Genomic DNA, 144,179 nt, shown 5'->3' on the forward strand with positions numbered 1-144,179 from the left:
CTCTCCATCTCTCACTCTCGTTCAACAAAAATATCTCTTTTTCTTACCATAAGCACATACACACATACACACACATATGTACACTACACAAATGAGCGCACACACATAGTTGCATACACACCAACAACGCACACACACGATACACATGGAAATGGATACAAAGCAACAAAGACAGACGACAATGCATCGACAAGTGGACCAAAATCACGAATGGCCATGATTCAAAGAAAGATGTCGAAGGCATATCCCAGCCGGCACCGAAGTTGACGAGCGTGCTACACTGATGCACCAGTAAACCTGCGATTCATCAACATCTTGTCCATGATGCATCTCCAGAGTAAACATTTGTAGCGTAATCCATTTTCCTTTTTCAAGCCAAAACCTTGTAAAAAACCATTTGTATATTGCCACCTCTCTCTAGGTGATGGTCACAAAGGCCCACCTAGGAGATATCATTTTAAAATTCTCCTAAAAAAAAATCAGGGATCAACCATCTAGGACCTGACTCCTTGCTTTGTCTCTCATGATTAGGGCCCAAGCCTAATCATATTATCCGAAACTAAGCAAGTTTGCACCTATGAAAGAGCACTGAGAGGTCACTATCAAGGGGGTCAGCACTTGAGAGGGACGCCATGCACACACAATAACTTCAAGGGTTGCTACGCACAGGAGTGGGATCTTCACACACGTGAATTTTTCCTTGAGAACGCACTATATATAGTCTCTTTCTCTCTCTCTCTCTCTCTCTCTCCACGGTCTCCATCTTGCCAAAACAAAGGTTCTGTAAACACCACTTTGAATCCAGTTTTCCCTCACATCCCGAGGGGTTTTCATTATCTATGTCTTCTTCTCTGTGTGTGTGTGTGTGTGTGTGTGTGTGTGCAGTGTGCTGTGATTAGTTTTATTTGCATCAATGTTGTCCGCGTCCTAGCCGCTCAAAGCTAGGTGGTGCCCCATGTTCATTCACCGTGACGAGGTCAGCATGTACGATCCTGGCATAGAAGCTGCTAGGGTCCTTCTTGCTCTTGAACTTGTCATTTGATGTCCCCATTGAAATCCTTCAGTTTACAACGCTGAAAATGATACACGTTGTCGACCATGGACGAGTGGCTACGGGGATTCTCCAATTGGAGAACGGAGGAGGAAGAAATTGAAGAAGCACTAACAGCCTTCATTGAAGTGCTGCTGCCAAAATACACCGTCATCAACATCCAGGAAGTAAGTTCTCCATCTCGTAGCTCTCAATTGTAAATCAAAAGGCACCAGAGGGAGGACAGCAGGTTGCTGTCATTGTCGTCACCCACCGCACTCCATCAATGAGTGGCATCAACGAAAGTACAGGAGAAGCAGAATTCCTCTACATCGACGTCCACCGTGAAGAAATCATCCATATTAAGGAAGGAAAGAGGTTAGTGAAGCCTCTCTTCCCCAAGGAATCTTAAAATAAAAGTGTAGCCTCTCCTCCTAAGTGGCCCAATGGGGCTTCTCGTGCCAAAGAAAAGGAGGGCTAGGCCAATCCTAAATCACATGACCCTCAAGGAAGGAGAAACACGTGGCCACGGGAGTGCTTTGAGTTCGGAAAGAAGAATCGTGCCTAGGCTACCAAAAAGAAGGTCATTCGAACAAATCGGCTGAAGATCGCCTATCGACTCGCAACACGCATGCGAGTGCTGCAAGTTCACTTCGACAACCCCAAATCGGAGGTAATAGGAGGTTCCAATGTCTTAGAGAGGAGTGGTTTGGCTACTGTCCTCCCTATTTTGGAGGGCGGGTAGAGGGCCTTCCCGCTCTCCCCGTGCAACTCATCTTGAAGAACTATCTACCACAGGTGAAACCTAGTGGGCTAGAGATAAGCTGCAATTAAATGGTGTGGAATTCACACAATGAGCCAATTACGGTAACTATTTGCAATTGTTGCATACATGGTGAGCAATGAAGGGAAGGTGGAGCCTATGAAGGGCGATGACCTCCTGTGGATGTGCCGACTTATCAACTGGCATGATAAGGGTATAAGTGAGTACTCTACACTATGTGCATCATGGATAACGGACCAACTGCTTTTTTGTTTAGGTTTCTGCAACACATGCATGTACATATATATGTAGATAGGAAGCTCTTTTATCAGCAAAAGATTGTGTATTTGTTTGGTGTTGGGGTGCTAGGAGAGATCCTTAGCTCCCCAAATCCCATTATCCTCCCCGTGTTGGATTACCATCACTCCTTTAATGTTTCAATTTTCATCCTGTTTTGATCTACTGACCTAGCTATAAGAAAGCCGCTATAAGCCAGTAAGCTACTTGTGTTTTTTTTTATTTTTATAAAAGAGTCTGAAAATTGTGTTTTGCAATGGAAAATGTTTCCTTCCCAACCTTCACGGGTAAGGTGGAGGAAGATGCTTTGGATTTCTTAGATAATCTTGAAATAGCATGTGTCATCTCTGGAAGGGATGACGATGCTTCACGTCTGCATATTTTTTGATGGAGGATTTTGCTCCACAATAGAGGGATTTAATTGAAGCTTCCTTGCCCACTCTGTGGAACCCACCATACACTCTTTCGTCAACAGAGTAGTCGAGCATAAAGGCAGAGGTGACAGGTCTTCAAGACACCTTTGATATCTGCAAGATCATCGACACCCAACCTAGCAAAGGGGAGGTGTGTGATATCCTATAGGCCCACTTTTTAGCATAGGTGGGAAAGATCATTGATGTTTAGCTTCTTGAGAGACGTACTGCGGCTACTTTTAGATAGAGTTTGAGACTTTTGAGATGGAGTCCAAGGTAATTGCGATGGTGAGCCCCCAGCCATCCGAGCAGATGTGGAAACAATCATCATTGTTCACTTCTCAAAAGACCGTGACTACTATCAAATGTTTGAGACTTTTGAGATGGAGTCCAGGTCATTGCGATGAGCCCCCTGGCCGTCCAAGTAGCTAGATATCATTTTTGACACTAGTGCCATGGATTTGATTCGACTATCGATTCTCTTGTCGAGGAGACATACCTGCCCATTTCAGTCTGTTTCCTAGCCTAAGGAGAGAGTACCTCCCACTAATTTCTAGGATAGGCTTCAATATTGGGACTATCTTGGAGAAACCTCTCAGCACAGCCTTAGAGATTAGGACTGTCTTAGAGACACATTGCACAACAACTTCCATCACTGCCAAGGCAGATGGCATACCTTCAATACACGTTTTGGTCAGAGACCCCCACAATCTCCCAAAGGTTGTTTTACTACCTTGAGTGAGTGATGGTTAGCTCCATTAAAATGTGGAGTATTTGGGAGTCCCAAATCAGTGCTTCATTTGTAGATAGATGGGCCATCTTCCAAAGGCCTATCCACGGTGGAGGTCCCGACCCACGACACAAACCTAGCCTACTAATGCTGGCCAGGCTCAGCAGGGGGATAATAAATTTGTGAGCTTTTAGTTTAGAGATTTTTTCAAACATTTAGAGCTTTTTTCATTGCATGCTCAAATAAGCTTATTGTCTATGAGTGGGAGGGGATTTTAATGTATTTTAAGTGAGACTATAATGAAAATTTCAACAAAATAATGTTATACATATAATCAGGTCATCTTTTTCCTTGTTCAAATTTGTTACCTACTTTTGTCATATCCAATGCCTTAGTTTAGGCTTGGGTTCTGCAATGTGCGGAGAGTAATGTTAACTCCACTTTTACTGGCCTTGTAGGTGCTGTAGTCACTCCTATAGGTTTGGCTTATCCAATGTCTCAGTTTGGGCTTGGGTTGTGCAGTGTACAAAGAGCAATGTTAACTCCATTATTGATGGCCTTGTGGGTATTGCAATCACTCTTGCAAGTTAATATAATGCCTCTTTTTGGGCAAGTGAGGGGTTTCCTCACCTTCAAAGTGTTCTCTTGGTATCACTATGGGATCCATCAATAGGGTTTGCCTTGTCTAGGTTTTCACTTCTTTGCTAAGCTATGGTATCTTTGGGTTCCACGCTTGCATGCCATGGTTTTCTGGTTGTTCACTTTCCCATTTATTGTAAGAATATGGCATTGGAACGCTTATTGGAAAATAATTGATTGGTTCCTTTGGAGAAATTCTCTATATCCATTTTTGTTCCTCGTTTGGCATAGTAACGTAGCGAGAACATGGGAGTAATAGAAGAACAATGGGTGCATCAATAGTGGAGGGGATCAAACAATGTTCAATATTAAAATCATTATGAGGATCACCCGAGTATTAGAGGGGATAATGGTACACAAAGGCATGAGTGGAGCACGTGGACAAGACTCCAAGGAAGTGGTTATTGTAGGCAAGCCTACAACAAAGTTTTATGATCTATTGAGCCTCTTCGTATTCTATCCATAGATCAGATGCAATGAACTAACAGCTTGAATGCTTATCCTTGTGTTGAAGCTAACCATGCTTACGATATTTATTTTCCCTCACTATGCAATTTTGTTGGAATATTAAATACATGTAGAACAAGACTACTAAAGTTTTTATAGTGGATGATAGGTATTGCTAGAAATAATATGGCTAGGATCTTAGAACAAGAGGGATGCCAATGAAAAACAATGCAAAAGATTGGCAATGTCAAGTCTTATCATGGTAATAACTAAATGGTTACCTGGGCATCCTTTATGGCCTCTCTCAAAAGGTATAAGGCACTAAATATAGCTTTGTCCTCAGACCTCCAAAGAGCCCCATTTCATTGGATGAACACCAACCAAGAACACCAGCCCTGCCCTCACAAGATGTGGTAGCAGCAATGGAACTGGTGAGTGTAGCCTCAAAAAAATGAAACAAATGCTTGTCGGTACGCCATGCTATAAAAATGTGACTCCACTTGCTACTGTAGTTGTACCTGTGCACTTATATCCTCTTATAACTTAATTAGCTAGCTTTGATTTTGGGGCACACAATAGCTCTACCATCACCCACTCCGTAGATACCATTGTGGTATTCATACTTCCAGTTAAAATTTTGTCCACAACTACGACAGAAACATGGATTCCTTTAAACCTTAGAGCTGCCCAAGTCTTCTCATGCTAATGGTTTGTGGCCAAGAAGGGTTGAAAGCCCGACTTGAGTGGAGAACCAAAAAACAAAATTGACCAAGCCTAGGCTTTACCTAAGAAAACACTCAGCTCAATAAGCCATGTCAATAATGAAGAAGAATTTGCAGAAGGTTTCATTGGCACAATCACTCATAGCAATAACAAAATCACATGGATTCCCACACATGGTGATGATGATGAGGGTATGTTCAAAGAGTTGTGGATGATCAAGTGTTTTTCTCCACACCAAGAAGGCCGTTCCCTATTACCACATCCTTTGACCCATTGAGTAGCATGTAGCCCAACCTCTTGTAGCTAGCTCCCCATCACCACGATTTGTAATCCGCACCTCATGAACGCACCAAGCAATGCAGGCATTCTACATGGACTACGTACGAACATCCAACTCTTACAAACTTGGGAGGGCACCACTCTTATAGGCCTTCCTTTCCGATGCATATGTGGGCTGATTTTCTATGTAAACTATCTCCTATATAGCTCTCAAAGTGCGGCCATATTTAATGAAGGTCTTCAACTTACATTAGAAATGAAGGTTGGGGTACTACTGATGCTCTCTCCAATAATCCCTTCACTACATTCAGCACCTTGAAGTTCTTAGTTGTGCCCATCACCATCTCAAAAAGAATTTATGGTGGTCATCAATTGTTGGAATCCTTTTGAACACAATAGGTTCAGGTGACATTCACCCATGCATTGTAGAATTTAAAGTAGACTAGTTTCTAGAATCGGTTGATAGCTACAGTAAAAATAGTGAGGGGAAAACCAAACAATGATCTTAATACTTGGAGATCTTTGAGTGCTATTCTTTGACACCGGAAGATTGATAAAGCATGTTTGTATGTAACCGAGCGGTTGTGCAAACACCTCTTTGCAAAAACATACCTTTTTAGTCCTCCAAGCAATGATGTTGGACACGAACATAGTGTCAGGGGCACTACAACATCCACCATGTTGTAAAAGGAGCTTGAGCCATCACTACTCTGCGTCGAGGCAGAGGATTGAGTCATGGAAAGGAACATCTTCTCGGATACACCATTCTGATGCGTGGAACTTCCATGGTGCTTGGTGTGGCAGCCAAAGAGACAGATTCTAGTTGTGGTTCGAGCAGAGGAAGGGTCTCCAGGCAGCAGAAGCGGGGAGAAGCTGTGGTGGTCCTCAAATCATTTGGCTTATTCTTGCAACAGAATATGTCTTCTTGCAGCCACTCCGTTAGCATTTATGTTAGCCCACTTCGTCAGCGCAATGCTTTCCTCTAAATAACCTTCGGCTTCTTCTTGCAGCCGAGTCTGTCAAAACCGTTAGGGCAGTCCGTCATCCCTACTCAAGAATGATCTCCCCATAAAAAACTATCATTTGTGTTGCTAAAGAGAACCAATTTGGAATGGTTGATGAGCAGCATAGCATAGCTTCGTCTCCCAATTGCCCTTCTCTTTGCGCATCGTCTCGGTGCAGTAAACGCAGAATATGTGGATTGAACAAAGCTTTGATTAAGCTTCTTCTCAAGCAACCACGACAGAGAGCGCTTTGGCTACCTTCAGGACACTCTCCTCAACAACATCCTTGGACAAGAGAGGGACCAAAGAAGTCTTGTCCAAGTGTTGCCCACTAACTATGCTAAGCCTATGGGCTCTTGCAGGAGCTTCAAGGCGAGCCGGACCATGGGGTTGATGTGGCCCTGCGCAGGAAAGGGTTAGCCGCTGCTGCGTCTGCAGATTTCTCAAAAGGTCTGTGTGCTTGTGTGTGGCTTGGGTTTCATTTCGTGTGCGCTCACCCAAATTTCGGGCTGCGAGAAGAAGAAGAAGAAGATGAGAGAGGACTGCAGCTTCTGTGTGTGAACGATTGACTGCAGCTTCTCGATTGACTTGGTAGAGGGTCGCCTCCACACCAGAGGCACTCATCGTAGAGCTCAAGACATGCAAGAGCATGTTGAGCAACTCGTCTTTGAATTAGACGTCTGTAGGGGATGGCGGTGGGGTTTGTGGTGTCAAAAGGAGCCCCCCTCCGTTCATCACCACCCTGCAATCAAGGCCGCGGCTTCCGCCATCTATCAGTGTAACGAGAGTAGACATGATCGCGCAACATCTTGAGTAACATCAGCACCCCGCCAACAACTGATTAAAATATCCGCTATCTAGTTGCAGGAGCTCACAGTCCGTCTGCGCGCGCGGATGGTCTGCGAGCTCTTGATTTGCTATGAGAAATTTTATCAAAATACCTTTAAAAATTGAAGATTGTTTAGGGGTATCTCTTGTTTCCTACGGATTATGTCCATTTTTTCTATCAAATAGTCACCAAAGTACCCTTAGAAATTGAAGATTGTGTAGAGGAAGAGCTCACAATTCGTCCGCGCGTGCGGACGAAGTGCGAGCTCTCAACGATGCACCAAGTGAAAACTCTTTTTCAAAATTGTGAGAGTGGTTGCAAGAAGGCCAACAAACACATTTTATTTTAACATTTGGGGACTTATTTCAAAGGGAAAATTCCCAAAATACCCCTCAAATTCCAAAAATTCTCACATTATCCCTAGCATTTTTCCAAAATATTTTCAAAATGTCCCTAAAAACTCCCAAATTTTCTAGAATACCCCCTGTAACTCTCATAAACATCTCCGAACACTCTTCTTTCTAGAGCTCTCATAAGTTACCCCTCAACCGAAGATGACAAAACTACGATTTGGATGGCATTGTGGGTCTTAGACTAAAATGGATTATTATGAGAGAAAACACAAATACCTCTATTTGTGAGCTCGGTCATGAAAATTTATATAAATATGACATTGAAGATGGATCTCTATTGTCAAAAAGACGCAAAATTTGGAGCAATGCATTAAAATTGATAAAGGGTATTTTGAAAAATTTTGAATTTTGAGAGATACTTGGGAATTTGTCCTTTGCAGTAAGTCCCACATTGCTAGAAAAAAATGTCTTCACTGGTTCTATTGAAATAAGTCCCATAATTTTGGAAGAATAGTTTTTCACTGAGTACGCCATTAAGAGCTGACCCCATGACTTTATACAATCTTCAATTTTGAGGCTGATATGTTAGATATGATTTTACCAAATTTAGCACAATTCGAATATATTTTTGACGACCTTGCAAACCTTGAGGAAAGGGGTTGATACTTTGAAGTGGGGAGATTTGACAATGTGTAAGATTATTGAGGCCCAAGAGCCCCTTCATCATCCTCATATTCATATATTTTATAATATTGCCTTAGGTTATATAGTAATATCTAAAGGCCAATCCAACAAGCATGGAATGAGTAATGGCCAATATCATAAAATTTTGTCTTTTCAATGGGTCCTAAGACCATCTTAGTATAAATTAAGAAATTTAACTACATGCATTTATAGAAAACAATACTGGTACCACCATGCAAAGTCAAAATTAAACACACACAAACAGAGAGAAGAAGATGTGGAATGCTTCCCTTATGGACCCTTTGATCGAGCCAATGTTATCACTATGGTCTTGTTATAATTGAGTCAAACTTGAACCTCACTTAAAATAGTAGATTTACATATTTTAAAAGCAGTCCTCTAGCTCCTTCTCATTCTTATATTAGTTTCTTACTAAAATAGTTGGCAACACATTGCATTCCCATTCAAAGATGCACTCGATCTCTGCTACTTCTTGGTTCTTTGCTATTGAATATGTCCCTATAGCTTGTAGCCCCTCTCTCGTGGAAAGTACATAATCATGTAGAAACATGTCTTAAGTATATTTTCAATATAATCTCTTAAAAATCATACATGCAGAGAATTAGGTCTAGAAGAGCCACTAACTATGGCACATTTCCAAATATGAAAATAAAAAAGGTTCTTTGTTATTTCATATGTCCCTATAGCTTGTAACCCCTCTCTCATGACAAGTATGTAATCACATAACAACATGCCCTAACCATATTTTTAATCTAAGCAATAAGAAATCATACATGCAAACAATTATGTCTAGAAGAGCCACTAACTATGGCACATTTTCAGAACACATGTAGCACAACTTATAGCACCAAAAGTGATCCATGAGAGTGCATTCTATAGCTATTCTAGGTTTCTACCTTAATCCTAGAAACTTGTTTCCGCTGCTTTATCAAGGTTGACTTTAGTTGTTCTTACTATCTAGGCTTAGTTGGTTAATGTAATCAAGGTGGAAGCTAGATGTAATGGGGCTAAGTATGCAGAGTCTCCAATGGAAACCATTGGCACACTAGAACCTTTGTCTAATCATAAGGAAAATTGTCACGGTGGCTAATTATTTCCCTAATCTTTGCTATCAATGAACTATCACACATCCAAGTCTATTATTGAGGATTGTGTAATGTTGAAGATTGACTATCTCAAATGATTTGTAGAGACATAGAGGAGGGATATTAACCTCTCCTCTTCATGGGTCTATAGAACCCTAGTATCTCAAGTTCCCTAGCTTTCTGAAGAATAAGTTCTTCTTTGAAGCATGGATCGAGTCTTGAACTCAATACACCCAAACGTTCCTTTGATCTTTCTCTTATGTCTTCATTTGATCACCCACCAAGAATCAATCCTCCTTGGTAGTTATGTACTTTATTTCACCCATTTAGTCTTCTATTTTTCCTAACAAATACATTGATGCTAGCTCTATTTCCTAGATACTCACACTCACTTTACCACCCACCATAAAATTATCACCCTATCCTTCTCCACTTTGTATTTCTTGGTATCAACTCGATCACTTGCAAGGTTATATCATCAGAAATAGATATACTAAGAATGCCCCTAGCTAAACTTTGCACTATCTATCCATCTACAGATTCATCTTACCACCTCTATCGAGCTAACGATTTGTGTGTGTTTGTTCTTGTACAAAGTGTGACCTTACAAGGTAAGTTGTGGCTAGATTACATCCACAACTAGATCATTCTTCTATGGTAGATCCACAACCCTTTCTAATGTTTTCCACGTGTTCAGATGAAGACCCAAGGATATTGTTTTAGGATTTTCTAATTGAATATATCTACACAATGACTAAATATTCTCAATAGTGGACTTGATTGTGAGGTACATTAGTAACAAACAAACTTTTATTTAGGTATTTAAGATGCTATAATGAAGTAGAATTTTCTCTAAATGACACCAAATTATATCTCTAAAAAGAAACAAAAAATTGAGACCCACATCCATGCAGAAAGGCTTGAATTTAAAATAAAATCTAAGCATTTTCCAACTATCTACTAATGTAAAACACACCTCTTATCCTTAGTGTACTTTTTTGCACCCTTTCCCTTCCCTTTGGTCTTTTGGATACCTTTTAATACTTGGATAGCTAGTAGTTTTTTAAGTATGCTAACCAAAATATTGATTTACCAAAAGCATGATAATTTGAAGTCATGTAGACCCTAAAATTCTCTCCACCATTAAAAGATTTTTCAAAAGTAGATTACCTTAAATTTCTTTATTGATATTTACTAGATTGGCCATCCTAGCGCACAAAACATAGGTGTGAAACTTCAATGGGAATTATTTCCACAATGATGCATGTTTTCATGTAGCCATGTCAGACCAATCATAATAAAAAAAGTCTACAAATTAAGCTCAAAACCAAGAAAGACCTAATTTTTTGCAAAAAGCTCTAAATCAGAAGATCTCCAATAAAAAGCACTCACTCAGCAGGCACAGACACAAGGAGCCCAGGTGGGTTTCTCCTCCAAGATAGGAACCCATGCAGAGCAGGGCTGGCAATAGGTTCGTGGTCGATGTCGCTAGGGACCACCGTTCCAGTTCGGTGCTACTGGTGCTCGGCATGCACCAAGCTAACAGCAGTGGGTTCCCATAGGAAATTGCTGTGACCCACTTTAGCAGGATGAGAGGACAGATACCACTTTCACCTCAACTTCGCCACCAACAACCCCTCCTCCCTCTTTGCCTACTGTCCCTACCTCCCGTCACCATCCAACCCCCCCCCCCCCCCCAATCCCTCTCGTCACCGCCTTTCTAAACTTTTGGCATTTGGATCTTTGGTTTGCACATCAAGTCAAATTTTGCATCTTTTCCACAGAATCACTACAAGAGGTTGTGTGCTCTTGTGACGCTGTTAGCGACGGAAATACACTGGGTTTTTATAACCCCCGGCGTCGCTAAAACCGTCGCTATATGCGTCGCTATATAGAGACGGTCATAGCGACGGTCATAGCGACGCCTATAGCGACGTTTACACAGAAGTCTATAGCGACGCTATAGAGCCATAAATAACGACGGTTATAGCGACGCCCGAGAGAAATTGTTTTTGGTGACAGGGCATTGAATGCCCTGCCACCCATCAACCATATTGTACTTGATTCACTTTTAAAAAAAAGTGCAAGGGTAGATAATAGACCCAAAATAGTCACCCACAAGACGCATTGTTTGCAAAATTGACAAGCGTAAAATTGACAATTGTACACATCATAGGCAAAATGAATTGATTGGCAAATGTAATAATGACAATTGTACAACATCATAGGCATAAAGAATTGATTGGCAAAATGAACTGCGGTGACAAATGTAATAATATACATGGTTCAAAAAGACGTATAAAATCCGTCTCATGATACATAAGCTATGAGAAACCCTAAACTAATGCTATCTAGCTACAGCTAAACTGAAGTCGTCTAGTCAGACTTCTCATCGCGTCCAAGCGGCGTATCTATCGGATTCTACAAAAAAAGACAATAAGACAGCTTTCAGTAAGTATAAACATATAACGACATTTATAAAACAATACAAAAAATAGAAAAGAGTAAACCCTAATACTAACCATGCCGCCGCGAGAACTGAGAATGTCCATCAGGGCGTTTAAGCCCTTCCTTCCTGTGTACTCGCGCTCGTACGGTGTGGGATCACGTCCTGTCATCGACCACTGTCAAAACATACAAAGAATTCATTATGTTAGAATTAAAAAACTCATAAACCCTAAACTATCGAACATAAAGAGCAATGCAAAAACACTTACAAAATCGGCCTCAAATGATGCCCATCCACCGCTCCCCAAGTGGTGCGAGCTCCCTGCCTCTACTCGCGCTCTGGCTGCATCCTTTTGTTGCTTCCACTTGTCGGGATTCTCGCGCGCTGCTTTCTTCGCATTCTTCCAATCTTCTTTGGCTAGCCAATCTGGCCTGTTCCACCCATGATTGATTGCTTTTTGCACTTCGGAACGCTTGTGTTTGTAGTATTCGCGCATTCGAATCTTCATCAGGTCTTCATTGAAGCGCTGATCCCGTGTTGGAACGGGAAACTCATCATGAAGTATGCTGATGACTCTGTTTTTTAAATCACTTGGTACTTCACTCCATTTGTTTAGTATGTAGTGTCTAAACAGCTGAGAGCAAAGACCACGCATGCGCGAGATCACCTTCTTGCCGTCATCATCCATGATGATGCCGCCGCTGAAGTCGACGGAGTAAGGCAAGCCCTCTGGCCGGTGACGCGTAAACCTGGGTGTCCTGGTAGGGGTCTCTAGCGGCGTGTCGATGGGGGTACGGACGTCAGGTGTCTCCACCGGCGTCTGGGCCCCGAAGCGAGGAGTGTCGAGTGGGGTGGCTCCTGGCGGAGTAGGTAGAGGTGTGTAGCTGCTAGGAACAGTCAGCCGTGCAAAACCTGGCGTAGATGGCGATGCTGTGGCTGGTGTGGGGGCGGGCAAAGAAGGGGAGGGTAAAGAGCCTCGTCGAACACGAGGCGGTGTGGAGGCATCGATGGCGGAATCCCCACAACAACCGCCACCGCCACCACTAGAGCGCCGGTGTCTAGACGAGTGTGAAGCTCGTCTCGTCGACGCCGAAGCTTCGGAGCGCGCCAAATGCTCCGAAAGAGAGGGAGATGCGGATGGAGTAGGAACGCGCGATGATGTGCCAGAGTGATGACGCTCCACGTACCACTGTCTCTGTAGTGGTGACAAAGAAGAAAGAAACTCCTCATCATCCATACCTGCATTAAACACACGAATATTTAAACTTAATATTGAATGAATAGAGTAGACAATGACGCAAAGACCATTAAATACAATGACGTAATGATGCATATAAATACAATGACGCAATGAATTGAGTGATAGAAGAGGAAAGTTGAAAACTCAGAATTTTCAATCAAAAGATGTGAGCGCGAGTAGAAAAGAGCGTTATACACCATGGAAGGTACTTAGAGAGCCAGAGCTTTTACAACACGGAGCAAAATTGTTCGAATACAATATTTGTGGCTTTAAGAGATCTCTCTCTCATCCTCGCATAACTCAGCATAACTTCCTATATCTATATAGAGCTCTCCGTTTAAACACATATCCTATGTTTCATTTTGTAGCTCCTCTGCATGCACCCCATATAGAGTAGTAGCATCTTGATGCTCGTCTGGCACCACCGCAGTGGCTTTTGATTGAGCATCTTCTCTGATCTCGTCCATTGATGCTGTTGTGATTAGCACATGGTAGCCTTCATACGTCCTTGCACTACGAGGGTCTACCTCTATGACGTACCACCAGTTTGATGTAGACTTTGTAGGATGAAATATTACCTGCCAGAGCCACATAACTTACATGAGAGCTTTCAAGCACATAACTTGTAAAAGGGGGATGTTAACTATTTACATACTTACTTGTTCACAATGCTCGGGTAGTACGAAAGTGTCTCTTAGGTCAGTCCATTTCTTAGTAGAATCCACCTCAAGAAAACCAGACTCTCCTCTACGCACAGTAGTGTTGCGACCCTCCATGATTATCTTGAACCATTGCACGTCGAACAAGTCAACAAAAAATCCTCTGTAATCGATCCTCAAAATCTCTTGCAGCGTGCCAAAGTAAGTGAGTTCCGCCACCACAGGATCTGCATCAGAGGAACGTCGTCGACTAGACTGTTCAAATTTTGCCATGATTCCACAATCTTGAGTAAAATGCTTTTTGTCGATTCGTTCCACCCTAAAATGTCGACCTTTACACCATGCTGATGTGTATGACTTATACTACAACGAACAAAGATTATGAGTGGCCGTTCAAACGTTTAGAAATAAAGTCACTAACTAGTCATACATTGCAAACTTACCTTGGTCGCGCAACCCCGAGAGTACTCCCACTCTTCCTCAGTCACTTCGTCACCCCATTGTTGTGCGCTTTTCAATTGGTTGTGCAACCATCTTAAGCTCATGAAGGTTGGTAGGCTCTCCAGAACCATCGGATACTGCATCGGTGGTCATCTTCCCCGTCTCCACTCGATTCGTGCCCTTTGTCGCTCTTGCTTTGCATCCTCATATTGTGAAATCCACTTTTGCATCACTGGATTGTGAAGCATGCAAAATCGGTTGATTTTAGCCTCTAGAACTTCCGTCATCTTCTTCTCAACACCGAGATTGCACATGACAATCCCATATATGCGCTCATCATCTATGGTTCGCCATAGCATGTTCCGGGCTTTATCAAATCCATCTAGCCACTCTCCAATGTACACTAGGGACTCTGATACCAAACAACCTTCTGCCATGCTACCCTCCGGACGTGCCTTTTGATGCACATATCCCTTAAGCTTTTTCATGAAACGTTCTAAGAAGAACATCCATCTGGAATGAACTGTGCCAACTATTTCCACCTCATCAACTATGTGAACAAGAAGATGCACCTGAATGGTTAGCATGGTAGTAGGAAAATGTTTCTCAAACATGCACACAAGCTCCGCAGCATTTAGTTTGGCAAATGGTATGGAGTCTACGTTGATCTCCTTTTGTGAGATCCATTGCACCAGCTTTGCAAGTTTGTAGATTGTGTTACGGATGTCGAGAGACAAACATCCCTCAATGGCAACCGGTAAAATAAACTGTAAAGTATGTGCAGCAATGATATTAAAGTCCACATTTTATGCAATGATATTAAAGTCCACTATGAACGTACTTGACACATTTTATGCCAACCGTGTGACTTCAAACCGGTAAGCTTTCCTTCTTTAGTAAAACACGTTCGGAGCGAGTGCATTACGCCAGTGGGGGTCCGCAAAGATCGAATGGTCTCTTTTACTTTGCGTTCTTGGGCTCCTGTGAAAATCCATGGTGCTTTAGGGAGTTTTATCGATCCATCAGACGCTGTTTGCGGCCAATATTGCTCCATACGATCCACATTTCTAAGGTCAACTCTGGCTCCCAAAGTATCTTTCTTGCCGGTCAGATGGTCCCATAGTAGATTACCCACATTCTTGAATATGTGCATTGGATCGAGCAAGTGATTGATCATGAGTCGGGGGGCCAGTATGGTAACTCGTACCATAGAGATAGTCTCTTCATCCTTGGAGGCAATCCGTCATCGCACATCTCCTTCTGCTCTAACCATGCTTGTGCAGACATCCTTGGTGGCTCTCTTCCCAAAAAGCCGTCGCGTAACACATGATTCTCTGGAAGATACGCTTGATGACCTTCGTAGATTTGCTTCTTCAGTGAGGGCGCCCTACGTGCATTCAGTCTAGGTCCACATGTGACACATGCTCTGTATCCGCTTGTTTGAAGCCTTGCATGTATACACATAATAATAGATCAACTATGGGAAAAAACAAGATTTACAGTGTCTGAGTGAGGAGTGTCAATAGATTACCTGAGCATTCTGTTAGCCCGGGATAGTCATGCATGGTCCACATTAGAATGCCTCTGATCAAAGCATTCCGTCTTCCTGTGTGTCGGCTCATATCCACCACCTCTATGCCAATCCACAATTGTTGTAGCTCTTCCAATAGTGGACGAAGATACACATCCATATTCTCCACTTTATATCGCCCTGGCACAATCAAGCTTAGCCATAGGTGCCCCTTCTTCGTAGTCAACCACGGGGGAATGTTGTAGTTGATGATGACAACGGGCCATACACTGTAAGATGGTGATCTTTGACCAAATGGATTTACGCCATCCATAGCCAGGCCTAAGCGCAAATTTCGAGCTTCCCTGGCAAAATCTGACCATGTTCCATCTATATGTTTCCAGGCTGCGCAATCTGCAGGAATTCGTAGCACACCATCCGAAGATTTATTCTCCTCATGCCATGATGCTAGGGCGGCCATGGACTTACATTCGAAGAAATGCTTGATGCGAGGAAGCAGAGGAAAATGTCGCAAAACCTTTTGTGGAATTTTTGTCCCGTGGAGATCTACTCGATATCTTTCGGAATCACATTTCGGACACTTCTCCATGTCTATGTATTCCCCTCTGAAAAGAATGCAGTCATTAGGACAAGCGTGGATAGAATTGTAATCCATCCCCAAGTTTCGCAAAATCTTTCTTGCTTCATCTCGGGAATCGGGCATCACATTGTCAGCTGGTAGTATGTGCTCTTTAAGCAATCTACACAACATAAAAATATGATACAGTCGTGTAAAAATCTATCAGATCATTATACATTTAGAGTTTTATTAAAGTAAACTAATTGTAATAGATCACCTGAAAAGCGCTGTGACGCTAGTGTCACTCCATCCAAACTTTGCCTGCATGTTGAGAAGAACCAGGAGTGCTTTCAATCTAGACATACGTGCTCCATTATACAATGGCGTATCGGCTTCACTTTTTATATCATCATAGATAAGCCTTTCTGAATCCATGATCGTCTCGATCATTTCATCAATCTCGGGCTCAAACATTGCCTCGTTGGGAATGTGCTCTGCATGATCATCCCCCGAGCTGTCAGAGGCTACATCTTGTGGCCTCACATATGCTGCTTGACCAAAGCTCCTGCGAACACGTCTATTGGGTTGCAAGATTGCTGCTTGTTGGCCAGCGTCAGAGTCCGACGAGTTATAATTGGCAACAACTCGATCTATAATAGATGGATCGAACTCGCCAAATTCGCGAACGTGCTGCAAAGAAACACGTCTTGTCCGTCGCATAGCATGCTTGCATTGATTACAAGGACATAAGACCCTCGTTGAGAGATAGGTGTTTCGGTTGGACGGTCCCACATCCTCGTCACTACTCATAATGAGGATAAAAATCTTATAACCTGGACAACAAATTTAATATTCTATTGGCATTCTTTGTCTTATCTCTCTCTCTCTCTCTCTCTCTCTCTCTCTCTCTCTCTCTCTCTCTCTCTCTCTCTTTACCTCACATTCTCTAGTCATGTCCAATCCCCGCACACCTCGGTCTAGAGGTGCACGAAGATCAAAACCACCGGGTTATAATCTTGTCTTTATTGGTCAATACCTATATTTGTGGGTACAAGAAATCTACAGACCCACGTCTACATGATACTGCATGTAGTGGACAAAACCCCTTTGCCTCTTCTCTAGCTGTAGCACTTCACAGCATCTTAACATCTTTTCACAGTAGATCTTTTCACTGTTCGTCTAACTCTAAACCCTAAACCGTAAGTAATTCTTGAGTGGACTCGATCTAACGTAAATAAGCGTAAATCTAAATAAACGTAAATCTAACTAAAAATAAACCTAAATCTAATTTAACGTAAGTCTACATCTAACCTAATCTTTAACGTCTTTTGGGATAGTTTCCTACGACGTTAAAACTCTCTTCTTCTTCTTGTGTGTGTGTGTGTGTGTGTGGGTAAACCTAAATAAACCTAAATAAACCTAAGTCTAATCTAATATAACATAAATCTAAATCTAACGTAAATTATGTTATATTAAAAACAAAGAACTAAACTAACAGGGATTATAAGAACCTTAAAACTGATTTAACACATAATTTTTCACATAACTCGGCAAGAGTTGGCATTCTCATCACTAAAGATGTGAGAGTTAACTTTTGGCGGTGACGCTGCCTCATCTCCATCCACATCTGATGACAGCAATTGGCCCTTTAGACCGTTCTTGCTCTTGTTACTAACTTTGAAGTTGCTGTTGAATGACTAGAGGTTGTCTAGATGGTCATTGTGTCGGGGATGTAGTGACTCTTGCCGCCCTGAAGATCCACCTTCTTCCCTATCTTCTGAAGACATTTCACCAGTACTTTTGGATCGACGGAGCCCACCATGAGTGAAGGCAGCAATACCCTATATTCCATTGAGGGCTTTCTTCACCCGCTTCATGCAGGCATCGCAGTCTATGGAGACCTAAATCTAATATAATATAACGTAAATCTAAATCTAGCGTAAATAAACGTAAATCTAATTAAAAATAAACCTAAATCTAATCTAATTTAACTTAAATAAACCTAAATCTAATTTAACGTAAGTCTACATCTAACCTAATCTTTAACGTCTTTTAGGATAGTTTCCTACGACGTTATAACTCTCTTCTTCTTGTGTGTGTGCGCGTGTGTGGATGTGTGTGCCAATAAAAAGAGATAAATGGTATAACCTTTCTATCACCCATGCCAAGTATGATAGATTGGTTATGCCATTTCCCTCTTGAATAATAGGTCTTGAGTTCAACTCCTCGTCGGCTAGATCTTTAGGTCTTTTAATTTTAATTAGTTTCCTACGATGTTAAATTAGTTTCTCTCTCTTTCTCTCTCAATGTGTGCGTTTTTTTTGTTTATGCATGTTTTCTCTCTCTTTTCCTCTCTCAATGTGTGCGTTTTTTGTTTATGCATGTTCTCTCTCTCTTTTCCTCTCTCAATGTGTGCGTTTTTTGTTTATGCATGCTCTCTCTCTCTTTTCCTCTCTCAATGTGTGTGTGCATTCTTTGTTTATGTATGTGTGTGTGCGTTTTTGTTTATGTTTGTACTCTCTCTCTCTCTCTCTCTCTCAAAAACACTATGTGTGTGTGTGTGTGAGAGAGAGAGAGAGAGAGGGAGAGAGAAAGAGGGGAAGGGAACATGAGAGTGAGGAGAGGGAAGGAGCATACCTGGCTCTCCTTCCTCTCCTCGTGTGTGTGTGTGGAGAAGAAAGAGAGAGAGAGAGAGAGAGAGAGAGAGAGAGGGAGAGCGTTACCTGCTCCTTGCTTGAGGGCACCGAAAAACTCAGATCTGAGATCTGAGTTTTTGGGCGCTCTCTGTTATTTTTTTAGCCCAGCCGGCGTCGCTATGAGCGTCGCTATGAGTGTCGCAAATTTACTTGTAAATTTGCGACACTCATAGCGACGCTCATAGCGACGCCGGGAATTTTCTTTTTTAGCATCGCTGTGTGAGCGTCGCTAATATGAATAGCCTCTTGTAGTGAATTGGGGAAATTTGCGAATCTCTTAAGGATTGTGGCTTTCGAATGACTTGGAAATTTTGGGGTTAGGCTATACTTATCTGAGATGGGTACATGGATTGCAATGCATGTTTGGTCATAGAATGGTCTAAGACTTTGGGAGTGTGTCCTAGTAGTTAATCCTAGCACACTGGTGGAATCTTCTCAAATTTAAATCTAAATTTACTAAGTTGACCAATTTTCCCAGTTTATGGTCATTTTTTTTTTACTTTGACCTTGCAATCATGTGGTTATAGTAGGTGTTAGTTTTCCTTGAAATGATGCTAATTCATGGCCCTTAGAGACTCTGAACGTGCTAAATCTTGAATTTTAGCCCAACTGATCGAGTTTTCTTACTTCCCTGTTGCATTTGGCACTCTAAGACACCTGTGGACTTAAAAATTTACAGTACTGACATGATAGCATCTAGGGGACATGGATCGCGATCGATGTTTGGAAGTCAAATAACACAAAATTTGTAGGATAGCATATCAGCAAGTTTTTATAGTGATTTGGCACCGTCTTTTAGGGTTTTGTGCCACTTTTCCTTGGTATGGGTCAAAATGACTATTTGGAGTATGATTTTTTGAGAATTTGGGGGTTCTAGGTCCAAATGATTCTAATTTTGCCCAAATTTCTAGAGTGGTCTCCCAATGCTATGCTCTAATTGTTGGTAAATTTGGATTTAAATCTGAGTTGTTTGGGGGCATGGATTGTGATCCATGCTTGAACTCATTTTCTTATTATTTTTGCAGGAGTGTATTGGCACAGGATGGGGCAATCTCTTGTAGAATTCTTTCTGAGTTTGGGTGCTTGGAAACATGGATCGCAATCCATGTTCCATCACCAAATTGGAATTTGATAATGCAACCTTGAAGTACACATTTGGTTGACCATTTTGCCAAAATATTTTTAAGTTTGGACCATGTTTGATCCCTCTATTACCGTTGAACACTTTGTGAAAATTTTGGATTGATTCTGATTTGTATGATCTGTTTGATGTTTTTTGTGATGTGACACTTATATAGACATGTCAAGGGAGGTAATTAGATCATACATGTCAAATCTGGTGAAGAATGGTAACCCCGATGGCTCATAGCAAGCAAAAAACCAGTGTGTGCTCTAGGTTGCAAGGAAGCCGAGCTCTTTCTCTCTCACTCTCACAAAATGAAAATGAGGCCTATTTTGGCTATATGTATCCAACTTACCTAGAACCTCTTACCATATACATGTGGTAGTGATGTGTGTGAACTCACTTAGGACCGTCGGGGCATTTTTCCCCTCACTAGGAGGTTTTCCCCCCCATGTATCGTATAGACGCCCATCACTCTACGACTATCTTATCTTTCCATTGCACACTTAGTAATATACTCTCTGTTTTGTGCCTTGATATTCCTTCATCTTCTCGAGGCTGTGTGTGTTTTCCTATTGCCCTAATTCCAACAATTGGTATCAAAGAAGGTTGCGTCCTCCCGGGCTTAGTCGCCAGCAGCTCCAGCATATGCCTGCTCACTTTCTCCAATTTTTGTGAGCTTTGGCAAGCATCAATAGGTTGAAAAATACTTGGGACAATTTGTAGAGCTAAGTGTGCTCAAATTTTCGATTCGGGCTCATTTTGGCCTCCGTGGCCACTACAAGTAGTACTGTGCATGCTATTTCATCATTTTGTGTTGGATTTCTATCAGTTCCATTTTTTGCATAGCAATTCCCTTATAGTCTTCTGTTGTTTGTGCTATATAAATAGCATGTGTTGTATGCACTTTGTTTCTCCTCTTTTTAGACAGTTTTCACATCAGATGCAGGCATTTGCCATGGCTGACAATGGCACAGATGTGTTCAAGATGTTTGCTACGTGCTAAGGACAAATTGGATGGGGAAAATTACCCTATGTGGACTTATATGATGCAACATGTCCTTGTGTCAAAGGGCGTTTGGAAAATTGTGTAGGGCATTGATGTACGTCTTGGTTTTGAGAATGTAGGCGATGTTGAGGATGTTGCAGGTTTTGCTGGTAGGATTTCTGCTGCCAGAGCTGTTTTTTTTATAGTTGAGCAAGCTCGTTGGGATGTAAAAGATGCACAAACTCATGCATTAATTGCATCGTCTGTGAAGCACACTATTACTCCTCACATTCGTTGGAGACTAGACCCAAGGAAATCCTGAAGTTATCAATTTTGATGCATTACGCACATTGTTGTTGCAAGAGTCACTTTCCAAGAAAAGTAGGGCTAAAAAAAGTGTAGCTGAAATGGATTTTATTGTTGCTCAAAGAAAAGTGATAACAAGAATGTAACCACTTCTTATGGTTCTTCTATGAGTGGAAAATCTTTTGTTCCTAATGCTTCTTCTGGTAGAAATTCGTCTGGGAATCAGGGTGGTAAAGGCAAAAAGAAGATGTGTTACCATTATTGTAAAGTTAATGATCACTTGATCAACAATGTCCAAAATTGAAAGCAAAAGAGGCTAAGAAGAAAAAGACTGGATTAATTACAGGGTCCAATACAAGTGCAACTACTGTAGAGTCTTGTGTGAAAGGAGATTGTGATGCTGATGTAGATACAGAGTGGCCTTTTAGTGCCGTGTACTTATGATCTTGATATCCATGATACATGAAGGTTAGTTGCTACAAATTCACATGAGTGGTATTTTGACAGTAGTGCTACAAAGCACATTACCTCTCATTGTTACTTGTTTACCTCTCTCGAGGATTACCCTCATGGAAATCCAGTCACTTGTGCCAACAATGATTCTTATCATGTTAAGGGAGTTGGAAAGATTATGCTGACTATGGCCAATGTCAGTTCTTTCACACTTGTTGATGCACTTTATGTACATGGGATCAAGAAGAATCTTTTGTTTGTATTGCACTTGCTACACTTGTTCTTGTTGTGAAATTTGTGGGTGACAAATGTACAGTTCATGATCTCAATTTTGGTGATAAGATTGTTGCATCAAGCATTTTATTTCATGGGCTGTATAAGCTCACTTTGTAAGAAAAGTGTGGGCAAAATTTTGCAAATGCAATTGTGGACTTAAAGATATTTGAGATGCAAAACTTTGGCATGCACATTTGGGCATTTGAATTTTTCCAGTTTTCTAAGTTTGCAAAAATCTGATATGGTTGCTTCTTTGCTGCCTCTTGAAGCCCTTGTCAAACATGTCTGTAAAGGCTCTATTCTAGATAACATGTAGCGTCCAAAGTTTTTTGTCACAAAGGATGGTTTAGCTAGGGCCACATGCAGATTGTAGCTTGTGCATAGTTATGTTTGCAAAACTCCATCCTTGGGAAATTAGCTTTACTTTGCGAGTTTCATTGATGATTACTCTAGGCATGCATGGATATATCCCCTTAAAGAGAAGTCCAAAGTATTTATGTGCTTCAAACAATTTGTGGCGATGGTTGAAAATATCTCGAAATGTGCTATGGGCACCCTCTCTTCCGAACAAGGGTGAGAGTATATGTCTCATGAATTTAATGCATTTCTCGCTAGTCGTGGGATAAAACACCAATGTATAGTGCCTTATACGCCTGATCAAAATGGTGTTGCTGAGATGAAAAATAGGTCACTTATAGAAATGGCATGATGTATGGTTGAAAGTCAAGATTTGTCGCGTTCGTTTTGGCTTGAGGCCATCATGTGTGCCACTTATGTACTTAGCAAGTGTCCTATGGAAGCTTTGTAGTCTATGACTCCATATGAAGCATGGCATGATAGAAAGCCTTCTATTTAGCACATGTGTGTTTTTGACTATTTGGCCTATGTTTTGGTGCCACAAATGTGGCGCAAAAAATTGGATGGATAGTGCTATCAAATGTGTTTTTGTTGGTTATAGTGCTGAAAGCAAAGGTTACAAGTTGTATCATCTGCAAAGAAAGCGAATGTTGGTCTCACGAGATGTTGTGTTTGTGGAAGATTTTGTTCAGTCTTTGTTGTCATGTACTGAAGAAAATAATGTAGCTCACAGGACATTTATGACACTTTGTTGCCTCTTTTCAATGGTGGAAGTTCGAATGTAGTTCCAATGAGGCAATGTACAACCTATGGGGATTTCTTAAAACGTTACAGATCAGCCTATTACTGATGCATATGTACATGATGTACTTGATGAGGAAAGGGCTGAGAATGAGCAAGCTAGAGCTATGCCAAAATGGATAGTGCATACTTTGCATGACAATAAATTAATGTACCTTTGTCTAGTTGTACTTGTTCAGGTTCTCACCATGCATCTTATGCATCAAATTGTTATGCTTTGAATGTGTCTAACTTAGAATGATGTTGAGGAACCTTTGTCTTTTGATGAAGCACATAATTTAAAAAATTGAATGGTTTCCATGCAATCAAAATATGATTCACTTACAAAAAATGACACATGGACTTTATGTGATTTGCCTCCTGATCAAAAGGCCATCAGTACAAAGTGAGTTTACAAGTTGAAATGCAAGCTGGATGGTGAGATTGATCTCTATAAGGCTCGACTTCTTGCAAAGGGTTATGCACAACAAAAAGGCATAGATTATAAAGAGACTTTTGCTCCCACTTGTTGTATGTTTTCTATGTGCATTGACAGCTCCTTTTGGTTGGGATGTACATCAGCCAGACATTGTTAGTGCTTTCTGGAATGGTGACATATTTGAGGAAGTTTATGTAATGCAACCTTGTGATTCTGTCATTAAAGGGCAAGAAGATAAAGTGTGCAAATGTAAGAAATCTTTTTATGGGTTGAAGCAATCTCCTTGTGCTCGGTATGATAAGGCTGAATCTCATTGGTCAAACGAGTCTTTCATATTAGTCCAACAGAAAGCACATTGTATGTAAAGCATGAGGGTGATGTACTTCTTATTGTCGTTCTCTATGTGGATGATCTGTTGATCACTGGACCAAATGAGAGACATATTGCTAAATTCAAGGCTGATTTGAATTCCAGTTTCAAGATGAAATATTTGGGACTACTGCATCATTACTTGGGAATAGTGTTTAAGAAGAGTGATTGTGGTATTGCCTTGTGTGAGACATGTTACATAGAGACATTTCTATGTAAGTTTGAACTTGAGGATTGCAAACCTATTTCCACTCCCATGGAAACAGGTTTGAAATTGAGTCTTCATGATGCTGGTGATGCTGCCGATGTCACTCTTTACCAAACTATTGTATGATGCCTTATTTATGTATGCAATAGGAGGCAGATTTATGCATAGCCCAGGGTTTGACTGTGCCACTTGAGTATTGGCAATATTTAATTGAATTTGCTGCACTATGGAGTTGATTCTTGTAAAGTGATGGTTGCCTCTTGAAACTGTTGCTTTTACTATTGGTTCGTTTCTTTGAGAGCTTCTAAGTCCACTTCGGACTTTGCAATTAGTTCTTCATGTTCCTTGTTTTTTAAGTTACATGGCTTCTTTGTATGCTTCATTAAAAGTGTTTGCAATGTCGAGCCTTTCATTTGAGTACAATCGTTGATACAAGTTGTGAAGCTATTGGTGGTGAGCATAGATCTCTTCTTTCATTTGATCCACCACTTCATGCACATACTGGGTGTACTCATCAATGTCATCTAGACTTTCCATCTTTTTGGAATGGCTCACTTCAGGATGATCTGTTTGTGTGCTTCTTCATCGTCTCTTTTGCCTGCTAGCCATAAATTCTGTTTTGGTGTTGGCGGTATCTGCTCCACCTGGCTGATAGCATGATATGCTATTCTTGTAAGTAGCTCAGGAGTTCCCAAAAATTTTATGTTTTCCGGCTTCTTTACATATGTAAGGGTGGTATGGATGCAGTGGGAGTGGTCCACTATGGTGGCTCCCTCTTTCTTAGATGCTTGTGTAATGTAGATGCCACTGCATGATTTGGAGTTGTGTATCTTGGTGGTCATTTTGCAATGAAGTGGAAGTATTGGTGGTAGAGTTGAAGAGCCCTCTCTATCTCCTTCTGCTTGAGATCCAAGAAAGAGGTGGATTTGCTAGTAAGTATTCCTGTAGTGGGCAGCTGGCAATCTCTCATTGCCTTTCCCCCCTTCGGCAATCTCAAAGCATCTGCTACTTGATCTTCTATGATGTTAAACTCATTCGGGGTGTCATTGAGGTCTGAGATAGTTGCCCGAACTTCTTCAATGATACTGTGTAAAAGTTCATAGGCTCTCTTGTAATCCACACCACATGGTTCTAGTTCAATGTAATCCTTTAGGCCGATTTTTTCCCATAGTGGCCTGAATGCATCTTCTTTTGCTATATCCTGAGCTTCTTTGGGAAACATTTTCACTTATACTCGGGATCCTTGTGTTCTCTTGAATGTGCCATGCTACATTGTGACATGTTGGCTTTTGAATTTCTCTTTGGCCAACCAAGTAACATTGGACTCTTTCAAAGACTCTTCTTGAAGCTGTTATGGGGGAAGCTCTCCCAATTTTCCTTTCATTATCTTCTTCTTTGGAGCTCCCAAAGTGGATGAGAGAGAAACTAACAGAGGTTCATCAAACTTGGTAGTCAGAAAAATTCCAACAATTCCCAACAGGTAGAAAATCTAACAAAGAAAATAAGAAGCATGAAAATCACAATTTTTGGTAAACTCTATCTTAGGCGCACATAGGATGTAGGTGTATGTGTATGCATGCAAATTGACACCAGAGTGGATGCATAGGGTGTATATGCATTATAGGTGACATGCATGAAGTGTGATGGCTTTTTGACACCTGTGATGAGAGTTGTGGGCAAATTTGATTTTCCCCTTTCAAAGCTTGTGATGATTGATGGAGTTTTACTTTGCCAAACTTGATGAAAATTGTTGTGGTGCTTGAAATCAGCCATGTAAACAATTTTGTGTTGAAATTTAATGAGTCAAACCTCTCTGGTGACAGTTCTATCTTAGGCACGCCTAAGATATACTTAGTTGTTTTTGGGCCATTTTGGGCTCCTATCAGCATTGGCTTCATAGAGTTGATATTTGGTGTTTGGTGAATTTTGGACTCATTTGACAAGGTAAAAATCAGCTAGGTCCACTTTTAGTGTCTTTTGGGGGGTAAAGTGAACATGGGCTAATGTATGCATGAGAAAAGTGTATGAGAGTGATGTACGGTATGTGCCAGGTATGAGGATCATGCTCATGTGAAAAAATGTGCAAAAAGTGCTCAAATCATGGAAGATCATCTTCGACACGTTTAAGATAGACCCTACATTTTATTAATATTTATGCCCCTAACTTGCCCTATGTAGATTCTACTATGTTAGTTATGGTGGGTGATGGCCTTGGTTGTGTTTCTTGCACTTGGTGTTTCCCCGATGAAGTTGATGGTCATCTTTTGAGTCGAGCATGACTTGGAGTCATTAGTTAGTAGTTGTATGACCATTGAAGGTTATTAAGGGTGAAGTGTAATGTATAGAGTGTCCCCCTTGAGTTTGAGGTCAAACAAATCATTATTTTGCACTAATGGTGCAAAATGTTGCTTTGCAATGAAGATATAGTCATTTTGTCCTATCCTGATGATTTGGACTCTAATGTACCCTCACTTCTCCACAGTTTCTCAACATGATGGCATCAACACGTGTCAAATCTGGTCCAGATCTAGGCTCTTTATCTTCGGTGCACCGAAGATGCTAGGCTAACTTTTCTGGCATTTTTTGCAGTCTGGAGCATACCAATGTTTTTGCCCACTAGTGAGGAGCCTATGGTTCAAGTTTGGTGCAATTGGGATGTGTGGTGTGGACGATGTATTTGTCTTTTTTTTCATAAGTTCCCAGATTACTCTGTGTTGCCGTGCCCCCTACAGCCTTGTGGTCGACAAAGTGATAATAAAAATGCTTCTCGGTATCGTGAGGAACTTACTCCTCATAGCTGGAGTGAGCTCTCAAAGGATTGAATGGAAATGAGAGGAAAAATGACATATATGACTATACATACCTAGACTTTTTTGATACCCCCATTCTATTCCTACCCGTTGAGCTCAGTAGGCTTCATAATGTACCTCATATCAATTTTTTTTGAAACCGATGTCCATGGACCTGTCTGTTGCATTTTGTCCCAAATGGTTAGTGAGTTTAAGTGTCCACCGAGCTTTTTGATTAGAATTGCCCCAAAATTTTCTAGCCTTTCCATTGAGCCTCAAGATTTGACAACAATATATACACACACCTAGGGGTTATCATAATACGCTTTCTCATTCTCCTCGTCATTAGGGAATCTCATCTAATTTTTTGAAAAAAATTCACACATTAACACACAATTACTTCAAAACATTGCCCTTATTCTCTTTCAAATTCATACGCTTGGGTCCACATTCAGAATTCTCCCCCCCTCCTTGCTTAAGTCCTTCGAGATGAAGAGTACCATCTGGATTGTGCAATGCATGGGCTATAAAATTGTGTGTATGCATGGCCATGATTGGCCCTATCATGCTATTAAGGTCAATGCATGTAAACACACTATGATGTGCAAGAGGTGGGTCTTGAGTATTGCACTCAAGGGTTTTTGATGGCGAGGTTTCCTATGTTGGAACTCTCTTGAAGAGTACATCTTGTAGCAATTGAGCTCGTTCTTTGATTGTGTGATATGCACCATTCGCTGCTCCATGATGGCTAAAATCCGTGGTCACCATTGGGGATGTTGGTTTAACTTTTGGTACCCATTTGTACTGGATTGTAGTAGGCTTGTTACCATGGTAGTGACATGTGTGAACACACTTAGGACTGCCGTGGCATTTTTTTCCTAGCTAGGAGGTTTTTCCCCTGTGCATTGCATTAGGAGATTTCGGAGGTCATTTGGAGGGCCTTCGAAGAAATTCTATTTCTCTCTCTAGAAAATGTTCCTAAAGTATACTTGCACTTGTTGCGTACGTCCATAAGGACAACTGAACACTCTAAAAAGTGAACCTAACTTTTTAAAAATCTTTGAAAGCGGTCACTTTTTCATTCAATACATGTGTCATTTTCACGATGCTCATTCAATATAGCTTTCGTCATCATTGAAATTAAAAAAATCACAAAATTATTAGTTGGTGTTAGAATTTAAAATTTTTGATACCGCCAATGCGTCCAAAATGACCAAAAACTTAAAAAATGTCTATCTACTTGCCTCAATCTGATAGCGAGAGAGGGAGAAATTGTCAAAATACCCCTAAAAATGAGATTTTGTCTCACGGTGCGTGGGGTACCATCTAGAAAATTCCAAATGGCCCTCCGTGCGTCGTGAGGCACAAAATAAAAAAAGTGGATCACAATGTGCGGGAGACCATCTAGAAAATTCCAAATGGCCCTCTGTGCGCCGTGAGGCACAAAATAAAAAAGTGGATCAGGGCGCGCCGTGGACCATCTGAAAAATTACAAATGGCCCTCTGTGTGCCGTGAGGCACAAAATAAAAAAAGTGGATCACGGCACGTAGAGGGTCATCTGGAATTCTCTAGATGGTCCCTCGCGCGCCATGATCCAAAATCCCCTTTTTAGGGGTTTTTTGGCGATTTCTCCCTCTCCGGGTGTCAAATTGAGGCAAGTAGATAGGCGTTTTTTAGGTTTTTGTACGTTTCGGACACATTGGCGGTGTCAAAAGCTTCAAACTCCAACACCAATTGATAGTTATGTGTTTTTTTAAAATTTCAATGATGACGAAAGCCATATTAAATGAGCGTCGCCTACCTCATGAAAAAGACATTCGCATTGAATGAAAAGGAGTCCGTTTTCAAGGACCACTAACACCTTTTTTATATTTTTCTTAATATCAATCTATTTTTCTACGTAACGTAAGCTCTTCTTTCATTGGAGGAGCGCTTTTTCCTCTCTCTTCTAAAAGGCCCTCCAAAAGACCTCAGAAATTTTCTAATGTATATATGCCCATTGCTCTAGGGCTATCTTATCTCTCCATTGCACACTAATTAATACACTCTGTGTTGTGTGCCTTGAGCTTCCTTCATCTTCTCCAAGCCGTGTCTATTTTTTTGCAACCCTAATTCCAACAATTGGTATCATAGTAGGTTGCGTCCTCCCGGGCTTAGTCGCACCAGTAACTCCAACACAAGCCTGCTCACTTTCTTTGATTTTTGTGAGATTTGGCGAGTATTGGTAGGTCGACAAATATACTAGGAGAACTAGTATAACTCAGGCTGCTCTAATTTTTGATTCGGGCTCATTTCGGCCTTTGTTTCCACTACAAGTAGTACTGCACATGCTATTTAGTCATTTTGTGCAAAAATCCTATCAGTGCCATTTTTTGCATAACAGATCCCTTAAAGTCTTCTGCGGTTTGTGCTATATAGCACATGTTGTTCTCTTTATTTCTCCTCTTTTTGAGCAATTTTTACATCAGGTGCATCATTTACCATGGCTGACAACAACATAGATGTGTTCAAGTTGTTTGCTTCTAGATGGGGACAATTACCCTATGTGGGCTTATATAATGCAACATCTTCTTGTGTCAAAGGGAGTCTGGAACATTGTGCAAGGCATTGATGTATGTCCTGGTTCTGAGGACACATGCGATGTTGAGGACGTTGCATGTCTTGTTGTTGTTAGAGTTGTTTTGCCTACGACTGGGATATAAAAGATGCATATGCTCATGCATTGATTGTGTTGTCTATGAAGCACACTATTACTCCCCACATTTTTTCAACAAAATCTGCAAAACAGGCTTGGGATATTCTTGTTGGTCTTTATGTAAGTTTCAATGAGACAAAAATTACATTGCTGTGTAAAGTGCAGAGCTGAAGATCATGCATGAGGAAGATGACATGGACACTTTCCTTGCTGGTGTCAAGGATATCAATGAGCAACTTATTTTTGCAAGAAAATCCATTTTTAACAGTTCCCTTATGTAAACTGTTCTTACTGCCTTGCCAGATTCTTACCAGACTTTTTCTAGTACTTGGAGACTTATGACGCAAGAAAATCCTGAAGTTGTCATGTTTGATGCATTATGCACATTGTTGTTGCAAGAGTCACTTTCCAAAAAAAATAGAATTAGACAACGTGAAGCTGAACAAGCCTTTATTGCTACATAAGAAGAGGTGGTAACAGCAATGTAGCCACTTGTCCTGGTTCTTCTACGAGTGGCAAATCACTTGTTCCTAATGCTTTTTCTGGAAGCAATTTGTCTGGGAATTTTGGTGATAAGGGAAAAAATGATATGCGTTGCCATTATTGTAAAGCTAATGATCATTTGATCAAGTAGTGTCCTAAGTTGAAGGCTAAAGAGGCAAAGAAGAAAGAGGCTAGTTCCACTACTAATGCTGGTTCCACTACAAATGTAGCTATTGTTGAGTCTTCTGTGAAAGGAGACTGTGATGATGATGTTGATGCAGAATGAGCTTTTAGTGCAGAGTGCACTCATGATCCTTCTGTCCATGATGCATGCTTGTCAGTTGCTGTAGATGCTCAAGTGTGGTACTTTGACAGTGGTGCTACAAAGCACATTACCTCTCATCATGACTTGTTTACCTCTCTCGACAATGTCCCTCGTGGGAATTCAATCACTTGTACCAACAATGCCTCTTTCCTGTTAAGGGAGCTATAAAGATTGTGCTGACTGCTGCAAATGGTAGTTCTTTCACACTTGTTGATGCACTTTATGTACCTAGGATCAAGAAGAATCGTTTGTCTATATCTGCACTTGCTACACTTGGTCTTGTTGTGAAATTTGTGGATGACAGATATACTATTCATGATCTCAATTTTGGTGATGAGGTTGTTGCATCAGGCATTTAATATTGTGGGCAGTATAAGCTCACTTTGTATGAAAAGTGTCGGCAAAATTTTGCAAATGCAATTGTGGACTCTAAGACTATTTCAGATGTAAAACTTTGGCATGCACGTTTTGGGCATTTGAATTTTTCTAATTTATTGCATTTACAAAAATCTAATATGGTTTCTTCTTTGCCACCTCTTGAAGCCCTTGTCAAACATGTCTGTGAAGGTTGCATTCTGGGTAAGATGCAACGTTCAAAGTTTTCAAAGTATGGTTCAGTTTAGGGCCACATGTAGGTTGCAGATTGTGCATAGTGATGTTGGTGGGCCCATGCAAACTCTGTCCTTGGGAAATTACCTTTACTTTGTGAGTTTCATTGATAATTACTCTAGACATGCATGGGTATATCCCCTTAAAGCAAAGCCCAAAGTATTTATGTGCTTCAAACAATTTATGGCTATGGTTGAAAATATCTTGAAATGTACTATGGGCACCCTCCATTCCAATTGAGGGGGGAGTATATGTCTCATGAATTTAATACATTTTTGGCTAGTCATGGATAAAACACCAATGTACAATGCCTTATACGCCTGAGAAAATGGTGTTGCTGAGAGGAAAAATAGGTCACTTATAGAAATGACATGATGTATGGTCAAAAGTCAAGATTTGCTGCATTTGTGTTGGCTTGAGGCCATCATGTGTGCCACTGATGTACTAAACAGGTGTCCTAAAAAATCTTTACAATCTACGACTCCATATGAAGCATGATATGATAGAAGACTTCAATTGAGCACTTGCATGTTTTTGGATGTTTGGCATATGCTTTGGTGCCACAAATGTGGCGCAAAAAATTTGATAATAATGCGGTCAAATGTGTTTTTGTTGGTTATAGTGTTGAAAGAAAAGGTTACAAGTTGTATCATCCGCAAACATAGTAAATCTTTGTCTCACGAGATGTTGTGTTTGTGGAAGATTTTGTTTAGTCTCTGCTGTCATGTACTAAAGACAATAATGTAAGTTCAAAGGACATTTATGACACTTTGTTGCCTCTTTTTAGTGATGTAAGTTCGAATGTAATTCCAATGAGGCAAATGTACAACCTATGGGGATTTCTTGAAATGGTACAAATCAACCTATTATTGATGCAGATGTACATGATGTACTTGATGAGGAAAGGGTTGAGAATGAGCAAGCTAGAGGTATGCCAAAATGGCTAGTGCATACTTTGCATGACAATAAATTGGATGCACCTTTGTCTAGTCGTACTTGTTTAGGTTCTCACCATGCATCTTATGCATTAGATTGTTATGCTTTGGCTATGTCTAGCTTATGTGATGTTGAGGAACCTCTATCTTTTGATGAAGCACATAATTCAAAAAATTGGATGGCTACCAAGCAATCAAAATATGATTCACTTATAGAAAATGACACATGGACTTTATGTGATTTTCCTCCTGGAAAAAAGGCCATTGGTACGAAGTGGGTTTACAAGTTGAAACGCAAGCCGGATGGTGAGATTTTCTCGCTATAAGGATCAACTTGTTGCAAAGGGTTATGCACAGCAAAAAGCATAGATTATGAAGAGACTTTTGCACCCACTTTTTGTATGACTACTGTGCATTTTCTATGTGGATTGGCAGCTCATTTGGTTGGTCTTTGGTGGATACACCGATCCGGCACATGACAGGTGGAGGTACACCAAACCTTGCAAACACTCACTCAATTTTTTGAAAGAAGTCATGTAATTCATCTTATGATGATATGTAATTGTAATATATTTTGACATACCCTCTCAGCCTCTCTCAGTCTATACCTTTGTAAATGGCCGAATGGCGGTGGGAAAGTTTCCTTAACCTTTAAGTCAAAACCCTTAGTTATAGACTAGAGAGATATCATTAGCTTGAAAGAGTTTTGAACATTCACTGTGGGAGCTTCTTGCTACTACAAATTGTAATCCTCTTTTCTCCTAGACTGGTAATCAGAATTTGTTTCCAAATAGCACATTGTGTGATACAAAAGTTGCACCATATCTAGAGGGCATCACATAGAGTGTAGCTATGTGAATTTGGATACAAAAAACCATACCAAAAGGTCAAAAACTGATAGGAACTCTGGCAAAGTGACATAATTGACCTGTCTTCCAATCCAGAGGTTCATTTCTAAAAACTTTTATACCATAAGACCTCCTAATCATGTTGAACCTTGGGGTACCAAGAAAAGTCCAATTGGCATCCAAACGTGGATCGCGATCCATGCACTGCTGAGTCAGAACAGAAGCAAAATTTAAGCACACAAAGAGCTAGTCCACAATACCCTAGTGATTCTTCCAAAGTTGAAATTGGATTTAAATTGTTGATACTGTGTGAGGAATTGTGTGCTATTGAAAAAACCTAGTTAAATTTTGTCAAGCAAAAGTCTGAACTAACAGGAATGATTGTAAGCTCACAGCTATCACGTTATTTTTGACAAGCTGCAGGTACTAGAGGATACTATCTAGCCAGTAAGATCAACCAAGGAATTTGAACTAGCTAATGAGATAACTTGGCTTGGATTCTGCAATACCAATTGTTCATGGATTTGCAATCAGGAAGATTGTAACAGAATAGGAATCCCAACATCTTTGACCAAGGGAGCAATCACTTAATAGAAGAAAGCGTGAATCAAAGACCACTGCCACCTTTAAAACCCATTTTAGAGGAGAGCTTCTCTGACACTTAGTTAAAAAGATCATACAGCCTCATGATTGAGGATTCTAACAAGTCAAACCCTAAGGGAACAACATCCATGGGGGCAGGTCCTTCTCAACCTGCATCTGATGTAAATTTTTTGTATTTGAAGTTTCAATTTGAAAATGTGCTTAAGGCCAAAATCTATAAGGATGGAATGGACCGCTACCGTGTTAATTTGGAAAATAAGTCAAGCAAGTTCAGAGATCTTGTAGATGTTGATTATGACGGGGATAGATATTTCAACAGAGAGGGAATGACATACCTAGTGGTTCATAACCACTTTATTGTGGATAAATGGGGGATGACTGGCACCAAGGACAAGGTAGATCATGAGCTGGCGATGAGCCACCAAGAATGGAGAAGAAAAACGTGGTGCTCAGACGCACCAATGAGACACAACATCTTAATACAGACAGCACGTATGTGGGACTATATAAGTTCAACAATGGAGAACAAACACTCTATTACAGATGTGAAGAACCCCGTATCAAGGAACTGACTGAACGTAAAAACTTGTATGTTTTCACGTACGCGAAGGGGAGAAGTATTCAGGTGGTCATAATAGACAAGTATGGCCGAAAGTACTCTCCTATGGATCGTAAGGAATTAGAGAGATATACATACTTTGGGGGACCACTCCACCATGTGAGCCAAGTGAGAACCAAGGTGGAGGAGTCTTGTACATGGTGACGAGTCCCAAACACAGGTCCTTAAGGATCAACGGGGTCTAGGGCTTCCATGAACACACATAGGGGTAGTAATGTTCCTGACGTGACTTACACCACTAGAATCCCTCCGACTATTACACGAGATCAATTGACAAACGTATGGCGGATAGGATACCACTGGTAGTAGAAAGAGGAGATTATGAACCTAGAGAAACCACACCAAGAGGACCAGGTGTTGTAAGAATGGTTGCGGAGGCTAGACGTATGCGACCATATCAAGTGTCAAAATGCGTATCTAAAAAGTATAGTGGATCAAGAAATCCATATGCTCATGTTTCGATCTTCAAAAAAGTGTTGAGAGTGGAACAGGTAACTGATTTCCATACTCAATATGAAGGTTTTGGGTTGACGTTAGAAGGGACTTCCCTGACCTGTTTCCAACCATTAAAAAGGATGGAATTCCCAAGTATTGAGCAACTTCTCCAAGAGTTCATTGAGGAATTCTCAAAGAGAGGAATTAAGCATAACACTGTCTCCTAGATCTATGCATTTAACAAAAGGAAAAAGAAAAGGTGAAGGAAGCATCACTTCATTTCAAGCAATACATAGAAAGATGTCCTGCACAAGAACTACCTCAGGATGAAAGACTGTCAGTCCTTCTCATAGAAGGATTGCGGAATGACACTCTCAAAAAGGATTTGCACTTGAAGGCATATGTAACTTTTGAGCATGTCATGAAAGAGGCATTGTATCTGGTAGATAATGCAAGACATATGGGGAGGTGACTAAAGACATAGATCAAGGAGCGAGTACCACCTCTTCAACCACTAGTGAGTCCACGATGAAATTGGGTGGGAAAAACCTAGCTATGTCGGACGTTGATCAAATGATCAAGGAAGTGATCGGAAGGATAAACCAAGGAAATAGGACAAACCCAAGGACACGACAATTGCCACCCAAAAATGCGACACTTGTGGAGGAGATCATCCAACCTAGTGGTGCAACCTTCAACAATGTCCAGGAGTAAACTCAACACGAGTACTGAAGTGGTGTGCTACCAAACATAAATGGACAAACCATGAAACCTACAAATGTTTCTAGAATTGGAACTAGGTTCTCTATCAAGCGTGTTACGCATATTCTCAGCAATATATCAATCGATAGCTTGAGCAAATGTTGCCAATTCACCTAAGTGAGCAAGCACCGTAGGTGAAGGCACTCCAGAGACTACATGTGGAGTAGGTATTGGCATTGGGCTTGGCGTGTAGGAAGCCCTTAGGTTCCATGTTTCGTACGGTGTTGTGCCTTGTGGCAGCCCAAAGTTCATATATGTGGCCCTAGGCATAGCAGACATTGGATGTGACATGCTAATGTTAGCCGGTATGGTCCCATGGAAATAAGAACTTGGGTGTTGTGGTTGTGAAGCATAGGTAGTTGAAACAATGGGAGGGGTAGGGGCTACATGAGTACCAGGACCTATTGGTGTATGCAATTGGTACACACTTGTAGGTACTGTTGCAGGCATTGAGCTACATGTAGCGGTGCTTTTATAACAAATGAGGTCCATGGCATGTTTCTTGGCATGCCCATCATTGGGGTAGGCATGGTATCCATGGTGTCATCAAGAGAAAGATGAGCTAGACTTGGAAAAATAAAGCTATCACTGCGACCCCTGGTGAAACAACATATGGAGGATCCATCGGACTTACCGAGGGAGTCTCCATTTTCAACAAGGTTGGTTGTTTAGCCTTCCTTGTATCCAAGAATCTCATGAGACCCGTTGAAGGCATGTGGATCCCCTTGTTCTGTCTCTCTAGCTCAATAACCCTGATGACCTCACAAACTCTTTGTTGTTGATCCTCCACACTAGTAGCACCCGTTGTGGATTGTAGGACATCTAACCAACCCATGTGATAGGTATGACCTATCTATAGGTTAGTTAGAGTTTCCTTTTGTAGTTTGTACTCCCAGTTCTCATTTAAGCACGCTCCATCTAGGATTGAGGTGCTAGGGGTGTCTTTTGAACTAGATGCAATGTGGCTCTCTATGGGTTGACCCTTAGTGGTTGCTAATTCAGGAGCACTCGATTGCTCTCCTAGCAAGGATAGTGACATAGGATCTTTCGCTGTTAACTCTCTTCGTTGCTCTGCCTTGCGTAAGCTCTCAATTTCCTTTTCCCTAGCCGTGATGATATACCGCTCAACTTCTTGTACTTCGGCAAGGCTTCTACCATCAGGTAGTATAACCTTGGAGGGGAATAGCTCTGAAGAGTCAGGGGGTACATTGAATGGAGTATTCACGTGCACACTCTCTAAGAGCATAGGGTCTACGTTGGTCATGAATGGAGAATTTACTTCTGCACCCCTCTCATTTACATCGTTAGCTCAATGTTCGGAGTGAGTGGCGCTACTAAAGGTTTCCTTCAATCAGTTAAGCACGCTTGGCCCAAACCGTGGGCCCATGCCATGCATGTCTTGGCTTGAGCTATCAGTATTAGGCATTGGGTAAACCTCCATGATATCGTAGTCAGAGGAAGAGTCACTAGATGCTATATGCGGGTCCTATTGGACCGACAAGCCCGGCCCATGACTACTAGAAGTGGATGCCAATGGTTAACACTATTTTTCTCTACACACACACACACACACATGCTCTCTCACCCACGCACTCTCCATATCTCTCTCTAAGCACACACTCTCTCTACACGTACATTCTCTCTCTCTGTCTCTACACACACACCCTCTCTCACACATGCACACTCACACTCTCTCCCTCTATACACACACACATCCTCTCTCTCATCCACTCACACTCTCTTTATCTCTAACTTTCTCTCTCTACACACACTCTCTTCCTTGTTCTCTTTCTCTCTCTATAAAATCCTCTCTCTCACTCTCTCTACACCTCCCTCTCTCTCTTCCACACTCTCTATCCCACTCTGTACACAAACTCTCTCCCTATCCCTCATTTCTGTCTATCTCTCTCTATATGTATCCTCTCTCTCACTCTCTCTCTACATTTGTCTCCTCCTCTTGCACACACACATTCTCTACCCCACTCTCTATATACACATGCTCTCTCTCTCTCTCTCTCTCTCTCTCTCTCTCTCTCTCTCTCTATCTCTCTCCCTCCTCTCTCTTCTCTCTCCCTCTATCTCTATCTCTATACACACATGCTCCCTCTATCGCTTTTCCTCCCTTCCATCCCTCTAACATCCTCCTCTCTCTCTCTCTCTCTCTCTCTCTCTCTCTCTCTCTCTCTCTCTCTCTCTCTCGTGGTAGAAGATGGTTATGCAAATGCCCCTGTTCTTGGGGTAGTCCGTGTGGCATGACCACGTTCGAGAGGGGGAATGAGGAACACACTCAAAACACGAACAAAAGAAACAACACACACCATCAGAGGCCACCACCTGTACACTAATCAATGCGCCAACATGCTCACCAAGACAAAACACACATACATTGACAACATCCACACAGCTTCCATCGCACATACCACCAATGTACACAAATCTCTCTCTCTCTCTCTCTCTCTCTCTCTTGCGCGTGCTGAAGGTCTACTATGCTTAGAGCTTCTAATGTGCAAGCTTAGCTGCTTCAAGGACGATTGCAGTAACTGCCCTCTTCTCTTCAAGGTATGTCTCTCCCATTGAACATGTACACTCTCTACTGCTTGAGCACGCGCGCCCCACCTGGGATCATTTAGCTACATTAAGCTGCTTTTGGAGCTGCATGAGTGCCACACCTTGCTGATTTGCAACAAGAGGCGAGCAAAACCTAATGATGCTGCTGGCTACATGAGAGGACATAGACTCCCGAGGTAATTTGCTAGTCCACAAGCTGCATGAAATCTTGGGGCAAATCCCATAGCACATCACCTTGAATGCCCTGCTTACAAGAGCAGGCCCATGAAGTTCTTGTTTCTTTTTAGCAGGGATGATATGCGAGGGCACACCACGTCTCATGAGTTCATTGGATGATGTGCAGATATATCACTTGAGACTTCATCATGGCACTTTCCTCAAAGCATCCGATTCAAGCAAGCAGCAGTCTAGTTAGGAACATCGAACCACCTCTACATACAAAGTTTTGTCGTCTTCCCGAGGAATTTCATATGGAGCGTGGATTGCCATTGGAGGGAGTTGATCCGCATAGCTTGACAGGAAACAATGACATCTCTGAGGAGGACTGGGAAGCTGTCTTTATATGCCCAAAGCCTGTTCCGGGTAGCTAGAAGAAAGTGAAGGCATACCATGCTCGGTTGGAGTTCTTACAAAAGCTTGTGTGGAGACACTGGGATGTCTACCAGGAGGGTCCCTTCATGTATGAAGTAGGGAATCAATTTGCAAAGGCCTTTGCATTGGAAAACTGCAGTGAATCTGGCAAACATCAAATTTCTTGGGCTATCTTTGCAGAGAGGGCAATGTGAGCCTCAGAAGAAAGACACAACTTGCAAAACAAGATCAAGAGGTGGGAAGAGCAGATGAGTGGTAGAGGGAGAGGTTCCAAAACCACTACTGCTTCTACCAGATCATCATTGAAAATAGAAGGTACGTCTGTACCATTGTCAAGAGTGCCTACAAGAGGATGCCTGGCACAATTGGCAGAGGAGGATAGCAGGGCACTTGCAGAAATGAAGAATATTGCAGAGGGCAGATTGCAAGACTATAAGTCAAGACTTGAGGGTGCAAAGAAGCAGCTAGAGGATCAAGTTTGAGAATTGCATAGGGCTGAGGGTGCTCAAAGCTCAAACACTTTGGCCATAAAGTTGCAAACGGAGATTGATTGCGTGCAAGACCCTGTAGCTCGACAACTCCTGATTGATTTGATTGGACAGTTCTCGAGTACTACTAGAGAGAACGTTGTTGAATTAGAAGCCAATGTGGCTAAAGCAAAGGTGCATACCCTCCTACATGTGCTTCACTTTTTTTTGGAATATGTGGTTCACTTCCATGTGGTTATGTGGTTAGAGTGTTATGGATTGTATGGTTATGTATTGTATGAGCATATTCTATTTCAGCTATGTGCTATATAGCACAAAATATGTGCTATATGGTCACAACATAGCCATCATCTTCATGGAGTGGGTGGTTATATGCTATGTGCTATGTGCTATATGTTCACAATATAGCCATCATTTTCATGGAGTGGGTGGTTATATGCTCTGTGTGGTTATGTGCTATGTGCTTTATAGTTCAATCTAGGTGCAGCATGTTCACAATAGTACCCTCATCTATTTGGAATGTGTGTGATTCTATGCTATGTGCTCCGTGTGATTCTATGCTATGTGCTCTGTGTGGTTATGTGCTATGTGATACATAGCACAATGGACATGTATAATACGTGCTGTATAGCATACCTGTATGCTATATGCTCACAGTATAGCCCTAAAGTGTGTGTTAAATATTGATATGTGCTACATAGCACAATATTTTTTATGTGCTATGTGCTAAATAGCATATTTTGTGTGTTATATGTTCACAATATAGCCTTGGAGTGTGTGGAATAGTGAATTGTGCTATATAGCACAATCTCTATTTTTGCTATGTGCTACATAGCACATCTCTAATTGTGATATGTGCTACATAGCACAATATTTGTGCTATATGCTATGTGCTATGTCTCATATAGCCCACTACATATCATATACCCAACAAGCTTGTTCTATATAGCATATAGAGAAAATGTTTGGGCTATATCTGGTATTTAAAAAAGTCTCTCTGCTATGATCTACAGTGCATACTCTATGTAGCACTTATAGCACATTATACTTGGACTGTGCTATGTGCTATATAGCACAGCGCATATCATATACCACATCAAGCTTGTGTTTATAGCATATAGAGTAAGTGCTTGTCTTATATGTGGTATTGCAAATAAGGGATAAGATTCACGTTGCATATTCTTTTCAACAATCTCCTTTTGTTGGGTTATTGAGACTTAAATTAGATGTGTTGTCTTCTTTGTTTCACAGGCACTACTTGCAGAAGTAGAGACCAACATAGCACAGGAATCAGAGCACTTTAAATTTTGTGTTACCATGGAGAGGACTTCACATAACGTGGGAGTCAGTTTGATGAAGCCTTTTCCTCCTGTGGATTTTAAACAGAGCATTAGCGAGGTGGCACTTAATGGGTTCTACCATTGTGTAGGATGTGGATTCCCATTTGATGCCTGAAGCTTGGATGTATTCTCCCTGCCTTGCACCCATGTGTACCATATGCTATGCTTTGTGCATGTATGTAGGGACTATGGCTATTGTGTTGCACTAGATTGCAACATGTCTGTTCCCCCTAGAGCTAAGCATATGATTGGTCTGAAGGTGAAGAGTGAGATGAAAGAATCAAGTGCAGGTAGTCATTGTGTCAATTATTTACTACTACTATTGCAGGCCCACTTTCCATTGGTAGTTTAAAATCTTGCATTTAATGAAATCATTTGTAAGTACAGACATTGCAGTAGAGACCTGTATACAAGAATCATTGAGGACAAAAACAAAGAGAGTCTCTACGCAGGCCAATGGTAGGTACCAAAATCAGTATTTAGGTGTGTATTTTGGGATACTCCAAGTGAGACTTTGTAAATAGCTTGCTTTGTAGAACAATCATTGCATGATTGCTCCAACAAGAAGATGCATTCCACAAGGAAGAATGGCCTGATTACACCAGGGATGCAGCCAGGCCTTGAAGAGGAGTCTACCCGAGGGATGCAGCCAGCCCTTGAAGCGGAGTCTGCCGTAGGGGATGCAGTACGTGGAGTAGTTGAAGACATCTTGATGGAAAAGTCTTCTGCAGTCAAATCACCCAGGCAAAAACTAACTCCAAGAAGGCTGTTGCGTTCTCTGTTGAGTGCCAAAGGATCACCAAGTGTGGACACTAGAGATGAAGCATCAAATGAGGCAGTTGCACATGCGGTGAAAGAAACACCCCCTCCAGCGGGGAAGAAGCCAACACCAAAGCGCAAGAAATAGACTCCCAAGAACTTAGGTGGAAGTCCCACAATGGATATACCTCTTGATTCATTTAGGAAGAGAAAGAAACCAAATGCAAAGAGTTGAGTGTGTTTTTGTTGCAACTTCATGCAATTAGAAGATGTCTTTAGAAGGCATGTGCAATCCATTGCACCCCTATTGTATCCATGCTCATTGATGAATCAAGTGTTGGAATTTGTTAGTGACATGTCTCTTAATTCTTTGCATCGAGTAGTTGCAAACTATTTGATTTATTTTCTGTACATGTTTAGTAATATGTTTCTACTTTCTCTTGTCGTAGATAATCAAGAAGCTGAAAAAATAGGAACTTGCATGAGATGCACTCGCTCTTCAGGGTTTCTAGATGAGGGGTCTGTAGGTTCACTGGGTCAGTCTTATCGTGTGAAGAATCCAAGAAGGGGTGCTACAGCTTCTAGGGGGGTTACATGCAAAAAAAATTGTCTTTTGATAGAGTTGAGGGGTCTGTAGGTTCACTAGCTCAGTCTTATCCTGTGAAGAATCCAAGAGGGGGTGCTACAGCTTCAAGGGGGGTTACATGCAAAAAAAAGAGTCTTTTGATACAGTTGTCCATGCACACCTACTAGTATTGCTGAATTTGTTCCAAATGTGCCTAATGCAGTTGATGTGCAGGTTGTGCATGATGATGTGCATACAGATGTTGACCATGCTAAACTTGAAAAGGGTACATAACCCACCCCCACCACAGTTGAATATGGCACAGATACCATTGATGATGCTATGGTAGTTGATGCCTGCACAAATGCCATTGCTGATGCTATTCTAGTTGATGCCTGCACAAATGACATTGTGGATGCTATGGAAGTTGATGCTAGCACAGATGCTGCTGCTGATGGAAATGTTAATGATGGTGGAACATAAAGTATTGTTCATGCTGTCATAGATGCCCTTCTTCATGCAGTTGTGGCTATGGGTACAGATGCCACTGCTGAATATGGCACAGATGCCATTGATGATGCTACCACAGTTGATGCCTGCACAGATGCCATTGCTAATGCTATGGTAGTTGATGCCTACACAAATGACATTGTGGATGCTAGCACAGATGCTGTTGCTAATGGAAATGTTAATGATGGTGGAACAGAAAGTATTGTTCATGCTGTCATGGATGCCCTTCTTGATGCAGTTGTGCCTATGGGTACAGATGCCACTGTTGAGGATACCAGAGGCATGGGTGAGGAGGTCCTCATTGAGAGAGAAGCTGGAACACGTGAGGCAGTGGGTGCAAGTGATGTCACAGCGCAAGCCGAGGTGGTCTGTCCAAGTGATGCAGCTAATGACATTGTTGATGCAGAGGAGGCAAAGGTACAAATGCCGCTGTTGAAGATATGGAAGGCTTGTGTGAGGAGGACCTCACTAAGAGAGTACCTGGAATAGGCTTAGCAGTGGGTAACGGTGATGTCGCGGCTTCTGTTGACACAGCTGAGGCATACGACAAAGCACTTCAATCGGGAGAGGCAATGGGAGAAGTTCTCGTGGCTGCTACGGACATGAAAGAGGCAAATACACATAGTACAACTGAGGCATGTATAGAGCAAAACAATGAGGCAGGGAAAGGCACAGAGGTGTCCACTGACAGAGCAGCTCAATCGGGAGAGGCAATGGGAGAACATTTCATGGCTAATGTGGACACAAAAGAGGTAGTTGCACATGATACAACTGAGTCTTGTACAGATCCCACTGTTGGGAATACCAAAGGTAAAAGTGCAGAGGTCCCTATGGGTCGAGCGGTTGCTACAGATACAAATGAGGCAGGTACAAAGATTGCTGATAAAAAGGCCAAAAATGGACATGAATATAAGAGGCAAGAGAGGCCGTGTCTTGTGGTAATGCCAGTACAAATTGTTGCACTGCCCCTTGCGTCTTTTGAGGACAAGAAGAGAAGGGACAATTTATGCATCATACTGGATGTGAATGGGATTCTCATAAGGAGGTATAAGGTCTCCTTCTACAAAGGAATAGCGAGAAGCAGTATTCCTGATTGGGCAAGATCAAGGTATCAGGTAGTCACTGGGCCAAATGCTACAGGAAAGATGCAATTTGAATATGTGGTCAGGGCCAATGCATCAATCTTTTTGCATGCATTGTTACAAAGAGCACAAGTTGCACTATGGAGCTGCATGACCCACGAAAATCTAGCACTTGCTTTGAGTGCATGCTTTCCTAGGCTGAACAAATAGGATTTCCTCGATATTATCGGTCAAGAGGGGTGTAGAGAGGCGATCTTCAATCTAACTGAAGTTCCTGAGATCCCTCCATGTAGAGATAACGCAAAGCCCATATTTTTCAAGTGTTTGAAAGACTTTTGGAAGCACCATCCTAAGTTCAACTCTGATAATACACTGGTGGTGGATGACACACGATACAAGTGTCTGCTCAACCCTCTCGGGACTTGGGTCTGTCCTGCTTCATTTGAACCAGCAGATATTTATCAGTCCCCAATTTACCTGGTTAGCACATTGTTCCCTTGGTTAGTCAAGTGGATAGTCTCACCCAGCCCTAATGCTTATGCAAAGATGAACGAGTTTGAAAATCCTTCGAACATAGTGTCTGCTCGTGTCATCAGCCACTATAGAAGTCAACGAGAAGTATGTAGGGAAGGTTGATTGTGGTTATGGAATCATGTATACAGCATTTTGCGCGCTGAATGTACTTGCGATTACTATACAAAAAACGGACCTGTTCTAAACTTAATGATTGAATGATGTAATTTTATTTTGGTGATATGATGTAATTTTATTTTGTTGATATGATGTTGTCATACTCTAATAGAGTCCTGCTACATGGCACACATAATAGCATAGACAGGACCATCGGGCTATTATTACACATAGTTATGCTATATAGCACTCATACTGCAAGAAATACTATGACATAATAGCATAGATAGGAAGATTTGCCTCTTATTACACACACTTACGCTATATGGCACACAGAGTGCTCTCAATATGTAATATAGCTCTTTCACATACCACACATCATATCATAGACAGGAATATTGTGCTATGTGATACACACACTTTTACTGTATAGCACACATGTTGCTATCTTACTACAATAGAGTCCTTTTATAGCATAGACAGGGACATTGGGCTATTATTACATACACTTGTACAATATAGCACACATAATAGCCTAGGTAGAGACAATGCACTTTTTTCAAGGTGCAACATGTTCACAATAGTAACCTCATTATCTGAAATGTGTGTGATTCTATGCTATGTGCTTTGTGTGGTTGTGTGCTATGTGATACATAGCTCAATGTGTAGATTGCAGATATATCATCTCCACTCAAATTGGAGATCATATGCAGGAGTTATGAAAGACCGAAAATCATAAAATTGTACACCTCCTTTTTGGGAGGAAAAGTACATTCTTTGACCACTCTTACACATCTCTTACACACCCACCATTCTTGCACACATGCACCTATTTGTCAAAATGTTAATCACCTCCATAAGCTCATGGCAAATAAAGAAGCCCTACTACACCCCATCCTCTTCCTAATGCTAACAATCTCATTGTGAATTATATCACTCGCGTGATGGTCTTGTGTAACGCACATGCTTTCAAGTGAAAGCATATGTGATTACATTTAGAGAAAGGAATTCCCTTCACATCTGATTAAAACAATCAAGATATTTTTTTCCATATCCATGTTGGGCATATCCTACAATCAACGCATTCCAAGTGAAGATTGCTAGGGCAAAGGCTTGTGGCTGGTCGCTTGTGACTAACAATCTCTACACACTAACTCACTAATTCGATTTATTCTTCAACTGTATATACAATAAAGGAAACACTTAGTGACTTCTCACTGTGTACTGCTTCCCTCAATTACTCTTCTCTTCTTCTTCCCCTTCCCACATGCACGCGCATAGGCACACCATCTCCCTCAGAATTGGTATCAAAGCATGAACACAATACTAGCTTTTGAACACCCTCCCCTCCCCTCCCCTCGCGTGTGCAATGACCATATCTTTGAAGGAAATGAAGAAGCTCACAAAAAAACACAGTCTATGCAAGAGGAACAAAAATGTTTCTTCAAGCTTTTGGAAAAGGAGGAATCTTGAATCTTAGAGAAGGTAGGGTGCATTGGTTTGGGAAATAAGCAACGTGAAGCTTGAAATTCCAAGTGAAGATTGCGAGGGCAAAGGCTTGTGGTTGCTCGCTTGTGACTAACAATCTCTACACACTAACTCACTAATTCGATTTATTCTTCAACTGTATATACAATATATAAAGGAAACACTTAGTGACTTCTCATTGTGTACTGCTTCCCTCAATTACTCCTCTTCTTCTTCCCCTTCCCACATGCACGTGCATAGGCACACCATCTCCCTTAGAATTGGTATCAAAGCATGAAAAAAACACAATACTAGCTTTTGAGCACCCTCCCCTCCCCTCCCCTCCCCTCGCATGTGCAATGACCATATCTTTGAAGGAAATGAAGAAGCTAACAAAAAAACACAGTCTATGCAAGAGGAACAAAAATGTTTCTTCAAGCTTTTGGAAAAGGAGGAATCTTGAATCTTAGAGAAGGTAAGGTGCATTGCTTTGGGAAATAAGCAACGTGAAGCTTGAAATTTTAGCTTCCTATGCATAAAATCAAAATATTCTTCTTCTTAAAGCTTTTGGAGAAAATCAACTTAAACAAAAGTCTTAGAGGCTATGGGCTTACTATTCTTCTTCTTAATTCTTTTGGAAAATATCAACTTAAACAAAAGTCTTAGAGGCTTTATGCTTGCAAAAGGTTGCAATTGTTTGTATACCTACAATGCCCACCTATATGTTTTCCCACCACAATGTATGTTGCATAGTTTGTAGGGCCCCCATATGAAGAGAAACCAATAGTGTATATATATTTGGTGGATTCTAGCTTGCACAATGATGAGGTCTTTATTTGTGATTGTGGATGGTACATAGAAAATTTGGGAGCCGAGCCATGAAAATTTCAAGGGAATATTTTCCTGAATATTCCCTGTCATCTAAATATCTTGGCTTGACGGTGGCCAAAAAGTGATCAAAAAATGGTTGGTTGGTGGTCGGTAATTAATGGTCGGTGGTCTATGGACGGTGGGGGGAATTCAATGGTTGATCGTTAGTGGTCGAGTTCTACTTGGACTTGTCTACACATGGGCACATGGATGGCTATCTCGTGAGAGAGGTAAGCCCATAGAGGCTCCCTTACATCCATATAAGGAGGCCACATCCATGATCCATTGTACACCCCATATTGAAGGAAATCCATATCATAGGATAGCCATCCACTTGTATGCCTACTTGATCTAGTTGTGTATATCGCCATCTAAGCTCTATTTTGAGAGTGCATGGGTGGATGATGCCATCACTTTGTAATATTGCTAATCTAAGTTTTTGATTTTTCACTAATTAACTTTGTATCATATCTCTGTCTACTCTTCTTACTACAAAATTCTATTTTGTTCCGTATTTCTTATAACAAAAGGCTTCAACTATGACAAATTCAGAAGAAGAAAGATGAAGCTTCTTAGATCTGTGCAGAAACAAAAATCATAGCTTTAAAGCTTCTTTTGGGAAGAGTATGTATGTGTGTGTACCCACGTATACACATTAAATTGGGGAGATTACATGTGAGCTTGCGCATCGGCGATCTTGCATTAGAGCCTTCACATCGGTGATTTTTCGCAAGCAACACACACACACACACACACACACACACACACACACACACACACACACACACACACACACACACACACACACACACACACACACACCGCAGAGAGTGTATAACACATACACACAAAGGAGGTCACGAGAGCTTGGACATTGACGGGGCCAGTATCATAGAGTGTGTAACACATACAAACAAAGGACTTCATGGGAGCTCAGCCATCGACGACCATCATTATACTCTTCCTTGAAGGATCCGACACAAGAGTTTAAGAGCAGATTCTACAAGTTTGGTCTTCGCATTGTGGCTTTCCTTTTGATCAAGCATTGGCGAGCTTGGATTCACATGTTGACAACATTGAGAATCAAGGAGTCTGACATCGGCATCAAGGCTCAACACATTCTTCTGATGGTGGTGGATTCACACCGTCTTCCACTTGATGATATCCTCAACATTGATGGCCTTTCCTATCCTACCACTGAAGCACACATGAGTGAATACAACATTTTGCGCACTGAATGTACTTGCGATTACTATACAAAAAATTGACATGTTCTAAACTTAATGATTGAATGATGTAATTTTATTTTGGTGATATGATGTTGTCATACTCTGATAGAGTCCTGCTACATGGCACACATAATAGCATAGACAGGACCATTGGGCTATTATTACACATAGTTATGCTATATAGCACTCATACTGCAAGAAATACTATGACATAGCATAGATAGGGATATTGGCCTCTAATTACACACACTTATGCTATATGGCACACATAGTGCTCTCAATATGTAATATAGCTCTTTCACATACCACACATCATATCATAGACAGGAACATTTTGCTATGTGATACACACACTTTTACTGTATAGCACACATGTTGCTATCTTACTACAATAGAGTCCTTTTATAGCATAGACAGGGACATTGGGCTATTATTACACACACTTGTACAATATAGCACACATAATAGCCTAGGTAGAGACAATGCACTTTTTTCAAGGTGCAACATGTTCACAATAGTACCCTCATTATCTGAAATGTGTGTGATTCTATGCTATGTGCTCTGTGTGGTTGTGTGCTATGTGATACATAGCACAATGGACATGTGTAAGGAGGTACTGAATGGTGAAGGCTATATAAAACATAATATAAGCCTGTTAAATAGGTATCATGCTGCTTCATAAGGCATGGCATTGTAAATGGTTTCATGTAGTTGCGGAGATAAATAATATGTCTTTGAGGTAGCATCTACCAAAGGCATGTCAAACTTGATTGCACGAACAAGGTGAGAGTACAGGTTAGTAACTCCCCTATCATCAAGTAGAGTGTAGTGATTTGGGTCCCCATCTTGCTGTTGGTAATAACACCCTGTGACAACATAAGTGTTTTTATCACATTTGTTTTTCCACTTATCTCTTAAGATGCAATTTGTGATCCATTTTCTCTTTGTAGATCTCAAAGGAAAGAACTCTACACCTTCTGCATTGCCAGTGTCTTCATTGACTGCAAAGTTATCACCTTCAATGAGATACTCACTCAACATATCCTAGGATCCTCAAACATTGCAGCTTCATCTTCTGGTACCTCAGTCTCTTCTGGTACCTTAGAGAGTGGTTTCAATGCATTATGTGTGCACTTGCCTGCATATGATTTGCTCGAACAAGTTCTCCAATAGCCCTTCATGCAAGCATCACAAAAACAAGAAAGCCTCCTGGTCCTTAATTGAGTAGGATCATGACGACAAAATCCTGAAATGCAATGAAGTGATCGAGATCCTGGTACTCTCTCACAACCCCATAGATTAGACCTGTCCACTTCTGTCTCTTTTACTAGCCAAAATTTCCTGTTTATAGTAGGACCTACTTTAGTGGATTGTGCATAAGAGCTACATGCAGCATTGGACATTGTTTTCATAAAAAATGCAACCACGTCTGCAACTTGCCTAAGAACAACTCCATTACTCTTGAGTTGTTCATGTGTAAGGGCTCTCTTTATCACAACGCCAACGCCATCATGCTCCCCCTTGCCATGGCAAGAGCCAAAAAAATTCCATGTCATCTCTGTACCTGTTAGTTGGTAATATCTAGCAACAAAGTAAAATGGCCTTGCAGCTTTGAATTGCGAGGCTGCACCATCTGACCACAACCAGCGCTTCTTAAAATTCAGCCTCTGGTCTTTAAGCCACTGATCACAAAGAAGTAAACAATGTGGTTGGACAAATAGCGTATCATGTTGCCTATCATTGGAGATGTAGAAATGCATATGCTTGATAATACTGTCATCTTCATTGTCACACATGTACGTTATGTGAACAAGGATGGTGCATTGATCTGTATGCCAATGCATGGATTGTACTTCATTTTGCTCTTTGAACGAGTAATTTTCAGCAAATTCTACTACAGATATAATGGTATCTGAAGGAAACACCTTCAACCATTCTCTGTATTGATGTGCCTGCCATTTGTAAGTGAAATTGTGCTCGATGAAGATTCTGATGTCGTCTTTTATCCTCCCTGTCAGCTCACTTAAATCCACCTGTTTGAGAGACAACATCTTTCTCTTAGTTAGACCATGCTTAGTTTGAACTTTAATGTCCTCGAAGACTTGCAGTGGAACTGTCTTTGTCATCTCTGCAAGTTCTCGTGGACAAAGGCTGAGCTTTTCCACACCACAGTTTTTGCATTGGCCCATCAAGCAGGTGTGTTTATGTAACATATCCCCCTCAGCCTTTGTACATACACATGATTCCCACAACTTCGTGATCCCTGAAAACGAGTGCTCAACAGAAAGACATTCTGCATTCACCCCATCTGATTTGCAAACATTGCATTTACATGTACATGACCTCCCATGAAAACCAAAAGCAGATGAGCGCATAACATTAAATGCATCCTTGAGATACATGAGTTTGATATGATAAACACAACAGCAAGTATTTTGATCTTTCAACTTTCATACGAACCAAGGCTTCAGCTTCTCAAAGGACCTTTGCCCAATTGTCACATGTGGGTGGCTATCTTTAAACTTCAAGAAATACTCTGTATGCTTGAAAACATTTTGCTATATATCACACATAATAGCATAGCTACAGATGCATTGGTATAAATACATATAGCTATGCTATATAGCACAGATAATAGCATAGATAGATAACTCATCTTTCATTACATGCTCAATTTTGTTATATAACACATAATAGCATAGATAGGGATTTTTAGCTGTTATTACACACACATCACACACATCTGCTATATAGCACAAATATTTCTCTCATATTATAACACAATTCTTCTACATAACACACAAAAGAGCATAGACATGGATATTGTGCTATTATTACACATATCACACTCTGCATAGCACACATAATAGCATAGACATGGATACCGTGCTACTATTACACTAACAGCTGCTACGTAGCACACATAGTGCTCTCATAAATATGATAGCACACATAATACCATAGATAGGTATATTGTGCTATTATACACACATGTCTGCTATATAGCAGACATGATGTCGTCATACTCTGATAGAGTCCTGCTACATGACACACATAATAGCATAGACAGGACCATCGGGCTATTACTACACATAGTTATGCTATATAGCACTCATACTACAAGAAATACTATGAAATAATAGCATAGATAGGGACATTGGCCTCTTATTACACACACTAACGCTATATGGCATACATAGTGATCTCAATATGTAATATAGCTCTTTCACATACCACACATCATATCATAGACAAGAACATTGTGCTATTCTTACACACACTTTTATTGTATAGCACACATGTTGCTATCTTACTACAATAGAGTCCTTTTACATGGCACACTTATAGCATAGACATGAACATTGGGCTACACTTATGCAATATAGCACACATAATAGCGGAGGTAGAGACAATGGACTATCTTGACACATTACATGGCTACATATCACATATAGTAGGATGTACACAACTCCATAACACCCAATGGGTAGCTATTCATAAAGTGAGATGTTTCACTTGAGAGTTATTCATTGTAAGAATGAGACATGTTTACCTGAGATTCATCAAGTAAGTGTATGTGATGCTCTTGATAATGTTTTCTTCCCAATCGTTTCCGGCAAATATCTTTCTTGTTTGGAGACACCCTACTGTGCTCTATCCAAAACAAGCCTTTCTCTTGGAGTGCACCTGCGTATGAATGGTGTCTATTCCATGTGCCTCATCATAAAATCCGTCGTCCACTATCCTAGAACAATCTGCAGTAGTTTGAACTGAATGAAGTCGTACAAAACTTCTTGATTGTAATAGTGAACTGAAATCCATTTGTGCTGCATTGTTGAGTTCAAGAAGCTCCATTGCTGCTTGTGAGGAGGTATGAGCTGGAACCAAAGCGAGAGGAAGGGAGTCTCCATCATCCATATTTTGAACAGGAGAGTAGGAGAGAGAGAGATGGAGATGGGCATTGGAGGCCATCTGAGAGAGAGAGAGAGAGAGAGAGAGAGAGAGAGAGAGAAAGGGAGAGAGAGGGAGAGGTCCACACGTGCTAAGCGCTCCATGTCTTTCAATCCGAGTAGTGGAGTCGTGAAGTTAGTTATCTTACCTATATTATTTTAAAAATTATTGACTTAAAAGCACAGCTATGGTGCCATCCATAGCATCATACTTGGTGTCCATGCACACCAAGTATTTAGACACCATTCTATGCTTTCACCCCTCAACCAAGCAGCACACTTAATATCCTCATTAGGCTCCATGGGAACACGCCTCCATGAAAGCCACACCAAAAAAAACGCATCGGCCTTGCAATCCATGTAAAGGGCCCCTTGGTCTGTTGAACCAGACAGCCAAAATGATCAAAAAAGGTTTTTTATAGTGGCCCTCGCTCTTTTTTTAGTAAGTTGAATTTTATTGGACCCTTTGGGCTCTCAATTTGGAAATTTATACAAGGCTTGAGTTCTCTGAGTTGAGATTTCTCTCTCTCACACACAATGCCACACTTGAGCTAGCTGCCACCTCTCACCAAAATAGGAACAAAGCATGTCAATAGGTGCCCATCTCCAAAGGATCCTAATGAGGCCATGCTCACCTCAAATGGATACCTAAAACTCACCAAGAACAACAAAAATTCCTAGGAACCCAGATATATCCCTCACAGAGAACATGCTACCAAAATATAGGTGCATGGCCCCAACAGGATCTCCTTAGCATGGGGAACCCAACCATATGATTTTTGTGCAAATTGGACTCAACTGACACCAATTGCGGTACCTTCCATAGGACCCAGACCAGGCAGATTTTGGTGTCATCAGTTTCTACAAGTGAAGGGGATCCCAATGACACCTCATTTGCTCAAATTGGACCAGCAAGGAACTTACACTCAAAGATTTATAGATTTCAGAGTCCAACAGCGGCAAAATTACAAAACTAGGTAGAACTTGTGCAAAGGCCTTGAATTTTTGGACCATAAGCTCCACCTAGCCAAGCCTATGTTGATGATTCTATATTCATGCCTAGGAACCATAAGGAGGATTTACAACATGTTCAAAGCTGTTTTTTTTTTTTTGCTTCGCATAATTCTTTGTCTATCAAGACTTGCTTTGCTGACTTGGCTGGTCCTAAACACCAAGGGCACCCCACTCTATTACTAAGAGTGGTATTTGCTTTAAATTGCACAAATGTTGATACAATGGATCTAGGCAACTGAGATGCTGATGGGATCATGTGGTAGATGCTTGGATCGGAGAGACTAAGGGCTAGAAATGAAGAATGTTTGGACTTCTAACTTTGATATACAAATGCAACGTGGTAATGGGCTGATATGCTAATGCCAATGCAGAGGGTGCTGATAAGGATGATGAAGGACTGAAGGTGAGAGAGTTAAACTTCTCGGTAAACTTCAATCACTGGACATTCCCCAAATGAAGTGGGAGTGTATAGGTATGGACTTGTCATTGGATTACCTACGGTACAAGGAGGATATAATTAACTTATGGTAGTTGTTGACCTACTCACGAAGGTTGCGCATCTCATACCGATCAAGTCAACCTTTACCGCCTCCGATATTGCACGACTATTTGTTAAAGAGATTTTCAGATTGCATGGATTGCCCAAACAGATTGTAAGTGATTGAGATGTAAAGTTCACTTCCAACTTTTGGACCTCACTCTTTAAGGCAATTGGGACAGAATTGAACTTTAGTACTACATACCATCCTCAATCAGATGGTCAAAGAGAACGAGTCAACCAAGTCATTGAAGATATTCTTAGAGCTTATTGCAGTAGAGAACCTAAGCAATGAATTCAATTTTTACCTCTAGTGGAGTATGCTTACAATGCTTCTCATCATCAAAGCATTGGTATGACCTCATTTTGTGCGTTGTATGGTCAAGAATGTGTCTCTCCACTCAACTTTTTTGACCCTACCATCAGAGTTGAAGCATCTAAGAAGATGCTAGAAGAAATGTAAAATCAAATAAAAGCCATTCAAAATGATATTCACTTAGGACCCTCAAAAGCAGTATGCGGATAGTAAGAGATCCGAAAGAAGACTCAAAGAAGGTGACAATGTTTTTCTTCGGATGACCTCATTTTGTGCGTTGTATGGTCAAGAATGTGTCTCTGCACTCAACTTTTTTGACCCTACCATCAAAGTTGAAGCATCTAAGAAGATGCTAGAAGAAATGTAAAATCAAATAAAATCCATTCAAAATGATATTCACTTAGGACCCTTAAAAGCAGTATGCGGATAGTAAGAGATCCAAAAGAAGACTCAAAGAAGGTGACAAAGAGAAGTACCTTATCACTTGGAAAGTACAAGAAGCTTAGCCCACGTTATTGTGGCTCTTACGAAGTGATCAAGTGTATACGAGCACAAGCTTACAAGTTAAAGTTGTGAGCTCACATCAAAGTCCACGATGTATTTCATGTAGGCTTATTAAAACTCTATATTCCCAATGATGACCAGCTCCTCAACAATGAACAAATTGTCATGCCTACTCAAAACATCTTGGAGCTCCAACCTTCTAGAATTTTGGAGTCTCGAGAGAAGATTATTCAAAATAGAGTTCTTAGAGAACACCTTGTTCAGTGGCAGGACTATCCTGAAGAAGATGCAACATGGGAAGATAAAGCACCCTAAAGAAGGACTATTCTCACTTTTTCTCGAGATGAGAACATCTCAAATCCCTAAGTTTGGGAGATTGTAATGTACCTAACATTTTTAAAAAAATGTATTTCATTTACTTTGCAAACATTTAAGGTTCGTATTTTATTAAGTCAAAGAGCATTCTAATGGAATGATCGGATCAAAAATCGGACTCTAGAACTATTAATTATGACCCTTATTCACTTGAAAACAATAGGTTGATAAGGCAAACTTAATCCTCAAGAGTGTATCAAAAGATAAGAGTTTACCCTTAAGAAAGAAAAAGCAATTTTAGGAAAGAGAGAGTACTATTAGGAAAAAAGGAGTAATTTTAGGAGAGAAGGAGTACTTTTAGGAAAGAAAGAGTATTCTTAGAAAAGAGAGAGGAGGAGTCAAGTTTAGAGCTTCTTTTCTTGGAAGCCAAGCTTCTTTTAAACTAAGAGACTCAAAATCGTGCATCAGAATTTGTGTCCACAAAAAAATATATATTTATTTATTTTCTACAGCCGCGAACATGAGAGAGCTTATCTCTCTTTGCTTTTTGCTATTCTTAGCTTGTGATTTTGGTCTTGAGAGCTTATATAAAGACCCCTTTCCCTTTACTTTCAACACACACACTCTGGAAGCAGAAGCTCTTGCCTTGACATCGGAGTTACCTTCTCTCACTCAACCTCTCCCTCAAGATCTCACCCTCAAACCATCTCCATCTTCAATTCTTTCTCTACCATCATCGTGCTACCCCTCAAATTCTTGAGTTCTCTTTCTCTTTCCCCTTCTCTTTTGCGATACGATTTCCCCCAAGTGAGTGACTCAAACCTCGAAGGATGCTCATGCTGCTCCACCGTCAAGAAAGGTGCAAAAGAAGGCATCAACTACTCCAAATGTAGCTCAAGCGGAGGTATCGGCTGCGGAAGAAGTGAAAGCCGTCCAACCTCAACCATGAGAGGTATCCGAACATGTTGCTAATCCGGTAAGGTGAATTTATAATTTTGCATCGTTATACATGATGACCAATAAGTCAAGCTTAGGAATTCCCTTAAACTGTCCAAAAAACATGATTATATCACAAGAAATAAGCATATGATTTCATAGAGTAAAGAATTGATTGATTTATGGTTACTTTTTTATAAACTCTCTTTTTGATATTAGAAGTTAGTTAATCATGTTTGAGAAATCACTTAAAGAAAACAATTGTTGAAAAAAATATTTTGTTTCCAAATGGAACTCGCGGTTAGCGGAGAATAAGCTGATATTATCAACTCTCTTTTTGTCTCTTGCGGTTAGTAAGATGCTTACGGTTAGTAGGATGCCTTGCGGTTAGCAGGATGTTCCCTTGCGGTTAGTGACTGTGAAAGTATGCGTATTTCACGATTAGCAAATAAGTAAATCCTTTGAAAAGGCTCTATTGGTTCGACAAAGAAAGTGCATGGGTAGTGGTAAACTCTTAAGAATAATTGAAAGATTCATTTTTGTTGAATTATAGGATTGTCTTCATTAGACAATGTTTGAAAAAGAAATGTTTTGGTGATGTTTAAAGGGCTGGATGAAAGAACCATTGCCTAGAATTAAGAAAAGTACATTGTTTGTATATGTTAAACAATGTGGTAGTGATTAGAAAACAAGCTAAAAAGTGCGCCTGTGTGGTGGAAAGTGGGGGTTAGCTGAAGTTGACAGTCAAGAATGGGTAGTCTCAATTAGTCGAGAAACTCTGTACTCCCTCTTACTAAGAGAAGAAAAAATTAGAGACTCATTGTGCTAAGAGTTTGAAGTCCCAAATATACGTGCCCCTAAAAGCTATGGACCCGATTAGTTGGGTATTTTTCACAAGATTACTACTTAGTTTAGACTAAGTCTCATATCATATTTATGGTTTGTGAATGGCAAACGTGCATCCTAAACATGGGGAAAAAGGCGTTCTTTATGGATTCTAAATATGTCAGTGGGATTTCATCTCTATGTTATACGAAATAGATTCCATTAGAATTCTTGAGTAATCGACCTGGCATGTGGCGTATGACCATTATAACCACAGTCACGATGGATAGAGTACTTCCTCGCTCGTGTCTCTGCTTTGTGGAAATGGAGTAGGGTGTCGTCAATGGAACTTAAGAATAAGGAAGGCCATATATCAAGTCACCCCAATCTTATCAAGGTTGGGGACCTCATAATTGGTATCAGAGCTTTAGGTTTAAAGTTTGGTTTCTTAACCGTCTGTACTATTCTTGGGCTTGATTTCAAGAATACTTGCTATTCACTATTATCCTATCTGTTTTGTATCACAAATTTATGGACAGAAACTGTTTAACTATCTTTAAGGAAATATATCACATTGCTTGCCAATCACCAATATTCGAATTTTGTGAGGATGTGTTCCGCGTTCTTGACAAGGTTTTTGTACCTCACATCAATTTTGACCCACCAAATACATGGCTATATACAAGTCGTTGGGTTCGTGAAAAAACCTTTGCTATCCGAGCATGTCACATTGAACACTTGGAGATTGACCTACATTGAATCAAGTGGGCTGAAGACTTGAAGCTAGTTTCATATTTTCAATTCTATAAAGCACCACTGACTGTCATGGCCCCTAATGGAGTCACAGTTTGTAATCAATGGATTTATGACAGAGTGACATCAATTATCCCTAAAAATCGAGTTGTTATCGACAATCACACTCGATTGACCTTCAAGAAAAATGTTTTCATCGGCTACCTTGAGCTTTCTCTTGTGTTTCGCTTCTTACACCCAGGTCATCAACCACCAATATTTTACAACATGTCCGCTAATGTGTATTACAACTATGGTTGAAACCTCTATTATATATTCTCATGGAGAGATATTTTCTAGACCCCTATATGCCTTTTTGATGAATTTATGAATAGTAATGTTTGGCTTCAAAAGAATTGTTGACTGGTTAAGTCATTTGATTGAGTCTTAGTAGATTGAATAAGTGGTGACTAGTTAAGTCATGTGATTGACAAAAGCTATGATTGGTTAAGTCATATGGTTAAGTTTTGAATGGATTGGGTAAGTCATGATTGGTAAAGTCATGTGGTTAAACTTTTAGTGGACTGGGTAAGTCATGATTGGTAAAGTCGCGTGGTTGAACTTTTAGTGGACTGGATAAGTCTAACCAAAAAAATACCTTAGTGTTTTGAGCTACTAGGAATATTAACATTAATATATGCGTACACTCAAGAGAACCCTCAAATCACTTTTACAATGGAAAACCCCCAAACGATGCTATCTATACGAAGATTCAAGAGAAGAAGTTATTGCTCAAACAAATGCTTAACAGGAGAGGGTGATGATGTTGAGAAATATGCAGAAGTATGGATCGAAGCTATGGATGATTATTTCTTGGCTGCAAAGACTGCACTTGAAAACTAAGCGATGCTAGGGATGTTTTACCTCTCTGGTGAAGCGAAATTATGGTGGAAACAACATTGTCGTGACATGGGGGTATTGGAGAAATTTCAGAGTTGGTGGAAAATTAAATAGGCAGTGAAGGAAATATACTTACCTCCTACCCACAAAGTGTTGAAGATGAATGAGTTCTTTAGCTTGAAACAATACATTTTAACCTTGGAGGAGTACTACTCAAATTTTGTAAGGCTTAGGTGTTATGCTCCGCCAATGCCCATAGAGCAACAGGTAGCCCGTTTCTGCCAAGGTTTAAGAGAACCAATCAGCTTGCGATTAGAAGCCATGAAACCTACTACTGTGAAAGATGCTTTACTACGAGCTAAGCCCTTAATGAAGGAGCAAGGGATTAGAAGGAGAGTTGAACAAAATCAAATTTTTAAGGGTGTCAAATGACCAATAATGCTTCCTAATAATAATGGACAAACACAAAGAGATTATGATGCTAATGCTCAAAATTCTTTATGCTTGGATGTTCAATGCTTTGAATGTGGAGAGTTGGGACATTATCGGAACAGATATCCACGTCTGACTTCTAGAGCAACAACAACAACTGAAGTAGATCAAAGACATCGCCCTTTTGGACATAACAATGGACGAGGTAGAGGGCAAGGAAGAGCAGTGAGAGCCTTTGGAAGAGTCAAGGTAGGAATGCCCATGTACATGCAGTCATAGGAGTGGAGCTCAAAGACAATTTGCTGTTATTCAAACACCAGCCACCCATCAAGGTAAACCTTTTAACCTCCTCATCAATTGTGGTAGTACTCATTCTTTTCTATCCCCAAAATGCTTGCAAAAGCTGAACCTGAATAAAAAACAAGCTAAACCCATGACAGTACAATTGGCTAATTGGAAAACCGTGGTATCACGATATTCTGTGGGAACACTTGACTTTGAACTAGGAGGACATGCTACTTTAGCTTTCTTTAGAACCCTCCGAGTTGGAATGTATGATGGAATTCTTTGGATGGATTGGTTATCTAAGAATCACGCTAGCATCCACTATGGCGTAGGTAGTATGAGCTTTAGAGATAGTCATTCTAAGCAAGTTGAAGTACAGGGAAAGAATGGGATTCCAAATCTTCAAATAGTTAAAGCCAACTGTCTACTCAACGGTATGAGGGCTGGACAACAAATATTTGTTGTCAAGATGAACAAGATGGATCCAAAATCAAGCATTACAAAACTCTCTTGGCTTCATGAATATTCAGATGTCTTTCGTGAAGATCTCACCTCTCTTCCTCCGAATCAAGAGATTGATCATGAGATAGAGATTCTTCCAGGAAGTGAGCCAGTGTTAAAAAGACCGTATAAAATGGCACTACCATAGGCCATCGAATTGAAAAAACAGCTTCGTCGACTTATAGAACAGGAAATTTTTAGACCGAATAAATCAAGTTGGGGAGCTCCAATACTCTTTCAAAAGAAGAAATATGGGATTTTACGACTCTGCATTGATTTCTGAGGACTAAACAGGGTAACAATTAAGAATAACTATCCTACCCCATGAATCGATGAATTGTTGGACAAACTACATGGTTCCAAGGTCTTCTCAAAGATAGATCTAAGATCTGGTTATTATCAAATCATAATAAACGAGTCGGATATTCTAAATACAGCTTTCAATACCGGATATGGACATTTTGAGTTTATAGTAATGTCATTTTGTTTGACTAATGCTCCGGCTACATTCAATAGATTGATGCAAGATATTTTTAGGTTGTATCTAGATGACTTTGTTCTTGTCTTCTTTGATGATATTCTAATCTACTCAAAGAATGAAGAAGAACATAAAGACCACCTGAGAAAGGTGTTGAATATTCTTCGAGAACACAAGCTATATGCAAAGATGAGCAAGTGTTCATTTTTCACTCCAAGGATTGAGTATTTGGGATTTATTGTTTTGCATGAAGGAATCTTAGTGGACCCTGCTAAAGTTCAAAACATTGTTGAATGGCCTCAGCCATCAAATACAAGTGAGCTTAGAGGATTCTTGGGAATCACAGGATGGTACAGAATCTTTATAAAGGAATATGCAACGATTGCTTCACCCTTGATCGATCTTATGAAGAAAGGAGTGAAGATAAGTTGGAAACACTATACCAAGAAAGATTTGACCAACTTAAGCAGTATGTGACTATTGCACCGTGCCTAAAGCTACCAAATTTCAACCAGGCCTTTGAAGTCATCAACAACTGATGCTAATGGAATATCAATTGGGGGAATATTAGTTCAAGAAGACCGACCAATGATTTCACCTCACGTGATCTTAAGATTCATGAAAAGAAGTACACCACCCATGACTTCGAACTATTGGCAATCATCCACGCTCTGAACTTGTGGAGACACTGCTTACTGCGAGAAAATTTTTGACTCATAACCGACTATAGGAGCTTAAAGTGGATTTTCACCCAAGAAACCTTGAGCATGTGACAAAGGTGATGGTTAGAACTTTTGCAAGAATTTGACTTTGACATTATCTATCGTCCCAAAAAAGAAAACACGGTTGTAGATTCACTCAGTCAAAAACCCTTTTTGAGCCTCATATCTATACCCAACAACCCAATCATTGAAAAGATTAAGGAAGTTGTATCATCTAATCCAAAGTATGAAAGGTAGCTTAACCTTGTTCAAGTGGGGGATTCAAGTAATATACCTTCAATGTTACACTTCTCACATGGTGGACCTGGTCTCTATTATAGAGATAGGTTATGTGTACCAAAGGACCCGAACTTAAAGAAGGTTATCTTATTTATGGCCCATGATAGACCTACGTCAAGAAACCCTAGTTATGCAAAAACTCTCAATGACGTATGGAAAAGTTTTTATTAGACTGGGCAAAAGGCAAGTATTCTACGCTATGTTTGTCAATGCTTGACATGCCAAAGGATTAAATCTCAGAGAGTTAAACTTCCTTATAAACTTCAATCACTGGAAATTCCCCAAACGAAGTGGGAGTGTATAAGTATGGACTTTGTCATTGGATTACCTACTGTACAAGGAGGATATAATTCACTTATGGTAGTTATTGACCTACTCACGAAGGTTTCACATCTCATACTGGTCAAGACAGCCTTTACTACCTTTGATATTGCACGACTATTTGTTAAAGAGATTTTCAGATTGCATGGATTGCCCAAACTGATTGTAAGCAATTAAGATGTGAAGTTCACTTCAAACTTTTGGACCTTACTCTTTAAGAAAATTGTTGGGACAAAATTAAAATTTAGTACTGCAGACCATCCTCAATCAGATAGTCAAACAGAACGAGCGACTCTGGCGGGGGATGCCCGTAGCCGCTAGATGGTTTGATCTTTAACCTTAAGTTGGTCCTTGAGCTCAAGGACTTCATCCTGGCTAGCCTCCTACTCTATTTATGTCTTCTCCTTGGCATTCCGCATTGCTTCAACTTCCTTGGACTCCTCAACAAGTTGTAGGGTTAGGTTATCTCTTTCCCTCTTTGCATCTGTCAATGACTTGCTGAGTTGTCTATACTCCTATTCGGCTCCTTGCAGTCTTTGAGCTGCTACCTGATTTTCTCTTTCCACTTCCTGGCATCTTTATTATGCCTTTTCTAGACTGGCTTGCATCTCTGTCTCTCTCTCTATCTGCCTTTGGCTTTGTTTTTGTAGCGTGTCGACTTCAAGCTTTATCTGCACTTTAATGGCTTTGAGAGTTGCCATTTCACTTTCTGAGGCCATTGACTGTGCTCTTAGCCCGGTTAGCTTTGTCATCACCACATCCCAATCATTGGTGGGTGGGTGCAGGTCCACTGTATCAGTGGCCATTTCTTTAAGCTCCACTAACTGCAGGCTCTGCATTTTATCTTTGCGCCCCGTGCTTGCCAAGTCAAATGCGACTGTGGCAGCCTCTTCCTTTGTATATCCGGCGGCTAGCAGGTCTAGAAATGTGTTGTACCTTGCTTCATTTGGCTCTAGTTGCTCACTCTTAGGCTTAGCCTCTTCCTTTGGTTCTCTCTCTTGGCTTTGTTCTTGCTTTGACTCTTATTGGTCTTCTGGTTTGTCTTCTTCCTCTTTCTCTTCTTGTGGAGGGCTAAGAGGAGGTGGTGAGGGCGGTGGGCTGGACTCAGGGCTCGGCGATGGAGTTGTTGGCTTTTTCTTGAAATCTTTGTCCACCTTTGTCTTCCTTTCTCTCTCTTGGCCTTCCTTCTCTTCTAGCAGTTTCCGTCGGACTTGCTCCACTTCCTCCTCTGTAAATGGTGCATGTGGGATATTTTCTGTTGTGGCTTCCAGAATCTCAAAATTCTTAATGTAGTTGTCGAATCTGTCTTTGTGCACCCTTCGGGATGATCCCGACATTGCTTCTAGAGATGGCTTCCATAGTTCATTCCAATCTCCTTTGAGGTCTCTTTCGGCCCTGAAACTTTCAATCAGCCGCTCTAGATGTGCAGCTTTCTATGATTTCATCTCTTTTACTGGCACTTGAGCAGATTCCTTCTTTCCCTTCTTTAGCTCTGGCTGCTCTTCTTGCACTGTTTCTAACCAGCGTTTCAAATAGGTTGCCACCCTTGGTGCTTTGGGCTGTTTGTCTTCCTTATCTTCCTTGAGCCTCAACCAGTCGTTCTGTGATGGAGGGTCAGGCCATCTCCCCTTGGCGTGCAATGCCCCATAAATCACCTTCGTGATTAGCTCACCCGGCACGATGTATGTGGGGTTCTTGTTGCCCATCTTCACCAAATTATCATGTACATAAGTTGCATAATTGATTACCTTCGGCTTGCTTTTCTGCATTGCCCAGGTGAATGTTGTGGAAATTGTTGCATGCGGCATCCTGTACTTTTGTGGCCGCTTTGTACACATATGGAAATATTGATTGTACAATTGACTCATGATTGCCACTTTGGGGTTGGCAATATCTTCAAAGGTATAGATGGCTTTCTTTTCAGTGTACACCTTTACTTTGTATCTTCTTTTGGTTACATTATCCCCCTTGTTGGAGAGGTCTAGTGCAGCTGCCACTACTCTCTCGGTGATTAGAATTTCCGTGTCTGGCTTGCCCTGAAGATCCGTTACTCTGGCCGCTCCATCTTCCTTCATGGTCACTACAAATTCCCATACTCTTTTTATGTCAATACCTGCCGACACAGCTTCAAAATAATTGTGGAGATCAATCTTCTCCAGATACTCTGCCATCTTGCTTCTGACGAACTCATTGAGTTCCCCGCGGGAGCATTGGTAGCTCTATCACATTTCCTTCGGTGTCTTTGAACACGCCTTGGTAAATCTTTAGATCATTTGACTCTAGCAGATTTTCTTGGATCCATGTGCTGGTTGGCTTTAGAGTTCCTTCTGGTATGACGAAGGGCTCTACCTCTTCTAGGTAATCCTTTATGGTCATCCTCTTCTTCTTTGCCGATGACTTTGCGGCTGCCGTAGATCCTGTTGCACTTAGTAGTCCGAAGTTAGCGTTTTTTCCATATCAGTTGAGAAACTGAGTTTTAACTATCCAAATGACTTGAAAATTGAAAATAAAGCTTAAAAGGAACTTGTGAAACTGTGCATGTGCTCACAATGCAATTCTGGCCAAAAAAATTTCAGTTAGACATCCTACGCGTAGGATGTCTTTTTCATCAAATTTGGGTGATACTTGACATGCTGGAGGTCCTTGGCCTGTACAACATGGCTATGTGCTTGGATTTGGATTTGGGCATCAAAAAGTGGATTTTTGGACTGATTCAGGCTTTAGGTCACCAATTGGGTAGAATGTCCATAACAGGTAGTAAATGATATCCAAATGGGTTGAAACTTGATGTATGGGCTCCTTGCACCATGGTATTGGCTTCCATGATGTCATTCTTTGCATAGAAGTTCAAAAACATGCTGGAGACATCCTACGCGTAGGATGTCTATTTCATCAAAATGGCTTGGGATTTGTTCTGTGGGTAGTCCTTGGCATGTGGAACATGGCCATGCTCTTGGATTTTGATTTGGACAAGACTTGATGTTGGTAAGATCCTGGGTAGTTTTTGGGCTCAAAAAGTGTATCTTGAAGGTGTTGGGGATCAAATTTGGTTAGAATGGCTTCAAACTTGATATATGAGCTTTTGAAGATGATAAGAAAAGATCTGGAATGTAAAAATATCCCTTGTAGGCCAAAAATGTCAAATAGACATCCTACGCGTAGGATGTCTACTTCATCAATTTTTGCAAGTAACCACACAGGTTGATTGGCTATGTGCTCATGAATGTGTTGTGCAAGTTTCATGTGATTTGGACAAGTTTTGGTAGGTCTATGGCCCATTATTGCCTTTATGCCCTAACTTTGTGTTTTTTCATGCATATGAGGTCAATGTTGGTCCAAATGTGATGAAACTTTGTGGGTAGCATGTAAAGGCTATTCAGAAAATGTGTGTGATGAGAAATGTTGGGTTATGTGCTCAGAAATGGCCTTGAGATATCCTACGCGTAGGATGTCTCCTGGTGATTTTTCCATGGAAACTGTCACTAGAGCTTGCCCTTAGTCCCCCTGAGTCCCTTTTAAGCCTAATTTTAACAAAAAAGTCAAATGGATAGAAAATAACTCCCTATGTGGATTTCAGAGCCTCCGAGCCATTTTTTGACTTTTGGAGTGCTTTTTGGCGATGAAATTTCTTGATGTTGGTCTCCATAGCTTCCCGATCCCTTGGGGATCCTTGTCGTATGGTTTTTGTCGACTTTGGCTTCACCGGAGCTCCATTTGCAATTTGTCGCTCTAGAAGCACCCGTGGTTGCGTTTACATGTCTTCGATGACTTGTGGTGGTCTACCACCATAGGACTTGATTGTTGATGGTCTAGGAAATCCGCTCGTGAAGTTTGGTGGCAAGTGGACATGCGGTTTGTTGGCCGCGAGAGCTATTTGACGCTTTGTGTGTCTGAGGCCGTTTCTGAAGTTTAGTGACGCTTCGGGTCACCTTTTGGTCATGTGGGATACATAGACTTGTCGAGCATGTCGAGATGCTCCTACCCATGAATTTTGGTAGCATTTGGGCCCCTCTCTGCCGATTTCCCATTTGGTGGCCTCTTGCGGAATTCTAGGAATTAGGGTTTTTCCCAATGGTTTTCTACTGCCTTTGGACATCCAAAATTGGTCTCCTATGCTAGGGTAAGCTGCCGATGAAGTCTCGTTGCTTTTGGGTTGGCTGTTAGGTGGACACTTCTAGTTGTAGGTCTCTACTGCCCGCTTTGTGTGTGAACCCTACGCTAGTTTTCGCGACAAAACGACGAACATACACGAAAAGCTCAAGGTGGTGAGCCTACCTCTCATGTATGAAGCCCGTCGGATAGTCGTGCGTGTCGTAGAAGCTGCTGGAAGTTTCGCTCGCTCTAGGTGGAAAAAGCTCTCTCTCAAAGGTCAATAGTGGAAATGAGCTAAAAATGAAGTGAAAAATTCTTATAATGGGGGTCTCCGAACAACTTTTCATGAAATTTGACATGTGCTCCCAACTTCTTGCGTAATGCGGTTTAGGCTCAAAAATTTCTTGATTTGGACTCCATTTGCCCTGTTTACCAGAAATTTGGCATTTCGGTTAAAATCTGGCCAAAACACGCCTTCCTCTCCAGTCTCATAATTGCACCCCCACTGTACCATAGGTTGTCCTATAGTCACTGATCATCCCCATATTTTTTGTTTTTCATTTAGATCGTTTTTCACCTGCTTTTTGTATTTTTGAAGTTTTTCTGCCGAAAATTAGCAAAATTAAAAAGAAAATAGCAAATCAAACCCAAAAAATATAATAAATAAAAAACATCACCGAAAAACATTATATACACTCACATGCAGTTTTTATGGCCGGATTTCTCCGTTTTACCAATATTTTGCCCGAAAAATTGCTATTTCTACTCATATACACACACACCTAGGGGCTTGATTTGGCATTTGGCCCCCTATACCTGTAGATTCATGCTGTACAAGGGCATCTGTACTTGGGTTAGTCCAGAAAATTTTGCAATCAAACAATAACCCTTAAAAATAGTCAAAAATCATACCCTTTTTTGCTCTTTCTACTATTGGGTCCGCATTTGAGAATGCCTCCCCCCCTCCTAGCCGGAGTATCGCCTTGGAGTATGTGCCGTGCATAGGTTGAAAAAATTGTGCTAATGGTTGGTCGTGTAATGTGGCCCTATTTGATGCATACTCGGTCAATGCATGGAAAAATTAATGTTGTGCAAGAGAAGGGTATAAGCAAGATTCTTATTGGCATTCGCCATCGAGGTTTCCTGTTTTCTTTGCAAGCAAAAGCTGTAACTCTATTGCTCTTTATTTGATTGTCTTTCTTGCAAAAGTCGCTTGCTTTGCCTGTACTGTTGTTATGGCCATAGTTATCTCTTTGGAGAGAATTGGCTTGGCGAAATTGGCCGTTGACCTTATCTCTTTTGCTTTCCATTGGTATCTTGTTTTTACTAGTTTTTGTAGGTTTCTTGCTACTTACTTGGTTGCCACGGTTTTGTTGCTTATTGGCATCCACATAAGTCGATTTGTTGGTTGCAAATGCAGTTGTCTGCCTTCCGATGTTGCTTGTACTGAAGGGAGTTCCTTTTGCTTTTTTTTTCTTGATCCAAATGCGAGTCGCATTTAAGTTATCTTTTTTATTCCCTTGGTTTTTGGTTGAACTATCTGCTTCTGTTGAATTCTTCCGTTGTGTTGTTTTTTGTATGTCATGTCATTTCTATCCTTTGGCATCCATACTTGTTTCTCTTGTTTTGGTAACCTCGATCTTTTTACTGCGGTTGGTGACTTTTCATACCTATACTGAACATTGTTGGCTTTTACCTGTTTGTTAGCCTTGGGTATCATGTTGTTCTTTGGTGGCACCCTTGCTTTTGGCTCTTTTTCCAGTGATTGCATTACTCGAAGCTTATTATTCCGGGGTTGCTGAGCAAAGGCTATTCCCTGTTGTTCTTGTGCATGCTGAATTTTAACTGCATTCGTATTCCAATCTATTTGCACATTGTACTCTTTTTACCAAGGTTGTCCCAACAACATGGGGTGTTGTGTGCTTTCATCGTTGACCACATAAAACTTGTGTGGGTAGATATATTGATGTACTTGTACATGCAATAAAGTCCAGCCCCATGTTTTCAACGAATGTGATGTACTACTTTTCAGCACTCGTGGAGTAGGATGAAGCTGACTTGTGGGCTTGAGCTGATTGTATAATCTGTAAGAGATCAAATTTGCTTGAGATCCAGGTTCAAGCAATGCCGTCGATTCAACTTGATTGCTACCCACTTTGACTACAATTATTGGATCCACTGTGTCGTTATCAAACTTCGTTAGTTGGATGGCATTGATTCGCAATGGTGCTCCACGTTGTTGTTGTCACAGAAGTCTTCTTTTTGCAATGCGTTCTTTTGCTTCTGCTTGAGCTTCTTCTCGTACCCTCTTCTTTTCCTTCATTCGTTGTTTTCCTTGATGGATTTGTTGAAGCATATCCTGTGTTAGTGGTAAATGATATTTCTTCAATCGACACCTGCTAATCCAATTTGAAATTTCTTCACCTGCTAATGTATCAAGCTTGACAGCTCCGCTTTGTGATAGGTCACTAATCACAAAGGGTCCCATCCCTCACTTTTTAAGTTTCTTGGCATGTTGCTTCTAAGTATAAACAAGTACATAATCACCTGTTTTGAACTCTTTCGTGCGCACATGCTTGTCAAAAAACTCTTTTTGTCTTCTCTTTTTAGCATAGATCAAAGCTACAACTCTCAAGCGGAGTTCATCTAGCTTTTCAAGATCATCTACTCTTGAAGAGAGCTCATGCCCTATCCATTCTAGGCGTTTCGCTACTCGTAGAGTCTGAATTAAAAAATCTATGGGTAATATAGCATTTAGTCCAAACACCATGTTGTACGGTGTCGTTCCTATCGATGTGTTGTAAGCTACCCGTATATCCATAGTGTTGAGTGTAGCTGCTGATCCCTCTGTTCTTGTCTCTGATACAATTTTAGTGAGAACCGTGCATAGTGTTTTATTTGTGGCCTCAGCTTGTCCATTTTCCTGTGGATGGTATGGGACAGATTTCCTATGTATGACCATGAATTCCTCTAGCAGATATTCAATGACTTCATTAAGAAAATGTGTTCGATGATCAGTGACAATTTCTATTGGTAAACCGTATCGTACAAAAACATTCTCATACAAAAATTATGCAGTGGTCCGTGCATCTGCTTTTTGTGTTGCCTTGGCTTCCGCCCATTTGGTGAGATAGTCTGTAGCCACAATGATATATTGGGTATGGGTGCGATATGCAGGGAGTGAAATAGGTCCCACAAAATCAATGCCCCATTTTTCAAATGCCCTTGCTGCCATCATTGGCATCTCATCTCTTTTTATCGGCACCTTGGTGCGCTGACATGCGTCACAACGCTTTACAAACTCTTCAGCATCCATATGCAATGTAGGCCACCATATTCCTGCGGTTAAGAAAATTTTTTCTGTCTTATTGCCCGAAAAATGGCCTCCACTTATACCTCCATGTGCATGTTCTAGAATCAGCAGGTATTCACTTTCACTTGCACAGATTCTAAGTTGATTGTCCTTTTCTCGCTTATAGAGTTGGTTCCTAATTAACTGAAAGTCACGAGCCTCCATCTCTATATCCCTTTTTCGTGCTCTTGTTGTGTTTTCAGGAAATGTCCTTGTGGTTAAGAAATCAATGATATATTGACTCCATGCAGGTTCAATGTTTACCTGAAACAATGTCGCGTGATCCACTGTTCGTTTGACACTACATATAGTACAATTGGTAACATAAGCATGTGTGTCCGCATACATAGTTGGCCAATAAACCACTAAATGTTTCAGTCTCTGGTGTGTTTTCAATGTTGAACAATGAAATGCACAATCCTGGGCATGCGCCTCTTCTAGGTAACACTCGAATTGCTCTGGATTTATACATAGTCCTAGAATTTGGTCCGATCCTAGATGATATAGCCGTCCTGCACAACTGGAAGTTTTTGGTTTGTCGAATTGTTTTTTGTTTGGATCTGTCTTCCGTGTTATCAAACCTACCTCCAAAGGACAAAATGCTAACAATTTCCTAAGACCATTTGGGTATCATTTCAATATTGAAAAGATAAGCATCTGGTATGTCATCATCTACTCCTTTAGGAGCTTCCCCGTTGTGTATCCTTGAAAGATGATCTGATCGTAGATGGGTTTTACCCTTTTTGACCACCACTATGAAATCAAACTCTAGCAATATAATAAACCAGCGTACAATTCTCCCTGTATTGCATGGTTTATTCACCAGATACAAAAGAGCTTGATGATCTGTGAAGAACACAAATTTGTTTGCGAGCAAATAATGCTGAAATTTCTTTACAGCATAAATCATTCCTAACCCCTCTCTTTCGGTGGTTGTGTAGTTCTTTTTTGCACTGTTTAACTATCGTCTTGCATAACAAACTGGAAAATCCATTGTTCCGTCTCCAGGTTGAACCAGAATACTCCCGATTGCATATGCAGAAGTATCAATGTGAACATGGGATATCTTTTCCCAATCCGGTGCTTTAAGTACAGGTGCTGATACAAGGTTTTTCTTCAGCTTTTGGAATGAAGTTTCACACTGCTCGGTTTAGTCGAAATTGACTAGCAAACAATACAGAGGTTGTGCAATGACTGCATACATATATATGAATCTTTGATATTACCCACAATGTCCCATGAAGGATTGCACTTGTTTCGCATTAGTAGGCCTGGGTAGGTCTACTATGACTTTGACTTTGTCTAGGTTAGTGGTTATGCCATTTCTTGAGACAATGTGTCCTAATATGCGGCCTTGCCTAACCATGAAAATGCACTTTTCCGGGTTAAGACAGATTCAATATGTCCTACATTTTTCAAATACCTTTTGCAAATGGTCAATATGTTCCTCTCGTAGAAGGGAGTGTACACAAAGATCATCCATGTATATTTCTAAGAATATTCTCAAGTATTCTATGAACGCGTGTGTCATTAACCTTTGGAAGGTAGCTGGGGCATTAGTTAAGCCAAACGACATAACTCGATACGCATATATTCTCCATTCTGTGGCAAATGGTGCTTTATGTTGATCCTCCATTGCAATTGCCAATTGGTTGTATCCTGAAAACCCATCCAGAAAGGAATAAGCCCGTTTCTCGGCCACCCTCTCAAGTACATGTTCTGTGATTGGCAAAGGATAATTATCCCTTATGGTGGGTGCATTTACCTTTTTGAGGTTTACACACACTCTCCGTTTTTTGTTCTTTTTGGGGACTACCAAAATGGGTGACACCCAATCTGTATGCTCGATTTCATAAATGAATTCAGCTTCCATCAGCTTGTCAATCTCCTCTTTGATTCGTTTAGCAAATGTGCAATTATATGTATAAGGACGCTGTTTGGTAGGTTTTGCATCCGATTTCAAAGGAATTGTATGTTGGCATATCGATGGATCAACTCCTTTGAGGTCTTTATAGGACCATGCAAACACATCTTTATACTTCTTGAGAAGTTGTGTTAGCCGTTCTTATTCTTCAGGCTCTAAATCGGTTGCTATATAGACCGGTTGAGGCTTTTCATCTGGTTCCGCGAGGTCTATCCTTTTTGCATTTTCTGGCCCATCGTAAGATTCCTGGTTGGTTCTTTCCCTGATTGGTGGTGTCATTATGATTTTTCTGTCCTGGATGGTGAATTTCCGATAGTGTGATGGTACATTCATGTTTCCCTTTTCTGACTCCCCTTTACCATCACTATCTTCATATCTCTCGTAAAGACCTTTTCAGTTCTTGGTATTTCTGTTTACGCTCCAGTTTGGTCCACTCTTGGTCTTTTGTTGTTTCTTTTTTTTTATTTTTGAGATTTTTATGATTTTGTTTCTGTTTTAGCTTTTCGTACTTGTTTTATTTCCTCTCGCGTTCTTTCCCTTCGAACTTTTGAGAATCTTCCTGATATTTGATCTTTTACACAATTCTCTGCTTTTACAAGCATCAGATAGTGAGTTTTATCTTTCATCCTGGGCATTAGGTTCTCTCTCGCTTTGTTTCCTGCTCGTTTTCTCCTATAGCGTTCTTGGCGTCTAGGGTGCTGATTAGCAAAACGTTAAAACTTGATATTCTCGGCTTCCTCCCCACGCTCACTTGAGTTGTCTGAACACTCATTATCTGTATCATTCTTTACTTCCAGATGCTCAGAGGAGTTATAAAACTCTTCTTGTTCTGGTGGTTCTATCGTCTCATCTCCTCCTGGTATAATGCTTACCATGTAGTAGGGTAGCACATCATAGCCATCCTTATCTCAAAATTTTGTTGTTGGACTATCTATAATGGTACAGACATCCAATGTTGATAGTATGTGTTCCCATTCTAGAGATTCCAAGGCATCTTCAGGAAAAAGTTCTTGAATATACTCCTTGTCCTCAATCGCTCTTTCTAAGATGCATTCCTCTCTTTTTAGTCTTCCACAATGTGAAGCTCTGCACATCCATAGATCTTTTTGTTGCCCTAACCATGCTGGGAGTTTCGATCCTGCGACTGTAGCTGAATCAAACTCTTCCACTGGCGTCTGGTTCACATCCTTGTAACTATGGTCTTTTAGGTGTATTTTGGTTGTTGTCTTGCCATGTCTGAGGTATATGTGGTCGTAACCCCAATCCTGGACCATCTTCAATTGTCTCATGAATGGTCTTCCCAAAATGATTTCGTAATTGTTCTTTTTGTCGAAATGTATGCTCATACTCGATTCCACACGAAATGACTATCACTTTTTCTAAGAGTCCTAGAGGCTTCTCCATGAACTCGTCTGCCAGTTGCAATTTCATTATGGTAGCTCTTAAAGCTGGTTTTTTCCATTTTTTCCAGATTTCCTTGGTGGTGATGGCAACTCCCGCTCCACTTTCAAGAATGGCTTTGGAAACTACTCCTTGGAATTCTACTGGTAGCATGGTGTTTCCATCTTCTCCTTTGCAATACTCTCCAACCTTGTTTAAAGGTACTGGCCTAGTATTTAGTTGAGGCTTGTCCAATTCTCTGATTCCTTCCTGAAGCTTCGAGGTGGGGTCTTTCATTCCAAATTTTTCTAGACATTTGCCTACTGTGGTCCACATGTTTGGTCATAATCTTAGGAGTTCAGCTAATGTGATTGTGCATGCCACCGGGGTGGACAATAACTCAATCAAACCTTGTGAGTCCATCACTTTGCCAGAAGAAAGTCTTTGAGATGGGATTTCTCTCACCTCAGACTTGGCTTCATAATCTCCTAGGTAAGAGGGTAGAGTTTTCAGCGAGTCTGGTTGGTTGTGCCCCGAACTAATTGATCCCTAGTCTCCTCCTTGTGAATGTATATCAAAGTTCATTTGTGACCTTGCCTCAAATTCTTCAATAGGAGGTAAGATCTCATTCTTCTCTCTTCTCGTGCTATTCATGTGGTTACTCACCCTGTTAGCTTCGTTGGTCTCACGGATTTGCTTCCACAGATCATCTAGACCGCTACCGTCCTTACCCATTTCTGCCAATGTTTTAGGCTGGAACCCGTCACTTGCCTCATCTGTTGTATTTGGCACTATGATAGGCTCTCCCATAGACTCATAGACATTCGTGAGTTTTTCCTTCGTTTCTACTTGTTCCTCTAAAGTTGGTCGGATACGGGTTGGAGCTGGTACTTCATGCCAATTTGTAGGTTTACCAAGCTGATTTTCCATCAAAGATTGAGCTGTTTCAATTATCTTTCTACACATTTCCAACCTTTGTTTTTCTATTTCAGCATATGGATAAGTCATCCATCTTTGCTCTTGGGTTTGGTTCTTTTTGAGTCTGGCTTCGTAAGCTTTTAGAAGTGCATCCAACTGCTCATTTACCTTATCTCCCAGTACTGATCCTCTTGATCTTGCACTTTTGGGCTCAGCTATTTCTTTGGGTGCTATGGTTGCCGTGGTGTGTGAGCTTAGGCTAGCTAGATCCTCTAACCGCTCTAATCTATCCTTTGTGTGTTTTAACTCCTCGGATAGAGTTGTTTGGTCTCGTTGTTTCCTGGCTTTCATACGCGCCTTTCTAGCTTTCCAAGTGCTTCTCTGATTTTTCGTTTCTGAACTTGGGGCATCGATTTTTGGTTCTTCAATGATGGGTTTGTTCGTCATTCTTTGGGCTTGGGCTCATGTCACCGCTTGAATAGGTATGATTGTTTCATTTTTTGACCCTCCACTGCAGGGCACTATTTCCAGCATGTTCAAGGTAGTTTTTGCTCCTTTGCTCGGGTTCTTAGGGCAATCAAGAATCAAATGAGTAACTCCACACTCGGTGCAATATGCATTGACTCTAATGATTTCATCATGAGATTAGTCTCTTAGCCAATGGTCTCCACCACACTTGTAGCAGGGTCCCTTGGTTTGCTGAGGTGCTCCTTGAGCTCCTCTTTATTGGTATGCATGTCTTTGTCCGCCCATGCCTCCGTTGGCTATATTCGTTCATCTAAGCTATATATTCCTTCTCCTGCTGCCTGTGCAGCTGTTGGTGGTCCTGTATTTCCTATCATGCTCCATGGTTCTAGTGTCGAGGGTTCTTCCGGTGGATAATAGACAGGATTTGACGCATATCCATTGGGATTTTCATAATATGCATGCATAGGCACCAAAGCCTTCTCTTCTGATTCGGTTACGGTTGGTGTGTATCTTATGCCGACTGGTTGTAATCCTGGTAGGGGTGGTTGTTGCCCGAGCATTGGTTGTGGTCTTTCTACACCTACAGGTCCTGGTAGGTTGCCGGCTTGATACCTAGGCATCAGTGGAACTTGAGGAGAAGCTACCTAAGCTTGGGGAGCGTAAGGTCTTTCTCTCACATATCCCTTGTTATAATAACATTCCTCCGTCCCATGGTTTGTCCATTTTTGTTCAATAGCACACCACTTGGGCTATTTAGCCTGGGGTTTGGCGTACAAGTAAATCTTTTTTTGCACTTCCTCTACAAGATGCTCCTTGTTCTACAGCTACTTCCCCTTTCGGTGTTTTCTTAGAAGACTTGCTTCCGCTTTGTTGTGAAGATGAATCGTCGTCAAGATCCTTGAACTCACCCTCTTTGTAGACCGCACAATTGTCCACAAGGTAAAGAGCCTCCTTGGTTAACTCGTTCAACATCGTGCTTCTCTTCATCTCTAAGTCCTTCTAGAGATCTGCATTCCTTAGTCCTTGGATAAATATAGGCATAAGTCTAAACTGAGTTGGCAGTTCTTCCACAGGACAGAACTTAACATATCTTTTTAGTCTTAGGACTGCCTTTCACATAGATTTCCCGTCTTTTTGTTTGAACTTATGGATTTGTGAGACGGTATTATGAGCTATCCCCCTTTGTGAAAATTCCTCAATAAACTCATCAAACACCTCCTCCATAGACTCAAAGTCTCTACGCTCCACAGAGTCAAACCAAGTAGCAGCGTCATCCTCTAGGGTTAGTCCAAACCCTGCAAATTAGGCAGGGAAGTCTAACACCTATTCCATTCTAATTACACGCACAAAGGCTACTACATGATCTCTTGGATCTCAGTTTCCTGTGTATTTTTTGTTTACCCATTTTTGCACTTGAGAAGGTCTAATTCTACGATGGTCTACAAACCTCATCATTGGATCTCCACATCCTAATCGATATACCTCCTCTGGTCTTTTGTAGTAGGCTGGTTCCTCTCCCAGTGGTGCTCCTAAGCCATAATTTCTAATAGTTCTTGCAAGAGATGGCTCATCTCTTCGAACTCGTTCTATGGGTGGTCTTCCAGGCTTTGTTGACCCTTGAATCTTTGGCTTACTCTCTCCTTGATACCTTGAATAGAGTGGGGGTTCTTGCAAATCCCTTAGCCCTCGTGCGGCTTGATAACCATCTTGATTTCGGTCTTGCTCCAATGTTGCACTCTGTCGAAGCCATGCCTGCAATGATGGATGAGTTGCTGGTTGGTTTTGATTGTTGAATGTTTGCGGTCGGGTAGAATGTGCGGTAGCGTCATACTCTTCTGAAAAGGGATTTGTCGACTTGCTAGGGGTGTAAGTGGCTCTTGGCACTTCGTCGGGGGCATATGTTGATGCTCCTGAAACTGTTGACTTTTCTACCTCCTCTGGGAGAATACGTTGGTATTCCCGCCCGTACCTATCAACAAAAACTATATCCTTCCCCATAGCAGTTTCATAAGAGAATAAGTAAAGAACCTTGTCTTTGCTCAACTCGATTAAGTATGGTTCTTTGCAGCGAAATTAAGTGACTATTCCCTCACTCTCATGCTTGTAAACTCCCACGTTCTCATTATAAGTTGAAACCCTGGTTGTTTTCTTATCATACATAAAAATTTCTCCAGGTCGATCAATGTTTGGTGGCGGTTCTTGAGTTTTTGAAACCATTTTCCCTTTCGCCATGTTATCTCCATATCTGTTATAATCCTCAGGGTTACTAACTATCAGATAGTGGTTTCCCTTTTCGTCTCGGAATCTATCTCCATCATCATAGACTCAAATTATCTCCAATATCTGAGTTGGCCTTTCTTCAATACAAATGCACTTGCGTCCTCAATAGCCAGAATAGACTAGGGCTCCCCTCGAGTTTGTTCCTTCTAAGAAGATCACAGTGAACTTGGAATTATTCAAAGGATTTAGGGAGGTGCTTCCTCCTGGCATTGGTCCGTCATAGGTGAAACCTCCTGGCTGTTGGCTATCCATCATGAAGAAGGATTTGTCTGATGAAGTGTCAGTATCACTACCTTCCTCAATAATCGGTGCTAGTGGATCTAGCCTTGCCTGAGTTACACTCTCCTCGGTGAACACTAAGCTACCTTGGTCACGTGCCACCTTCTGGTCTCGAAAAATGTATCTTCCTGATCTTAAATTCATCAAACTTATCAATGCAATTTATCACAAATCCAACCACTCACCTGGCAAAGGATCAGTCTTCACACAACTTCTTGCTTTGCTGCTGAATATACCTGTACACAAGCATTTAATTTCGGTAATCGAATCAAAGCATTTAACTGCTAGAGGTTATCTTAGTAATGATTGGTATAACTAGAGAGTTAATCTCAACCACTATTGTATTTTATACACTACTCATGTTCTGGATTAGGTCTTATAATTTGGAACTGTACTTCCCTCGGATGTCGGTCAATTTACGTGAAAAAGTCTGAATTCAGTCTTTGCTCCGTCAAATAGCCAAACAAGGTCCAAATTCACTTTTGAAAGAAGTTCTGGAACCCTTAAGCCAAATGGAATCTCACTATCTAAGCCCACTCGAATTTTCTCTTCACTAAGCCCCAGTAGACATCCTACATGTAATGTGTCTCCTTCTCTATTTTGCATGGATTCTTGCTCTATGGATTCCCCTTGATGTGCTGAGTCCACAACTGTTTTTATTTTTTGATTTGGGCACCTATAAACTGTTCAATGGATCAAACATCTGTTCCGACAGCTTGCTGCTGGTCTTGATCAGTCTAATCAACTCCAATTTGGACCAAAATTGACTAGGAGGCTTGCCTCAGGCTATACCTTGCTATGCCCACACTTAGTATCTGGCTTCAGTTTCTTGCTTTAGAAATCCTACGTGTAAGATGTCTTTTTCATCAGAATGGCTTCAAATTCAAAGCACGGGCTCACCTTGAGGTGCTGATCACTTTGGTATGCTCAAAATTAGGTTTGGACTGCAAAATCACACATATGACATATTACGCGTAGGATGTCTTTTTGGCCTGTTTGACCCCAGACTTGACCCACAGCTTCCCCTTGATGTCAGCAACCCAGTGGTATGCTTGGATTTTGGTTTGGATTTCAAAAGTCCCCAATTTTAGCTATTCTTGTCTTTTTTCAGTCAAAAGTGCTAAAGTCTGCTTAGAATCCAATTTTCTCACCCAAATGAGATGAAACCTCTCTCAGTCACTCAATATATCATGCAGATCATGCTCATGCAGCCATCCTATGGTTTTGGTCTTAAAATAATGCTTTGGCACAATTTGGGTAGGATGTCTGGCAATTTCAGTCTATCTGGCCTTATCCTGTCAAGATATGGTCAAATTTCCACTTTCCAGGTGAAAATAGGGTAAAACCCACCTTCTGAACACACTGGTCAACTCAAAATTCCAAAATTCCCACCAGATTAGCTTGTAGACATCCTACACGTAGGATGTCTCCTTGCTTAAAATTAAAAATTTTCCTGACAGAAATGCTCCTAATGCTCTGTAGCTCTATCGGAAACACTCACAATAACTTTTGGACTTCACTTTAGCTTTCAAAAACTTTTGCGTCTTTTTGCGTCTTTTAAAACCTTGTGATGAATCTACCAAGCAAGTATACATGCATGAAGTGCTCTAGATCCTGAATCATGATGTCCTACTTACTCTACTTCTACTCTTCAAATGAAATGGTGATAATGGTGCTTTGGTTGCTTTCTGGCCTCTCCGGACTCTCAAGCTCTCCTCTCACCGCTTATACCACTCCAAATCCTACTCTAGAACTCAACTAATATCTAAAACTATCTCAGTCTACCTAAACCTACCTAAGTCGAAGGATCTAGGCTAGACACATGCTCCCTAGACTCCCTCTAAGACCTAGAGAGTCCTCCACTCTCTGATCCTATCTAAATGTAAAAGAGACTCTTGGCAAGCCAAAGAATCCCTATCCTCAAGGACTAGTCTCGGTCACCTACCTAAGGTTTTTGTCCCCGGCGGCGGCGCCAATGTTGGACAGATACACCGCGATGGAGGTCAGCACAGCGAGAACTCACCTAACAATATTTGTCAGCTAAGGACGAAGCTTCACCCGCAGGCGCGTGGAAGCAAGCATAGGGTGTCAACCTACACTCGTCCTCCACCCTCTCATCCTATCTAAATGTAAAAAGAGACTCTTGGCAAGCCAAAGAATCCCTATCCTTAAGGACTAGTCTCGGTCACCTATCTAAGGTTTTTGTCCCCGGCGGCGGCGCCAATGTTGGACAGATACGCCGCGATGGAGGTCAGCACAGCGAGAACTCACCTAACAAGATTTGTCAGCTAAGGAAGAAGCTCCACCCGCAGGCGCGTGGAAGCAAGCATAGGGTATCAACCTACACTCGTCCGACTTCTAACTAATTCCTACAGAGATCTCTACCCAATGTCTATGTCACAGCCTTCAGGAGTGCATAAGAGGAAACTTCCTACAACGCTTTCTAGAGCCGAACACCCATCAAACAATCTCGAAACACCACAAAACTTGAAGGAGACCCTACTAACACCAATAGGTCACTCTCCCTAAGGTCTATGAACCAAAATCCCAACCCAAAACACCCGATGCAAAATCACGTAGGATGTCTCGCCAAAATTTGCAGGTCTTCATTTCCGAAATCTAAAGTGCCTAATGTGTAGCGCTACTCAATGTGAACGCGTGGATATACTGTAATGAAAAATTGGACAACGTATGCTCACCGAATCACCAGATGAAGCTCGTAGATGGAGCTCGCAAAACCGGACCATACGTGTGCAATGTAGGTATCGACGCGTAGCTCTCATCGGGGGCAACACGTTGCACTTCTTCGTACTCAATTCCGACCACCGGTGCACACGTAGCGTCAAGATGAAGCTCACACTCTCTCTCGTACACAGTACACTCACTCACAGACTTCAAACCTTTTTAAAAATGACAAAGGGTTCTTCATTAAGGTCAAAAAGTGGTATAAATACCTTACAATTCTCAAACCCTAAAGTTCCAACTCAACCATCTACTCAATCTAAATATCAAAACTGGGATACAATCTGGAAACTTATGTAAGCCCCAATATTTACAAGGTGAAATGTCGGGTTTTCTTAATAAATGAATAATTACAAAAAATGGTAATCTACCGAGCCGTCATTTTTCGTAGGGTGTGTCCAGCTTCTAATAGGGCTGTATGGTAGAAGGCCTTGTCTTGCAAATATTGATGCAATTCAAAAAAAGAAAGAGACATGTATTAATGTATGTGAGGTTTGAAGGTTCTTGGGTGCATGTGTGTTCTATGTTATTTGGATTCCACATTATGCGCATGTGGCAGAACCTTTGTATCAAATTTTGAGAAAGAACCAAAAGTTTAAATGGGAAGGAATGCATACCCATGCTAGGAGAAAATTAAAGAAGTTGCTGCTTACGTCTCCAACTTTGAGGAAAGAAAACTATGAATGTGGAAAATATGTACTTGTGACAGTGAATACTAGCTCCACAGGAATTGGATAGGCAATTGGGCAAGATGATGATGATGATGGAAAGCTTTATGTCAACAGTAAGAGGATGGGGTGTAGGAGGGCCTCTTTATTTGCCATGATCTTATGGAGATGATTAACATTTTGACAAATAGGTGTACGCCATGTGTGCAAAAATGGTGGGTGTGCAAGAGATGTGAAAGAGTGGTCAAAGGATGCACTTTCCCCCCAAAAATGAGGTGGAAAATTTTTCTAATTTTGGCTTTTCATAACTCCCACATATGATCTCCAATTTAAGTAGATATCATAGATCTACAACCTATGGTCGAGCTCTCTCCATAGATATGCTGCATGATATGGTTTTACACGCTAGATTTTAAATTTCATTTTGGGGGGAAACTTTGAATTCAAATAAACTAGCCATTTTGCCTATTTGAATTCAAAAGCTGTCCTTTGATTACACTCTTAATACTAAAGGTTTGACTTTCTTAAAATGCCAAATAAAGAGGCCCTCCTATATCCCATTCTCCTTCTAATGGGTGATATTAGGAGCAAAAGTCTTAAGTGCTCATCAACGCAACTATACATAGGTAAAAAGAGAGCTATGGGGAGTAGTCACAGCTTTGGAATGTGACACAAAGTATTTGATAGGGGAAAATGTAACAGTGGAGACTGATTGTCTACCCCTTCTTGGAGTGATCACAAGTTGCCCAACTCCCGACATTGCTATGTTGAGATGGATTGCCTACATAAAGTCCTTATATCCAGGAATTTAAGCATATTGCAGGGAAAGATAATCTAGTTGCAAATATGCTTTCAAGGGCAAGGTATTAAAATGAAGGAGACATGGTTGTCGAGGGCGATGATGTAGGAACAAGGTTCTATAGTATCTCTCATGCCAAGGCTGATCATGTTTTCCTGTCAAATTGTTGCGGAGAGAATGTGTCATACCCTCTATAGTGGGTTCTTCTTAGTGCAATGTGCATGATATATCACTTACAAAATATAAACACAGAAGACAATGAACAAAAAAAAAACATAAGTATGACTCAGCAGAACCTGAACATGAACATCGACAAACTCAAGGAAATACATACAGACTCTGGCATGGCAGCACACTCAGCTCCATCCCAGATCTCATAGGTATAGTGGGGGTGTCAAGGCTCAATTGTGCAGGGATGGTGCAGATGTGCTGTGTACAACTCAAGAAAGTAGATTCTTGTTTGCGGGTCGCCGCGACGGACGTCCATAGCATAGCTCTCAAGCGTTAACATACAATTATCGATACAGGGGAAGTGAGGCATGGAAACTCATTAGGATGTCAACCCTAATGAAGCGAACTCGAAGAGATGCAACTACTAACTCTACAAGCACATCAAACACACTAAGTAATCTGCGTATGTCCTTCTATACAGCTCTATAGTCATCATGCCCGTTCACCATGAAAATCATATCGGAATCGCACGAAACTTTAAGGGAAGCTACAGGGGACTATCAGGAACATACCCTATCACTGTCAAAGAATTCTAGAGAGGTACAAATATCGCGATCGTTCGTCCCAAAGTTCGCAAAAACAGTGAACATGTGATTCTAATGAGTCGTTTTACGGTCCCTAATTCCCTTCCTAGGGTCAAAACAACATAAAACACGCATATAGACACTCAAAACAACGATTTAAGGTCTCAAACTCGTAGTTGAAAACCTACACCGAATTTTGAATGATTACACTTGAATGGAAGAGCAAGGTAAGAGGAACACAATGCAATAAACAAATCTGAATTTGGATTACCGTAGCCACATGGCGAAGATTACAAGTTGGAACAAGAAGGAGCTCTCAAACGTACGCTGTCTTCTCAGTTTTCCATCAAAAAGATCATGTTTAAACTTACAAAAAAATGACCTTTATAGTTTAGGTCTTTACAAATGGCTTGTCCGGCTAAAAGCTCCTAAACTTCTAACTGGCTCTCTAATATACAATTGCTCCCTGAAGAATAATCATAAATCCGTTGACAAGTTCTCGGCTTAGAGATGCTTCCTTACAAAAGAATTTTACAAAGGTTTCTCATAAAAATATGATCCTCTTCTGGAAACGGCTGCTTGTCGCTTTGTCCACCAAACACTCCCCCCTTCCTTATCCTTGCACGCCCTCATGCATGTTTAGTGCTTTGGCCATTGATGTGGCTCCAATGAAGCAAGTGTTGTTGAAAAGCTTCTTGTTCGAAGGACAGCTTCCAGGGCTTCTTGATGCTGTCTGAATGGATTTTCAGTTCATGTGTATTGGTATGTTACGGACCGTGCCTTGAGGTCCTTCGCCATAGGATGGAAAATCCTTGAGTCAATTTCGAAGAATCTTGTGACAAAGGCCTCTTCGAATGTCTGCAAGTAGTGTGAGGGCATGTACATTAGCCTGGAGTACATTGCCATCAAAATGTGTCGTGGCGATGAATCTTCAAGATTCCAGTAGATCCCTCTGTCCTTCCAAGAACAGATTCTACAGATGACCGTCGCCTTCAGTGTGTTTAAACACCTGGATGCAGGTGACGATCATCTGGGCTATCTTTACTAGCATTTGACACGCCACGTCAGGGACATCCCGTAGCAAGGTGACTGTCGAATTCAGTGTGTTGATCATGTAGACTACTGTAGGGGGCTGTTGCGTTGTCAAGACCGGGTAATTCAGTTTTTGCGGCCTTGAGCCTTTCCATGTGGCGAAATCCTTCCATGTGCATCTTCTAGGGACTGGGAAAAAAGTAGGATCTATTTGTATATGTTGAGGAGCGTTGTGGTAGTTAGTTAGATCCTGTGGCCGTTTGTCCAACCACTTCTGCCTCCACTTTGGGTGGTCATCGACAAGCATCTGGGCTTCTTCCACTGTTAGTGCAATGCCTTCGTAACCCCCATCTTTGTTTCGTGGAAGGGCTGGCCGCATCTTTTCCTTCCATGAATTGCTTCATGCCATAGCATAGGAAATGGGAGGTACTCATGGCCAAACCCTTCCACCTGCTCTTTTGGCTGTAAGTAGGCAAGGGCCGCTAACTCCATTATCTTCTTTTCATAGTGCCAGGGGTCGTCCTTACTGAATGAGCAACCAGCTTTGCTTTCTAAATTAGGTCCGTTTCAGAACTGGTAGCAGCTGGCAGATCTTCAATTAATCCCAAAGCTTGATATGCTATTCTTGTTAGCATCGGCCCTGCGTTCATGTAGCTTTTGTTTTTTGCCGAGCTTTTCAAATTTTCTTCGACCAAGTTTTTCAAAATGTAAGAACCGTAGTCGCAGCGAATGGTTCTATTTTCGGTTGTCGCTAGAGCCATGACCACGACAATGTGCAGAATTGGCTCGGTGTAGCGAGGAGGCTTTTGTATTCTGAAATGCTGAGAGATCAATCTTATCGGCAATTCCAGCTCTCCGTATATCATGTCACTGTATTTGTATTTGTTTCCTTTTGCTTTGACGAATGCCTTCTCATTATCCAATGACTTTGTCTTTGCCAGGAAGTCGTGTTGCCCTGGGAGGAAATGCAAAGCTTCGTTGATGATTTCTTTCGTGATATTTACTTTCATCTTCGATCCATCCTTGTCCGTGAGCATTGCCTGTCCATCATATTGTATCGAGCTCATGAGCTCGTGGGACCTCATGTAATCTGTTCCCCATGGCTGTAATCTAAAAAATTACTCCAAATGCACAGCTCACACTGCCTCTATTACCTCCGGCCTTCGATGGAGGTTCCATATCTCTCGTGGCATGATAGTTGTCTTTACCATGTCACCATCAGCATCCTTAAACTTCGAGATGAATATGTGGGCAAGGATCTGAGCTAGTATTTCATCCGAGATGTGAGATTTTTCATTTGTAGCGAGATCCTCCACTTCATATGGTGTTGTTGTCCACTGCCTTTCTTTATTTTGGCGAGGCATTCTATATCAGGAGAATCACAAGCTGTCAGGATTTTCCTTTCGCAATCAATCGCATTTAGACTTTTAGTAAAAAAATAGTTCAAAAGTTAAAACTGATCAGAACTTGAACAAATTTCATCCATTCTTGTCCATATTTCACCAGTGGGACTAGGAAGACTAGAGCTATGACTGATTAAAATCTGAGCCAATTCTGGACCTGAGGTACACCGATCACGATCGTAGTACAAAGGCCAAAATTAGATTTGATCACATGAGTGGGTTGCTGATAGTTGGAGGGTCATTTTGGTCCACTCTGTGTTTCATTTGAACCACTTTTGAGTTTATAGGTCCCAATTCTGGGTGACAAGGGAGTTTTGGACTAGACTTTGTCTTTTCATGAGTTTTTGATGTCCAAATGGCTTGAAACTTGGTTGGTGACTTGAACAAGATGTATACAAGGGATCTGTTAGGTTTTGGTCAAAAATTGATGCTGAGGTACACTGATCGCGATCGTAGTACCTGAGCTTTTTTGGTGAAAACTAGATGGTCATGGACCCCTATGCCTGCCTAGCCCACTGATGATTTATTTCCAAGTTTGGACTTAAAATGAACAAATTAGAGCAATTTTCCACTGTTTGACCTTATTTTACTAAGTCTAACCATATTGGGTTTTCCTGATGAAATTTGGTTGGATCCTGGAGTTAGTTGAAGTTAGTTTTAGAGCTTCCACTGCTTCCATGATGTGCTGCTACCATCAGCCTAGTCCACTGTCTGATTTTGACTTGATCAGGCACTTTATACCCCGTCTTGGGAAATTTTCCAGACTTGTGCATTTTCAGGCATTCCTTAGATACCCATGTGATATTTGAGCATCTTTAAGTAGATTTTGGTCTTTGGCATTGGTAATGCCCCAATTCTCCCTTTGTGTGGTCATTCGAGACTGAAATGATTATATCTGTACTTGTAGGAGATTCTGAGATCCATTCGAGGTTTTCTACAAATGTTCTGACTCTTAGTCGAACAAGTATGCCCTTCAAACTATCCATCATTATTTTTAACCGGATTTTGATAGTTGTAGGTCAAATTTTCCCGTTTCGGTTGTGTTTGACAAATTAGGCCCAAGTTGGAATGAGTTTTTTGTTTTTTTGTTACCTCTCTTGATGAGAGAGTCATACCGGAAAACTGCAAAATGCTTATATGATAAGCTGCAATTTATGCATAAGATGGGTAAGAGCACACAAGTTGGGTACACACTCTACAAACTTAAGGCAAGTTCCTCAGTTTAGCATGCTCTTCTTTCTCTCATTTTCTTAATTCTCTCAAGAATATTGAAAACTTTATAAGAATCTTTTGATAAATGTTTTGTTTAATGGGAGTCAGCGTGAGCCAACGTGCTCTAACTCTCAGCTAGCAATTGGCCAAGATGAGAAAAATTTGTGCATTTTTCTTGAAAATTCAAGAGAGTGTATTTTTAATTGAGTTCCAAGCTTGGGCCAAATCAAAAGTTGAAAAATCTGCATCTGGGGGCACCGATCGCGATCGTACCACAGAGGCCAAAATTAATTTTGGCACCTGCAGATTGTAGGCGAGGTTGAGGGGAGGTTTTTTGCATATTCTGTCCCAAATTTTGTCAGTGAGGTTCACCGATCGCGATTGGTGTACCACCACCAAACTGTGATTTGATCATATGGCTTTGTTCATGACCTTGTGGGGAGCACATTGATGTGTTCTGTGCTTGGAAAAAGTTTTATTTGGGTGCCTCTAAGGGCCCTTGACCTATTTGACCCGACCCGAATTTGATTTGATCCCTTCCGCCCGTTTGTGCAATGATTCGCGCTTGCATGCGTAATAGACTTGATCTTTACTTGGTAAGGAACATACCTGTGAAATCTGGTATGAAATGCTCGCTCCGGCCGTCCGTACGGGGTAGAAATGTGGCAGCTCACTCTAGGTCAAGAAGATCTCTTCTTATCTCTCAAAATGTGAAAATGAACAATGAGCTAGAATTTTGAGCTAGAATTTGGCCTACCTGACCTATATCTTCCCGAGATTTTCGTGGCATAGGGCTGATTTTCCTCACCTTTGATCCCGATATTATCTACATACCACCTGTGGGTCGAACCGCTTGTCATTCCGGCGTCATATGACCATTTGATGCGATTTTGGCGAAATGTAGTCATGATGATTAAGGCTGAAATTCGACATCTTCAGATTAGCTTCATATCTTTCATGCTTGATAAGCTTATCATGATACTTCGGCGTTTGCTTCCAGAACTTGATTCCGATACTTGTGAGCGATATTTTTTAATTTTTGATGTTTTATTAATGAATCAAACAAAATAAATTGAAAATACTTATTAACTGGCAGAAATTAGCCAAAATTATTATACTCACCCCTAAGCATATATTTTCTCTAGAAGCATCCCAATGCTCTGGATTTTGTCATTACAGCTCATTATTATGCTAGTCGGATGATACAAAACGCTAAAAATGCCAGGTTTTGATCGAATATGTTCGAAATTGAACTCTAAATAATGAAAAAATACACACATTATGTACATATATACACGTTGGACCCCTTAATGGCCTTGACTGCTGCTAGATTCATCAATTACTCCCCCCTTCCTTGTCCGACTCGTGTCGGACGAAGGTTGGGTGCATGTGCATGGGTTTTGGAATATGTGTATATGCATGGCCGTGTAATGTGGCCCTATTCTGATGTTTGAGTCAATGCCTTGGGTAACAAGGTGTTGTGCAAGATGCGGGGACTAAATGTAGTTTTCATTGGCTTTTGAAGGCGAGGGTAGTTGTGTATGGAATAGAAGAGCTTGCAGTCGAATTGCTCTTTCACTGATTGTTGGTGTTGTGATGGCAACTATTTTTGGTACCCATTTGTATGCGGTTTGTTGCATTTTTACAGATTCAACTTTAGTTTCCTGAATTTTCACAGGTTTCCAGTGCCATTTTGGAGGTTCAGGCTTCTTGTTTTGAGTTTTGGGTTTCCTTTCGAGCTCTGTCGCCGAATCTTTAGTTTTCTCTAGTTTTGGTTGCCATTTACTCTCTGGAGTAACTCCTGAAGGTCTTTGAGATGGTTCTGCTTCCATCTGGAGTTTGTCCTTAGGTAGCCATATCTTGCTCTGTTTGTTGGGCATCAATCTTTTCTTTATCCATACTCTCCGAATAACCTGTTGTGGTGTTTTTGGTTGATGAGCCGGTTGCTTTTTGTCGATGGGGATACTCAGCCACGAGTGATCTGTTTTGGTGAATGGAGTCATATACGTGTTAGAGTCGTGTGTGTACATCAACGCATGTTCTGACCATTCACTGACTGCATTGTATGTTCTCATCCATGGAACTCCCAAACATAGTGGTTCTCTGATTTCTCCGTCTTTCATTATGAAAAATTGATGAGGACAACTATTTCCATCAATATTGATTGGTAAGTTTACTATCCCCAATGTTGGCATTGTTGCTCCGTTTGCGGCTTGTAAATCACATGTGGATTGCACTAGGGGTTCATCTGTAAGCATCCTGTAAGTGGAGATGTTGACCACATTGACTCTTGCTCCTGTGTCAATGAATGCTCGTTGATATCTGCCATGCGGAAGTTTGACATTGATACGAACATTGATTCTGGTTTCCATTGCTCATTAGTTTGAAATATAGAAAGAGGAATTTGAGCCGTATCTGCTGGTTGAGGAAGTCTTTATTGTTGTAAGTTTTGTTTTCGTTTTACAATCCTAACTTTGGCCTCCTCCTGCGCTTGAGCTTTTGTCTCCTTTGCTTTGTTCTTGTGCTCCTTGCAGCGTGTATTTTGGCAAGCATCTCTGAGGTCAGTGGTAGGGTGTATTTCTTTAGTCTACAACCACTAATCCAGTTAGGCATTTCCTCTCCCTCTAATGTCGCAAGTTTAATGGCACCGCTAGATAATATGCCATGAATCACATAGGGTCCATTGCCTCGCTTTTTGAGTTTCCGGGAATGTTGTTTCAGGTATACATTAAGACATAATCTCCAGTAGCAAATTCCTTGTTGATAACATGTTGATCAAAGAATGATTTCATATTTCGTTTTTGCACGTAGATTGATGCAACGGCTCTCAATCTAGTTTCATCCAGTTTTTCCATGACATCTATCTGATTGGATAAATCATGGCCCGTCCATTCTAATTGTTTAACGACCCGAAGCGTGGGGATAAGAAATTCAAGTGGCAAAATCGCTTGAATTCCATAAACCATGTTGAACGGAGTTGTTCCGATTGATGTTTTGTAAGCTACTCTATATGCCCATAAAGTTGAATGCAGCTTTTGATCCCAGTCAGCTCTCGATTTGCTAACAATTTTGGTGAGAATTGTCACCAAAATCTTATTCGTACTTTTTGCTTGGCCGTTAGCTTGTGGGTGATAGGGAGCTGACTTCCTGTGAATTACCATGAATTCATCCAATAGGAATTCGATCACTTCATTGATGAATTGAGTTCCTCTATCGCTCACTAACTCTATTGGTAAGCCATATCTAGTGAAAATGTTCTCATACAAAAATTATGCTGTCGTTTTTGCATCATTTCTGGTTGTTTCTTTCGCTTCCACCCATTTTGTTAGATAATCTGTTTCCACAATAATGTATTGAGCGTGCGTCTTATATCCGGGAGGCGCTATCGGTCCTACAAAATCTATTCTTCATTTTGCAAATGCTCTTGCCCCTATCATTGGCCTCAAGGGCATATCATCTTGTGCTCTAGGAATTTTTGTTTTCTGGCAATCGTCACATCATTTCACAAACTCTTCTGCGTCCATGAATAGTGTAGGCCACCATATGCCTGCAATAAGAATTTCTTTGGCCATTTTGTCAGTTGAGAAATGTCCACCAGCTTGTCTGCCTTGTGCTTGCTCTAAGATAGAAATGTATTCCTCTTCAGTCGCGCACATTCTCAATTGATTGTCTTTTCCCCTCTTGTAAAGATTGTCCTCAATCAGTACATAGTTTTCTGCCTCTTTCGTGATCGTTTTGATACGTGATCTACTCATCCCTTCAGGCAGTATCTTGGTGGTGAGGTATTCAACAATGTAGTTACTCCATCGGGGTGCTACAAATAATCTGAATAGAGTCGCGTGCTCTATTGGCTTTTGAAGCGTGCATCTAATGCATGATTTGATATGCATATGAACACTATGTTGCATTTTCGGCCAATACACACCCATTCTCATCAATCTTTGATACATCTGTGCATGCCCATTGTGAATCCTCGTTGTTTGTACATGAGCTTGGTTTAGGTACAATTCCCACTCACTCGATTCAACACAAAGCCTAAGGATTTGATCCGATCCCTGTTTGTATAGCCTGCCCGCCAACGTTACCAATGATCTGGATGCTGCAATGGTAGATGGTTGTATTGTCACATTCAATGACCCGATAGTCAGCAAAGGAATTACATCCTCGCTCCACCTTGGAACCATTTCTATCTTGAAAAGATATGCATCTGTCAATTCGTCATCAACCCCTACTGGGTTTTCTCCATGCATCATTCTAGATAAATGATCCGCTCTTTGGTGTGTAGGTGAAGACATAAAGTCTTTTCTGCTCAGTCATCTCTCCGACGTAGAGTTCCTTGCATCTATACTAGCGATCTTGCTCTCCATTATTATACTTGTATAACCCCAAGTAGACATTATCCATGTTGACTCTCAACGTTTCGTTTTCTTGCCTTAACCTCGCATTAGGTAAGCTCATTGTTGGTGCCTTTTCCTCATGTTCTTCGTCTATTTTGGCTTTTGTGCCCATCAATCCCCACTTGTCTACAATGTTAGGATTCAGGACTACCAGATATATGATACCCTCGTCATCTAGGTACCTATCTCCGCTATAGCTCACAGGCACTAAGTCCCTGAACTCACTTGGTCTATCTTCTATTTTCACACAGTAGCGGTCCATACCATTTTTGTATATCTTGGCACCTTGCTTGTTGTCATATTGATACTTGATGAACAATAGATTTAATGTGGCTGAGGGGTCTGATGGTCCTGCTGCCATGTTTTCTCTTTCGTTTAGTTTTAATTGTCCCAAGTGTTCTGTGAAATACTCGTAAGATCTCTCTGAAGAAGTATCGGAGATGCTTTCTTCAAGGATCGTCTCTAACGGTCGTACTACCCCTTGGTTTACACTCTCCTCCATTGATACAACACTTGCTTGATCCGCTAAATTTCGGTGTCGGATGTTGATTTGTTTTCCCGATCTCAAAAACATGAAGAAAGTGGGATTTACTGACTGAATCCAAACCTCTTACCTGGAAATGGATTAATCTTCCAACTCCTACGACTCCATGGATTGTTACTTGATCGGTCTCTACAAATGAATACACTTGATGTCTATGAGATCACTATATCATTTTAACTGTCAATAGATTCAACACTTTCACAATGATTTCAACACAATTTTGCTTGCAGATTATTGACAGTATGTCCAATTTGAGTTTTGACAACTCCTGATATCTTAAATAGTCTAGGTCTATGAATAGGCCAAAAATGAGTTAGATCTGGGCCAGAGGTACACCGATCGCGATCGTACTTCTGGGCCCAAATTTGACCAAACTTCATCATCTTGTTCACTAGGCTATTTTAAGGCTACCTCTCTGATACTTTTGTAACCAGACTCTAAAAAGTTAAGCTTTTATCAGTTCTTGGTTGGAAGTGTCTGTTTCCCAGAATCTGTCAGTTGATCTGATTTTAGTGCTTGATTATGGATTTGGAAGCTATCTGAGGTTGTCCTGTGTACACACTATCCCTCTATATGGTTCCTTCCCAGTTTTGATGTGTTTTGGTCTACTGAAAGTCAATTTCTAAGCCAGTTTAGCAGTTTTTGACTTCAATCTGTATTCAGATGGTTTGACGGGTATTTTGAGGTTTCTGGCTCTAGGTCATTTAGACTTTTATGTTTGTATACACCTGAGGATCCCACATATGAAATCTGGTCAAAATCTGGCACTTACGTACACCGATCGCGATTGTAGTTCTGAGCCCAAATTAGACCAAATTTGACATACTTGTAGACACTGATGTTTTAAGGCTATCCCCCAAGTCTTTTTGCATTTGGATCACCAAAAGCCAAGATTTTGCACTTTTTGGGTCTTTCAGGCTAGTTTTACCCAAGTGGCCTGATTTCCTTGATTTTTGATGTTTTTGGGTGTGGTTGCTTTAGACAAACTTGTTTAGAATCTTATCAGGAAGGCACATCTCAAATCTTGAACAATTCTGACACTGAGGTACACCGATCGCGATCGTAGTACCTGGGCCAAATCTGATGAAATTTTGTCTGCTCCCTTTGACAAGTGTTTCCTAGTGTTTTGTGCTACCACTTTGTGATTTGAATCAATATCAACCCTGTTTGGTCAGATTTTCAAAATTTCAGAGTCTTATGGCTTTTTTGCCAAAGTTATGGTTTCCTGGTTCCTCGACCCTAACTTTTGTCCCAAATCTGATTGGAATGTAATTTGCTTATCCTAATCCTAAGTACAGAAATGAAAAAACATAAGGAAATGAATCAAACAAAACAAACACAACGGATTTTGGCTGAGATTTCAGTACTCAAATCGAATTAGAGAAATTGAAGAGCAAAAATGCTTTAACACTCTCACTCACAGCTCCCTAAATCTTCTAAGAGAGGATCTAGCTGGTTCACTGGCTCTCGACTCCACTAAGCTCTAAACCCTTGTCTAGCAACCTAACTAAGGTGTAAAATGGATTTGTGGATTGATCTTTTTTAAGGAATCTAACTGCGCACTCGGTCACTTATCACCTAAGATGCATTCCCCGGCAACGGCACCAATGTTTACGGGTCACCGCGACAGACATCCATAGCAGACCTCTCAAGCATCAACATACAATTATCGATACAGGGGAAGCGACTCGGATGAGGCATGGAAACTCATTAGGATGTCAACCCTAATGAAGTGAACTCGAAGAGATGCAACTACTAACTCTACAAGCACATCAAACGCACTAAAGCCAAGTAATTTGCCTATGTCCTTCTACACAGCTCTACAGTCATCACACCCGTTCACCATGCAAACCATATCGGAATCGCACGAAACTTGAAGGGAAGCTACAAAGACTATCAGGAACATATCCTATAACTGTCACAGCATTCTGGAGAGGTACAAAGATCGCGATCGTTCGTCCCAAAGTCAGCAAAAACAGCGAACATGTGATCCTAATGAGTCGTTTTAGGGTCCCTAATGCCCTTCCTAGGGTCAAAACAACATAAAACACATATATAGACACTCAAAACAGCGATTTAAGGTCTCAAACTCGTAGTTGAAAACGTACATGGAATTTTGAATGATTACACTTGAATGGAAGAGCAAGGTAAGAGGAACACAATGCAATAAACAAATCTGAATTTTGATTACCGTAGCCACAATGGCGAAGATTCCAAGTTGGAACAACGCTGTCTTCTCAGTTTTCCATCAAAGAGATCATGTTCAAAGTTACAAAAAAATGACCTTTATAGTTTAGGTCTTTACAAATGGATTGTCCGGCCAAAAGCTCCTAAACTTCTAACTGGCTCTCTAATATACAATTGCTCCCAGAAGAACAATCATAAATCCGTTGACAAGTTCTCGGCTTAGAGATGCTTCCTTACAAAAGAATTTTACAAAGGTTTCTCATAAAAATATGATCCTCTTCTGGAAACGGCCGCTTGTCGCTTCATCCGCCAAACAAGTCTAGACGAATAACCACACAAAAGTAGATGATGTTGCGTACCCACAATTGGAAACAACCTCTCCCACTCCTATGTATCTCCTAAAGAGCCAGCAACAGCTGGCAGGTATCCAATCCAGCTAAGCCTATCTTTTAAGTGAGGTGGTGGTGATCTGGCCACGGTGTCCACTAGACCACCATCTGTAACACTTTCCACGTGTCACTACCCAGGCCCGAGTCTTCCCAGTGTGAACTCAAGCCCAATTGCAACTAACTGCTTGTCCCATGGCAGTGACACTGTAGCCTTGCCCGCCATAATACCACTCACAGTCTCGGTGAGAGAGAGCACTAAAAAACTTACAGAGAATACTAAACTAGAGAGAACGCTGACCAACTATATTGAAGAAATTATTGAAGATATGTAAGTTCCGATTGAAAGGTATACTCATGAGATGTATGTTGCTGATGAATAAGTACATATACCTTGCTACGCTACGAGAGATAATATATTCAGAACCAGAAATTTGAAACTGCCCCATCATGAACCCCAAAAAGTTGAAAAGTGATTGTAACTACAGTGAAACGACAAAGAGTTGGCTACACTAATTGGTCGAATGCTCCTAGGTTATGTCAAGATTTAAAGCTTTTGCAGGTAATTACACAAAAACGTGTGAAAACGCGCTGATTCTAAAGCAAGTAAAAATTAAGTGAGGATCTCAAAGGAGAACATTGGAGAGGTTGCAGGGGAGGGTTTAGGAGGTGGGTAGTGGAGTGGGAGGGGAATAGAGAGAGGGAAGAGGGGAGGGGGTGGGTAAAGGCGAGGGAAGAGGAGATGGGGTGGTGAGGGGCTAGAGGTGGTAGAGAGGGACGAGGGGGGGGGAAGGGGTGGTTAGGGGCGAGTGGAAAGGGGGTAGGGGCGAGTGATGGTAGATAGGGGCAATAGGGGGAGGGAGGGTGGGTAGCGACAAGGAGAAAGTAGATAGAGGCGAGGGGGGAAAGGGTGGGTAGGGGCGAGGGAGTTGGTCTAGATAGGGGTGAGGGGAAGGGGTGGGTAGGGGCAAGGAGGTTGGTCTAGATAGGGGCAAGAGTAGAGGGGGTGGGTAGGGGTGAGGGCAAGGGCTATGTGGAGAGGGATGAAGGAAGAGAGGGTAGGGGTGAGTGGGGGTAGGAGGGGCGCGTAGGGTGAGGAGGGAGGGAGGGTAGATGGGGTGTGGCTGTGGAGATGGCACTCCAAAGTAACCTTGTAGGTGAAGAGGTTGCTATGTCAAGGAGCAGAGAGACATCATAAATAGGGAATTCATCCAGCTTGAAAACAACACAACTTTGTTGTATCCCGTCTTGAGGAAGCTCTATGAAGCGTAGTTCCCTAGATATTGAGGAGAGCTTTGTTCTGGTTGGAGAAACAGACACCAATGGGGCTGATGTTGAGTTGGGGTTGAACTCCTGTAGAGGAGATTTCTTTCCGCTTCTATGAATTTTCATAGGCTCACCGAATACAAAGGCTTCCACAAAAGGCGCACAGTGAGTAGCTTCTGTGACCTTTACCCTTTGAGCTGGCTCAGATGGCTCATTAGGTTTAGTTACTATGAAAACATTGGAAGAGGCCTCTAGGAAAAGAGTGAATAGAGACTCCATAACAAGACATAGATTTGGTAGCGTTCAACCACTCTATCAGATCTTTGTCTGAGCCGTTAGGTGGAGTAGGCTATTCCAATTCAAGGTTGGTTGCTAGGGACAAAGAACTATGTTGCACGATGGGATCCATGCCTCCTTCTAGGCGAATGGGTTGCATCGAGGAGCCAAGAGTATGTATCCACATGGCATCGTTTCCCCAATCATGAAGTGCTTTAGTGTTTCGCACCCATGGTCTATCAATGACCAAGGGAAATCTACCCTCAACCTGGGGAAGACAAGCCACAACGAAATCCAATTTAAAGGTAAAGTCTTGTACCTGCAGACACAGGCACAATGTCCACTATGCCCACTGGGTAGACTGTCCGTCAACTGTCGGCCAATGTAACTGTGAAGGGAGCAGGGCGAGTAGCCTCTATACCTAGATCTAACATAGTGAAATCGGGCATCAGGTGGATGCCAGATCCACCATCCACTAGCACTCCTGAGAATTTCCGTCCCCAGACGGACACGGTGAGACGACGGCTTCTATCATCAGTGAGGGGAGCAGTGGGATGGGATATCATATAGGACTCTGATGGTCGCACTGGGAGGTGCCCGCCACTAGGAGTTGCTTCGGGGTAAAGTGACTGAATAACATCAATAGTATCCCTTCTAAAACTTGCATCAAGCCGCAACATGTCATAGTGGGACACTTGTTGGAAGGTGTCCTTCAAGATTTTCTCTGTTGTAAGCTTTATTTTTCTACCAATGGTTTCTTTGGTACCTTGATTTTCTGTAGATTGAAAACTGCTTCCAAGAAGGCTTCATCAATATCGGAGAGCAAAGATTTGGATTCTTGCTTGTCATTGGGTGATGGCTTGTCAATAGGTGAAGGCAGGGTATCCATTGTTGTGATATTGTGTGGGGGAGTTGAACGTGATGGAATGCTAAGACCGAGAGTGGCTCTCTGGGCCCGAGTGAGGACGCCCGTTGGCTCCTCTATCAACTGCAGCTTTTCTTGAGGGGTAACCACATGGGCAGAAAGGGCTGGCTGAGGAATGGTGCTATTTGCTATTAGATTGATCTTGGGAAAGGTAAACTCATTCTAGCATTGAATTGGGTTCGAAGCCGTGGATGCACAAAGTTTAGGGCAATCCTTACTGTAGTGATCCTTCGTTTTAGGGCAATAACGACAGGGAGGGTACCCTTCAAGCAGGGGGCATTTACTTTGGTAATGACCATATTCCCTACATCTGTAGCACAAAATGGGCCGATTCAATGGGCGAGTCGAAAGGTGAGGTGGTCCTTGCTCCTGATGCATGGAGTTGGAGGTGAAAGCATAGAGTCTTTGAGGTGATGAGGGAGCATGCGTATGATAAAAGCTCTAAGAGGTAAAAGTGCTCTGCATAGCTTGCATAGAAGGGGCTATCAGCAAAGGTGGCATGTGGTTTGGATGGCCATAGGGTGGAACCATGCTGGATGCAGGTGGTGACCCTTGTTGAAGTGTAGGACCAAAACTTTGTTGTATTTGTCGCAATCCCTTGAGGTAGTAGCAATACTTGTCCTCATGTCCAGACTTTTCACAGAAGTGGTAGTAAAACCGAAGGGGTCATTCATGTGGAGGCTGCCCTAGAGAGCAGCATGAGCTACACCAAACCATAGCCTTAGTCTCCTACTAAGACTTGAGCTCTTCTAGCTCATGCTTGATCTGTTCCAATGCCTCATGATGTGGAGGCTTCTCCCGTCTAAGAGAGAAGGACCTCTCCTCTTCAAGAGCTTGCTATAACTTTTGAGCTTCCAGATCCCTGCGTAAAGAAGTTAATGGATTAGGACTTTCCAAAAACAATGAGGGGGTCTCTACCTGAGGGGAGTTGATGAATAGCTTCCTAGATCCTTCTATCCTAGTAGCAACCACGACAAACTCCTCCAGAGTGGATTCAGGTCGGAGACTCCCTCGGAGTTTTTGCTAGGAAGTTTTGGGAAGAGCCTTCTCCACCCACTTCTTAACCATAAATTCACCCGATTGTTGCTGAGGAAGCTTGGTCACCAGAAACTTTGTTTTGGTCATGAGCTCTACAAAAGTTTCATTTTGTTGGAGCATCAGGTTGGCCAACTCATCCACGACCTTCTCTTCCTCCCCAGCCTAGATACTACTAGACCGGGACGAGAGACTTAGACCAAGACGCGAGCCAGGACGAGAGACTAGACTAGCTGGTCTAGTATTGAGCTAGACAGACCAAGCTGGACTACTCTAGTCTAGAACAACACAAGTGAGAGCTTAAACGAGCTAGCTCCTCGACCTATAGCACAGTGGAGTGAAACTTCAGTTGAGGTCCCACGGGCGTGCGAAAAATGAGAGCACCCGTAGCAGAGATAATGTGTCATGCCCTCTACAGTGCATTCTCCTCAGTGAAATGTGTGTGATATCTCACTCCACAGAATGCAAACATAGAAGACAATGAACGACAGACTAACAATAGTATGCTGAGCAGAACCTGAACATGAACATGGACAAACTCAAGAAAATCGATACAGACTCTAGCATGGAAGCACACTCAGCTCTAGACCAGAATTCATAGGCACAGTGGGGGTGTCGAGGTCCAATTGTGCAGGGATGGTGCAAATGTTGGTAGTGTGCAAACGACAAGGAAAATGAGTGTCTTCATAGCCTTGTACGAGTCACAACGTCCGAAGGAGGAACTATTGCACTCTCTAAACCACTTGTGATAAGCACTTGTAAAGATTTATGAAGAACCCTTCTAGCACAAAACACACTTGTAGTTAGGAGAAACCAAGGACATCATGACGTAGTTCATCTCGAGTACATGTCCATAGAGTATCGATAGACTAAAAATAGAGGAAAAATGAGAGAGATATGGCCATCCGAAGTCGGGGGTGTGCTCTCTTTTGCTCAAAAATGAGCTCTCTGGAAAGTTTGCAGGTGTTGCAGCTATCTTAATGAGGGTTTTTTAATCTTTTATCTCAAGATATTTCTTCTCTCTCCTCAGCCAACAAGGCTTTCTTGCAAGGCTCTATTTAATTGGTCCCTTTTTGGGGTCAATTTGGGCATGAAATGGGTAGTTGGTGACTTTTTGGTCAAGGGAAGCGGTGGGGGCAAGTGTCCACAGTGGACCAAAATGGGTGGCTAGATGTCAGCAGTGGCTAACACAGCTACAACGATTATGCACCAAGTTGAGATCTGCTATAAATGTGCACAATATTTCCTATCCACATTGTATAAGGTTTTGGGCTCATTGGGAGTTCCAAGTTGTATATGCTAGCTAGGGGGCTCAACTTAAACCCATTGTAGAAGGGATTGTGGTGCAAGCCTTTATAAGGAAGCCTTTATGCAAGGAGGCTTCATTCTTGAGTATCTACTCTTGAGGATCCATTCTTGAGAGCTCTCTCTCTCTTGAGTGTCCACTCTATGTATGGCCTAGCCTTGAGCTTAATGTCCATGCTTAAGAGGTTAGTGCTAATCCATTGTAATTAGAGAACCGTTTCTTAATCCAATCTCTACTTTCTTCATTATTCTACTTCTTCTATATTCCATTATGTCATGAAGTAGTCTCACCTTCTCATTATTCTAGATTTGTATGTGTGATGACTTCTTCCTTATTGACCACTCCTAGCCTTCTATGAGCATTTGATTTGTGATATTTAACATCTCTAATCAGGTTGATTAAGTTGGTTATTAATCTTGTGATTATTGTATGTGCCCTATTGTTTACTTGTGTGTGGATGCTTTAACAAAACTCTAGCACTATTCACCTTGCATGAAGTAGATTTTGATGAAGTACTTTGATCTGCATGTGGTGATTGGAGAGGCCAACACCAATGCAATTAGTGTGTGCTTGTCATGAGTGTGCTTTGAGATTATAGTCTATGTTAAGTCGGACTTCAGTGGGGTTAATGTGTGTAGGTCATGCTTGTTTGATGATGTGATTAGATTTAGTGATTCATGGATAATCTTTATTGCATTGGATGAGCATTCTCTTGAATCCTCTTATTAGATACATCCGATGCTCGTGCTTCCATGCCCTAGCCGACGGGTTGTCGATCCTAGGATTGATAATTTTGTTGGTCTTGGGTTGAATAGGCTATGCTACAATTGCCCTCAACACTAGGTGCCTATCCATCTGAATGGGAACACAAAATGGCGCCCCTTCTTCCTCAAGAGTCCACTAGTCCTCCATAGGCAAGCTTCTCCCGAAGCTCCTCTCAAGTGTTACACCCCTAATGGACGCCCCATCCTCCCCTTATACCCCCCACTTTTCCCTTTCCTCTTCAGATGTGGGATAATCCCATTTCCACATGGCACATTCCTCCCACTCTTCCCCAAGTCCCTTCTCTCCCTATAGAACATTTTCCACTTGACTCCTTCTCAGGACCAACTTCCTCAGAGCATAGTGCACCGCTTTGGGCATCAAATCCGACGCTATAAAACACATCTAGGAGCCCATTTCTTCGGCTATCTCTAGAAATTAAAATTATCATAATTTCTAATTTTAGATCATCAAGTAGGTCCAATTGACTTTGTCGCATGTATCTGCAACCACTTTCTAAGTCGAGACCGCCTACTTCGGACGCACATAGCTCATGATGTACAAGTCTGATTCACAAGCTATAAAGCACGGCTGAAAATACTTATTGAAAAATATGTTTTACAAACTTAAACAACCCAAAACATCAGTATCCAAGCCCAACAAAACCAAATCTTTGTACATGACTTTTTACATGGTCACTTCCAAGACTTGAAGCACTATGTACACATATATACATGAGGCTAGTTAGCAAGATTTTAGCATGATCTAATGACTTTATGCTCATTCAAAAAATTCCTGAAAAAGCTTGCAAATCCCCCCTAGCCTGCTTGATCATTCATGTCAAGCAGAGGTTTCTAGGGTGAACAACTACTTTAGCTCATTCCCAGAAACCTCATTCACATTCTCGGATGTCTTCACACTATCTTCCTCCATTGATAGCATCTCATTTGTCACAACTGTCATTAAATGTTCCATATTTCTTCAATTTGTGACCATTAACACGATATTTATATTGTGCACCACCCAAATTTGCCAATTGATACGTCCCATTGTCAAACTTGTTCACAACAGTTGAGAGGCGTAAGTGAAAAAATAGACCCGGTGGCCTCTACACCAAGACTATGCACAATGGCCTCATCATGGGAAATACGCAATAGGGGCACCACCTAGCAAGATATGCGGCTAGGACGCATACATATACACAATGAAACATGCCATGGAAAACAATTTCAAGATCCACGCCCAAATGTGGAATGGGGTGGTCAGAGAATAAGGTGAGAGGAGTGGTGAGTGAGTGAGAATGGGCTCGCTACTCGTGCATGTAGTAAGGAAGATAACGAGGTCAGGGATACATGCAAGTATGCTCACTTCTCATACAAGAGGTGGCGAATCCACACACCTCAAGATGGAAGTAGCAAGATTATAGGAATATGAGAGGGAGAGAGAGTGTGTGTGTATGGTGGCGAATCCCCACACCTTAACATAAGCAGAAATAGAAAAAAATGGCAAGGAACAAGCATATACCATACTCACAATGAGATGTATCCAAAGCGACACAAAGTATGGCACCAAGATGGAGTGTGTTGATTGCTTGCAAAAGATGAATACAATAGGTAGCGTATGACAGGAAAATGAGAAGGGAACAAGGTCGTAGAGGCATAATGGAGAGATGGGAGTTGATGGCGCGGAATATCATGAGTGTGTCCCCCCATCTTCTTCTTGAAATTGTGCCTTCAACCCTTAATTACAAGTGGTGTGGAGGTCTGGTGCTCATCTGTTGTGCATGGTGATGGTGATGATGATGGTGTTGTGATTATGTGATTAGGGTTCATGCTACAAGCATGTAGAACAAGAGTGTGTATGGATAGGGGTGTGTGTGTGTGTGTCTCTCTCTCTCTCTCTCCCCAAGTGAGCTCTCATGGCATCCTTATATAGGGAAGAAGGGAAGGATTTAGCAATATTTCTATTTGAGGTGAGTCCCACTTTGGTGACTAGGAAAATGGGGTGCATGTGACTGTGCCTCCCATCTTGTCTCCTCATTATTTAAAATACCACAGTCAATAGACAGAGAAGAAGAGCGAATGTGGGTAGGATGTAGAGGATAGGACATATTTAGAATAGTCTAGCTTTGGCTAGACATAAGCTTATTAGGGAGAGAAAAGAGAGGTAAGAAATTACAAGAGAGGTTGTCAAAGGTGGATAGTTGTTGATGAGGATGGATCCTCCAAAAATGGTGATAGAATTACTCTAGACTAGCCAAGACCTCATTAAAAGAGCCTTGTCTCTTGTAATCATGCTTGAAGACTTGTAGAACCATAGTCATTCTAGAGGGAAGAAAATTGGGGATGGCCTGTGTCACCATTACACGAGAAAACTGGGGTCCACCACAAAAATCATAGCTCCGTATTCATAACTCCAAAAATCCTTGAAAAACATTGAGCTATAAGTTGAGATCACGAGCTACATCTTTCATGTTGAACGCTCCTTCAGATTCGGGGTTCTTCTCTACTTAAAAAATTCAGCCAAATAGTGTATTATTTGTGGCTGCAAAGGTCTTTTGGTGGTCCCCTTTGAGTGGACTTCTCTCTTTCCTTCAAGTGTAAGCTCCTTCATGTGTATGAAAACATGACCTAGAGTGTTGAAAAGATTGGCAATCATTTAGATGGAGGTATTATTGAAATTTAAAAGTGAGGTTGAGGTTTGAAAATGAAAACTAGTGAATAAAATATTTGGTAGGGTGGATTAATATATATATACATGAAAAATATATTAGAAAATACTAAAATATATAATGTAATTTAAAATATATATATATAATATTTAAGGTCAAAAGAGAGATCAACAAAGAAAGCTTACTTATTTATGCTACATCGTGATTGATTAGCATAAGTATTATTTATTTAATAAAGGCTAAAACGTTTGTGAAAAAGGGAAGAAAAAATGAAAAGTAACTTATATAATAGGAAATATTTTTGGTGAAAGAGAAATAAATATGGGGGGGTTCCCATGCATGGAAAAGTATGCCTCATTAGCCCTCCCCCTAAGGCTAGAGGTATTCATGCCTCTAGCTCTGTACTTGAGCATGTTGAAATAGAGCAGGATTTCTCCCTTTGGGATGGTAGATCGTTGTAGGGAATAATGGATCACTTGGAAGCATGAAGCTCCCCAAAGTTCTTTTCGGTGTCCACCTGGGTCCCACACTAAGCGTAAATCCATTGTATGCAATAATGTCCTCTTCAGAAGATCACACTTATAATGATTCTTGAGTCCACAAGCTGCACAAGAATTAACTCTTGCATAAGTGATTGAAGGTATGGAAAAAACTTGATCAGTCCTTGAAAGTATTCCAAAGCGGGACTATGCATGGCTTCCTCGTTCAAACACAGAGACAAAAGGGAGTAAGACACCATAATCGTCATATCTTGCTTGTTGTCCTTCTTCATGCCAAATTGATAGAGACTTGTTGCCCACATGGATAGATTGCATGGTTGATGCATGTTGCACAAGAGAGCCCACCATGTACAAAAGATAAACTGCAAACCACATTTTGAAAAATGACTCCATGTTACCACTGGTATGCAAAACCATTCTTCCTTGATTGGTGTGTCCTAGATTGATTCCACTGGTTGTTGATGTCAATCCTTCCACCCTTGTCGCAACCCAACTTAAAGAGCTTCCCAAATTAATGTTACACACAATGTTCACAATTAGAAAGGAAAATCTAAAGTGCCAATAGACCTCAATTTCATTTCTCTGCATGAGTCTTTCTCTAGAAAGGACTTGCCAAGTGGTCGTCAATATAACTTCTGGTCGTCTTCCACCAATTTCGTGCCATAGGGGTAGTTGAAGTGTCTTCACCACTTTCACTTGTGGTTGCAAATTTGAAGGGTCCACCTTGTTGTGGTTGAATGTGAGGCGCATTACCTCAATGGAGCTATCACTTCCTTCACTCCCTGTTGACTCCTCGTCTGAAGTGGTTGAAGAGTCACCACTAGAAAACTCATCCATAGAGGTTTCTAGATCCATGTCGCATTGTCGACCTGTCTTCATGTCGTAAAGTATTGTCCTCCCTTTTACATCCTTCATCTGGATTATGCCGGTGTCCCAGTTCTGCTTAGCTGTCATAGCCATAAGCCAAGGCCTCCCTAGAATGATAGGATAGCCCTCCCCTTTGTGTGGCATGACAAAGATATCCACATCTACCTCGGTGTTGAATGCATTTATCCTAACTGCATTTATGACACCAACACATTGAGCTTTTAAATTATTTGCCATTTTGGCTCGGCATGGTGCCGGCCGACTCACCTCTAAACCCAAACGGTCCATCATTTTTTCACTCATGACGCATATTTGTGCACCACCATCGATGTAGATATTGGAGATGTGTTGCCCTTTGATGTAATCATCCATCACTGGTAGTATGTCATCTAGATTCCTCCCAGAGATAGCCCCAGCTATCTTTGGCTTTAGTCGTCTCGTGCTAACCATCTTTGTCCATTGTCTCCTCACCCTAGGTGCTAGGTGGAGTAACTAGGGCCAGGTGATTTTTGGGCCCTGCACAGAAACATCTTGAACCAAATCATATGGTTTAGAACATTCACCCAAAGAGAAATCTACAATGTCAATTTTACCTCGTGACTTGGACGGATTTTTGCTAGATTTCCCTTTAGTCTTCATCTTTTCTTCCTTTTGGGAAGATTCACCATGCCTAGCGCGTTTTAACCCTATGGCATCTTCTCCTTTAACCTTGGTCTTATCCTCCTCCACTTTCTCCTTTCCTTTACCTTCAAGACTGATGACGCTTACTGTTTGATTGCCAACTGGTGATGGGGATAAGGGTGGAATGAGAGGTTGTTGTGGTGGTGGTGGTTGTGGTTGAATGGGTGGTTGTAGGATTTGCACGGGTGGTGCTTGTTGTGGTGCCCTCGGTGGTGGTGGTCTTGCTCTCGGTGGTGAAACCTGGTTTTTCCTGGCTCCTGTGTTGAAATTTTGCCTCCTTGGGTGTGGACAGTAGTACATGCCATGAACATCCTCCCCACAATTGTAGCAATGGTATTCTTGGTTTGCCTTCGCTGTCCTCTCCCTTGCTCTTGGTTGCGATTGTGTGCATGCCCTTGTTGTATCAAATGGACTGAGAGATTCTCAAGTTGATTGGTCATTCGATTGAGCAGGTCTTGCTGATCTTCAATTGGTTCTTGTGGTTGAATCCTCCGGGTGGCTATTGTAGGTGGTGCTAGAGGTGGTCGGGTCCTAACGGATTTCTCTTCATCGATATTCCTAGCTTGTAGGCGCAACTTCTTGTCTTTAAGGCGGGCCACTTCAACTGCTAGCTCATACGTAGCAGGAAACCTTCCCTTCACCTTCTCTTTAAGAGTTGGCCATAACCCAGCCAAAAACCAATCCTTCTTTAGGAAATCAGGTGCCCCCTCATCCTCTCTTAGCGATGCAACCCATAGCCCCCATAAATCTACAAACTTTGACTCATATGATGCGTATTCCAGCATACTGCCCTGCTTCAACTCTGTCAACAATTGCCATAGCTTCTCTGATGTTGTGCCCTCTCCAAAACGCTTGACAAAGGCTGCTCTTAATAAGTCCCACCGTTCCTTGGTTTCTTGTGCCAAGGCATTGTACCATGATCTTGCCTCTACCTTCATTTTGTTGTTGTTGGTTGGTTGTAGGTTGCGGACATGGTTTCGACCTTCTCCTTCTTCTTCTTGACACTTGGCCTATGTATATCCATTAGGTTTGGCGTGTTGCTTGACTATCCCACTTCAAATCGATTACCGTTACGCCTGGCACTCGAGTTTCGATGGAGATGCGGAGTTCGTCTAGTTGTGCTTGGAGCTCTTCTTCTTCTGTCGTTCAGTTAGCAAATCCTTCTATCCATTCATCCATTAACAATAGTTTAGGGTTTTCAGTCTTGTAAACTGAAGGGTTTCAAGAGCCCTCCTCAGTGGGGGCGCCAAATCAGAGGCGGAAGTGAAAAATAGACCCGGTGGCCTCTACACCAAGACTATGCACAATGGCCTCATCATGGGGAATACGCAATAGGGGAACCACCTAGCAAGATATGCGGCTAGGACGCATACATATACACAATGAAACATGCCATGAAAAACAAATCTCAAGATCCACGCCCAAATGTGGAATGGGGTGGTTAGAGAATAAGGTGAGAGGAGTGGTGAGTGAGTGAGAATGGGCTCGCTACTCGTGTATGTAGTAAGGAAGATAACGAGGTCACGGATACATGCAAGTATGCTCAATTCTCATACAAGAGGTGGTGAATCCGCACACCTCAAGATGGAAGTAGCAAGATGATAGGAATATGAGAGGGAGAGAGAGTGTGTGTGTGTGTATGGTGGTGAATACGCACACCTTAACATAAGCAGAAAGAGAAAAAAAATGGCAAGGAACAAGCATATACCATACTCACAATGAGATGTATCCAAAGCGACACAAAGTATGGCACCAAGATGGAGTGTGTTGATTGCTTGCAAAAGATGAATACAATAGGTAGGGTATGACAGAAAAATGAGAAGGGAACAAGATCGTAGGAGGCATAATGGAGAGATGGGAGTTGATGGCGAGGAATATCATGAGTGTGCCCCCCCTTCTTCTTCTTGAATTTGTGCCTTCAACCCTTAATTACAAGTGGTGTGGAGGTGTGGTGCTCATCTTTTGTGCATGGTGATGGTGATGATGATGGTGTTGTGATTATGTGATTAGGGTTCATGCTACAAGCATGTAGCACAAGAGTGTGTATGGATAGGTGTGTGTGTGTGTGTGTCTCCCTCCTTAGTGAGCTCTCATGGCCTCCTTATATAGGGAAGGAGGGAAGGATTTAGCAATATTTCTATTTGAGGTGCTTGTCCCACTTTGGTGACTAGGAAAATGGGGTGCATATGACTGTGGCTCCCATCTTGTCTCCTCATTATTTAAAATACCAGAGTCAATAGAGAGATAAGAAGAGAGAATGTGGGTAGGATTGAGAGGATAGGAGATATTTACAATAGTCTAGCTTTGGCAAGACATAAGCTTATTAGGGAGAGAAGAGAGAGGTAAGAAATTTATAAGAGAGGTTGTCGAAGGTGGATAGTTGTTGATCAGGATGGATCCTCCAAAAATGGTGATAGAATCACTCTAGACTAGACAAGACCTCATTAAAAGAGCCTTGTCTCTTGTAATCGTGCTTAGAGACTTGTAGAACCATAGCCATTCTAGAGGGAAGAAAATTGGGGATGGCCTGTGTCACCATTACACGAGAAAACCGGGGTCCACCACAAAAATCATAGCTCCGCGTTCATAACTCCAAAAATTTTGAAAAACATTGAGCTAAAATTTGAGATCACGAGCTACATCTTTCATGTAGAACGCTCGTTCAGATTCGGGGTTCTTCTCTACATTAAAAATTCAGCCAAATAATGTATTATTTGTGGCTGTAAAGGTCTTTTTGTGGTCCCCTTTGAGTGGACTTCCCTCTTGCCTTTCAGTGTAAGCTCCTTCATGTGTATGAAAACATGACCTAGAGTTTTCAAAAGATTCGCAATCATCTGGATGGAGGTATTATTGAAATTTGAAAGTGGGGTGAGGTTTGAAAATGAAAACTAGTGAATAAAATATTTGGTAGGGTGGATTAATATATTAGAAAATACTAAAATATATAATGTAATTTAGAATATATATATTTAATATTTAAGGTCAAAAGAGAGATCAACAAAGAAAGCTTACTTATTTATGCTACATCGTGATTGATTAGCATGAGTCTTATTTATTTAATAAAGGCTAAAACGTTTGTGAAAAAAGGGAAGAAAAAATCAAAAGTAACGTATATAATAGAAAATATTTTTGGTAAAAGAGAAAAAAAATATGGGGGGTTCCCATGCATGGAAAAAGCATGCGTCATTAGCCCTCCCCCTAAGGCTAGAGGTATTCATGCCTCTAGCTCTTCTTCTGGAGCATGTTGAAATAGAGTAGGATTTCTCCTTGGTGGCTGGTAGATCCTTGTAGGGAATAATGGATCCCTTGGAAGCATGAAGCTCCCCAAAGTTCTTTCCGGTGTCCACCTGGGTCCCACACTAAGCGTAAATCCATTGTATGCAATAATGCCTTCTTCAGAAGATCACACTTATAATGATTCTTGAGTCCACAAGCTGCACAAGAATTAACTCTTGCATAAGTGATAGAAGGTATGGAAAGAACTTGATCAATCCTTGAAAGTATTCCAAAGCGGCACCATGCATGGCTTCCTCGTCCAGACACATAGCCTAAAGGGAGCAAGAAACCATAATCCTCATATCTTGCTTGTTGTCCTTCTTCATGCCAATTTGATAGAGACTTGTTGCCCACATGGATAGATTGCATGGTTGATGCTTGTTGCACAAGAGAGCCCACCATGTAAAAAAGATAAACTGCAAACCACATTTTGAAAAATGACTCCATGTTACCACTGGTATGCAAAACCATTCTTCCTTGATTGGTGTGTCCTAGATTGATTCCACTGGTTGTTGATGTCAATCCTTCCACTCTTGTCGCAACCCAACTTAAAGCGCTTCCCAAATTAATGTTACACACAATGTTCACAACTAGAAAGGAAAACCTAAAGTGCCAGTAAACCTCAATTGCATTTCTCTGCATGAGTCTCTCTCTAGAAAGGGCTTGCCAAGTGGTCGTCAATATAACTTTTGGTCGTCTTCCACCAATCTCGTGCCATAGGGGTAGTTGAAGTGTCTTCACCACTTTCACCTGTGGTTGCAAATTTGAAGGGACCACCTTGTTGTGGTTGAATGTGAGGCCCATTACCTCAATGGAGCTATCATTTCCTTCACTCACTGTTGACTCCTCCTCTGATGTGGTTGAAGAGTCACCACTAGAAAACTCATCCTCGGAGGTTTCTAGATCCATGTCGCGTTGTTGACCTATCTTCATGTCGTAAAGTATTGGCCTCCCTTTTGCATCCTTCATCTGGATTATGCTCGTGTCCCAGTCCTGCTTAGCTCTCATAGCCATAAGCCAAGGCCTCCCTAGAATGATAGGATAGCCCTCCCCTTTGTGTGGCATGACAAAGATGTCCACATCTACCTCGGTGTTGAATGCCTTTATCCTAACTGCATTTATGACACCAACACATTGAACTTTTAAATTATTTGCCATTTTGGCTCGGCATGGTGCCGGCCGACTCACCTCTAAACCCAAACGGTGCATCATTTTTTCACTCATGACGCATATTTGTGCACCACCATCAATGTAGATATTGGAGATGTGTTTCCCTTTTATGTAAGCATCCATCACTGGTAGTATGTCATCTAGATTCCTCCCAGAGATAGCCCCAGCTATCTTTGGCTTTGGTCGTCTCATGCTAACCATCTTTGTCCATTGTCTTCTCACCCTAGGTGCTAGGTGGAGTAACTGGGGCCAGGTGATTTTTGGGCCCTGCACAGAAACATCTTCAACCAAATCATATGGTTTAGAACATTCACCCAAAGAGAAATCTACAATGTCAATTTTACGTCGTGACTTGGACGGCTTTTTGCTAGATTCGCCTTTAGTCTTCATCTTTTCTTCCTTTTGGGAAGATTCACTATGCCTAACGCGTTTTACCCCAATGGCATCTACTCCTTTAACCTTGGTCTTATCCTCCTCCACTTTCTCCTTTCTTTTACCTTCAAGACTGATGACGCTTACTGTTTGATTGCCAATTGGTGGTGGGGGTAAGGGTGGAATGAGAGGTTGTGGTGGTGGTGGTGGTTGTGGTTGAATGGGTGGTTGTAGGATTTGCACGGGTGGTGCTTGTTGTGGTGCCCTCGGTGGTGGTGGTCTTGCTCTCGGTTGTGAAACCTGGCTTTGTCTGGCTCCTCTGTTGAAATTCTGCCTCCTTAGGTGCGGACAGTAGTACATGCCATGACCATCCTCCCCACAATTGTAGTAGTGGTATTCTTGGTTTTGCCTTTGTTGTCCTCTCCCTTGCTCTTGGTTGCGATTGTGTGCATGCCCTTGTTGTATTAAATGGACTGAGAGATTCTCAAGTTGATTGGTGATTCGGTTGAGAAAGTCTTGCTGATCTTCAATTGGTTCTTGTGGTTGAATCCTCTGGGCGGCTATTGTAGGTGGTGCTAGAGGTGGTCAGGTCCTAACGGCTTCCTCTTCATCGATATTCCTGGATTGTAGGCGCAACTTCTTGTATTTAAGGCGGGCCACTTCAACTGCTAGCTCATACGTAGCAGGAAACCTTCCCTTCACCTTCTCTTTAAGAGTTGGCCATAACCCAACCACAAACCGATCAGGTGCCCCCTCATCCTCTCTTAGCGATGCAACCCATCGCCCCCATAAATCTACAAACTTTGACTCATATGATGCGTATTCCAACATACTGCCCTGCTTCAACTCTGTCAACAATTTCCATAGCTTCTCTAATGTTGTGCCCTCTCCAAAACGCTTGACAAAGGCTGCTCTTAATAAGTCCCACCGTTCCTTGGTTTCTTGTGCCAAGGAATTGTACCATGATCTTGCCTCCACCTTCATTAGAAGTGGGAAGATGCGCAAGCGCGAAGCATCATCATCTCTCGCAGAGATGACACATGCTATTTCCAAGTTGTCTAGAAAGTCTGCAGCATCCTCACCCATTTTACCAGTAAAGGTTGGAAATGCTACACTTGCCATGATTACTGAGAGAGAGCTGGAAAGACACACTTCTTAACTTGCAAAAGTTTTTCTTTCTTCTTTACAAGGAGACGTGTATACCCTCTTATACTAGGACATAGATTAAAACTTCAAACGGTACATTGCCTTGTACCAAAGGTAAGACAAATGGCTGATCTGATGCCAAAACCTCAAAAAACCGCTCCCCACCCGGCATGTTGTCAATGACGTGCTGGTAGTGAACCTTCAAGTATAGTATTACCTTGATTGAGCGTACACGTGTTGGTATGTGTGATCTATCTTGAGGTAGGTTGTACTGATTCATGTGAAGCTTAGAGGTGCTTAGTCACTGTCCAAGCTTGTGGGAGAGGGTGGTGTTATTTCCTGAAACAAACTCAGTAGATCCCTAGTTTCTCTAGTGAGAGTGTAAGCCAATGCTTCCGTTATCTGTGCTGCAGCATCAGGTGCGACTTGAAAACTGACTGTGATAATTACCTCGGTGACTTGAGTTACCCGATTCTCAAAGTAGAATAGTTTTTATTCTCTATTGTGCAGAGCTCCTTCCATTTTGTTCTTGTTGGTTGGTTGTAGGTTGCGGACATGGTTTCGACCTTCTCCTTCTTCTTCTTGGCACTTGGCCTATGTATATCCACTGGGTTTGGCGTGTTGGTTGACTCTCCCACTTCAAATCGATTACCGTTACGCCTGGCACTCGAGCTTCGATGGAGATGGGGAGTTCGTTTAGTTGTGCTTGGAGCTCTTCTTCTTCTGTCGTCCAGTTAGAAAATCCTTCTAGCCATTCATCCATTCACAATAGTTTAGGGTTTTTAGTCTTGTAAACTGAAGGGTTTCAAGAGCCCTCCTCAGTGGGGGCACAAAATGAGAGGCGGAAGTGAAAAAATAGACCCGGTGGCCTCTACACCAAGACTATGCACAATGGCCTCATCATGGGAAATACGCAATAGGGGCACCACCTAGCACGATATGCGGCTAGGACGCATACCTATACACAATGAAACATGCCATGGAAAACAATTTCAAGATCCACGCCCAAATGTGGAATGGGGTGGTCAGAGAATATGGTGAGAGGAGTGGTGAGTGAGTGAGAATGGGCTCGCTACTCGTGCATGTAGTAAGGAAGATAACGAGGTCAGGGATACATGCAAGTATGCTCACTTCTCATACAAGAGGTGGTGAATCCGCACACCTCAAGATGGAAGTAGCAAGATTATAGGAATATGAGAGGGAGAGAGAGTGTGTGTGTATGGTGGCGAATCCGCACACCTTAACATAAGCAAAAATAGAAAAAAATGGCAAGGAACAAGCATATACCATACTCACAATGAGATGTATCCAAAGCGACACAAAGTATGGCACCAAGATGGAGCGTGTTGATTGCTTGCAAAAGATGAATACAATAGGTAGCGTATGACAGGAAAATGAGAAGGGAACAAGGTCGTAGAGGCATAATGGAGAGACGGGAGTTGATGGCGAGGAATATCATGAGTGTGTCCACCCTTCTTCTTCTTGAAATTGTGCCTTCAAACCTTAATTACAAGTGGTGTGGAGGTGTGGTGCTCATCTTTTGTGCATGGTGATGGTGATGATGATGGTGTTGTGATTATGTGATTGGGGTTCATGCTACAAGCATGTAGCACAAGAGTGTGTATGGATAGGTGTGTGTGTGTGTCTCTCTCTCTCTCCCCAAGTGAGCTCTCATGGCCTTCTTATATAGGGAAGGAGGGAAGGATTTAGCAATATTTCTATTTGAGGTGAGTGTCCCACTTTGGTGACTAGGAAAATGGGGTGCATGTGACTGTGCCTCCCATCTTGTCTCCTCATTATTTAAAATACCACAGTCAATAGAGAGAGAAGAAGAGAAAATGTGGGTAGGATGTAGAGGATAGGACATATTTAGAATAGTCTAGCTTTGGCTAGACATAAGCTTATTAGGGAGAAAAGAGAGAGGTAAGAAATTACAAGAGAGGTTGTCAAAGGTGGATAGTTGTTGATGAGGATGGATCCTCCAAAAATGGTGATATAATTACTCTAGACTAGCCAAGAGCTCATTAAAAGAGCCTCGTCTCTTGTAATCATGCTTGAAGACTTGTAGAACCATAGTCATTCTAGAGGGAAGAAAATTGGGGATGGCTTGTGTCCCCATAAATATATTAGAAAATACTAAAATATATAATTTAATTTAGAATATATATATTTAATATTTAAGGTCAAAAGAGAGATCAACAAAGAAAGCTTACTTATTTATGATACATCGTGATTGATTAGAATAAGTATTATTTATTTAATAAAGGCTAAAACGTTTGTGAAAAAGGGAAGAAAAAATGAAAAGTAACTTATATAATAGGAAATATTTTTGGTAAAAGAGAAAAAAATATGGGGGGGTTCCCATACATGGAAAAGCATGCCTCACAGTAAAAGGACCTTCCCACTTAATTTGAATTTTTTTTTGAAAGGTATTGTCCAACTTACTATTGTATCGCAGCACAAGATGACCCTTTTCAATTCCGTTATCCTTAACACATTCATTAGCCTTTATCTGAGCTTTCTTTGACACTTCATCATAGTAGCTCAAAGCCAAAACTATGTCCACTTGCAAATATTGTAAATCCAATAACCTTTTATCCCAAGTATCTCTTTGCTCTTCATCTCCTAATGACAACAACTTGAGTGCAGGAATAGCTACCTCAATTGGCAATAATGCTTCCTTGGCAGAGACCAATCATAAGGAGAAAACCCTGTGCTGGTTTTGATAGAAGTTCTATAGGCCCACAATGCACAAGGCAACTCTGAATCCCAAGTTTTTCCATGTGTCTGGGTCATCTTTGCCAAGATTTTCACCAAATCTCCATTGAACCTTGCATTGAGACCATTGCATTGTGGATAATAAGGAGAATTGTACATGTTCTCTATATTGAGCTATTCGCACATGAAATTAAACAACTCTCCTGTAGATCCCAGTCCTCTATCAAAAAGTAGTTCTAATGGCACCAAATTTACCGCATAAATACTCATATACAAACTTCCTCATTTTCTTACTGGTAATCTGTTGAACAGCTTTAGTTTCTGCCCAATGTGAAAAATAATCCACTGCTGTCAAGATATAAGCATTCCTTTTACTAGTCATGGATAAGGGTCCAATAGCATCAAGACCCCATTTTTCAAACTCATCAAAATCTATAATTGTCTTTCGTAATTCGGGCTTCAAAATTCTCTTACCCATTTTCTGATGAGACAAACAAGACTTTCACCAATGGTTAACATCCCGTTGAATACCCGGTCATACATAGCCCTCTTGCAAAATTTTATGCAATGTAATCTTCATGGTAAAATGGCCTCCCTAGGATCCCTCATGATTTTCTTCCAGAATCTTGTAGATTTCTTCTTTCCAGGACACACGACACAATACTAAATCACTTTCTTTCATGCAAAGCACATCATCAAGCATTTTGTACTTCCTAGATTTTCTTATAAAAGTATAATTTTTTGAGAATGGTAGATCTTTGGGTAAAACACTTACCAATAAAATATCCACCTCTTTTGATAACACTTCCCTTCCATGATATAAAGGGACATTTTCCTTCAACACAAACACACAAGTGATCATTTCTTGGGCAGCATCATGAGCTTCTTCATTTTGAGACCTCGCAATATGCTGCAAACTCCATGCTTCCAACTTTTTGAGCAATGATTTCACCTTGAAGCATAAATTCTTCAGTTTAGGATTCTTATTCTTCCATACTCCCAACACTTGCTTCATGACCAACAAGGCATCTCCTTTGATCTGTAAGCGTCTAATTCCCAACTATAAACAGATGTGCAAACCACCTTCAAGAGCCATGTACTCTGCTTCATCGTTGCTTTTTGCATCAAGTTTCAGCCCTTGTTTCCTTACAAGTTTTCCTTGTGCATCATAAATGACAATGGCTCTCGAAGCAGCATCATGACTTCTTCGATATGAGTCATCAAAATATAACAGTAGTGAAGCATCATATATGGCAAGAGTCTTGACTTTCTTCTTTCGCACCACCTGTTTCTTAACCAAAATAGGAGTGTCTTTATAAGTGAGTAACTCTCCTAGGGTAGCCCGAGTACTCTCTTCTACCAAAAAGGTGAACTGAAACTCCTAAAGTTCAATAACCCATTTCATCACTTTTTTTTATATATTCAAATTATTGAATAGCTGAGGAAGCATTAAATAACCTGTGAGAAAAGTGAACGGCTTTTGCAACAAGTAATGTCTGAATCGTCTACAAGCATAAACCATACTAGTCATCACCAATTCAATTTTAGAGTAATCTATTTCATTAAGAGTTTTCACTCTGCTAGTGAGGCGGTCCGGGGCGGGCAACAAGAGAGGCGACGTCTAAACACCTCTCAAGGCTCCCGTGCTGCTCAATTGGGGCTGGGGCAACCACAAGCACAACACAACAACAAACCCACAGCCAAACTCAAACAAGATAGGGGCACCACCTAGTTATGGTATGCGAACTATAACTAGGGGCACCACCTAGTTATGGTATGCGAACTAGGACGCAAGAGAGATTTTGGCACAACCAAGAAGATGCACCACACAACACACACAAACAACCTCACACCAAGACACACACAAACTGGACCAGAGAGAGCTAGAGCAAAGGGAAGAGAGAGAGAAAAGGATCTTGCGTAATACCTTATTTGTGACTTGCAAATGGAGATGGTTCGTTATGATGCTATCGTAGAACTTGTATAAAACTCACTCAATGCTTAGTGATTGCTAAACATTGCCAAAACACACACACACACACAGTCTTAGGGTGTGGGAGACCTCTCACCACAATACCCTCTTACAATGGACACAAAACTGGCAATGAAAAACACACTAAAACACTTTCTAAAATCAAGATCAACCGATAAAAACTCAAATACACAAGTCACCTTGAATTCACCAAACCGTATTGCACAAATGGAAGGACGAAGATTTGAACGTCGAATCACGCCTTTGATGCACCAAACCTCAATTTATTGATGATGAAGGAGCATATACAATAGTGGTTTTGAGGTTTTTGGAACTCACGCTCTCTCACTTGCAATGTGTAGATTGAAGGATTCTCTCACACCAAGAGTGAAGCTCACAAGTGGTTGCTACAGCTAAGTCTCTCCTCACGCATAGAGTGTTGGGGTGCTATGTGAGATGTTGGAGACTGCTTTACAAGAAAGAAAGGGGCCTATTTATAGGTTGGAGACCCCTCATTAAGATTATTGGAAATCCTAATTTACAAGCTAACAAATCAGGATTATGATTTTTTGAATATCAAAACATTACGGGCCTTCTTTGTCTGCTTGAGTTATGGGTGTGGGCTCAAAAGAGAGCATTATTGATGGTAGATAAGGTGAAAGTAAGTAAAGAGAGAGAGAGAGAGAGAGAGAGAGAGAGAGAGTTACTATACACATGTCTTGAGGCGAAGTGTCTTTTATGGTTAGGTCAAAGGCTATTTTGTGTTAGTATGTTAGTGGTTAGTAATCACTAGAAAGTTAATGTTACATTTACAATGGGTAGAATGAGGTGGTTGGTTGAAGTAAGATGGTTGAATGAAGTGAGAAAATCCTTGTGATGGTGAAGCTTGAAGAAGTTTTGGACTTACTTGTGTAGGTTCTCAAAATGACTATCGATCTTCTTCTTCGTCTTCCCTTCTTTACGCCACCGCCGCCAAGGTTGATTATCGTGATGAAAATGGTAACTCCGTTGATGAGATCTCTTGATTTGCAGAGGTTAAGCATGGTACACATGCTGAATTTATGTATATATATAAGGATTAAGATGGAATTCTACTCTGGAGATAATAGAGAGAGGCATAGACATGGTGTATGTACATGGAGAGCTCATATGAGAGCTATAGGAGTAAGTGGGGAGGTTAATGGTGAAGAAGGTGAGAGAAACTATTGAAGGTGCAGATTTGAGTGAGGGATTGAGAGGAATGTGTGTGTGTGTGTGTGTGTAGAAGTGTGGAAAGAGGTGAGAGAAGACTATGGGCTATTTGTGAGAAAAGTGGGGCGGGCAACAAGAGAGGCGACCTCTAAACACCCCTCAAGGCTCCCGTGCTGCTCAATTGGGGCTGGGGCAACCACAAGCACAACACAACAACAAACCCACAGCCAAACCCAAACAAGATAGGGACACCACCTAGTTATGGTATGCGAACTAGGACGCAAGAGAGATTTTGGCACAACCAAGAAGATGCACCACACAACACACACAAACAACTTCACACCAAGACACACACAAACTGGACCAGAGAGAGCTAGAGCAAAGGGAAGAGAGAGAGAAAAGGATCTTGCGTAATACCTTATTTGTGACTTGCAAATGGAGATGGTTCGTTATGATGCTATCGTAGAACTTGTATAAAACTCACTCAATGCTTAGTGATTGCTAAACATTGCCAAAACACACACACACACAGTCTTAGGGTGTGGGAGACCTCTCACCACAATACCCTCTTACAATGGACACAAAACTGGCAATGAAAAACACACTAAAACACTTTCTAAAATCAAGATCAACCGATAAAAACTCAAATACACAAGTCACCTTGAATTCACCAAACCGTATTGCCCAAATGGAAGGACGAAGATTTGAACGTCGAATCACGCCTTTGATACACCAAACCTCAATTTATTGATGATGAAGGAGCATATACAATAGTGGTTTTGAGGTTTTTGGAACTCACGCTCTCTCACTTGCAATGTGTAGCTTGAAGGCTTCTCTCACACCAAGAGTGAAGCTCACAAGTGGTTGCTACACCTAAGTCTCTCCTCACGCATAGAGTGTTGGGGTGCTATATGAGATGTTGGAGACTGCTTTACAAGAAGGAAAGGGACCTATTTATAGGTTGGAGACCCCTCATTAAGATTATTGGAAATCCTAATTTACAAGCTAACAAATCAGGATTATGATTTTTTGAATATCAAAACATTACGGGCCTTCTTTGTCTGCTTGAGTTATGGGTGTGGGCTCAAAAGAGAGCATTATTGATGGTAGATAAGGTGAAAGTAAGTAAAGAGAGAGAGAGAGAGAGAGAGAGAGAGAGAGAGAGAGTTACTATACACATGTCTTGAGGCGAGGTGTCTTTTATGGTTAGGTCAAAGGCTATTTTGTGTTAGTATGTTAGTGGTTAGTAATCACTAGAAAGTTAATGTTACATTTACAATGGGTAGAATGAGGTGGTTGGTTGAAGTAAGATGGTTGAATGAAGTGAGAAAATCCTTGTGATGGTGAAGCTTGAAGAAGTTTTGGACTTACTTGTGTAGGTTCTCAAAATGACTATCGATCTTCTTCTTCGTCTTCCCTTCTTTACGCCACCGCCGCCAAGGTTGATGATCGTGATGAAAATGGTAATTCCGTTGATGAGATCTCTTGATTTGCAAAGGTTAATCATGGTACACATGCTGAATTTATGTATATATATAAGGATTAAGATGGAATTCTACTTTGGAGATAATAGAGAGAGGCATAGAGATGGTGTATGTACATGGAGAGCTCATATGACAGCTATAGGAGTAAGTGGGGAGGTTAATGGTGAAGAAGGTGAGAGAAACCATTGAAGGTGCAGATTTGAATGAGGGATTGAGAGGAATGTGTGTGTGTGTGTGTGTGTCTGTGTAGAAGTGTGGAAAGAGGTGAGAGAAGACTATGGGCTATTTGTGAGAAAAGTGGGCAGACTGGGGTCCATTTAAAAAATCATAGCTCCCCGCTGGTAGCTCCAAAAATCATGAAAACATTTGAGGTGATTATTCAGAGCTTGGGCTACATTTTCTCTTCTGATCACCGCTCCAAATTCGGAGTGGAGATAGGTGCCAAAATTCTCACCAAAAAGCCTGTTTTTTATGCCTGCAAAAGTCTTTTAGTGGCCCCCTCCTTTGTTGAATTTGTACAATGCATCCAAGAGTGAGCCCCTCCTTTGTCATATTATAATAGAAAGCATCGAAGTTGCCCTTGACCCATGCATGGAGGAGGATTATTGGTGAATAAAGAAATATATACATGGTGGGACTAGTGTATGGACTATTCATGGACTTTAGCTCAATGAGCACATGGTGTTAGAATAATGAGTAAAAATAATAATAAAAATATGGAGGAGGTATGGATATAAAAAGATATTGGAATCATATGATGTGGTCCCTCCTTGAATTATTTTGGGTGAAAGAGGAAAAGGTATGCAAGTAAATAATATAATAAGCGTAACCAATGAGTAGAAATCAATTTTTTGTTTTCACAAGGGTGAGGGTGAAAATGTGGGAGTGATTTGTATAAAGGAAAAATATGAGGTTAGAGTATATACATATTGGCAAAAAATATAATTATGGTGTAAGAGGATGAAAGAAGGTGTACATAGGTTTAATAAAACACACACCTAAGTAGAAATATTTAAATAAAATACCAAAATAATAATAAAAAATCCCTATATTTAGGCCATATATACAATGAAATATTTACACACAAAGAAGCCATAGTATACTTTTTTTTTTTTTTTTTTTTTGGCTCAACTAGCCCAGTGACTAGCTAGCTGAGGGTTTTTAAGAAGATATGGAAAAAGCCTCCTAACTCACACACGCCTATGTACAGTGAAATGGTAGGGATAGCCATAGCGTTTGGGTGAATTTGGTAGGGTGGAGTAACTTACTATGGCAATTATGGAGAGCCGAAAAACGGCTATCACTAACATAATGAACATGCTTCATATACTAAGATTCCTTCCTGCTTTGCAACAACATGGCCCCAATGGCATCATCTCGCAGTGATAGGTTAATGTAAAACTCCTGTTCCTAGTCATGAGCTTGCATAATGGGTAGTGTACTCAAAACTTCTTTGACTCTATCAAAAACATCTTCACAGTCACATGTCCACTCCGAGGGATCATTCTTAACTACTTGCTGCAAGGGATACAATAATTGTGATGCCAAAGGTATGAATCGAAATAGATATTTAACCTTCCGTATGAAAGTAGCCAACTGTCTTGTATCCTTTGCAGATGAAAGCGATAACAAAGCTTCCACTTTCTCTGGATCTGATTCTATCCCATTTTTTGAAATCACATGTCCAAGAAGCTTCACCGTTGGCTGCGCCAAATGACACTTCTTAGGGTTGACCCCCGCATTCATCGTACCTTGCAAAAGTCATTTCAAGCTTTTGAACATGCTCTTTCCTTGAACTATTTACACAGAAATCATCTATGAAACTTTTGACAAACTTCCCAAGGAACGGGGTAAGGATCCAATGTAAGAACCCTAGGAGCTAGAGACTTGGATCCTCCACCCAACCGCCCATACTTATAGGCTCTTAGCCATAGGATCCCCCGTCCACACTACTAGCTGGCCCGTGGTAGGGGTCCGTGACCCCCCTTTAGGGTAGGGCTCTGCCCGTAGGACACGTGTCCTGACATTACTCCCCCCTTTGGAAGAGTTTTTGTCCTCGAAAACACAAGTGGTGGTATCTTCATAAGAACACTAATGTTTTCCACCGTGGCATCCCTCATGGATCCAACGGTTGTTGAAGCGGAACCCGGTTCATTGGGAGGCTCAATGAAATCAAGAATAACATCTTGATTTTCTACATTGTTGTCTCTGTACAACCATCTTGGTTAACCGACCCGTAACCAACATAATGTGAAGACTCCATTTAAAAGTCACTTGAGTATGTTAAACAAGTTATCATAACAAAGAGGTGTCTAAATGTATACCCAAGTTTCAGACTTTCTGGAGGTACGTGAATATGCAATATAACCTCGGCTCATCTTTCCATGAAAGTACTATGCTAACATACTCACCAATAGCAAAAAAGTTCTTGACTTGCTATGGTTTCTTGCCAGTAGCCAACCGTATCAAAACTGATGATTAAGGTTGATAACTTGAGAATAGCAGGCAGAGATTAAAAGTAGCCGTAACATGCCTTTCATCATATGAAGCAAACTCCAAACTAGAAAGATAACCGATCCAGTTGTTTCACTTCGTGCTAACGTATGCACTTAGCATATCCTTTACTGTGATTTAACGTATGCACTTTGCATATCCTTTAGTACTAAATAGAATGCTTGTAAACTGCCCATCCTGCTCAGGATGAATAGCAACAGTAAGAGTGAGGTGCTTTTCCCCCAACCACTTACAGAAAGTCGCCCACGACTAACGACAAACTATAACTCAATCATTGAGTATCTAACCATATACTCGATATGGAATGGAGACAACCAACTAGGTTGAAAGCAGATTGGAGTTTCAAGCATCCAATCACAAACACCCATACTTAGCCATCACCTTGTATGGCACCCATACTAAATCTGCAAGAGAAATTGCACTGACAGTGCAAAAAATTGCAAAAACAATAATGTCCATGAAGTTGCATGCCGCTTCGAATAAATTTTTGTTAAACACTAGGGCCCATAACACCTAGTTTGCATGCATTTAACACAAACATATCCGAACCGCAAGTCCATGATGAGACTTTGGACCATAACAGAATGTGACAACCCGGTCACACCTAGGTACCAACCATGAGACATTCTCATGTACATAGCATACTTAGCTGTATGTAGAAACAACCCTCCGTTAAGGTGGTTTCACAGCACTTGTAATCGTAACAAGTTTGTACTTAGTACCCGACAATTTCTGGCCACTGAAATTGCTCCTGATATTGTGTGCTCAAAATGGTCAAATCCATGGATGCGACCAGCACCTAGGGACTTCATCGCGACACATTGTTAGATAGTTGGCGCCAGTGTCAGTCCCAGAGACTCATATTCTCCACATGTGGAATATGTCTCAAACAAGGATATCTAGAAAAGAGACATCCATCAAGTACGAGCTGGCACTTGTGTGTGGAGGTAACTACAAACACTCCACGACAAGAGTGAGAGGGACCCTCATTATCATGCTCCACACTGGCTAAACTGAACTCCTTGAGTTCCTAGACCATGTTGTATCCCATGTGACAACATGTGCCAAATCGAACCCTACAACTAGGTTCGTAACAGCATAAGGTATAGTGGATGCTACGGTCCAAAATAATATGTGCTTTGAAACATTCAAGCGTATTTATTACGGATTTGAATGTAATGTACACTTACCCGTAGTCAAACGGAGAGGAGCACATCTCCTACCTAAACAAACAAACAGTATTGCACTGGGAACCGTGGGTGTTGCCGTCACAACCCAACCCCTTTGGTTAAAATCTACGTAGTCAATTCCCTTGGTAAGACCCTTCGTAGAAATTGCTCAAGTAGCAGTTAACAGTAACCAACATAGTTAACCGTGTACATACTGATTGGAATCAACTTGAAAAGTTGAGTTTGTCTGCTACCACGTGGTAGATTGCGGAATTCTTCCTTGAAAGTCTAACTGGGAGAGATCAAATTGTGATCCTCAAGGCAGATCAACTGTGATCCTCAATGCCTATGGGATGATGTAGCAGTCACCCGCCGGGTAGTACCCCAAAACACTATGTCCATAGACACTCCGTAGTGCTATAGAGAGAGCTAGAAATCCACACAAGTGAATTGTCGAGCTCTCGTGGACAGCCATGCTATCGCAACTGATTGCCGCATCTGTACTTCCTTGTAGAGATCAGCTGTTGTGAGTTGAAGATTATGAAAAAGTCAACTTGAGTGTCGCAATGAAAACCTGTAGTGCAAAAATGACACCCTAAACATCCATAATGACAAGACTCTTGCTTGTACATTAACGTCGATGTATACTTCCCTGGGTAGATCTGTTCACTCTTGAAAACAATCACCCAAAAAAAAAAAGCCAATAGCTGGGTCTTACCCTTGGCCGGACAATGGCTCTTACTTAGCCTGTGTGGCTCATAGCCCTTGTGCAAATTAGTGTTCAATGGACGAACCGATGAAGACTAATTTGAGGAGCATCTTAGCCACGTGCTATCTGAGAGTTAGAGCACCTTGGCTCAGGCTGACTCACGAGCAAAACACGGATCAAAAGCTTCTTAGAATATTTTCATTATTCCCTTACAGAGAGAGAGAGAGAGAGAGAGAGAGAGAGAGAGAGAGAGAGAGAGAGAGAGAGAGAGAGAGAGAGAAGAAGAGCATGCTGGGTTGAGGAACTTTCCTTAAGTTTTTAGAGTGTACCAAAGCTGTGTGCTCTGACGCATCTTATGCCGGACTTGCAGCTTAACCTATAAGCATTGCACAGTTTTGAGGTATGACTCTCTCATCGAGAGAGGTAACATCCAAACACAAACACATCTTGACCTACCTTCCTTGTAGGGGTCGTATTTGTATGAAAATGACTTAGACATTGGCACTTTGCCTGTAAATTAAGTCCAAATTTTAAGTTCCTTTTAGTGTTGTTGTGTGGTGACAGTAACCAACAATCAGGTGAAACAATCCATCACGTATTTTGTCCTTGACAGAGTTACGAGTGTGATAGCGGAAGTGTAATGCGTGAAGTGGTAGAATTGAATCTATCTCGCTAGCATACCTTGCCGAGAGTGATGGCCTCAAACGTGAGAACCAAAACCATAAGTGCCTTGCACAGTGTAAACTGGTATGGATTGTGTGAGGTGATATTCCCTATTTTGTCAGTTCTTCAAACGTGTGTGCCACTGCCCTTGATGCCAAGTCCTTGGGCAGTACCTTGGCACAAGGGAGAAGCCTTGCTTCATATAAAATTGCCAAATCACTTTGCTTTGCACAATGACAATAATTGCCAAGTAAAATGTAAACATGGAAAAAATAAGAAAAACTTAAACTTGGCTAACCTGGTAGTTGTTGCTGCAACTAGTTGGAAAAGCTCGCGTAAAGGTGGCTCATAGCCAAATCTACCATGCGAGAGAGAGTTGTCGCATATGTATATTCTCCCTCTTGTATCATATACATCCGTCGTATTCTGAATAAAAGAATCTGCAAACATTTTTCCAAATCCTTCCCAAGTTTGTATGCTCATAGCATATGCCAAACGTGGTGATTCATTATGCAAGATACATAACTAGAAGCAGTGCTTCACTTAAATTGAGTAGTGCTAATAGCCAACTGATGTGGCTGCAAATAGCATGACAAAAAGAATCGACCTTGTCGAGCAATTTCAAGTGAAATTAACCAGTATTGTGTGACAAGCATCCTATGTTGGCTTGGAGAAACAGTGACAAGGAGTCTGCCATGCCGAGCAACGTGCTGCCCGCAACAAATCCAGAAATAGGCCATGCATGTCACCTTGATATGCTGAAAAACTGGCCCTTGGCCCTGCCTATAAGCAAAAAGTAACCTGTGATGAGCGTGCTCAATCTCGGCACAAGGGAGAAGCCATGCTGCATATAACTATGTCTGGCCTCTTTGCCAATAAATGCTATTAGCAACCGATGACATAGCAAAAAGAGTCGACCTTGTCAAGCATGCATAAAAAATTGACCGTGTCGAATAATAAACGTAATGGAAAAACAGTAAAACACGTGCAAGTGATGCATCTCGTACCTTCTTGGCAATATGAATGATAGCCGTGATTATTCATTCCATTTAATACGAGAGTTACGCAGCACATGTGGAATAAGTACTCCACTCCATGCTGTCAAGGGACTTGCCCAATTCGCAACCAATTTGGAATCTTGTGAGCAACTTCAATGCTCAAGTGGTGTTACACAAACCGTGCTTCGGCCCTGCCGAGGTCTGTGCACCTTGAACAAGAGCGTTGCCGTAGAATCATTCAAGCGTTGCTTGATAAATTCTACCTATCTCTTGGCGGCAACCATTGCACCAGTCGGAATTCACAAACCAAAACAAAGTGCAGATGATTGTATAAAGACTGCAAAAAGTAACGCCGAAACATAAACAAAAATACCTGGAATCATGGCGAAAATCCATGAAGACATCACAGCCATTGAAAGATCCTGCTCTTAGTCGGCCAAGCCAAACATTTTGACTACCGTCCTGAAGCCTCGCTCGCATTGCTTTTGCTTGCAAAGTGGTTCACCGCTTTCCACAAGCATAATCCTTATTTAAGGTGCAATTGTAACTCAGGGACCTAGGCCAAGGGCTGGCTGGACCAGTGTGGTAAATCTGCAGAAAATAGAGGCCGTGCTGACCACAGTTCCCTTGGCGGTATGCCGAGCCGTGCCCGGCTTCACAATAGGGAGAGGGGTTTACCCGCTATAACCTGTGGGGACCGCCCCTTGAAGAAAAAAAAACGTTGGCCTTTAACCCCAAATAATTGGGCGCCCCTGGTGTGTGAAAAAAAACCGCCTGCAGCGCCATGGCTTGCTTTGCAGGAAACGCGGGATGCAAGAAATGCTCAGCCCTTCGCAGCTGTTGGTTTAAACCACCCGCCACAAAGACGGAATTTGTCCAGCAGGCCCGCACGCTTCTGTCACGCACGAGAGCAGGGGTTTTGGCGCAGGTGCAAACCTTGACCCTCCTCCTTGCAAGCGGATTTGTCCACCAAAACCTACCTCCCTTCGAGTCTGCAGTTAAGAGGCTCTTCTCGCGGCCTCAAGCTCGTCTGGTCTGTGCCTACAAGGGGCCATGCCCACGACCTCGACCTCCCTTCAAGGACCACGCCTTCCCCGCCTGTCAAGGGCGCTTCTCCCCCGTCGAGAATAGCATTGGCATGCAAAAATCATGCAAAGGAAGGTCCACGACCAGAGAGAGAGAGAGAGAGAGAGAGAGAGAGAGAGAGAGAGAGAGAGAGAGAGAGAGAGAGAGAGAGAGAGAGAGAGAGAGAGAGAGACCGAGCTTCCGTGAAATCCATGCATCACCATGAACAATCACCATCTCCATCTTTCCTGTTCCTTCCTCTCCACCTTGCTCTGATATCAATGTAAGAACCCTAGGAGCTAGAGACTTGGATCCTCCACCCAACCGCCCATACTTATAGGCTCTTAGCCCTAGGATCCCCTGTCCACACTGTTAGCTGGCCCATGGCCGGGGTCCGTGACCTCCCTTTAGGATAGGGCCCTGCCCGTAGGACCCGTGTACTGACATCCAATCCACTTTTCTTTCAAAAGCTCCAAGCCCATTTGTTAACCCAAGCAGAAACAACCCCATGGCGTGATAAAAGTAGTCTTTTTCGATCTTCAGGAGCAAGGATAAGCTAAAAATATCCTAAATAACCCTCACAGACACTGTATCTTTCAATGAGAGGTAAAGGATAAGGATCTTTTTTTGGCACTACATTCAATGGCTTATAATCAACAAAAACTCTCCAACGCCCATCTTTCTTTGGAGTGATCACTACAGAGGTCACCCATTCAGCAATATCAATTGGCACAATGAGCCCTGTATCCAAAAGTTTATTCCACTTCTTCCTTTAAAGCATTCATTTGCTCCTTACCCATCCTTCTTAATTTCTATCTTATTGGCTTTGCCCCTTCAACTAATTCGATTCTCATAGGATCTCCAACAAAACCCGTTATTTATTGATATGAAGTGATCAAAAGATTTGAAAACCTGTCCAATATTGTTAAGTATTCTCTCCTTTCTCCTTGTGTCAAATCAGTATTTAGCATCTTTAGAATCAACTCCTTCTTCACTGGCAATTCTTGTTTAAGTTGCATCAACCTCTCAAGTTGTTCTAAACGGCTTGAAACATTTATATCCCCTTACACTTGCAATACTTCACCAATTTCTCTCTTCTCCTCGTCCAACAACAAGAATGACACTTCACCCTCATCACTAGAACTAGAAGCAATGCTACTTTTATATCTTCAGAACTGTCTTCATTGGTAACTTTGAATTCATCATTTTCACTCACATCTTCTAGTGCCAAATGTTGCTTGGTAGTCATATCAAACACCCTCTTTTCACCCTTCTTGCCATACACACAGATTGTACCCTTGCCCCAATCTTGTACAACACCAACATCTCTCAACCAAGGTCGTCCCAAAATGAGAGGAAAATATCCCAAGCCATCTGGCATAACATGAAATTTTATTATAATCTTCACGTTAAAGACTTCAACTTCCAAAATCTTAATCAGCCCAAACACTTCAATTTGGCATGGTTTGCTAGTCGAATCATAAACCCAGAGCTTCCGCATGTAATGAGACCCAGTCTCTCGACACATGACTGTGTGATCACACAAACTTGAGCACCTCCATCAATGTAGGCCTCTCCCATGCCCACACCTTTGTGCCAAGCGTTCACCACAAGACAAATGTCGGGTAACTCTCCCACAACCAACACTCTGACTTGTCCATGCTTTGGCTCTTTCTCTAGATTCATTAATGACTTCCACTGCCTCTTAAGTTTGGGCACCATATTCATCAACTGTCCAAAAGTACAATCTACTTTCCTCCCAATCAGGTCTTCCTTTAAGCTGTAAGTTGTTTGGCCTTCTCCCAAAGGTAAATCTGCTACTTCAAACCGTCTATGAGGTCTTCTCTTCCTCTTGACTTTTGCATCTTTACCCTCTTTCTCTTTCCCTTTCTTCATACTGGGACCTGGAGCGGCATAGCCTTCCCTCTCTCTTTTGCCTATGGGCATCATATCTGCTTCTTTCTTTTCAACCCGCACAATACCCACATGACCACCAGAGGTTGATGCCTGATTTTCATGTTCAGTACCTTGATCTCCCCGTATATCCAATGCATAATCATTAGCTCTGTTAGGAATTTGTTGAGGAAGTGGAAACATGTCACCTCCCATCCTTGTTGGATTTGGACAATAAGTGTTGATATGACCATGTTCACCATAATTATAACATGTAGGAATGAACCTCCTTTGCGGCTCAAAGACATCTTGTCCACGACCCACATAAGCATTAGGCTGCACTTCAGACGACTGGGCCATTCCTCTACCACGACCACGACCACCTCCATCTCCAAGAACATTGAGCCGCAATTCCTGTAGCATGGTCATCATGTCTTGCATATTTCGTTGTAACTGTTTAGTATTCGCAACCCTTTGAGCAGGTAGGGCTCCAGCCTCTGGACTCCAACCTCTTCTTGAGTTTCCTCATTTTGGCCACCATTACCTTGCACATGGACAGCTTTCCCATACTCATTGAGTCTTTGAGCCTTCCATTCTTTCTCCCTGGCGATAGTGACTGCTTCCTCGAAGGTAGCATTCCTTTTCAACTCAACTTTGAACTTCAGACTTTCCTTTAAGTTTGCCACAAAACGGTCCTTCTTTAACATGGCTGGAGGGATTTCATTTCCCAAAGTTTGGGCCCATTTATCCCATAAACAGGTGAACTTCATGATAAAATCATCAACACTTTTTAGTGTATCCCAAAATTTATGTCAAACTTTATCAGGTACTTCAATGGATCTATATTGTGCAAGAAAATCTTGCTTCACACGATTGTAGTCCAAAACCACCCCTGGAGTTTGTGTCTGCACAAGCTCTTCATAATTTTGTAACCAAACTTTTACCTCATCTTGTAAATTGTATTGTAGCAACCACAACAATATAGCTTGATCTAGTATATTTCGCAGTAAGCAATTGACTTCCAATTTCTCAATAAAATTCACTGCATTCTCATTAGGCAATCCATGAAACTGTGGAAACTCGTCCGTCATGTTTGATTGCCACAAAAACACTTACATGTGACATCGAAAGTTCAAGGGATGTCAATGGATCGCTCGAGTACCTAATCCACCTCACACTGGGTAACCCGACCCCCAATGCTTGGCTTCACAAAACCTCATGACCCTCCAAAGTCTACAATCCAATTACACGACCGCCTCAAGTGTTGTCCACAATTTGCACATACATAGGCGGTTGTCCATAAGGAACCACATCCCCTTTACATTCTCTGCCTACAGAATAGACATATTTCATAAAAATTGGAGCATAAGAGCACTTGCTCCTCCGTGGGTACACCAAAACAATGTAAGCATGAAAAATGAAAAGAAAATGAGTGCCTCTATAGCTTTGCACGATTCACACCATCGGAAGGAGGAACTATTGCACTACCAAAACCACATGTGCACCTGTAAAGATTTATGAAGAACCCTTCCAGCATGAAACACACTTGTAATTAGGAGAAACCAAGGACATCATGATATAGCTTGTCTTCAGTAGATGTCCCTAGAGTATCCATAGACTAAAAACAGAGGAAAAATGAGAGAGATATGGCCATCTAAAGGTAGGTGTGTACTCTCTATTGCTCAAAAATGAGCTCTGTGGAAAGTTCGCAGGTGTTGCAACTATCTTAATGGGGGGGTTTTTATCTTTTATCTTGAAAGATTTATTCTCTCTCCTCAGTCGACAAGGCTTTCTTGCAAGGCTCCATTTAATTGGTCCTTTTTTGGGCTCAATTTGCGCATGAAATGGACAGCCAACGACTTTTTGTTCAAGGGAACAGGTGGCGGCAAGTGTCCAGTGGACCAAAATGGGTGGTGAGGCACCTTACAGCTGAATGGGAACACAAAATGGCACCCCTTATCCTCAAGAGTCCACTAGCCCTCCATAGCCAATCTTCTCCCCAAGCTCCTCTCAAGTGTTACACCCCTAATGGCCACCCCATCCTTCCCTTATACCCCCCACTTTTCTCTTCCTCTTCTCATGTGGGATAATCCCATTGCCACATGCACATTCCTCCCACTCTTTCGCAAGTCCCTTCTCTCCCCACAAAAAATTTCCAGCTTGACCCCTTCTCAGGACCAACTTCCTGAGAGCATAGTGCACCGCTCCGGACATCAAATGTGACACCGTAAAGCACGACTCGGAGCCCATTTCTTCGGCTATCTCCAGAAATTTAAATTCTCAGTATTTCTAATTTTAGATCATCAAGTTGGCTCAGTTGCCTTTGTCTCATGTATTTGCAACCACTTTCTAAGTCGAGACCGTCCACTTCAGACGCACATAACTCGTGATGTACAAGTCCGATTCACAAGCTATAAAGCACGGCTGAAATTATTTATTGAAAACCATGTTTTGGGGGCTTGAACAATCCAAAACATCAGCATCCCAACCCAAAAAAATCAAATCTTTGTACATGAATTTATACATGGTCACTCCCAAGACTCGAAGCACTATGTACACATATATACATGAGGGTAGTTATCAAGCTTTTTGGCATGATTTAATGACTTTATGATCATCCAAAAAATGCCTGACAATGTGTTGTGTACAACTCAAGAAATTATATTCTAGATGACTGACCACACAAATATTTCATGAGAGTCTTTATACTAAAGTGAAAGAGAGGTATTGATGGAAAGGTATATAAAAAGCTGTATCTCACTTTGTGGATTCTTGTAAAACCTATCAAATGTATTCAAATGCACATCATCGTGATGGGTTGCACCTTACTTACCCATTGGCCATGCACTATAAGTGGGCCATAGGTCTAGTTACAAGGCCATTGAGCTTATGGAAAATGAGATACATAGTGCTTGGAATTTTTAACCAATCAGGTTGAAGGTCGTGCTCTAAGAGCAAAAAGCACACAAGGGATATGTAAGTTCCTCTTGGATGATGTAATCAGTCATTATGGCTGTGTTGGAAAAATACCAACAGAGAGAGGTGAGTTGGATGCCAACAAAGCCAAGGAATTTTTCTCTAGGTTGGGCATTAAACTTGCTCTCACTACTGCATATAATCTCGAGGGAAATGGTAAATCAGATCGTGGGCATACTCCTATCATTAAAGCTTTGGCTAGGACCTACAAAGGTAAAATGGGAGAGTGGCCTAAGTTATTGCCTTATTCTTTATGGACTGATCGTACAACTTATAGCTCAATTACTGGTTATATGCCTTTTGAGTTGATGTATGGTCAAAAACCTATAATGCCACTTGAGGATGTAATTCCCACATGGAATGTATTGCCTTGGGAAGATGGAATGAGTAGGGAAGGCCTTCTTGCTTTATGCATACAATAGTTAGAAAGAAGGCCTCAAGATATTGACAATGCAGTAGCACGATTGAAAGATGTAATGTTAAAAAATAAAGACAGATTTGATAAGAGGCATAGGCTCACACCTGAAGCTATTGAAGAAGGTGATAGGGTGTTGGTGTATGACAATAGTTTTGATAACGAGCATTCAACAATAAGAAAGCTTTCAAGGAGATGGTTTGGTTCTTATGTGGTTCAGCATGTACATGGGAATGCTACTTATACCTTGCATGAGTTGGACGGGACAGAAATGAAGATTCCCATCTCGCAGGGAAAAGAATCAAGTTATTCAAAAAAAGAGGTGATACACATCTATTTGATTCACAGAGAGTCAAAATCAAGGATGTGATGAAAATTTTCTGGATTTGGATGAAGAAAGAGAGGATGATGCATTATATTTTTTTGCAAGCGATGATGAAATCGACATGAAGTGGACTTAAATGACCGTGCTGCAAAAAGATATGGGTGGCACATACCGAAGGATGTGCAAGTTTAGAGGGGGCGGATGTCATGCCGTGGCATGTACATAATGTGAAAATAAAAATCTCTACCTCACTCTCAATGTACAAATGCTACAATGTACATAGTGTGATATATGCAAAAACGGATGCCAAGGTTGCACGCGTGTGCATACCTTGCCGGGAACCCGAGGCGCAGGACGTGGCACCGCTGCATATTTTATCACATTAAAGCGTGCCTAATTTTTTTTGGAATGTACAAATGTCAAGTGTTTTGAAGTGGCACTCTCGTTTTGCCTAGAAAGTTCAATGCGGGAGATCTAGGCCAAAAATAGTAGGTTTCATGCACATGCATAAAAGGCGTGTCCAGAGTTCTTACAAGTAGAAAAATAAGGTTCAACAGAGAATTTGAGCTCAATGGAATTTTTCCCAACTAGTTTGGGCATTTTATGTACTAAAAGGGACATTTTTGGGCCGAAAAAAAGGCTAAAAATGGCCATGAAGTGGTCAAGAATAGCCTAAAAATAGCCACAAATGGCTCAAAATTCCACATCAACGATAGTTCCGTCATTTCTCAAGTTGAGTGAGAAGTTTTAGAGCCAAAAAGGAGCTCATTTGGGGATATAAGCAAGGAGATACAGCCATTCAATCCAGGGTGCTAGTGCACTCCCGTGCTGCTTCCACTACATGTTCGAATCTGTGAGACCTCCAATTAGGGTTTCCACTCTTCAAATAACTACTTGGGCTTCTCCAATGAAGTTCTAAAGCTTCCATGAAATGGTCAAAAAGAAGAATCGAAGCACCAATTTAGGGTTTTTAACAGGCCGAAAGAGCATTGCATCTGTACAATTGGGAGTGAGGCTACACCTAATCTTCACACACACAAGAGTTTTAAGTTAATATTGATTCTTTTTCATATTGGAGCTTTCATAGCTGGAGTTTCGTTCTTTTTTAGTGTGTTTTTAGCTTCAAATCATTTACGCCTTCTTTGATTTTTCTACGAATCCTCACAGACAGAGGCTCGGCTGTTATGTATGGAGCCTGATTTACCCCTTGTAATTTTCTGTGGTAAAAGTGCACATTTGTAAGGCCCCCATTATGAGGAGAAGCCGTCGTGTGTGAAGGAAAATCACTCACCGGAAACCAAAATTTGCACAGTAAAAATTCAAGGGCAACTTTAGGGGCCTCGAGGACGGAAGCCCTCGAGACTTTTTTTTCCCCTCGCTGGAATATTCCTTTTCGTCGAAATATTATGTCAGACGGCGGCCGGAAAGTGGTCGAAAATCGACCGATCGGTTGGCCGGTGGCCGGTGGCCGAATTCAAAAGCAGATTTGTCTACACATAGGTGGATTGAGGGTCCAATTTGGACTTATTCACACAAGGACGGCTACACATGGCTGCCTCTCATGAGAGAGGGCAGCCCTTTTGGCCTATAAAAGGAGGCCATTTCTACACACATTTCACAGTGTGAAGTTGATGCAACAAGGTGAGTGTGAGGTGGTGAGAGTGAAGCAAGGCAGGAGCTCCATTAAAGGTATAATCCCTTTGTAAACTACTTCTTGTTTTCAAGTACTAAAGCCATTGAGCGGCTGCTTTCCCGTGAACGTAGCCCACATTGGGTGAACCACATATATCGTGTGTACTCTCTCTCTCTCTCTGTCTACTCTATAATCTCGTATATGTAAATCTGTCTCTCTCCATTAAGTAATCTACTCAATTATCTATTTAGCTACGTCTTATTTCCTAACATCGACGCTTTCCTAGCCGCACTACGAAATTCTTGACAACTCGCTAATTGGGATCACAACCAAAGTGCCCGAGATACTAAGTTGGTGCTCCAAAATAAGGTGTCCAAGATGCTCTAAGATCCCGTCCAGACGGCTCATCAAATGGAGCCACGATGTGCGAGATATGCCAGTTTAAATTAGGTGTTACAGATCCCCGACGAACAAGGCAGGTATGGACATGTAGCCCGAGCTGGAACATGTAAGTAGGTGTGTAAAACTCTAGTTGTAAAGCACGTTGGTCTTCTCAAATTTCCATTTGGGGCTCTAAAGTGCAAGTTATGGCCATTTGAAAATTTGTCAGGGGCTAGTTGTGTGTCCACCTAGTTGTATTGAAATGTGTACCATCTGGAAGATTCATGGGCTCGTCGAAGTTTTCCGGAGTAGTACTTATCATGTGGATTTATTAAGAATGGATGGCTCCTCAATCAGAGTCATGGAAAGCTACATCAGGTTGAAGTTTGGGGCACCGGCTCAAAGTGCAGTGCCAAATGCTTTTTTGCCAAATTTGGCGGCTTGGGTTTGGGGCCCCTAAAATCTTGAGATGCGGTGAGTTCCATGCAGATTGATGCCGGAAATGGGTAATTTTGGGCATGCTTTACGGCTTAGGGATTGGACCCTCAAGTACCAAATGACAAGGCATCAAAGGTGGGTGGAGAGAAAGCTTCACGAGCTCTTGGCTAAGGTGTCTATGTGTGATGGCCCCGAATGGCATCATGTTGGTGGTGGTCTCCATGGTGCACGATACCTACAGGGCAGAACGATGGCCGGGTTTGGGCGGCAATAGGGTGCAAATAGGATGGTGACATGGCATGCAAGCTCACGCGAAGCCCCACACAATGAAAATCCATCTAGACAAGGACGCGTGGTCCCCTCCCCTAATTTTTTTAAGGGACAAAAAGAAGCTCAAAGGGAGCAATGACAGTGCCGTCATTGCCCCTTGAGTATAAAGAAAGGAGGAGAGAAGGGTTTCCAAAAAAGGAGAAAAGGAACAGAAAGGGAAAGGAAGGGGACGCTGTCGAGGAGGAGAAAAAATAAAGAAGAAGAGGAAGGGAAGAAAATAAAAGAAGGAGAAGGAAAAAGAAGAGAAGAAAAGGAGAAAGAAGAAGAGGAAGGGAAGAAAAAAAAAGGAGGAGGAAGAGAAAGAAGAAACGAAAAAGGAAGAAAGGGGAGGATTTTTTTAGTGAGGAGCCTAGGTAGAAAAACGGGGAACTTGTCTTTGTCTTCTTCTTCTACTGGCAAGGAAGGGGTGAGTTCAAGAAGGATTCTTTTTCTCTTTCGGAGACGATGGAGGCTCAAAGGAGCTCAGACATGTGTGCTATCGCAACGAAGGCGGGAGGAGAAAAGCTCCACCGACAAGGGATACCAAGGTCCAAAATTGCATGCCCGTCGAGGTTGTGCCGACGGAGCTAGTTGTATCTGGATGGCTTGAGTAAAGAAAAGAACATCATTGCATGCATTTTTGGTGTCATTTCCCCTTTCCCTCTCTGTTCTATTTCTCTTGTGCATGTGTCCGCGGTGTTGGGTGTGGTTTAGGCAAGTGTGCCTCCATCGAACCAGCAGTGTCTTGTGGCAAAGAGAGGAAAAGAGGCTCTTGGTGTATGTGGGGAGCTATGAAATGTGTCATGCGGTGCATGTGTGTTGGATCGTGATCTGATACAGTGGTGTGTAGGTGGTGGTTTGCTAATAGAAAAGAGGATTTTGAAGGTGAATCCTAGTGGATTGGGGTGCTATGTTTACCCTAAGCTGTAGAGAGGCAAATTCTTTGTGTTTTGGGTGTGTACCCCCTTCCCCCTTTGCAACGTTCCAGTTGAACAGTGTATTGAAAGAAAGGGACCCCTGGATGGTTGGCTAAAGAGAAGGGGTCCCTCGAGAACCACTCTCCAAGATCCCACTGCACTCGTGTCAGTGGGCATCTCTCCCAAGCCCAAAGTTTCCAATGGCCTGTCTCAAGAGCTATTGGGTCAGGATCGATGACACAAGTCCTCCCGCATGCCTACTACTCGGATCCTCTGAAAACAACAGTTTTCTACTTGTGGAGCCTCTAGTGAGACTCTGTGTAGTCGAACCTTGTCCTCTATCTCAAAGAACATGGAGAGTAGTCTTTGAGCAAGCTCGAGCTGCAATGAGGACCTCTAGTCGCATGAAGGCCCCCATCCATTTGGAAGCTACTATCTCTAGAGGTGTGAGCCACTCAGCTGGTACTACCTCTATGATGTCCTTACACATGCTCTACACCCCTCTCATGCCCTGCAGCCAGATGCTCTGTAACTCCTCTAGCAAACCTAAGAACTGAAGCCAGTCACCTAGAGTGCGTGTTGGACCCTCTGCCATGGGATCCCAAGAAACATGAGGCCTACTACCAACCAAGTGGCCTCTCCGGGTGCTGACCATGGGGTTCCAAACAAGGGCTGTCTCAAGTGCTCCTCCGTGCAAGTGGGCTATTTCTACTCCAGGACACTCTGCAACTGCTCCCAAGATCGAAGGAGGCTCACATCAAAACGATCCTCCAGTCTCCAGCCCAAACAAACTCTATGCATCTTTGTAAATATCCATCTAATGGAAGGTGTCCAAGGGCCTCCTGTACGAGGCACTCAAGCTCTAAGACATTGAAGCAAAAATCCTTCCAGGGCTCCTCCCCTAGAAGAAGTCCTCTGACAACAAACTTCCCAAGAAGAGCTCTGCTCTGATGTGTTGGGTCTATGATCCCCAACCCCCCCTGAGAACATGGTAGAGTGATGACCTGCCAGACTACTTTGGCCCCGGGCTAGCCGATTGGCGTCCTGACCAAAGAAAGTTTTTGATCAGCCTCTCTACCTGGCTGATGCAAGAGCTCAAAAAGATCCAACAAGATGTAATGTACCACATAGTAGCCAACAACACCTAGTTGGCCACTATAACTCTGACTGCCAAAGAGAGTCTTGTCTAGCTCCAATGTAACAACTTCCTTCTTATGGATAGGAGGAGGGGAGCAATCTGTTGCTCATGAGACATGTCCAGGCCAACCTGGAAACCTAAGTAGTGAACTGTAGTCCCTAGGAGATCCATCTAAAAATCTCACCTGGCAACCAATCAGGCGTAAGAGCACTACCAGCCCAGAAATCCATTCTCTTCCTCAGTTGATCAGTGCGCCTGATGCATAGCGAAACATCTCTAGAGAGCCTGCTCACACCTGTGCAAGTTGGACTCCTGGGCCTCCAAGTAGAAATCTAAGTCGTTGGCAAACTCAGCATCCAATAGCTCATCGCCCCAAATAAGGAGCGCTAAACCACGCAGATCAACCTACCATGAAACCAAGAATATTCTCATCACCTCAGCACAGAGCAGAAAGAGGAAGAGGGCTTGAAGAACTCTGTCTGACCCCCTCTACCTCTTGCCAAAAGCACATGACTATGTGCACGTCTGTAGAGAGCTGACACACCTTTGATCCAAGCATCTGAGAAACACATTCTGCATAGAGTGCTCTCCAAGAAGTCCCAATCAACTCTTTCTTAGGCCTTCTCAAAGTCGATATGAAGTATCACCTGGAGGCACGCGAGGGCAAACTCCTCCCAAAAAGTGAAGATGTTGTCAAGGATACTGCGCTCCTTGACAAAACCTGTCTACGTCCCATGTATAATGCTCTCTAGAAGTGGCTGAATCCTCAAACTCAGAGCCTTGACTAGAATTTTCTAGGCTGAGTTGAGGATGGTGATAGGCCGCCACTGGCAAATCTCATCCAAGGAGACACGCTCCTCGGGAATGAGGTAGATCAAGCCCTCACTCATGCTGTAAGGCATCTCTCCTGTATGCAAGATGTACTGAAAAGTGCTACCAAAGTCTGAGCCAAGCAAGTCCCAGTACTCTAAGAAAAAACTAGGGGTCAAACCATCCTCACCAAACAACTACCACTGGGAAGTGCTCTGAGGGCCTCATAAAGCTCCTCTAGCTGAAGAGCCATCTCAAGCCTTTGGTGCATCTCCTCAGTCACAAGACATGGCAGCTGTGCAAAACCTGCTCTCTACATACAGATCCTGATGCTCTAACTGAGGATCTACTGACAACAGGTCATGGTAAAAGTTAGTAGCAACTGCACGCATATCCTCTGGATTTAAAGCAACTGAACCGTCGGGTCTCCTCAACTGGCTGACATTGGTGTGCACATGACGGGGTCCCGCTATCTAAAAGAACGCCCTAGTAACCCTGTCACCCACTTGGGTCCACTGAGACACCTGTCGATGGAAAGCAAACTCATGGCACCTCTCCTCTATGGTCGCTAGCTCTTGGCGAGCTTGCTACAATTGCTCCTCCAACCAAGGACTATCTTGGTGTTTCTCCTGCATCCTCTGCAAGGAAGCAACGCCCCATCAGAGACTCTTCTCCTCCTCACTCGTTGCAGCCAGGCGATCCATAGACTCTTGGATAAAGAAGTGACTAAGTTGAGCAAGTCCAAAGGACACTCTGTCAGCAGGGAAGTCTTGCGTGTCCAAGCCATCTTTCCAAAGAGCCGCCACTCGCTCTTTGAGATCTGATTTCCAACAAGATCCTCTCTGGGATGCGTAGCATCTTGCTCCCCATCCTCTGTCTATCTGTCACAGTGAGGATCACTGGTGCATGGTCGGGAAAAGATAACCCAGCCAAAATGCAAACTTACCCACCCAAGTCATAGATGTGTTCACTGGAGTAGAAGTGATCTATCCAAAGAGAAGCCAACCGCTGTGTGCAGGACCTCTATCCCTCTAGCTACAAGGAATAGTACGGGAACTCTGAAACAAGCTCCCTCAAAGTCTGGTCAAGAGTCGCCAAGAACCCATGTGATGTTGTAGGCGAAGAGTCCCACCTACGACAAATGTCAAAGCTCGTCAGTCCACAAGGAACTGTTGTAAAGGGAGATGTCTCCACCAGAAGGGGGGTCGCAAGAAAGGTTGTCCCTCTCTCGCCAAGCAACTCGTGGAAAAAGCATTGCCAAGAGATCTCCTAGCAGTCGAGAAAGTCCTGCCCCAATCGCCGGTTGTGGGGTAGGAGTGGGAGGAGATGTGGAAGCAAGGGGGCTAGTGGGAGGGGATGGAGGAAGGGGGGAACGAGGAGCGGCGGAGGGAAAGGGGGGAGGCGGGGAGGAGGATGGAGGCGGGGGGGGGGGGGGGGGGGGGGGGGGGGGGGGGGGGGGGGGGGGGGGGGGGGGGAGGAGGGGTTGTCGAAGGTGAGGCTGAGGTGGAGGGTGGAGCTGGGACCTCATTCTGCTAAAGACGGTCGAAACAGTTCCTTGTGGGAACCCGCTGCTACTGCTTGGAGCCTGACGACCACTCGAAGGGCCAAGCTGAGATGGTGGCCCTTATTGATGCGGACCAGGAACCTGCTATCAATCCTTCTCCGCCTAAGCCCCAAGCTCGGAGGGTGAGTCTTCTTGAGTACCGTATGACTCTATATGCTGATGCTGGCCAGCCCTAGGAGGCTGGGGTTGAGTCTGAGGTGAAGGTCGAGGCCTCGCCCATGGACACGCCTTCGCAAGATGGCCCATTTTTTTGAGAAATGAAGCACTGATTCCGGAGATCCGGATACTCCACGCTTTGGCGGAGCCAACCACCACTCACCCGAGCTAGTAGAATGACCTTCGGGAGGGTGTGGGTGTCCCGAACCAGAACACGTACTGTGGGTATGCCAACTGCCTTGGCAGCTACAGAGACTGACGTGCGAGGTGTCTTCAAGACGGTCCCAATCTCTGAGTCAATCCTGGACGGGAGTGGAAGGTACTCCCTACTCAGGCCGGAGAAGCAGACTGCGATGGAAAGGTTTGCCTTCTCGATAAGAAATTCGGTAGTTGGGTCGAAACCATGGCGTCACTATCAAAAATGAGCTCAAACTACTCGGAGGTCAAGGGGCTCATTGCAATGACCTTGGACGCCATCTCGGGGGTCTTAAACTCTGTCTAATAGTAGCCACATCCGAGAAGATGAACATCGAGGATCTTGCCCAACTCTGCTAAAAGGCGAGCTTGGAGGAGATCACCCACCTCTCCTCTACTGGGTCTAGTGTCAAGAATCTTGCAGATAGCAGAGGTGGCCTAGAGGCGCGCTACCTCTGTCTCTAAGGTCGCTTGCTCTCTGTCGGCAAAAGAGCAAGTCGGATGTTGGGTTCCGTGGGGTCGTGCGAGGGGTCTTTCGTCGAGTCCCTCTGTGGTGGAGCAGAATCATTCATCTGTGTCTACTGCTACACAAGAGTGTGGGAGAGGCGGGGAGAATGATGGACGCGGGAAGGGTGGGGGGGGGGGGGCACGAAGGAGGGCTCGGGGGGAGGAGGGGTTATCTAAGGTGAGGCTGAGGTGGAGGGTGGAGCTGGGACCTCATCCTCCTAAAGTGGATCGAAACGGTTCCCTGTGGGAACCCACTGCTACTACCTGGAACCTGACGACCACCCGAATGGCCAAGCTGATGTGGTGGCCCCTATTGACGCCGACAAGGAACCTGTTGTCAGCCCTTCTCCGCCTAAGCCCCAGGCTCGGAGGGTGAGCCTTCAGGAGTACCCTAGGAGGCTAGGGTTGAGTCTGAGGAGGTGAAGTTCGGGGTCTCGTCCATGGACAGGCCTTCGCAAGATGGCCCATTTTTTGACAAATGAAGCACTGATTCGGGAGATCCGAATACTCCACGCTCTGGTGGAGCCAACCACCACTCACCCCAAGTAGTAGAATGACCTTCGAGAGGGTGTGGGTGTCCCGAACCAGAACATGTACTGTGGGTATGTCAACTGCCTTGGCAGCTACAAAGACTGACGTGCAAGGTGTCTTCAGGACGGTCCGAATCTCTGAGCCAATCCTGGACAGGAGCGGAAGGTACTCCCTGCTCAGGCCGGGGAAGCAGACTGAGATAGAAAGCTTTGCCTTCTCAACAAGAACGTCGGTAGTTAGATCGAAACCATGGCGCCACTGTCGAAAATGAGCTCGAACTGCTTGGAGGCCAGGGGGCTCATTGCAATGACCTTGGATGCCATTTCGGGGGTCTTAAACTCTATCTAGTAGTAGCCACATCCGAGAAGCTGAACGTTGAGGATCATGCCCAACTCTGCTAAAAGGCGGGCTTGCAGGAGATCGCCCACCTCTCCTCTGCTGGGTCTGGTGCCGAGAATCTTGCAGATAGAAGAGGTGGCCTGAAGGCGCGCTACCTCCGTCTCTAAGCTCGCTTGCTCTATCGGCAAAGAGCAAGTCGGATGGTGGGTTCCGTGAGGTCGGGCGAGGGGGCTTCCGTCGAGTCCCTCTGTGGTAGAGCATAATCCTCCATCTGTGTCTATTGCTACACAAGAGTGTGGGAGAGGAATGAAGGCAAGACCAAACCCTGTGGTGGAGCAGAATTCTCCATCGATGTTTGCTGCTCCATAGAAGTACGATGTCGAGAAATTTGCGGTCTTGCCAGGAAAGCACCAGGCTTATGGCTGTGAGAGTTTGTGAGAGAACTCAAAAAACAATATATGAAGGAGTTAAACCATAGATGCCATGAAGACTAGGGTTTCGAAAGAAGTGCAATCAAAAAAGCCCCACTCTTCTCTCTTACACTCACACACACAAAGAAAGAACACAAAAGAAAGTGTCAAAACAACACAAAGATGAAAACATCAAGGCTATGGTCATAATTAATTGTGTATACAAATCCTCTTGGTTCATAGCAAGATAACTACGCTTACGTCAAAAGAAAAGTTATAGTCTATGAAAGGTAGTATAATGGGATCCGGTGATAGAAGTATTTCATTGAGCCTTTCTGGGCCAAAGAGAAACACTATACGTTGTTGAAAGTGTATTTTACGGCTAATCCATACGTTAATTTTAATAGATTGTACAGAGTGAAAGCGATAGAAATGATCATCATGTGGGTTATTCATCTAGGATAGTATGTGAGAAATGTAGATATGAGAGAAGCAAAGATATGAGAAGTTTCGCTCCCAAGCCCTATTCTTGCCCGTAGGCAATAAGGATACTGCGGGGAGAGATGTACCTGTAGCAAAGAGAACCTAGAATAAGAGAGATAGGTTTGGTTAAGAAGATTAGATATATATATATATATATATATATGTTGGATTAGAGATGAAAAAGAAAACAACAAGAAATCAAGAAAACATCAATGTAGAACACATCTTACTTGACAAATCCTTCGACACCATTATTGATGGAGAGAGAAGAAGAGTGGAGAATTCCACTTTGATTGATACACCAAGTCCAATATCTTTTTTGATTAGAGTTGATCTTCCAAAGATAGCGTACAAGAATGGCTAGTCTTCCTCTAGGAGAAAGTGTAGGCTTGGGCTTATGTTAATGGCTAAGTACAATTAGGCATTACTACTCACTCCCTCAAGAATTCCTCTCATCAATGGCTTGAATGCTTGAGTTTTTTCTTTCCAAGGAAAAAGAGGTCCCCTTTTATAGGTGAAGGAAACCCCCAAGGGTTTACACAAGAAGAAAGGAGCTAGTGTGAACAGGAATTGGAAAAGTTGGAAATGAGTTGTCCCTGCATGATGTGGGCAGACTAGGGTCCAGTATTTTAATCATATCTCCTGAACCGTGGCTCCAAATAAAAAAGTAAAAATATGAATAAAAACTTCAGCTCATTAGCTACGATTTTTATTTTAAAATCGTTTTCCAATTCGGATTGGAACCTTGTGTAAAAAATTCTTCAAAATAGGGTCCATTTATGGCATCAAAAGTCTTCATGTGGTCTCCTTAGCGTAGATTTTCATTTAATTCCAAAGGACACCTCATGCCATATGAAAGCATGACATTGCTCCTTGACAAAGTTTTGTAATCATGCTTGCAATAATGCATTAAAATAAGTGTATCTTTGAAATCATGTCACCTAGCGTCCCACTAGGATTTGATTCTCTCTTAATAGCTATTTAAAAAGGAATATAAGAAAAGTATAAAAAATACATAGAATATATATATATATATATTGGAGTTTATCCTAAATATAGGATCTAGATAGGGTGTGAGATGATAATGAAATAGTTGAAATAAAGAATCAATGCTTTTTGCCCCAAGTTAAAGAGGCGGAGCTATTGATGCTTTTCCCATAGTATTTTCTTATGATAAAGTAAGGATAAGTTACCCTTGAGAAAAATAATAGGATGAGATAGAAGTCTTATGATTATACTTAAATATGCATATTTACACTATAGGAAATATAATTATGTATCTAAAAAAAATACAAGATAGATCTTGTAGCATGCGTTCCCACTATGTACGTGTCACAGCACGACATCCACCCCCTCTAAACCTGCACATCCTCCGGTATGCGCCACATTGTCTCTTTGTAAGATTAGACCTCTTGTACATCTTCCTTGTCTTCTTCTTCACTGGATGATTCCAGAGCTTCATGTTCACTTTGATCTTCACCTGTGTTTTTCTCTTCTTCCTCATCAATATCTTCTAAATCATTGTCTCCTCTTCTCTTGAACATTTTAATTCTTTTTCCTGCAATGGGAATCTTTACTTCTGTACCATCTAGTTCAGACAAGTTGTAAGTAGCATTTTCATGCACATGCTTTACAATATACGGTCCAAACCATCTTTTTGAGAACTTACGCATGACTGTGTGCTGGTTATCAAGGCTACTATCATACACTAAAACCCAGTCACCTTTGTCAATTGCTTTGCTCTTGAGTCGATGTCGCTTATCAAAATAGTCCTTGTTTTTCAACCTTGCATTTTTGAGTCGTTCTTTTGCAGCTTCAATGTCTCTAGGTCTTCTCTCTAGCTGCCTTATACGCAGTGCAAGGAGATCTTCCCTACTAAGCCCCTCTTGCCAAGGTAGTACATTCCATGTGGGAATTGTATCCTCAATCGGCATCACTGGCTTTTGACCATGTACTAGCTCTACAGGCATGTAGCCAGTTACTGAGCTATGTGTTGTACGATCAGCCCATAAAGCATATGGTAACAATTTTGGCCACTCACCAACTCTTCCTTCGCAAGCCTTGGCCAAAGCTTTGATGATAGGAGGATGCCCTCTTTCACTCTTTCCATTACCTTCAGGGTTATAAGCTATAGTAAGAGAAAGCTTGATCCCTAATCTAGAAAAGAACTCCCTTGCTTCTTCGGCATCCAGTTCACCTCGATCTGCAGTGATTTTTCCCACACAACCATAACGGCAAATCACCTCATCAAGAAGGAATTTGCACACAGCTTCTGTGGTCTTAGCTCTTAATGCTCTTCCTTCAACCTGGTTAGTTAGGTCCTCTCGTGCAAGAACCAAGTATCTCATCTGCCAAAGTCCTAAAGGCATCGTGACTAGATCCACAACCCATTTATAGTGCATGGCTAGTGGATATGTAGGGTGCAATCCATCACGATGTCGAACATTTGAATACATTTGACAAGTTACACATGACTCTACAAACTGAGTTACATCTTTATACATACCCTTCCACCACTATTTTTCTTTCAACTTGGAGAAGGTTGCCCACACACCCCTGTGTCCAGCCCATAGACTCTCATGAAACTCTTTACCCCTGTGTCCAGTCCATAGACTCTCATGAGCTTTACTTGAGTCTCTTTTTTACATATAGTCCGTTGTGGTGTAGCACCCTTTTGTTTAGGATGCTTCCACAAGTAACCATCCCTTAAAAAGTACCCATATGCTTTCCTGCGTATCCTCTTGAATTCTTGTTCAGACCAATCATCCTGTTTTGTTAGAGTACTCAAGTACCTTCGCTCCAAATCTTACCACATACCTGTGTCCTTTGTCATCTTGCCCTATTGCCCATCCAATCCCTGTAGGACTGATATCTACTGTCACAATCACTGGCCTTTGACACTCATAGTCTACCTTTATCAAAGTCGTTGCTGACTGGAGTAACTCCTTTAGCTTTTTCATGGATTTTACATGTGCTTCTATCCATTTAAGCTTTTGATTCTTTCTAAGCATCTGATAAAGAGGATCAGCTACATGTGCATAATGTGGAATCCAAATAACATAGAAGACACATGCTCCCAGAAACCTTCTAACCTCAGTGATGCTAGTGCATGTTTCCTTCATTCTTTGGATGGCATCTACCTTTGATGGACAAGGTTTCCTACCATATGGCCCGCACATGTGCCCCACAATGAGCACTTCTTTGACACCAAACATAGACTTTTTCCCTGACAATGTAAGATTCACTTCTTCCAACTTAGACAAAATTTTATCACAATCATTTATGTGATTTACCACAAACCTGCGACATCCCTTGAGATCCAAAGCTTCATCTTTGTCACTTTCTTCACATCCTTTGATAGGCAAATCATCAATGAAAGGCATTGTGATTTGAGGAATAAAGTCACGTAAGACCTTATTCATCCCATTCATCATATGTGCAACCGAGTTGGTTGCTCCCTGTGGCAAGGTACACATCCTTACCAAACCCAAAGATGTCCTCATGGTTATCAAGTCTCTGCTTTCGATTGTAAGCTGAAATTGATCATACCCTGAGTAGAGAATTCCCCATTGAGTAGATTGCCCTCCCTGCAAACGCCTCTGCACATTCATCCACAATTGAACATGTACCTACATTTCTAATTGTCACCTTGTTCACTGGTTGCATATCTTGGATGAAGCGTAGAGAACCATTCTTCTTTGGAACTGTGAACCACATGTTTGAGTATGGAGCACAAGAAGGCTCCAAGATTCCCATTTTGATTTTCTCATTCAGTAGCTCTACTAAATTTGGCAAATGAGCCTTTGGAACCGGAATAGGCCACGGATTCCAAGGCACATGAGGTATTGTGAAAATTACCATAGGAGCTACAATAGAAGGATCAACACATCCTATCTCATGTGGCTCAAATGCAAAAGCCTTACCATGCTTTGAAAGCATTTCTTTGAAGCACTTTGTCTCCTCCTATGTTAGAAACTCCTCGCAACCAATCTGCAACTCTTGAAAAGACTCCTTTGTGAAGGTATGCCCGATCTTTTAAGGATTCCGCAAACTTGGTTGTAAAGAAGCATGTTCAATCTTTTCCCTGTTGTTGGGTGGTAAGAGTGAAGCTACTGGTTTCACCTTCTTTGCTACACTCTTGTATTTTGTTTCAACATGGACTTCTGGGCCAACTGTTTGGCTTTCTTTAAAGGCTTCTATTACTTGATACATTTCCATAGAGCAAACTTCCACAACTTCATTTTCAAGATGCAAACTAGACCTCATTATAGCATCAAGCTCACCCATAGTATCTACAAAAGAAACTTGTTCACACAAACCCAAAACATTTTCAGTAGGCTTTAGCAACCCACTCTTTTTCATGCCTATTTGTACATTATACACATATTGCCTCTCATATCTCTTCAAATCTTCAAGTTTTGTAAAACATACTGATCCATTCCTTGTTACCAAGGAGCTCATTGAGAAAGTTTCACATATTTTTGGATCAGGGGAGACCCTTTTTCTTTCTGTACCACTGCAATCCCGCTTTACAATGGTACTTGGCAAAAACCCATCATTTCTCTATGATCATGAAACTCTTTGCTTACCTTTGGTAGAGGATGTTCTCTGAGGTTGTCACAATTTCTTTCATGGTTTACACAAACTGTGAGAAATTAGACAGCACGTTTACCATCTTTGCTACGTATCCTAGCATATGCTGAACCATCGTTCATTACCATTGTTTCCATTCGAACTCCTACAATGTAGGGTTGTCCAAGGATGAGATGATATGAAGATGTATCCTGAACAAAGAAGTTTTGGTCAATCTTTACATCACCTATTGTCACCTTCACACCTGGACATGCTGCATACAATTCACCGGATGAATTGTTTGCCACTTTTACCATCCAACCATGATCTGTGTCCATCGGCCATTTGCACTTGTTGTAGAGACTCTTTGACATTATGTTTATTTCTGAACCATGGTCAATCAAGACAACAAATGGCTCTTCAAGATCACCTACCTTGACCAAAGTTTCTGTAGTAGCCCTTGCCCAGTGACTTCGTGAATAGTAGCTCCTAGGAATAGCTTCAACTTCTTCATCATCATTTGAGAAATGCACTTGCTTCACTCTCCCACTAGATTGGTAGCATCCTACCACCGCTCCATCATCCTCCTTATTTTACAGCTGCATTCCTTGTGTCTTCGAGGTTTCCCCTTCAACCTGTGGATGAGAAACTTCAGCAAGGGTTTGCCTCTTCCTCTTGATGATGTCAATGATCTCCTCGTGGAATTCACGCTTTGCAATGCCAAGAACTTCTCCCAGAGTGAACTCAATCTTGCTATTCAAGATCCTTTCCTCCAAGACTTTCTTTAAATCTGTAGCAACCTCAATATCAGATTGTAGTTTATAAGTTGGGCCTTTTGTCTTACCTTTTGTTGGCTCTTTCTTCTTTCCTGTTGTAGACTCCTCCATGAGTACTTCAGGTGGAGATGCTCCTTTTGTTGAGGGTGTTTGAGAAGGAATTGAGTCACTTCTTCCCCCAGTTCTAGAAGCTCTTTTTGATGGTCCTTCATCAGCATTCTCACGTCTGCGCTTCTCTTCTACAATTGCCTCATTTTGTTGGCATTTTGTAATGTATGCATGCACTGACAATGAGTCCACTGGATCATTCCATCCTGTTTCTAGACGTATGCAATCACCTGCTTCATGTAGAATCTCATTTGTAAGCTTTCCCTTTTTAGCTAATTGCATGACATTTGGCCAAATTTGACCATGATGGTCACTCACCTCTTCATCACAAAAATGCTCAATTTTTACTCCATAAGTAGCTGCCTCAACTGAAGAGGTGGCATGCTTAGTTGCCATACCTTCAATTAAGGTTTGCATTCCCCCCTTCCCAAAGTTAGTTCTCAAGGGTAGACCTATCTCTCTTAAGTGGATTTTACCATCCTTAAAAAAGACAACATCTTTTGACAAAGCATCACTAAAATCATCACAATCCCTTCTTACATGGTCTGTACTATCACACCAAATACATCTATTAACAAAGCCTTCTTTGGGCTGTTGTCTTTGCCTAGGAAGTGGCGTTGATGGTTGGCCTTTTTCTTCAAGCTTTGCAAGCTTCACCTTCAAGTCACGCATTCCCTTCACAAGCTCATCTAGCATGGACTCGTCAAACTTAGGAGCGATAAAAGTAGGCTTTACCATTTTGTCAGGAGTTGAGGTAGAAGGACTTGTAGTGTTTAGTACCATCTTGTCCCTTCTTCTTTGTCGTTTGGCAAGCTCAGCATCTTTATCTTCAAGAAGAAGCTCCAAATTTTCTTGAAACTCTTTACCTGCAGCTTTAAAAGATCTGTCTTCTCTTCATCTAGTGTGGCCCTTTCTGTCCTTGTGAGTTGTGCATAGCACCGCTCAAATTCCCTAAGTAGCTCTGTTATTGATAGTCCTTGCTTTGGCTTGACTACCCATTCTAAGAATGTCATTTTGGCCACTCTCTCAGAGTCCTCCATGAAATATTCCTCCTTTAAAGCTACTTTGAGTTCTTCCCAATTTCTCCCATGCCCGTCTTTAATTGCCCTAACATGATCCCTAATTTTTGGAGCAACAACTAGCTCAAAGCTTTGAATCATCTCACCTTCTGACACGCGATGCAGCTCCATCTCCTTCACATACTCGCGTAAGTACTTGGTTACATCTTTGCCATTGAATTGATCCATTCTGTTGACGACTGCTTGTATGGCCTTCGTTGCTGAAATCTCCCTTCTTTCAGTGGCATGTTGTTGTTGCATGAACATCG

This window comes from Adiantum capillus-veneris, chromosome 6 (genome assembly GCF_014529385.1).
Source record: "Adiantum capillus-veneris isolate H3 chromosome 6, ASM1452938v2, whole genome shotgun sequence".
Classification (NCBI taxonomy): Eukaryota; Viridiplantae; Streptophyta; class Polypodiopsida; order Polypodiales; family Pteridaceae; genus Adiantum; species Adiantum capillus-veneris.